This window comes from Cricetulus griseus, chromosome 5 (genome assembly GCF_003668045.3).
Source record: "Cricetulus griseus strain 17A/GY chromosome 5, alternate assembly CriGri-PICRH-1.0, whole genome shotgun sequence".
Taxonomy (NCBI): Eukaryota; Metazoa; Chordata; class Mammalia; order Rodentia; family Cricetidae; genus Cricetulus; species Cricetulus griseus.
This window is the reverse complement of record NC_048598.1, coordinates 169,662,750-169,769,230: the sequence shown is the minus strand read 5'-3', so window position 1 is coordinate 169,769,230 and position 106,481 is coordinate 169,662,750. Positions and strand designations below refer to the sequence as shown.

General features: G+C 41.5%; 2 long non-coding RNA genes and 1 other non-coding gene across 4 annotated transcripts in view; 1 reads left to right on the top strand and 2 right to left on the bottom strand.

The window, feature by feature from the left end:
- Positions 1 to 30,325: 30,325 nt before the first annotated feature.
- Positions 30,326 to 99,105, bottom strand: LOC103161874. Of its 2 annotated transcripts, XR_003485611.2 has the most exons (4): positions 97,557 to 99,105; positions 94,863 to 95,075; positions 31,181 to 31,324; positions 30,326 to 30,714 (listed from the first exon to the last, which is right to left on the bottom strand). It is a non-coding gene; the product is annotated as an uncharacterized LOC103161874 (long non-coding RNA). The 2 variants fall into 2 exon arrangements; XR_003485610.2 differs by lacking the exons at positions 30,326 to 30,714; positions 31,181 to 31,324 and adding an exon at positions 84,586 to 87,969.
- Positions 99,106 to 104,984: 5,879 nt separating this feature from the next.
- LOC118238833 overlaps positions 104,985 to 106,481 on the bottom strand; it is a 9,226-nt gene continuing 7,729 nt past the window's right edge. Inside the window, exon 2 of the long non-coding RNA XR_004770066.1 lies at positions 104,985 to 105,911. This is a non-coding gene — a long non-coding RNA (uncharacterized LOC118238833). The remainder of the gene's footprint in view (positions 105,912 to 106,481) is intronic.
- On the top strand, positions 105,470 to 105,628 carry LOC113830813. Its single transcript, XR_003485626.1, has one exon. It is a non-coding gene; the product is annotated as a U1 spliceosomal RNA (small nuclear RNA).

Here is a 106,481-nt window from a genome sequence, read left to right as displayed (position 1 = left end):
GATGAGTTTTCCTGTGAAGATGGAAACAAAGCACTTCCCTTTCCTTTGGGAGGTTTTTATTTAGTTTATGAGATATACCTCAGTAAATACGTGTCAGTCGTCCTTGTCCAGAGGGTTGTCTTTTTCAACTCGAATCTTGATCAACTTTGATGGTATCCAAAGTTTTTCTTCTCCTGTGGAAACAAATGCAAAACCCCTACCCCAACATAACACATGTCCAGGCTTCCATACCGAGGACAGTACATCTTTGAAGTACACTGGTTGATTCAGTTCAGCAGTTTTTTCCATAGTCCAGTGTCTTTCTGAAGCTGTTTGTCCTTTGTCATTGGCATGAAGAAAGTTTAGTGTCAATAAAGCATTATGCAACCTATGTTTTGGGGGGTTTTGACTTTCCAGCTTGTCTATGGAGCATCTCCTATTGGATCTCTCAACGACTGCTTGTCCTGTAGGATTGTGTGGTATACCGGTGACATGCTTTATGTTATAATATTTGAAGAACTGTTCCATTTTGTGAAGACATATGCTGGAGCATTGTCAGTTTTTATCTGTGCAGGTACCCATGACTGCAATCACCTCTAGCAGGTGTGTAATAACAGAATCAGCTTTTTCAGATTTGAGAGCAGTAGCCCATTGGAATGTGTCAATAGTATGATGTACATATTTCAAATTTCCAAATTCTGTAAAGTGAAAGACATCCATCTGCCAGATCTCATTCCTCTGAATGCCTTTAGGATTACAGCCTGCTGGCAGTGGAGTTTGGTTATAAAAGGAACAAGTAGGACAGTGTCTCACTATCTCCTTGGCTTGTTGCCAAGTGATGTAGAAGTCCTTTTTTTAAACCTTTGCTATTTACATGAGATTTTTTATGAAATTCTGAGGCTTCTAGCACACTACCAATTAGTAAATGATCAATCTCATCATTGCCTTGTGCTAGTGGGCCTGGCAGACCCATATGGGATCTGATATGTAATGTATATAGGATTACTTCTGTTTCTGATTGTTTCCTGTAATTGTATAAACAGTGAAGTTATTTCTGTATTATCAGGAACAAATTCTGCAGTCTCAATGTGTAACACGACTCTCTCTGCATATTGAGAATCAGTAACTATATTAAGAGGTTCTGTAAAAATCCATAAGCACCATGAGAATTGCATATAATTCTGCCTTCTGTACAGATGTATACGGACTTTGAACTACTTTACTTACCTCACCTGCTTTATAACCAGCCTTACCTGATTTGTTAGCATCAGTGTAGAAGGTAAGAACTCCAGAAATGGTCGTTTCTCTTATAATACGTGAAAAAATCCAGATTGTCTTTTTTATGAATTTAATTCTGTCAGTTTTGGGATAGTTGTTGCTAATTCTTCCCAAAAAGTAAGTAAGAGCTATTTGCCAATATTCATTATCCTTCCATAAGTAGGAAATTTCATCATTAGTTAAAGGTACTATAATTTCTGCTGGATCTTTTCCAGTCAGTTGACGAGGTCTTAATTTGCCCTTTAAAATCAAATCAGAAATCTTTTCTATATATGACTTTAACTTTTTATTCTGTTTATGTGGCAGAAATATCCTCTCTAATATAGTGTCTTCCCTCTGCATCAGAATTCCAGAAGGATATTCTCTGGATGGCAAAATAACCAGAATACAGTCTAAATCAAGGTTTATCTGATCTACATGCACATCCAATATTCTGTTTTCTACCCATTGTAGTTATTTTTCTGCCTCGGCAGATAATATTCATGGACTGTTTGGGTACTTATCATCTTTAAGAGCCATTTTTAAATGTTTTAAGTCATGACCTTCTACCCCAATAATCATCTGTAATTGAGAAATTTCTCCTAGCAGCTTCTGAAGACAATTAAGAGTTTGATAACGATCCCTTCTAATTTGCATCTTCTGTGGCCTGATTCTTTGTAAGTCTATCTTATAACCTAAATAGTTAATAGAATCTCCTCTTTGTAACTTTTCCGGGGCAATCTGTAACCACCATCTAGGCAGAATTTTCTTCACCATGTCAAACATACATTCCAAAGTTTCCTTATTGGAATCTAGCGGTGATTCAATGCAGTCCCTTCTCTGGCCAAAAGCAGAGGCCCAAGCGGTCTTACAAAGAGCTGGAATGGACCTTGGATTTCGTTGGGCACGAAGTGAAGGAGAAGGCTTGTCGATTCAAGATGGCTTGTAGATTCAAGATACCTTTATTCACATAAATACCAGTCAAATGCAAGCCAGAGCCTGCCCAGAAGCAGCAAGGCAGGAAGGCCAGAGAAAAGGGGCCCCCACGTGTCTGCAGCCCCTTAAGAACCTAGCATGCATCATCCTGACCTCACCTTGACCACGCCCTGACAGGCATGGTCAAGCACACCTTAGGAGACATGGTTACCGTGGTTATAGTGTCTCCCTACAGGGAAATGCAAATCAAAACAATTCTGAGATACCATCTTACACCAGTCAGAATGACTAAAATCAAAAACACCGATGACAGTTCATGCTGGAGAGGATGTAGAGAAAGGAGAACACTCCTCCATTGCTGGTGGGAATTCGAACTTGTACAACCCCTTTGGAAATCAGTATGGCAGTTTCTCAGGAAAATGGAATCAGTCTACTTCAAGATCCAGCAAATTTCACTCTTAGACATATATCTAAAGTATACACATTTATACCACAAGTACATCTGTTCAACTATGTTTATAGCAGCATTATTTGTAATAGCCAGACCTGGAAGCAACCTAGATGCCCCTCAACTGAAGAATGGATAAAGAAAATGTGGTACATTTATACTACTCAGTGGAAAAAAACAATGGAATCTTGAAATTCGCAGGCAAATGGATGGAACCAGAAGAAACCATCCTGAGTGAGGTAACCCAGGCACAGAAAGAATAACATGATATGTACTCTCTCATAAGTGGATATTAGACATAGAGCAAAGGATTACCAGCCTACAATCCACAACCCCAGAAAAGCCAGGAAACAAGGAGGAACCTAAGAGAGACATACATGGACTCCTCGGAGAAGGGGAAAGGGACAAGACTTCCTGAGTAAATTGGGAGCATGGGGAGAGAGGGAGGAGAAAGAGGAGCAGAGAAGGGGAGGGGGAATGGGAACATGAGGGATCAGGAAGGTCGAGTTGGGGAAAGAACAGAGAAAATCAGCAAGGAAAGAGATACCTTAATAGAGGAGCCATTATGGGCTTAATGAGAAATCTGGCCCCAGGGAAATCTCCAGGGATCCACAAGGATGACTCCAACTAAAATCTAAGCAATAGTGGAGAGGCCACCTTAAATGTCATCACTGAGCCTTCATCCAGTAACTGACAGAAGCAGAAGCAAAGATTCACAGCCAAGCACTGAGCCAAACTCCTGGAGTTCAGTTATAGAGAGGGAGAAACAATTAGCAAAGGGGTCAAGACCATGCTTGGGAAATCCACAGAAACAGCTGACCTGAGCAAGTGGGAGCTCATGGACCCCAGAGTGACAGCTGGGGAACCAGCACAAGACTGAACCAAGCCCCTGATCATGTGTGTCAGCTGGGGGGCTTGGAGAGTCTATGGGGCCTCTGGCAGTGGAACCAGTATTTATCCCTAGTGCATGAATGGGCTTTGGGAGGCCATTCCCTATGGAGGGATGCTCTCTCATCCTAGATACAAGGGGGAGGGCCTAGGTCCTGCCCCAAATGATGTGACAGACTTGATGATCCCCCATGGGAGGCCTCGCCCTCCCTGAGGGGTGGATGGGGGTGGGAAAGGGGATTGGTAGGGGGAGTGGGAGGACTGGAGGGAAGGGGAACTGGGATTGATATGTAAAATAAGATTATTTTTAATTTAAATAAAAATTAATTTTAAAAGTTATCCAATCTGTTCGGTGTTGACTGTCCTGTATACAATACAGACAATAAGGCATAAAGACAGTAGTCCTGACTTTACAGATTTGCTGGACCAATTAAATAAAAGAACAAATGTGAAATGTTAAGTTATCACTCAGTAAATGTTGTTTATTTGTTTCTGTTGATTAATTGTTTTCTTTCAAGGAAGGTTGAAGAATCTCAGAAATCAAAGTATTTGATGGCTTCATCCTTGGTGTGTTACTTCCAGGGCTCTTCACAGACATGAACCTTGACAAGTGCTATTATGCAAGTACAGTGTCACCCCAAAAAGGCTTCCAAGAAAAAAGAATTTCCATTCAAAATCAGATAATAAGAAATCTTCAAAATGGCACCAAACTTTTGGGAGATACTATTCTAATCAACGTGAATTAGCTCATGGCTCTAGGTCTAACATAGATTAAACAGAGAAGCTGTAATCAATTTTAAATGTTACTCTTGTTCACTTTTTTATCAGCTTGATGGAAGATTTATCTATGTGAAATTCACTAATTTTTAAATGTGTAATTTGATAAGTGTTAATAAACCTATATCTCGTCTGTTTACTCCCATGGTCAGGATAAAGAACAATTTCATCATTCTGGAAGGTTCTCTCACACCTCTTTGCAGTTAATCCCCTTCCATATCTCTCTTTCTTTTTAAAGATTTATTTACTTTTGTTTTCTGTGTATGGATGTAACTACATGTATGTCTGTGTAGCATATGCATACAATGCTAGGGAATGCCAAAAATGGGCATTAGATCCCCTGAAGCTACAGGTGGTTGTAAGCCACCCTGTAAGTTCTGGGAATAGAACCTACGTCCTCTGGAAAAGCAGCTAGTGCTCTTAGCTGCTGAGCCATCTCTCCCACACCTCTTAACATTTAAGAACCAACAACTGAAGTCCTGACCAATGGAGGGGTTGGCAGAATGGCTCAGCATGAGACCCTGGGTTCTCTCCGAAGCCCCACAAGTGGGTGAAAAGATAACTTAAATATGTTAAAGTAAGAAAATAGAGAGATCTTGTGCTTTCAAACCACTAAATTTGGAGACAATTTGCTATGTGTGGATAAATAGATAGTATATTTAAGAATTGTTTTTGGAGATTTAAAAAGACAAAATAAGCTGGGTGATGGTGGTGCATGCCTTTAATCCCAGCAGAGCCGGATGGATCTCTGTGAGTTTGAAGCCAGCCTGGTCTACAAAGCAAGTTCCAAGACAGCTAGGCTGTTACACAGAGAAAGCCTGTCTCAAAACAAAACAATCAGCAACAACGACAAAAAGACAAGATAAACTAAGGAATGTGAAAGAACCTTGAGTAAAGTCATTTGCTGGTAATGTCAGTGTGAAGGAACCGGCTTCCCTTTTGGCAGCCATAACGGTCGAACATGTGCTTCTATGACCTTGACCTAATCACTAGAAAGTCAGATGCCTGTCTCGTGACAAGGAACCAATCAGAAGTTAGCTGGTGGCGCTATGCTTTACGACCCTGGGTGTGCTTTACGGACTAGCGCACAGCAATGACGTAGAGAGCATAGCAACCACCCTGGGAGGGCCTATGAGCCATAACAACCAGTTGACCAATCAACACAGGGCAAGCCCTCCAAGCCTGGAGGCACACCAATCGTGAGCCTGTGCGTACCCCTAGACACTCCCCTTACGCTGCCCTATAAAGATCTGTACGCAGCGGCTTCAAACGGTCTTTGCTAGCCATCCGCCATGGTGGGTGGGTGAAAGACCCTAGCTAACATGGGGTTAGCTCGTTAAATTACAATAAAGCCTCGTGCAGTTTGCAGCAAGCTCTCAAATCCACCTGGTGATTGGGGTGACCGAGAACTTGGCCTGGGACCCCGAATACTTGAGTTTTCGGGGGTCTAACAAGTGAGATTTGGCAACATCAGTCACTTACACTAACCCAGGAGAGAGCCATGTCAGCGACCCTACACACTGAGAAAACTGCTTCACACAAACACATAAAGACAACTTAATAACCTCATGTGTCTCAGTGCCTATGCTGACATCCCCCTTGCCTATACAATCTCATAATCTTGTTTTGTGAGTTTGCTTTTTCCTTGATTTTAAACTGGATCATGCACCCAGCAAGCTCACAGGTGATGGTGATAGTGATGATAGCCCCGAGAGGACCATGTTTGATAAAGTGATCATCTGCTCTTTGTTATTCTCTTTTCTGTGTTTTAGTTTTGTCATACGAAAATTCACGGGTAGGCATGTGTTGGGCCCTTCCCCCATAGGGGTCTGCTGACCAGTTTGTGACTAGGAGCTTACTTAGCAGGTACATCCTGTTTTCTTCCTTCCTTGAAGGCCTGAGTGCAAGTTCCTGTTATCCTGTTATTCACCCATTCAGGATTGCCTGATGGGCCTGGGAACGTGAACTTGTTAGTTTTCCACCATCCCTGCTGACTGGTATATAAGCCCCCACTCTTGTTGGAATAAGGAGGCATTCTCTCCCTGCAAGAAAGACCTGCTGTCTTGTCTTTATTTAAATCCTCAAGCCCCTCACCCTATACTGTGGAAGTGTTGTAGTGCAGGCGCTACAGGCATGAAGCCTAAGCTAGCATGAAACATGTAAGGGTGCCCCATCCCCAGACTTGGAGCACTGGTCTTGACAAATGTCAGCCCTTAACCCTCAACTAGAAAGAGGCAAAGACAATCTGAGCAGCGTGCAGACACCTTGTACACTTGGAGAATTGTTGGCTGTGTTTATGCTTTTTTCTTCATTTTGATTTTGGTCAACACCACCACAGATCCTCAGAGGCAGCTAGAAGGCCATGAGCTAATTAAGAGGTAGTATGGAAGGGGTGGAGTACAAAGTCACAGGAATATTGAGACCAATAGCTGAAACAGGTTCAGTGTCACCAAAACCTGTATGGATTTTCTGAGTATTTGGGCTCCTGAGGTGAAAACCACTCTCCTTGGAGAACCTTGATTTGTTGCCTACTGTGTGTATATGAAACTCAGCTGTGCTAGAAGATATGGGGGAAGGGGGACAAACCCAAGGCGGGTACCATCTGGACCAGATGCATTCCTCCCAGACCTAGGAGGGAAACCTGTGACAAATTATGTGTGTTCAGTGGGTGTAGCAGGGACAGGGATACACAGACAGGTTTCTAGGAAGACAAGACAGACTGTGATGCATTACAATAGAGGGTTAAATAAGAATCAAGAAAATACAACTGTGGCAAGAGTTCATTCTGACTAAGGGACCAGGTTTTCTAGGGAAGGTGACATTTGAATCAGCTCTTAAGATGCTAATAGGATCTCAACATCCAGGAGTGATAGCAGAAGTGACAAGACAAAGATAATTAGGGCTGAAGTGCAAACTGAGTCAAGATATACCAGTGGAGAGCTGTGTCAGGAGTATCCACTGAAAGGCAGAAGAGTGAAACAAAGAGGAAAATGGGGAAATCTAGGCCTCTTGGATGAGTAGAGGAAGTTGGATTTATTTGAGAGGTAACTGGAAAGCATGAGCAATTCAGACATTTTGGTGGTCTGCACATGTGGATGACAAAGATGGCCCCTCACTGTGAATAAACCAGAGGGGGGAAGAAAGAAAGAGAGAGAAAGAGAGAGGGAGAGAGAGAGAGAGAGAGAGAGAGAGGGAGGGAAAGAAAGAGGAGAGAGAGAAGAGGGAGGGAGGGAGAGGGAGAGAGAGAGAGAAAGAGAGAGAGAGAGAGAGAGAGAGAGAGAGAGAGAGAGAGAGAGAGAGAGAGAGAGAGAGAGAGATGACTAAGACTTTTAAGGCCAAAAGTACTAGTGCTACAGATCTGAAAGCAAAGGTATGCTTACTCTTTGGGAAGTCAGGTTACACCTGCAGCTGGGGTGTGGTGGGGGATGGTGGGGGATGCTCCATGATGTAGCAATCCTGTTCCTCTCTAAGAGTCATTACAGCTGAGCTCTGCTCCACCCCCTAAGGGAGCTTCCCAGCAGAGGTGTTGGTTTCTTCTCAGCTGCTGCCCAAGATGTTACTTCTTGTGCTTCACTCTGCTAAAGAGGAAACCCCTGCAGAAATGTAGCAATCTCCTGCAGCTCTGATAGCAAGTTGTTACTTCTGCTCTGCTCCCAAGGGAGTTTCCTAGCAGAAGTGTCTGTTTCTTCTGCTGCTCAGCTCCCCTAAGGTAACATCCCGGGAGAGATTCTGCTCAGAAGCAAAAGAAGGTCTTCACCCAAAACTCTTAAGAAAAAGATTTAGTTTGGGAAGAAGGAATTCAGGAGATTAGCTGCCTCTGCTAGGGTAGAGAGGATAGCCCACAGCTGAACAGGTAGACGGGCTTATATAGAGCTTCTTGGGGGCAGAGTTTTTCCAGAAAGATTTTCTTTTTTTTTTCCCAGTTTTTTTTTTATTTGAATTAGAAACAAGATTGTTTTACATGTCACTCCCAGTTCCAGAAAGATTTTCAGGAAGGGAATTGGTCAGATTTTGAACCCCTTGAGGTTGGACAAGCTCAGATTGGCTAGTTTTCCTGCTCAGTGATTGGTTGGTTTTGTGTTCAGTCGGTCAGGGGCAGAGTTGGCTTGGGTTTCATGACCAAACTGTGTTTCTTCCCCACTGGCCCTTTTTAGGCTTTTGGTTCTAGTTTTGGGGCGAGGGCATATTTCTTTCACTAGCTCTGGTTCCAGGCTAAAGTGTGTTTCTTTGGCTCTGGTTTCAGGATCAGGGTGTATTTCTTTGGTTCTGGTTTCAAGGCTAAAGTGTTTCTCTCACTGACTCTGGGTTCAGGGTCAGGGTGCTAGATTTTGTGCTCTGTAACCAGAAGATTCTCTCTTGCCCACCGGTGTATGGAGACATGGAAACCAAGCCTCCTAAGGGCTGGTTACAGGCGTGCCGACCACACCCTTAAGATATCAGGTTTAAAGGGATAGCCAAGGCACATGGTAGCTCTCTTTTCTCTGCTGCTTCTGTTCCCTCTGGTTTCCTGTCAGTTGGCATTTACCTATTAAAGATATCCTGACCTTACATATTAGCTATTCACTGTAATATACCAGTACTTGTATAACCACTCAGAAGCTTACATTAATTATAAATATAAATATTTGGCCAATGGCTCAGGCTTTTACTAACTAGCTCTTACAACTTAAATTAACCCATTTCTATCATCTGTGTATTACCATGAAACCCATGGTTTATTACTTCACATCTTGCTTCTAACTCACAAAACCCTCAATCCAAAAATATACTCAGCTCAAGGGTGGAGAAATAGGAACCAGAATCCATCAAAACCCTTTCCAAACTTGGTCCCCACCTCATTGCTCCCCATATCACTTCATCTTTCTCTGCATGTCCTTCCCTTTTTTCCCTGCAGGTAGTTTAGCATGGCAGCCTCTCAGCTCCCCTCTGGCTTGTTTATCCTTGATTATACCTCCAGTACCATTTTATTCAATTGAAATAACTTTAGCTCCACTTGGTCAGGAATCCACCTCAAGGTCACTCCATTAAGATCTGGAGTTGGGCTCACTGGTAGAAACAAAACTGCCAAGTTCTGCTCATCTCCTACACTGGAAACACAGACAGGGACAGACTATATAACTCAAAAATCTTTCACCATCAATGGATACAGATAGAGATATTTTAGTGGAGTTTTCTTTGATATTATTCATATGTACTTATACCCATATGCTATTGGGATATCATCGTATTCTGTATGTTAAAAATTGAACATAGCTGAGTGGTAGTGGAACATGCCTTTAATCCCAACATGGTAGGCAGATCTCTGTGAGTTTGAGGCCAGACTGGTCTACAAACTCCAGTTCCAGAACAGCCAGCGCTACACAGAGAAACCCTATCTTGAAAAACAAAACCAACAAACAAAACTGAACATAAAGATATTCTCCGATAGTCATCTTCTCTAGTATCTAGCACCTGACTGGAAAGACACAACTACTCAATCTGAGCATGACTGGCATTCATTCTAGCCACCTTAATAGCAAGGAAGAAAAGCAATTTAGCCAACAGGAGTTAATCTCCCTGTCTTCCCACAAATGAACCCAGGTCATCTAGTTCTTCCCCGATGAGTATGCAGCTGACATTTAGTGAGGAAAGGAGAAAAATGATCTCTGGATATGTGGGTGTGTTTCAGGCAAACACTCTTTCCCAGCAGCTCCTGATTTTAAATGAGAACCCCAAGCACACACAGGCATGTTAGTGCCTAAGAATATTCAGGGGGAGGAAAGAATAGAAGTTCCATGGTTTCCCTGGAAACCTTTTCTACAGGGTTTGCACATGTAGTCTCTCAAGAAGCAGGTGAGTCAGCCTAGAGGTGCTCCTGGGCCCTGGGCCTTTCATTAAAGGGTGAAGGCCATGGCCCTTCCACTGTCTCTGCAGAAGCAATAGTTTATTTTGTTCAAGGTTATTTAATATCAAGTCTCTCTTTACCAGTGGATTTAATGAAAAAAAAATGTGCTCAGCTCCCTTTTGTCACCTTTTGAAGCATTTGTGAGCTCTGGCACTAAGAGAGAAGCAGAGAAGGTCACCTCTGTAAGTGAGGGCACAGAATTTGATAGCTCACTAATTATAAAAACTATTTGATTTTTTGTTTTGTTTTGAGACAGGATCTTTCTATGCGGCCCTGGTCACTACATAGACCACGCTGACCTCCACCTGTCTCTGCCTCCCGAGTACTGCCATTAAAGGTGTGCACCATCATGCCTGGAAAAAAAAATATTTTAACTTAAGTTCTCATTGCAGTTCTATTCAGAATGAGTTGCAGATCAGAATGAAAATGCCCCTGAATGGGGTCATACAAATACTTATCAGTCCCAAGACCTGCTTCTTTTAAATACATATTATTTTATTTTACAAGTATAACTTTTTGTCTGTTTTAAGCCTGTGAATCATATACTTGCCTGGTTCTCATTGAGGCTGAAAGGGGGCATTGGATCCCTGGAACTAGAGTTACAGATAGTTGGGAGCCACTATGTGGGTGCTAGGCATTGAACCCAGATCTTCTGTAAGAGAAGCCAGTTTTTAACTAAGCCATTTTTCTATCCTCCTCTCAACATAACTCCCTTGGCACTTTAGGAATCAATCATCTAAGTTCTGCAGCCCTGGTGGCTCTGTCTTATTTCCCTCTTCTTAACAGCTGGTGTTTCATCAGACAAAAAAGCAGCCTGCCCCTGGGAGCCATGCCTGTAACTTGAGAGCAGTGTTGGAAGGAAATAAAAAAAAAAAAAAAAAACCCGAAGTGAAAAGGCATACATGTTCATAGACCAGAGACTGGGGTAGTTGTCGGTAATCCCCAAATAATTATGCAGGTTCAACACAAGCCTCATTTAAAAATTGCAGTCTGATAGTAACACAGAGAAGCATGGACCCAGAATAACTTCAACAATTCAACAATTTGTGATGAATGAATTTTGGCTTTACAGTGGAGTGTATCACAAATAAAAAGATGAAATACCTTGAAACCAGTAAAATAATATCATCACAAAAGACCACATATTGTGTGATCCCATTTATGCTAATGTTCAGAATTGGTAAAAGTGTGGATGCCGAGGTAGATTAACAGTTGCATAGGCCAGAGGTTGAGGAAGACTGGGGAGAGATAGGAAGTGACAGCTTTGTTTACAGGGTGTTATAAATGTTCTAAATTGATTGTGATGAATATGTAACTGTGTAATTGCAGGTCTTTGGCCCAGCAGGTCCCTCGATCATTGAGCCCCAAATGAACATAATGCTATTGACCGTTGGCTAGGGTTTCTTATTGGCTAGCTCTGTCTTAATTATTAACCCATTTCTATCAATCCAGGTATTTGCACGTGGTGTTGGCTCATCAGGGAATGCCAGACCTGCAACTCCTTTGCCTACTACATCTCTACTGTTCTCTGCCACACCTCCCAGAATCCTCCTTGTCTCCCAGTCCCAACTACCATCCTGCCTCATTGGCCACAGTGCTTTATTCATCAACCAATAAGAGAAACATACATACAGAAGACATCTCCATTATAACTGTGAATATGCTAAGAATATTGTATTTTGAGTGGATGAATTTAATGGTGTGCCTGTTATACTTTAATAGATTTTTTTAAAGACATGGTTTCACTATGTAGTTCTGACTGGGTATATAGATCAGACTGGCCTTGTACTCACAGAGATTGCCTCTGCTTTCCAAGTACTAGGATTAAAGGCATGCACAACCACACTCAGCTAATTATTTCTTTTCTTTTTAAAGCCATCAGAAACAATACCAGGAAACATCAAGCTTCCATCTCAATCAGAGGGAGTCACTAAGAAATTAAATTGATTAATCCATCATGTTTTTAGGTACTGTTTCTGTGTTGACACTAGTCAAAAATCTGTTTTTTGGGGGCCCTTACAATAAGATACATCCATCAGGTACTTCAACAAACCATTGCAAGCCTCACAATTTGCAAATCAGCAGTCTTCCCTGGGACCAGCCTCTTGTTAAAACTTAGGCTAAGATTAACTGTCCTTGAAGAATAAAGTTCAATATAGTAATTACTGTGTTTGTTATTTTTCTAAGTGTTCTTTCCTACTCTCAAACAAACTAAAGTACTAACTTATGGTGTCTTTGCTCTACTGGCTTCATTTCAAATTATTTTGCTTGTTTGTTTTGTTTTTAAGCTGATACTAAATAGAAGCCTCACATTTTAACTTAAGGCAAAAATGTACGGTAACAACATGAGTTAATTTCCCCATGCTTTCATTTTTGCCATTATTTCTAAAATGAAATTGCCTGATCCTATCGATTTAATAAAATGTCATGCAATAAATGAGATAATCTTCCAAAGGAAAGTTGTAATCAATAGCAACAGTACTGATTTCAAAATGGCGTTATATGACATAGGGTTAGGGAGAGGGCTCAGGTGGTGACATGCTTGCCTGCCAGCATGAGAATTGGAGTCCAGACCCTGAGTGTATGGAATCTACCCATACCAAAAGCCAGGCAGTGGATGTCTGTGGGCCCGGTGCTGGAAAGTAGAGACAGGAAGACCCTTGGGGCTTGCTGCTCAGCTAATTTAGCAGAGTTGGGGAGCTCCAGGTTCAGTCAGAGGCCTTATCTCAAAAAAAATTGGGTGTGAGGAATGGGGGGAGAGCTCAGAAGTTTAAGAGTACTTGCTCTTTCAGGGGACCCAGGTTTGTTTCTCAGCACCCACATGGCTGCAACAACCACCTGTAAGTCGAGTTCCAGGGGATTCAATGCCCTCTGCAGGCACTGCACCCATGAGCTATATAAGAATACAGGCAGGAAAAGCACCCACACACATGAGAATAAAAACAAACAAACCTTTTTTAAAAATAAAGTAGAACCAGGGTGCTGGTGGTGCATGCCTTTAATCCCAGCACTCAGGAGGCAGAGGCAGGCGGATCTCTGTGAACTTGAGGCCAGCCTGGTCTACTGAGTGAGTTCCAGGACAGCCAGGGCTGTTATACAAAGAAAATTTGTCTCAAAAAACCAAATAAATAAAAAAACAAACAAATAAAGTGGAAAGTGATTGAGAACTATACAATGCCCCCCTCAACACACACATGCACTTTCGCGCATGCACTCACACACATTCAACATACATACATACAAATGATACATTAATTTCTACTTTACAATGTTTCCAGACCCTAAAACTCTTTTTCTCCTTTCCATGTCTGCTTTTAAGTGACTTGCATGAAAGTTACTAACTTCCCTTTGCTTGACTTCGTGGGTACTTTATTGTTAGCAGATTTTAAAATACCAGAGCCTTCTGAATATCTGAAGTAATTGACAGCAGTATGGAGGGAAGGGACTGCAAGGGTATAAGGAATGGAAGACAAAAATCTATACATGAGCTGTGTGGGACCATATATGGTTGAATCCCAGAGGGTGAAGGCTGGAGGGTTATGAGTTTGAGGCCAGCTTAAGCTACATAGTAAGACCTTGTTGCAAAAAGTCACAAACAAGCTGAGCATGGTGGTGGTGCATGCTGTAACCCCAGAACTTGGGAGGTAAAGTCAGGAAGACTTGCCTGAGCTATGTGAGACCTTGTCTCAAAAATACACTTTTCAAAAGCTGAAAACAAACAAGAAGGATTGTTTGTCACTTTTTAGTTGGGGTTTGTATTGGTAACTTTTGTATCACTGTGACCAAACACCTGACAGATCTTTTAAGTGAAAAGGTGACCATTTCAGACTCCGTTGTTTTGTTTTTGTCTTTTTTGAAAGAATTTCCATTCATCACAGAGAAGCCATGACAACAGGACAATTCAATAAAGGTGACAGGAGCGTATGGCCAAGGCCTTCATGTGATGGCTATGCCAGGAAGCAATGAAAAAAGGCCAAAACCAAAGGCAGGATGAGCTTCCAAGGCTAGCCTCCCTCCACCAGCCAGGCCCACCTTCTAAAAGCTCCACAGCTTCAAAATAAGCCAGAAGAGCAGGCTGAACTTTCAAAACATGGGCCTTGGGAGAGAGATTTCAGATTCAAACCATAAAGGAATTCTATCCCTCTTCCTGTTTTCCACCCAGCGTATTTAGATGTTGGTCTGCCCCTAGGTTATACTTTAATACCAGAGCCTCAGAAAGCACCCTAGAAAATCTGGGCTGAGCCAGCTGTCCATCTAGGAAGAGTCAATAACAGATAACAGGGCTATTGTGCATTATTTTAATCAAATGAAAGCTTGCCACTTTGAGAGACTTTCTCTAGCCTGTTCTACTGTGTGCTTCTTTTATATTTCTGGGCTGACAGTATCCTACTTCCCCTAAGACAGACACAGTTTTTGTCTTTAGAGGAAATTCCATTCCTGCACATGATGGCTGAAGACCATCTGAAGTGTTGTGGCAGTTAGGATGGTGACTCAGATGCAGCCAGCACCCAAGGATCCGGAACCCTAATGAGATGAAGGACACACATAACCTGAATGTGAGGTGGCAGTAGCCTCCATCAGCTTCCAGAATTAGCTGATGGCTTGTTTCCCAAAGCTTGCCTTCCCTGTTTAGTAGTCCCCATAACGCCTAAGAATTTGAATAAAATGCAAATATTAAAACCATCACCCATGAGGTCATCCTCACTATCAGTATTATTTGCTCCTGTTTCCTGATTCAGTGAAAAACATCCAAACCTGCTAATGCTCCAGTATTCAAATCTCATTTCCAAGGGTAAGGGTGCCCCCTACCAGAGAAAACAATACAAAGCTAAAATAAAGAGGAAACCTGTAAAAAGGGGAGACAGAGACTGATGAGCAGAACTTTCTTTATGACCAACCTCCTACCCACCCCCCCCCCACCCCGGTCTCTCTCCTTCCTCCCCTATTTGGAAAAGTTCACACTAGAGGCTTCCCCAGCCACCCTGAATCCATAGTTCTCCTTTTCCCAAATGCAGTCCACCTGTGCTTTGGTCCGCCCACACGGCTTCCACATAAAGCACTGTGAACCACAGTAACCTGATGCTGACAATGGTCTGGAATGTGTGAGCCCTGCAAGCAGAAGTTCCTTCTGGAGGAGAGCCTGCCTCTAGCAAGCCTTGGGTGTGCGGTCACACTGTGCTCTGGTCATGACAGGTAGGTACAGTCTTGCTTCTACCTAACCAAATCTTTTCTTTCCTTCTAACTTTGAGGAGCCTGGTTACTAAGTCTTGAATCCACTATGATCTTTCCCAGAACAAGCTCCATTTTGTCGTTCTCGTCTGTTCAACATTCTATTCTCTGTGTCCTTGTTTCAGTCATAATGTTCATCAATGTTTACAGTCATTTATTTCATTCCTTAGATACAGTATTGGTTTCATTTGAGTTGGTCATGTGTCTTAGCACCAATGCCAGCACAACAGATAAACATTTTTTAAAGGTTCAAAGAATGTTCTGGAAGGCTTATAGTTTTGATTAAGTTCTGTTTAATTGTCCATTATTTAATTTCTGAGGTCAAACTAAATGGAAAATTCCCTAGCAGCTGCCACAGGGTTCTACTTGTCATGCCTCTATTCATACTGAGATTTTTTCCTGCCCCTCCCTTCACCACAATGAGACCCTGTCCACCAAATAACCCAGCTTAAGGGTAGTTCTATAGGTGGCCAGGTTTGCCCTGTCAACCATGGCTGAATTATGAACTAGAAGGGTGTAGTGATATCTTGTTTGTACTCTACAAATATAGCTTACCTGAGGATTAGAGGGCACTACTTAACCAAAGAGATCTGGATGTCTGTACAGACAGACAGGAAGTAATATGGCTGGGCAGGAGGAGATAGGAGCTCAACCTCCTTTCTGTCTGGGATTTTGTAGAGGTAAGAATTCTAGAGGCTGGCTGTTCTGCTTTTCTGATCTTCCATCTTTCACCCCCCAATATCTGACTCTGGGTTTTTTTATTAAGACAAATGTCCACCTTTGGGGCATGGATTCAGGAAAAAGCCACTTGCCTATGGCTTTACAGCCATCGGCACAGGTCAGACTGCATACTGCTAGAGTCAGTGCCTGGCCAGCTAGGTTCTCCACTCTTATTTCCCTAAGTATGAGTTTGAATTTTTTGTTGTTGTTGTTGCAGCCTCTTTCTAGCAAAATCCACAGGTATTTGGGCCCCAAATGCTGCAGGAGTTAGCTGCTTTCACACATTCCCCATGCAGATGGCTGGCTCTTTAGCGTCTTTTCTTCAGGGAGATTGTGGTCTTTCCCAGGATGCTGTCAAACTAGGTAGCTTCCTTGAAACCTACTGAGTTTCTATTGTTCTACACAGCAGCACTCAGTTTCATACTTTACCATCATCTGAATCATCATCATTGGTAGATTGGGTGAGACAATTGAGAATTCATTAAGGGAAGAATTAGTTAAAAGAGAGAGTGTGTTCCCACTTTAAAAAATGGGAAACACTATTACAATTGAGAAAGTTAAGTCTCTGTATGGTTATGCAATGCATGATTTAAAGGTTAGAGAGGAATAACCTAAAGTTTGAAACAACCAACTTTAGTTTATCCAGGCACCTTACAGGAATAACTGCCAAATGATAGATGTCCCCAAGTCTGTGCATGAGCTGAATGGACTCCTGTGGACATGTTAGATTTAAGTAGATTCAAGGAAGTGATAGTTTCATATGGTATGCATTTACCTTTTGTGAAGCAGATGTTAAACTCATGGTCAACATGTAATAGAATTATCCTTCAAGACTGGAGAGACTTGGTTATAGCAGTCTTGGAATCTGGTCCTCAATTACAGTGGAGGACCTGGTGGAAAGATTAACTAAGACCATTGAATGCAGCAACTTTGAATGCTTGGGATAGAACTGAAGAAGTAGGAAAGAAAATTGAGTCATTTACTAAAGTTATACAGGGCCCAAAGGAAACATTCACTGATTTCTTACAAAGATTGACCTCAACAGAACATAGAATGATACTAAACTCAGAAGCTAGACAAATAATAATTGAATCTCTGGCTTTTGAAAATGCTAAGGCACAATTCAAAAGGTTTACTAGACCCTTAAAGGCAAGATCAGCACCCTTGGAGGAATAAATCCGACATACAATCTATATTGAATCTCATGACTGTGATGATACATGGATAGGAGAGTTGATTTCCAGAGGTTTGAAAAAAAATGGAAATATCAAGTGTTTCAATCAAAGTAAACAAGGTCATCTAAAAAGGGATTATAAACAGGGCATTCCTAGAAACAATGTTTTTTTTTCTAAGCATAACCGAAACAGAATGCCCCTCCTTTCTGGGATAGGCAGAAGCTGTGGCAAAGGCAGGCATTAGACTAATGAATGTAGATTAACAAGGGACAGTCAAGGTAACCCTTTGGCACCAGGAAATGCCTTAAGGGGCTTCTTGAAGGCACACATGTCAAATTTGGTTCAGTCGTTTCCTGTCTCCATGGAGGGAACTTCTTCTCAGAGCTATTAAAGAATCTAATACCTATTGTAAGAAACCGTACTGCTTTGGATGATAGAACCACTTGAGCAAATAAAACAAAAATTTCAGGAGAAACCATAAATCAAAATTGATAAAGATTAGATTTGAACAAGAGCAACCTCTTAATTAGAAGCGATCATAGTTCATCAAACAGCATGGCTGTTCAATCAAAACTAACCTATAAAATTAACAAATGCTTTTCATTTGATCAGATATAACTTGACAAAAGGGAACCTCCCCAAAGTTAGGATTGGGGCAGGGATTTGTTTTTGTCTTTCCAGGAGAATGAAGGCATTCAACTAAGGAATCTGAAGACCACTGGACAAATAAGAGGTGAAGAAAAAGGACAAATCATCTGGAAAAAATGTCCCCCAAAAGGAGTAAATTGGGGTGGTAATATCTTTCTTTCACAAATAAAGCCTGTCTGGGGAGTCAGAGAATGGAGCTTGCCACCAGCTAACCACAGAGGTCCGGAGGTCTGTATAGACAGGCAGAAAGTGACCTAGCTGGGCAGAAACTGCCACTAGCTAACCACAGAAGTCTGGAAGTCTGTGGAGACAGGAAGGAAGTCACATAGCTGGGCAGTAACAGTATATAAGCAGGGGTAAACAGGAAATTGCTCTCTTCTCTTCTCTGCAGACACTGAGCCAGCTGTCATCATGTAGCAGGTCTGGTAAGCCAAGACCACGTGAAAATACATGGATTAGTAGTTATGGGTTAATAATTAAGTCAGAGCTAGCCAATAAGACACCATAGCCAAAGGCCAACAGCTTTATAATTAGTATAATGTCTGATTGTTTCTATGGGGCAAAGAAGGGCAATGGGACCAGCAGGGCCAGAAACATTCACCACATATACAAATTGACCTATTGGTATATCATATCTCCAACAGGATAAAATTTCACAAATCTTCACAAATATTTGTTTCTGCTGTTCTCTATAGCCATATGTTACAAATGGTCTTTTTGTAGTCCAAGTCCAATTAAAAATTAAAGTTGGCTTTAGAGATGGAGTGTGGCTCTCTCCTTCTCTAAACCCAAGTATGATTGTTAAAGTAAAATCCAAAATCTCTATCTCATGTCAGAAGAGCCACTTGATATGGGAAAGCAGAAAAACCAAAATTTAGGAACTATTGTATTGACACTAATCTCATAATCTCATAATACTTTGGTTTTATTTTGACTCTTTAACATATTTTCTTAAGGTATAGATATTATCTCAAATTTATAAGATTAATATATATATATATATATACAAATATTTTAAACTTTTTGTCATAATATGAATGATGATATAGAGTACTAACTAATTCTAGAAAAGGGCTTCATCTAGTTTCCTGTACATGATTTCAGGCTTGAGTCTCTATCAGGTAATTAGGGATTAAGTTTTGTACTCTGAATGTACATAAAAACAATTGATCCTTTACCCTTTTTGAGACCGGCTGCATATGACATTTAAAATGTTTAAATTTTCTTCAGTGAACCATGACCATGCCTAACAGTGACCTTCACAGTCTCCAAAAGGAAGATGGGGTGCCACAATGACAATTCCACCAGGATTATGGTAACACTAGTAACCTGAAAAACATCACCTAAAGATTGGCTTTGGACTACAAACTGCTCAGGACCATTTTGAGGTAGCTAGCTGAGATGATCCAGCCCCACAGACTGCTCTAGCCAGGACTTGAGACAAGCCCTGCATTTTCCCATTACACAGAAAATGAACAACAAATGATATAGCTGCCTCTCCCAGGACTTGACAATTAACCCATTTTTTTCTTTTCAGGATCTCCTAAAGATGTCATCACCCCCAAAAGGAGGAAGTAAATTTAACAATACAATGCCCATATTCCTAAGAGATAGAGTGGATAATTTTTGGTCATTCAATGGGTTATAAATAATTGTTATCATTTAGGATAATTGTTTACAAGTTGTTATTGGTAATGATCAGGAAAAAAGTTGAACAAAGATTAGATTCAGAGATCTTATTATGAAAAGAATAATGGGATATATATATATATATATATATATATATATCATATAATATATGATATATATATATATGATAGGAAATAAGGGTAGATATTGAATCTACTCTGAAAAGAAAAAGGGAATATAGAAATAGGATTAAAAGATAGATTATTGAATCTACTTTTAAACCAAAAAGCAACTACTAGTTTTAAATATTTACATTGATGTGGATGTTTTGTATATTGATACAAATTTAAGATTATTTTTGTTAGAACACACTGTACATGCATTTCTAATCCTGTTCAAGGTATTGTGCCTATGCAATTCATTTAAAAAGGAAATGCAAGCTTTTAGTTCTTATTACCAACTATTTAAAATAATAAGGACATGCAGGTTAGCAATTAGTCACCTATTAAAATAGAACTTGTAGTCGTACTAGGTATGTTTTCAAGGTCAAGCATGTATTTTAGATAGACAGGTCATATTCAAACACTTCAGAGATCCACAGAATATGGCACTTAAGATGTTTTAATAATATAAGGTTCTTTTTTATGACAATGAGACATGTCTGTTCCTGGCAGCACCAATCTACTTCAGAGAAGATGATGGCCATTGAAGAAACTCCACATGGAGTTTACTTTCTTTGTGGCAAAAGTTAGCTACTGGGAAAGAAAGTGCTCCTGCCTTGACTGCTGACAGTGTGCTATCTAAATTGGACAAGCAGGACACAAAACAAAGTGACTGCAAAACTTTGCCAAGACAAGGTTAGGACACCCCTTCATAATATCCTGCTTCACAGAAAAGTGCATCATATATGCTACGCCTGTGGGCTGGAGATGGATGCCCCAACATTACAGAGGAACCTTGGGTGACCGTGCAGGCAGCCAGATGTTTTTGTCATTTCTCACATTTTTTGGAAGTCGCTTGCACTTCAGGTAATATTGTTTCCTTCTTTGGTCTCTGATGGAGTTGAAGACTTTTTAGCTATAGTTTTCTTTGGTGTCATATCCAGAAAAGAAACTCATTAAAGAAATATAAAGATATAAGGCTGAAAGATATTAAAAGATAGTTTTGGTAATGCAAGTTAGAATAGAAAATGAGTTAGACAGAAACTTTTGAACTCACCAACATAGGACAGATATGGAGTATTTTCTCTGAATTTGTCAATTCTTAATGGTCTAGGCATTGTTCATGCATATATTGCCTGTATATATTATGTATAGTTATTGTACTTGTTGTATATGGTTTCCTTATATTAGTTATAACCTTATTTTTTTATTTCAGACAAAAACGGGGGAATAAAGCTTGCCTGAAGCTCCTCCTCCTTATCCAGTGATGCATGAACACCTCTGGATAGCAAAAAGGAAAGGTAATGCCAACCTTATTGTGAGCCAGCTGGAGAACCATTGTTCATGGCCTGGAAGTGTCCCTGGTTGACAGTTTTGACACCTACTTAAAGCCCATCCCAATCCTGTAGCAAGAAAGTTCTTTGCTGATGTTTAGCTTAGACTAAATAGGTCCTATATTCACAATGCCAGTATGCATCTCTGCAGAACTAATTCATTCATTTTTTTAAGTTAACAATTGACTAAAATCTGGTTTTGGTCAATTTTTACAGAAGTACATTTGTATCTGACCTCAACGCTAGATTATAGTGAAGGCCAAATAATAATATTAAGATATAATTATTCTTTTATAGAATGGGCTGGAGATTGGCTCAGTGAGTAAAAGTGCTTGAGATGAAAGCATCATGACTGAGTTTAGGCCATGAAGAAATGCAATATGTCGTAGCAATGCCTACAATCCCCCCCCCATGGTAGTAGGCAAAAAAAGTGGGTCCTGGGGGTTGGGAGCCAATCAGTCTAGTTGAAACAGTTAACTTGGGGCTCAGTGAGAGTCTGTCTCAAAAGGTAAGGTGGTTCCCAGCAGTGCATCAGGCAGTTGTGATGCACACCTTTAATCACAGCACTCAGGAGGTAGAGGCAGGAGGATCTCTGAGTTGGAAACCAGCCTGATCTACAGATCCAGGACACTTAGAGCTACACAGAAAAGCCCCGTCTCAAAAATCCTAAAAAATGTGGAGAGTGATGGAGGTTAACTTCTGGCCTCCACATGTGTCACATAGGACAGCTTCCTCTCTTCCCTGTATGCACACAGGCATGTGTGCACACGTGTGCACACACAAATACTCATGGTATTAAATTACTATCTTCTCCAACATTCTCAGAAGATATTCCTATTAGAGAGAGTTGTTTATTGGGATTAGAGTGACAATTAGCTCCTTTAGGGATAAATATGTCAAGAGTTTTCTATGACTCAATTGATTTTAGTTTTTCCCTGTGGAAGGACAAACAATGGCATCAGCCACCATTAGGGTAACAGACAATCATGAGGACTGGCAAAATCTCAAGTCCCATCAAAGTTCCAGCAATCTTTCTGTCAGCATAGAACACTACTTGCCTTCCAGATCCTTCATCTAACCCCTTTCACAGCCTCTCCAAACACATAGTTTTCTGATGTTCTTCTCCTTCCTAAATCTTACTCTCATTGGATTCTTCAAGATAGCAAACAATCATTTAGCATCATTCTTATTCTATTCAAAAAGTCCCTAGCCTCCATTGTTGGAGGCACAGAAGTCTTTGTGGTCACAAATAAGCACTAAAGAAACCTGGAATGTTAAGCATACAGGGTTGTCTCTTCAAATAAAGTGGACATAAACTATCGTCCATCTGGAGAGCTGGGAGTGGACATGGCCAATAGCCCGGTGAACTTTGTGCTGTGTGGCCAGACCACACTGGGTCCTCCCCCATACTTTTAATGTGAGATTGTTCTTCTCAGTCAACATACAGAACCCATTTCTATGGAGGTGTCACATGTAGTCACAATCTACAGAACCCATCTCTAAGAAGGTGTCACATAAACTTTAAAAGAGTTTTGATGTGGTCACATCTGATCTTTATTTAGCCTACTTTGTGCTTTATTGTACATGCGGGACTGAGTTAATCATCACCAGGTAAGTTTTCACCAAATTGTGCTGTGTTTAATTATGCCTAAAATAAACTGCCCTGGGTCAGACTCCAGAAGTTTGAGGCAACAGTGGCCACTGAGTTCTACTGAACCAAATCAAACTGCCTCAGATCATTACTCTGCTGGCCATAGAGATCACTCTTGTCTTAGTTAGGGTTTCTATTGCTGTGAAGAGACATCATGATCACATTTCATTTGGCTACCTCTTTAATCCTAGACATGCTGTTCAGCAGATTAAAGACTCATATGGTCAGAAAAAGATAGAGATATACAGTATACAGATTAAGGGGGAACACTTCTAAACAATTTACAGTGTGTCTAAAAATATATATAGGCTTGAAAAGAAAAAGGATAGAGAAAGTCCTTAAAAAGGAAACAGAGTAGCTGGACATGGTGGCACATGCCTTTAATCCCAGCACTCAGGAGGCAAAGGCATGTGGATCTCTGTGAATTCAAGGCCAGCCTAGTCTACATGGTGAGTTCCACGACAGCCAAAGATACACAGAGAAACCCTGTCTCAAAAAACTAAAAGAAAAATAAAAGAAATAGAGTAATAAAAAAAGCCACATAGAGATGGAAAATACATGGGACCTCTTGTAGTAGATCAGTACTTATCCCTAGCCTAGGAATGGACTTCGGGATCCCATTTCACATAGAGGGATACTCCCTCAGCCTAGACACATGGGAGAGGGCCTAGACCCTATCCCAAAGGATGTGACAGACTCTGAAGACACCCCCCAATGGAAGACCTCACCTTCCCTGGGGAGCAGAAATGGTATTGGATAGGTAGGGTGTTAGTGGGGGGGCAGAGGAGGAGGGGAGGGAGAGGGAACGGGGATTGACATGTAAAACAATCTTGTTTCTAATTTAAATTAAAATAAATAAAAAAGATGGAAAATACACAGAGAATCTGTGTATTGTATATTATTGTGTTGTCTTTGAATGGTTTGACTACTGAGGTAGGAAAAATAGCTGCTAAAAGACATTCGATCATAAATGCTACTGGATTAATCCAACCTATATATTTTGAAAGTGCCTTGACTTCAAATTTTAAGTCTAAGGACAGGTTAGTTTGGAAATGAGGTTCTGCTTTTGTTTCCACAGTAGATGAAAAGTGTGGATTCCTTCCAGATTAGTATGGTTTGATCCAACAAGAACTCCTGAAGGAGTGGCCCAGGTGATCCAACATCCAAAATAGCTGAGACCATGCAGTCTCACAGACTATACTACAGCCAGAATTTTGCCATGGTTCTGGGTTTTCTCAGGACCCCCTTGAGATTGACAGCACCCCCAAACAACAGAAAGCAGTTTAGAGAGAACTACTCCCAAATTCCTAAATATTGTTTATAAATGTTTGTTTTCATTTAAACTGGGTTGGTTATAAATGGTTAATGATCACAGTCAATCTCTTTCTAAAGAAATAAAGGAATATGATATAGAAATAAATAATTTACACTGGTATGGATTTTGGTTTATTGATACAAATTTGTCAATTTTGTTATATGTATATTCCTACTCTTGTTTAGGTATTGTGTTTATACAGCTCTTTTAAAATGTAATGTATAATTAAATACAGATAAATATAGATAGTCACCTATAATAGTCAAAACTTACAGTTATGTTAGGTTTTCTAGATATACAGAGATTTATTTCAAATGGAAAAATATTCTTCTAAAACTTTCAAAGACCTACAGAATATGGCATTTAACATGGTTTACTAGGGTTTTTCATTACAATGAGACACAACTGCTCTTGGCAACACCAGTTGTGTCTGAGAGGAAGATGGGCATTGAAGAAGAAACTCGTTATGGAGTTTGCCTTCCAGGTGACAAAACTGGCTTATTGGGCAAAGAACTACCCTTGCCTCAACTGCTTACAGTAAGCACGCTGTCCAAACAGGTTACAAAGGAAAATGACTGATAAACTTGCCAAGAGAAAGGGTGGTCCTTCAGGGCAGAATCAGAATATAAGCAGGGACAAACAGGAAATCGCTCTTTTCGCTGTGGGATATGCTGAGCAGTAAGACAGAACAGATCTTCAAATTTCTTACTTCATTAAAAAGTCTGCCAGACACTATGGCCTATGGGCTAAAGATGGGTGCCCCAACATTACAGGGAAACTTTGTGTGACTGTCCAGGCAGTGAGATGTCTCTGTCAATTTTAGGATTTATTTTATATCCTTCTGGTGTCTTTGATAGAGTTGAAGACAAATAGTTATGGTTTTCCTTAGTTATGATAAAAGATAAGTTACATATAAAACTTTAGACTCACAAAGATAGAATAGATGATAGAATATTTTCTTTAAAATTTGCCAAATGCAAATGGACTAAATATTGTAACTATAATTCTGACTTGATAGCTGTTTTACTATGTTAAAATTAAAACCATTTATGTAGACAGAAAAGAGAAGCTGATGGGGGATGTCCTTCTATATGCTGTGAGTATATATTTCTCTTTTTTCTTCTTCTTTTTTTTTCTTTTTCGAGACAGGGTTTCTCTGTGTAGCTTTGGAGCCTATCTTTGCACTCGCTCTGGAGACCAGGCTGTCCTCAAACTCACAGAGATCCATCTGCCTCTGCCTCCTGAGTGCTGGGATTAAAGGCGTGCACCACCAACACCCGGCTTTTTTCTTTTTCTTTCTTTTTTTTTTTTTTTTTTTACATTTCTCTTATTGGTTGATGAATAAAACTGTTTTGGGCAATGGACAGGCAGGATTTAGCCAGGCAGGAAAACCAAACAGGGATAGAGAAAGGTAGTAGGTGGAGTCAGGGAGTTGCCATGTAGCTGCCAAGGAAGTAAGAGATCCTGGCATCACCAGTAAGCCATGACCAGGTGGAAATACACAGATTAATAGAATACACAGATTAATAATTAGAGAGAGCTAGCCAATAAGCAACCTGAGCAATCAGCCAAACTGTTTATAATTAATATAAGCCTCTGAGTGTTTATTTGGGACTAAATGGCTGAGGACAGGGCAAGACAGAAACTTCTGTCAATAGTTCAGTCCATTATCATCATGATGGGACATAGTGGTGTGCAGGCAGACATAGTACTAGAGAGTTCTACATCTTGATCTGCAGGCAATAGGAAGAGAACTGACTTGAGCTTCTGAGACCTCAAAGCCTGCACCCACAGTGACACATTTCCTCTAGCAAGACCACACCTACTCCAGCAAGGCCACACTTCACAACAGTGCCACTACCTATGGGCAAGCATTCAGACACGTGAATTATGGGGGGCATGCCTATTGAAATCACCACAACTCTGTCCTCTCTGCACAATGGGAGACTTCACTCCTCCAAGGATACAGCTTCTTTGAAGTCGTTAAGGATTGGTAGTGAGAAGGCAGAATTCTCCCTTTTCTACTTCCAAGTCACTTACTAATCCTCCCTTTGGTCCCTCATGTCATTCTTACCTATAACCTCACTACACATTCAAGGTAAAGTCAGCCACTGGGACCACTCTGCCTGCTCCTCCCCCCTCCCCCCACCCTCCACCCTCCACCAGGACTTTAATTTCTGTGCATCATCCACCTTTGTCATGGTACCTTGACCTCTCCTGACCACAAGCTGAGCTGGATTAATTACTTCCCTGAATGACTCTACTTCTGAAATCCTAGTATCCAGTACTCACTCACCCCCACATCTTATTCCTCCAGATATCAGATGGCTACCTCCATCTCAGTCCCACCTGCTCTCCACAAGCAGTTTGTGTTTCTTTGCTGTTCTTTTCCATCCTAGACTCTGTGCTCAATCAGCTCATTCCTTTGCCTCTTACCTGCTTTCTTTATTCCTCACCTATCCATGCCCCTTCTCCTTCTTTCAACTCTTCCTCCTCTGTCATTGCATCACATTATCTTCCTGAGTGGCCCCAGTAAACACTCAGTTATGTGACTCTGGAACTCACAGAGAAGCTCTGGCTAGAGATTCACATTGAGACCGCATCAGCTTATTAGTAGCTTGTCAAAGCTGAGTTACTCATCAGTCCCCTGCAGTGGGAGTGGGGAATGTGCTCTTCCTCCAATATTCTTCAATGAAATGAATGTCAGGCACATCATCTCCATAACATTTCTTAGGAGAACCAAGAGATCTTCGTTCTTCTCTTTCCTTTAGCCACATATGTTCTTTCATCTACCCAGTTTGGCCTGTTGTACTCATTCCCAACTATCTGAGGAATGTGCCCATTTTATGAGCCTCATTAATGTCTTATGTGATCATAGTTCTTTGGTTGTAAAAAGAAACTTGCTCTTGATAACTTGTTCTCTCTGTCTCTCTCTCTCTCTCTCTCTTTCTCTCTCTCTCTCTCTCTCTCTCTCTGTGTGTGTGTGTGTGTGTGTGTGTGTGTGTGTGTGTGTGTGTGTGTGTGTCTAAATGTATGTTTGTGCATCATATGCAGGAGCCTCAGAAGTCAAAAGTGGATGTTAGATGCTCCACAGCCAGAGTTACCGGGGCTTGTGAGCTGCCATGTGGCTTCTGGGAACCTAACACAGGCTCCTCTTCAAGAGCAGCCAATTTTCTAAATCACTGAGCCATCTCTTCAGCCTCCAGAGATGTTTATTGAGAGAAGAAAGCTACCACTGTACTAGGTTTCTTCTGTCTGATTAGGAGTACCTTCCCCCAACAAAACCAGCTTCATATGGTAACAACAGTTTCTCTTACTTTGACTGTTTAACATAAGCCAGAAGGTGAAGGGTGACATCTGCCTGTTTACTAGATGCAAGAGAGTTCCAAAACAGGAAGATAACTGGAGCAAAGAAGGAGGAAAACATCAAGCTTCACTGAGAATGTACAGGCCTCCTTTGGCCTTGTAAGTGGTACACAGAAATGAGAGTGAGATGTCCCATAAGAAACAACAGTAGGTTTGCCCACTGATGTAAGGCACGAGATTGAAGACATGGAAAGCTGCTTTCTTAGACCTATACAATTTCACAGGAATCTGATTATCTTTCAACCTAGGGGCCTGGAGATATGGCTAAGTGGTTATGAGTGTTTGCTGTTTGCCCAAAGGACTGAGTTCAGTTCCCCACACACAGGCCCACAGGCTCACTACCACCTATAACTTCAGCTTCAGGGGATTCAGCACCCTCTTCTGGCCTCCTTGAGTGCCCACACTCACACGGCACACAGACATATAAATACAGAAAAAGTAAACCTTTAGGGTTAGGAGTTTAAGTAGTGGATGTTCATCCATCAACACCCGACTATCCTGAAACACAGACAAGGTTTAACTGGTGAGTCTGAGATCCAAAGACTCATTAGCTCTTTGACCATTCATTAAGATATAGACTGTGCTACAAGCCAGTATCAATATCAATTTCAGCTCTAATTTGAATTTTTATCATAGACTTTAACACAATGGAGGGTTTTTTATGAAAAAATTCAGTGTCACAGCTCAAGGACAAATGTGGTATCCATGATCTTGTGTTCCCTCCTCTATAAAATGGATGACAGTCCTCACTCTCTCAGACACTGTTAGAACAACCACTTGCCAGAAGCCTCCCTGCAAACATGGCAGTGCCATGAAATGTCAGGGTTGTGCTGAGCCCTCCCTAGCTACTACCCAAAAGGAGTCTGAACATTATGAATACTGGCCTATGGCTTCCCTTTTTATACAGAAAAAAAAGCAAAGCAAAAGAAAAAAAAGTTGTCATAACTTCTGGCAGGAATAATTAAACGAGGACAGTTTTCCAGGGAATCTTCAGACAAGATGAGCATGGGAAGTCTCCAGTCAGACCAACAGTGAACCTTGGAAACACTGGAAACAGGGAAAGAGGGACTCAAGCAAAATGCAACTTAAAAGGTTAAAGGAACCCCAAGTCTCAGGGAACTCCCAAAAGGAAGTGAGAACTGCGGCTGTGGAGGGTTGCAAGAACAAGGCTGTGCTTGAGACCAACCAGACAAAGCATTTGGACTGAGTCTGCACACATAGGAGAGAAACAAAGAGAAAGAAAAAAGGGCTAAGGGTCTGAACTTGGACTAAAGTAAATTCTGTCAACATGATAAAATATACACAAAGCACAGAGCAAAAGCAGGAACCAGACCCAGGCTCACACAGGAGCCAAGCCACAGTGTTCACACAGTGAGTCTGTTTGGGGGCTCAGTAAAGAGTGCCAGGCCGGGGGCCTGATGTCAACCCCAAAGAATCAGACAGAAGCAAACCTGAAATGTGAGCAAACACAAAATGATCCCCAAGTCATCATCCACGATCCAACTCTCACTTCTTTGGCTCAAAGTCTCTACACAGATAACTGACTTTATTGGACCCCAGTTTTCCTTCTTAGTAATACCAATTCTTCTTAGCTTGCAAAGTTCTAAGAATCAAATGATGCCTTAAGTGGGGAAAGGTGAATTATTTGATGTCCAGTGTAAGGGCTCTGCAGGTGTGTGCTTTGCAGAAGTGTGAGTGCTGTTAGATGAGCACTAGCCCTGGCCTTGGTTTTCCTCACTCCCAGGGCACACAGCTTTCCTCCTTCTTTCCCGTGGCCGGATGATGGCAACTCCTCACCCAAGCTTTTCTTCCTCTTTCCTCAGAGCCCCGCCCAGCAACAGCCAAAAGCCAACCTTACAGGCTCTGGGATCCCAACCCACTTCCTCATGCTAAACTGCTAGACTCCCTGCTTCCCTATAAATCACAGCATCCTCTGCAAACCTGGCCTGGGGCAGTGTCCTGGGAACACCTTGCTGCACACTGGTGCAATGGAAGGAAGCACGTGTTTCCTGTGGCCAGGGGGAAATGTGCTCCTGAACAAGGATGGCTGGGGAGGAGGAGTCTGCGCTGGGCTAGGCCCTTGTGGAACTTTGCAGAGCTCTTTGTACCTCACAGAGGTAGGCATAAAGGTAGCTGGGCCACGAGATGCCATCTGAGAGGTGGCCTCGTTCTATCCATTCTCTTTCCATCCGCTCAGGGGAGTTGCTTGTCCTCTGTCCCAGCATGGTAATGCTTCCCTGTCCTCTGCCTCTGAAACAAGACATGAACAATGGCAACACCAGTTGACCTGCCGATGCAGATGGGGAGATCTCACAAGACCCTTCTCCTAATGAAGACCTACAGGCAATTAACAGCCACTGGGAGAAGGAGAATCAGTCTTTTCCAGGAATGAGTCCCCTTAGAGGCTGACCCAAGTGGTCAGCCCTAAAGATACACATACCAGAAATACTAAATGGATTTGGCTGGTTGTATTTACACACGCACACGCACACGCACACGCACACACACTTATGTGTGTGAAACAAGATTACAGAAGAAAAGAAGAGGCCGTGAATTTGAGAGGGAATGGAAAGAAGACAAGTGAGGTGTGATTAAGAACGTGGTTTGTCATTGGGGAGTGGCATGACCCAGGAGGAATAAGAGAAGCCTTGTTAGGGTAGGTGTGGCCTTGTTGAAGGAACTGCGTCACTGGGGGTGGGCTTTAAGGTTTCAGGATCCCAAACCAGGACGAGTGTTTCTATTTCTTCCTGCTGCCTGAGGATGGAGAACTCTCAGCTCCTTCTGTAGCACCATGCCTGTCTGCACACTGCCATGCTTCCTGCCATGATGATAATGGACTAAACTTCTGAAACTGTAAGCCAGCCCCAATTAAATGTTTTCTTATAAAGAGTTGCCATGGTCTTGGTGTCTCTTCACAGCAATACAGCACTGACTAAGACAAGAGGGGTGTAAACATAAAACTCATGTATGAAATTCTCAAAAAAAATTAGAAAAAGAAAAAAAGATTTATGATCACCCCATCTTTTTCACTTCTCCTTTCCATTAATACATTATTTTAGTATTATTATTACATTTTATTATGTATATAATATATAATTACTATATGGTTTATTATTATGTTAGCAATTGCTCAGATTAGACATTCAGAACCCACAGAGGTCAGGTAACTTGCCTATCAAATATCCAGCTGTTGGAGATGGTTGCTGAGCCTTTGTACCTGCTATTCAGTGCAGTTGGGTCTTTTCACAGCTACCCAGAAGTCTGAGATCCTCACTTCATCCGAGTCTTGACTTCTGATGTGTCCTCTGTTCAGAAATCTGTTTTAAACCAAAGACAGACACATACACACCTGAACTTGCCACTCCTTTCCCCCTTTACCCTGCTCTTCTTCAGCCTTTTTCTGTAGCACTAACACCTTTTAACATAGACATAGTCCACCTGGACCTGCTTTTATAGCTTGTTTTCTCTCTTCTCTTACTATAACATAGGCTCCACTAAGTGTAGTTTGATATAGGCCAAATACCTAAAACAGAGCCTGACAGATCATGATGTTCCAGAACTCTTGGCGTGTGGAAGAATGAACTGAAAATTTGCTTTACATTCTGTACATTTTAGTCTCGTCACTCAGGGTCCCTCCATGTAAGCATGCACTCCTTGAGCCCTACTCTGACTGTATCACCACCATAGTCTAGCTGTATCTCCCCACCTCAACTCTAGCTTGACTCCATGTGGAAAATGCCATTCAGTCTCTAGACCCTTCTTGGGGAGGTAGCCCATTCTCACCTGAGGTCTTTCCATGGTGGCTCCTTCCCAACCGCATTGTCTATTGTGAAGCCAGATCCCTGTCTACTGTTTTCCTCTTCCAGATCTTCCTTATTTCTTTTCTTTGAAGCACTTTAGCACTGGGCACGGGCACTCAGAGACTGTCTGGGGAAGGGAGGTAGAGATGAAGAGGGAGGGAGTGAACGACACCAAGATTTCTCCTTATTTATTCCAAACCGTTCTACTTTATTCAAATGCACAAGAGAAAATGACTCCATGGGGGCCCAGAGACTATTCTATTTTAGAAAATTAGTCAAGCTTGAGATAAATGGGAATTGTGGATACAAAGAGAACACAACACAAGATCCACTAGGATCAAGTGGAAACTGGCTGGAGAGGAGATACTGTCCTGGTCAATAGGAACAGGACAAATTAGTGCCATTTCCAACCTCACTGGTGTGTTCTCACCCACTTGGTTAAGAGATTTGCAACAGCTAATTCCAACAATCATGCTGTGAACACATTTGGCAACCAAACAGCTGGCTGTTCCAGTGCAAATAGTGACAGCACTGTCTCCCTGGCCTTCCAAACAGAGCACGAACATGTCCTTTGGTCAACAGCAAGTGCAATAGCCTTTCTCTACAATCTGAATAGCAAACTTGCTTTAGGCCCTTGCTGAGTATCAGCTCTTCCCCTAAGGTCCTAATATGCCCAAACCACTTCTACACTGTAGATAGTGATCTTCAACCTGCAGGTCTTGACCCCTTTGTGGGTCAAATGACCCTTTCAATAAAGAGTCACAAATCAGATATCCTGGATGTAAGATATTTGCATTATGATTCATAACAGTAGCAAAATTAGTTACACAAAAGTATCAATGAAATAAGTTTAGGGGCTGGGATCATACAACATGAGGAGCTGTATTAAATGGTCGAAGCATTGGGAAGATTGAGAACCACTGCTGTAGATGAAGGAGCTTGCAAGTGTGTGTGGAGTGTGGACTAGTGGTCAGGCCACTTGGTCCCAAGGCTTTCAGGCTTCATCACCACACTGGACCTCTTCCCTGCACAGCCACTCTCCTGAAAGAGGAACTTTTTCTTTTTTTTGAGACAGGTTTCTCTGTGTAGCCCTGGCTGTGTAGCCCTAGGACTTGATCTGTAGACCAGGCTGGTCTCAAACTCAGAGATCTGCCTGCCTCTGCCTCCTGAGTGCTGGCATTAAAGATGTGTGCCACCAAGCCTGCACAGTGCTTTCCTAACACTCTGTGTGTTCATTTACAAAAAACCCAGCATCACCACCAGACCCGAACTATACCCAGTGCCAACGAGGTCCTAGTTCACAAGTTAACAGATATTAAAAAGCAAACACCTTCAGCAACTGCTGCTATATTGGGAACCAGTTTCCTTCCTTATTCTGACTCTGTGAAGGTAAGAAAAGCCCCCAGAGCTCAGCAGTCTGAGTGACCACCAGGCGTTCCCTCTGAGCGGGGCTCTTCTAGAGCCACTGCCACGGGGAAATCAAGTAGTCGAGGATGCTCCTCCTTAGAAAAAGTTTCTATGTTGTAAATATCAGTGCATCATTACTTCTCCTATCCAAAAATAGAACTTTTGTTCAGATCAACTCATTCTCCTTCAAAAAGAAATGGCCTTAGAATAAAAGCAGAAGTGTCACCTACAGCTGTGAGGTGCAGGCACTGAAGTTCTTCTCAGGAGAAGACTAAGGGTATGAGGCAGGGATGCTTCAAAGTAGGCTCACTGTAAGATACTCTGAGGTTCAAACACCCTTCTTTAATCTGTGGCCTCTATAAAGGGGACATTGCCCAATCCTGTCTTCCTCTAGACATCTGGACAGTACGTGGAGTTTCTACAGATGTGATAAAACACCATGATCAAAAGCAACTGTGGAAGGAAAGAGTTTATTTCACCTTAGAGCTTGTAGTTAATCACTCAGAGAAGCCGGAGCAGGAACCTGGAGGCAGGAGCTGATGTAGAATCCATGGAGGGGTGCTGCTTACTGGCTTATTCCTCATGGCTTGCTCAACCACCAGTCCAGGGGTAGCTCCACTCACAGTGAGTTGAACCTTCTTACATCAGTCACCAATCAAGAAATTACCATAGGCTTCTGCACAGGCCAATCTGGCGGGGCCATTTTATCAATTAAGACTTCCTCTTCTGAAATGGCTGTAGCTTGTCTTGAGCTGATATAAAAGTAGCTAGCATAATATATAAAATAGGGATTCTCCAAAGTGTGGTCTTGTCCCTCTGTGTATCTGAATCATCTAAGGACACCTAGGCCCATCTCAGGTCTATTGCTGTGCTGTGAATGTTTCTGTCACATCGGGAATAACAACTACTATTGTATGTTAGTGGTACTTCAGAAGGGAGACCTCTAGAAGGTAACTGGGCCATGAACACTATGCCCTTACAAACTAATGCATTTGCATTGTCAATGTAAAAAAGGGCTATCTATCACTAATGCATTTATTTGCATTATCAATATATAAAAGGGTTATCTATCACAAGAATCCCTTTGTAAAAGTGAGCTCCCTGGCTCCTATGTAACCAAGCTACCATGTGTTACCCTAAACTGCCTCTGGATTAAGCTGCCCTTTGACCATGGACCCTCTCAGTGTCTGGAACCATGAGCTGAATAAGCTTTATTCATTAAAAATTACCAAATATGTAGAGTTCAGACTCTGCGGAGGTAGGATCTGGGAAATTGAACTTTATAGATTTAGGGAATTCTGAGGCAGATTTGGGGTTTGGCAGTCACTGGATTTGAAAATTAAGGATTTTAACTCCTTCTTAGGAAAGTGTGACCCAAGTAGGATGAAAAATGTTTCAGATGGATATTTTCAGTATTTTCCTGCAATAGCATTAACAATCAGGTCCCCAGAGTTGCAGATCCAATACCAAACAAAAGGTCTCCATGCAGAATAGTGGCAACCAGCTCACTTTTAAAATGTCTCCTCCCTTCTAATAATGCTGGCTGCTGCTTAATGGGTGTTTGCTCTGAACAAAAGGAACAGAGAGATGAAATGTGCAGGTGAATCTGCTATTGCCATGGAAACAGCAGCTACCGTCTCTAGAGAGGATCCCCTCATAGGCAACCCCACCATTCCATTTTAAAAGTCAATGTTTCCATTTCCTTCAGATTAGCATCCTGCTTTCTTGGTGCATGATACTGAAGGTTTATAAATATGTGCCAAGAAAAGAAATCAATAGGGAACAATAGTGTCCTACCAGTCTGGTTTCTTCCTTAGTGTGTCTTTCAAAAGCATCCCAGTATAAGCCAATGCAGGGGTGGGGGTGGGGGTCTCATCTCTGAGCCAAATATCACGTGTGGTGTATAGGGGACTGGGGAGATGGGGTGAGTTTGGAGTTGAAACAACCCATTTGTCCCACTTCTTCTCCTCCTTAGTAAGCCCAGTAAAAACGTACCTATATCAGGGTTTTAATTAAACTACTATTTTAACACATTGTTGTAAGCTGTTAGGAGAGAAAACTTTGGCATCACACTCTGTCCCAGAAGCTTCATGCTCATGTTGAGTATGCCAACTCCAGTGGCACTGTGCCTTTCGAAATAAGTGGAGCATTTCACCTTTGCCCCCAAATGGTCAAGCAATAGCAATTAGATGAACATGTGCTTATCCCATAGGGAACAAGGCCTGGTGGGTCATGTCCTTTGAAAACAGCTTTCCACACTTCTGATCAGCCCTTACCTTTCTGGGCTCCGAAACCCAATGCAGAGTTTATCAATCACTTCCCTCCCCAGAGTGGGGCAGCACACATCCACTAATCTCTTGAACCAAATGCTGGATTTTTTAAAAATCTTCAATTGCTGTTCCTGACAGTGTGTAACCAGTCGTCTCAGAGAGAGAAAGGTGAGCCAAAGAGGAAGCCAAATAGTTTAGTGGTCAAAGTGCTGTTTCATTCACTTATGACAGGGGAAAAACTCTCTGATTAAAAAAAATAGAAGACTAAAAGCTCCTGTAACAGATCCATGCCCATAGGCTGAACTATGGAGGAAGTCTAGTAACAAACAGAGATGCTCAGAGAGGTGAGATCCCAATGAAGCAGGTTCTTTAGAAAGTCAATCCCAAAGACTTGGGATAGCGTAGGGTTGGTCCAGCCGCCAAGCATCAAGTACTTCCTCTCCCCTGATAACATTTGGAGGACCACGCCAAATCTGTGGCTCACTTCTCTGTGCTTTCATGTTGGTCACCATGCCTCTGATTTTCACATTTGATATTTGGTCTTTGACTATACTTAGTATCTATCAGGATACTGTTGTGCAGTGTGACAACTGTCCTTTAAATGGGTTTGTGTCTTCTGCATTATATACACTGTTGTGTTAATGTCACAGTTACACCTTGTGCCAGTAATGCCACTTTAATTTCTTCAAAGCATCTTTTTATAAAGTTCCCTGTAGGTAAACACCATGCCATTTCCTCAGGTGGCAAGGGATTCAGCTTGTACTTGGGAAGGTGGCAAATTCTAGTTTATCTCTTCCTTAGCGTGGGTTTGGGACCAATTGGATCAGAAGCAAGGCTGAGCTCCCTTCAGGTGCCATTGCCAGGATGTCACTGGTTGCTTTAGGGATGTCTTTGTACTAAGTGTGCTTGCTTGCCTTCTCTAGTTACCATTCATCTGACATCAGTTAGCTATTGAGGGAGTGCTTGTTCCTTGATATGAGGAAGCCAGGGGCAGGTGAGGGAAGTGAAGAGTTAGGACCAGGCAGAGACTGAGCAAGGGAGTGTGGGGGTGAAGGGCACAAGGTCATTTAAGAAATTTGACTCTAAATTTGTTCTGTTAAATTTTTATTTGTTGCCAGGTGGTGGTGACTCAGGCCTGGCTGAAAAGCAAAGCCAGTATCAATGAGCTCCCTTTCAAGACACCTGTCACCAAGTCTTTGTCCACGGTCAACCACACCTTTAACTCCAGCTCCTCCCAGTACTGCCGTTCCATGTCCAATACAGACTCCAGAGACAGTGAGGAGAACTATGTCCCTATGCAGAACCCAATGTCTTCATCCCCTGTATTCAGTGGCACTAACAGCCCAGATCCTAAAAAGAGTACTGGCAATGTGAATTACATAGCCCTGGACTTTCAGCCGGTCTCCCAGAGCCCTCATTGCAAGCCATCCACATCAACTGTCGCATCGGATGAGAACGGAAAATATGTCCAAGTGGATAAAGAAAAGACCCAGGCCCTACAAAGACCATTCAGGAATGGACAAAGATGCGGCAGTCCTCAAGACTCTCCAAAGATGCCAAGCTATGGTAAGAATGGCCGTCCCTGACACCTCCTCTCCTTTGTGACTTTTGTTCAAAAGATGTATGTATGTCCTGTGTGTATGGTGTGACCACACATGTGTGTATGAAGTGTGATTGTAAATGTGTGATTGTTAACAAAAGAATGCTATTGTGTTATCTTTGAATCGTTTAATTGCTGGGGAAGGAGCAACAATTGTTAAAGTACAGGTTAGTTGGGAGGGAAATTTCTGCTTTTTTTTTTCATGGAGTGTGAAGAGCTGTGGATTTCTTCCAGACTGGTATGGTTTCATGGGGCAGGACCCCCTGAAACAGTGGCCCAGGTGATCTGAATATTTGTTTTCATTTAAATTTCGTCAGTTAGAAATGGTAGTGGTCACAGTCAATCACTTTTAAAAGGAAAAAGGAGGAATATGATATAGAAATGATACTTTGTATTGGAATGGATCCTCGTTTGTTGATACTTTGTATTGGAATGGATCTTCATTTGTTGATATTAGTTAGGTTTTTGAGATATATAGATATTTTTCATACCATTCAAAGACCTATGGAATATATGGCATTTAAATGGTTTAGGGTTTTTCTTGACAGTGAGACACAACTGCTCCTGGCACACCAATTACATCTGAGAGGAAAATGGGCATCCAAGAAACTCGTTATAGAGTTTGCCTTTGACATGGCAAGAGCAGCCATTTGGGCAAGAAGCTACTCTTGCATGAACTATTTAACTGTTACTTTATAAACTGGACATGCAGGACCCACAGGAAAATGCCTAAAGGGTTCCTGCTTCATGGAGGAGTACAAACTGCCAATGCAGGCCAATTTAGAATTCCCTGCTTCATGAAAGAGTCTGCCAGACATTCTACAGGACACAGAAAAAAGATGACAGACAAACTGCCAATGCAGGTGAACAGTTTAGAATTTTCTGCTTTGCTGAGAAGTCTGCCAGACACATTGTGGCCTGTAGGCTAAAGATGGATGCCCCAAGGTTACCAAGAAACTTTGGGTGACTGTCTAGGAAGCAAGGTGTCTCTGTCAGTTCTAGAGTTTATATATTATCCTTCTATGGTCTTTGATGGAGTTGAAGATAGATAGTTATAGTAACACACTAAGATAGAATGGCTAAAATCTTATAGTTCTTACTTGATAACTGTTTTGTTATATATAAAGAAGGGGGAGATGTTGGAACCCAGCCCCCATGGGGTCTCTAAGAGTTGTTTTCAAGCATAACCACAGGTACCTCCTGTTTTCCTGACCTCACCCCACTGGGATCAATATCCTGTTGTGAACCCTTTGACCTGGGTTTTTGTAAGTTTGTATATAAGGCTGCTCCACAATAAAGATAGGAGACATTCTCTCAGAAAAGGACCAGGAGTCTTGTGGTTCATCCAAATCTCCAGGCTTTCGCCCAATACTCGGACTTAGTGGCCAAGTATTAGCCAACCACACAGATCTCTGAGTTCAAAGCCAGCCTGGTCTACAGAGTGAGTTCCAGGACAGTCTCCAAAGCTACACATGGAAAACAAAGCAAAACATGTATGGGAAAACAAAACAATACTTGTCAGACTGAATATCTATTTCATAAATGTTATCTTGTACATAATTTATCATTTTGAAGAAAATTCTAGCAAAGCAGAAGAAAAAGGACAGTAAATACTTTATCTAACCCCCCAATAGCCTTTAGCTCTTTTTGGAATCTGGGGACTTGAGTTCTTTTGAAAACTTTAGCCTATAATGAAGTTACCACTCAGAAAAATGGGCAACAAAACAGAAATGAAACAAAGCAAAACAGGGCTTTCTGCCTCTTAGATTCCAAAAGAGATATGTGGGACAGGAGGCGTAAAGGAATGTGACTTCGTACTCTCCTGCTCTGTGACCCCTCCTGCTTCAGGCAGGGTCCTCACAGTGCTAGCTAGAATCTATAGCTCTTAGCTGCAAGAACATATTAGCTGAGCTTCAGTGCTTTTAGCTTACATAGTGGAGAGACAATGGGCAGCTAGAATGGTCACATCTCTCTATCTAGGAGGAATTTGTGGACCTTGCAACCATTTAAGTCACAGAGAATTCTGGTCTGAATTTCAACCATCTCCAGAAAACCAGGAGTCCAAGATGCTTCTAGAAAAGTTTGGGACTTTTCTTTTTTCCTGAGTCACCGTCTGTGCTGAGAACTACTCTGTTCCAAGCTTAGCAAAAAGAGCCAACTCCAGGGTACCTCAGTAGTCTGGTCTATCTGTCCACCCAGGGTCTCTCATCAGCCTGGTCTATTTATCCACCCAGGGTCCTTCATTAGCCTAGTCTATTACCTATCCACCCAGGGTCTCTCATCAGCCTGGTTTATCTATCCACCAGATTCTACTGTTACCAAGACAGGGAAAGAGGTGGCCTCTAAGAGCCCCTTCCCTCAAAAGGATAGAGTAGGCCTCAGGTAGAGGGCGCTCTATCAGGCAAGAAGTTGGGAAGAAATAAGATGATGCTAGGTAGCATTCAGGGTTCTTGTCATGCATTAGGAAGAAATGAATGGGTTGATATCTCTATGAAGTACAGTTAAGCTTCTAAAGTTAGGAAAAAGTAAGAAATAGTAACTCAGAAATGTTGTATAATTGGGACACCCCCCAATGTTACCCCTTTTTAGAACAGATTCAAGGAATCATTGGAGTTACTAGGTTCCCACTAATTCATGCACATGTATAAATGTATATACATATGTGTGTAAATTTTGGAACATAATGTTCCGGCTATCACTATACAGCATGAAGTAATACCCAGTAAAGATAAAGGTAGTATGTAACTTCTTACAGAAGGTTATGGGAATGACAGTAGAGCATTGTCCTTTACAAAAATCATCCATGACAGCTTCTTCTTGGCTGAGACTTCAAACCAATACACATGGCTCAATAACCATCTGGACCAGTGAATTTATCACCAACTAGCCAAAGTGTACCTCTGTTGATTAAGGTTTCCTTGTCCTACCAGTCCTGCTGCCCTTCTCAGCCCCAAATAAGCACACAGATTCTATATTAATCATAAAATTGTTGGCCAATGACTATGGCTTCTTATTGGCTATCTGTCTTAATTATTAACCTATTTCTATTAATCTAAGTATTCCCACATGGTCTTATCTTACCAGAGAAAGATCCAGACCTGTTACTCCTTTGGCGGTCTACATGGTGACTGTGTGACAGGCTCCCTCTACTTACCTTTCCCAAAATTCTCCTTGTCTTCTAGTACCACCTATCTTCCTGACTCATTGGCAGAACAGTGTTTTATTCATTAACCAATAAGAGAAACACATATACAGAAGGACAACCCCCATCACACCACACCAAAATCATCTTTAGATTTAGATTCAGAAGTTATTTTGGTGGTAGTTAAGACCACTGGTTTGGGCATGATGGGTGATTCTTGGAACTATGCAAAGAGAAATGAGCTGCACACAGACTTAGAAAACACAGACTGTGTGAGAAGACAAAGACTTCAGTTGAAAGAAACCCAAGAACAGAAGGAAGATTGGAAAGGTCAACCTGGTGCCAACAGGAAGTGAGCTGGAGATTGGATTAGAAGGAAGGAAAAACTGCTGCAGCTTGGTCCACACAGACAGTGCATTGAATGCATCCCTGCATCTATATGCTCTACCTGGGAATTGTTCCCTATTTCAATTAATATCCTAAATTTAGAGAGCATCTTCATTTCTAGGAAAAATAATAGCTTGAGGGGGTCACTAATTTAAAAAGAAAACGATCAACATTGGGGCCAAGCTAGATAATCAGAAAAAAACAAGCAATTCTAGAAACAAAGCTGGTGCAATTATGCTCAAAGAGATGAGCTCCCTAACCCAAGGTCAAGATGTTGCAGAAGAAAAAAGAAGACAAAGAATCCTAAGAAATTAATAGTTACCGATATAAAAATGAGATGTTAGAAAGACAGAGACCAGGGAACAAATAAGAATTAAGGAAATTTAATGCCATACTTTTTTTAACAATTAAGTAACAAGCTGGAGTAGTGGTGTATATCTATAATCCCAGATCCCAGACAAAGGAAACTGAGGCAGGAGGATCATTAGTTGGAAACCACCCTGGCAAGACTGGTCTATCAAGTCTGTTATTGAACAAATCCAACTACACCTGAGACAAAAGCAATGAAGAAGATATGATTAGCACAGATCTAACAGAATCATCAAAGCTAAGAGGTTACAAGTCTTCATACTGAAGTATGTCCTAACTGGACCACTCACGACTTTTTAAACTCATATTCCTAGGTACACCAAGCATAAAGACAACAGTTTAAAATACACCAGGATGTAGAGTCAACTCAAATATAAAAGAACTAGCCAAAGCACTATCTGATTACTTCATGGAAACTGTAAATGCTGGGCAAGCGTAGCAGTATTTTCAGAAGTCAAAGGAAGACTGTTAAGCCTACTGCAGTAGGATTGTTTGAAGAACTCATCTGATCAGTTCCTGTGTGTCTTCTCCCTGCTTCCCTCAGTGAACCCCAGGCCCTGTTTTTCTTCCCCTCCATTCTACTCAAATGGTCACGAGTCACCCACTTAGAGGCATCAACAAACACTATGAAATCAAAAGGATGAAGCTTTGGCTGAGGGAACAGATGGGAAGATGCTTGCAGAGCCAGTCTCACCACACAAAGGTCTCACAAATGGATGCTGGGGAAGAGGAAGAAAGGCAGAATGAAGAAAATTCTAAATGTAAGAGGGGGAGGGTGGGCTGGGGGAAGCCTTTCATCACAGGCACTCCTGGTCACCTGGAAACTGTCTGCTCAGCCCGCCACACTGGCTCCAGTCTACCATGAGGACCTCTACCTTCTGGCCTACTGGTGGGTCACCATCCATGGAGTGTCTCCTCTAAAAGAACCATTGACTTTATGGGATAATCTACTGCCTGGTGGTGGACAACTGAGACATTTTGTGGGAAATGAGCAACAGAACACAAATCATTTTCTTCTGATCTAGACAAGGCTGGGTAAAACCAGATGAATATTACCCTACAAGCAATTCTTTTCCCTGACAGACTATGAAATGTGTTGGAAATAATAAGGTACTTTGAGTCATTCAAATCTTAGCATTTTATCACTTGTAGGTTTGTGGATCTCTTTCAGAAAATCAGAGAGGCAATCAGGAAAAGAGGGAGATGTGGAATGAGTAAACAGCAGATGCAGGGAGAAAACAACAACAACAAAAAAAAACAAATACAAACAAAAAGACAGTGAAAGGAAGCCCTATAGTCCCAGAATGACAGTCATAACACAGGCCTAAAAAATTCACTGTTCCTGTGGGGACAGAAGATGGAGGTCTCCAAAAGGAGCAGAAGATGAAATGAGAATAGCTTCAGTCAACATGGTGACCTTGATGGTAAAGAGGATATACTCTAAGGGCCAATATCATAGAAAGGGCTTTCAGAAAAAAAAAAAAAAACAAGGAGGGGGAGTCATTCAGAAAGTTAATAATGAAACTGTACAAGAAAAGGCTACCGCTACATAGCAAGCTCAAATACGTAATGATTTTAAGACCTCAGCAAAGGAATGGAGAAGAAAGATGTGCCATGCATACACAACAGAGTATCATTCACAAAGAACAAAAATATGTTGTTTTCAGGAAAACATATGGAAGTGGATATCATTGTAACTAGTGAAATAAACCAGACTCAGACAAAGAAATGTGTTTTGTATTATATGCAAAATCTAGATTAAAAGAAAATGTTATTATTTGGGAAGAAGGAATCATGGGAGAAGGAAAATGAACCAGGAAAGGTAAAAGAGCTGTTAAATGTGGTTCAAGTCCATTGTATATGCCTGTGCGAAAATGCCGTAATGAAACCCGTTATTTTGTACAAGTAATCTATGCTACTAATAAAAAGTAATGGAAATTAGTGTATTAATAAACAAGTACATTTATGACATCATACAATAATATCTATTTTAATCTAGCATCAATGAAAATGCAAATATGTAATGGAAAGAAACGAAGAAGCCATTTGACCTGAAAGGAAAGAAGTAAAAACATCCCTCATGTATAACTACAGTCAATGTTTGCATTGGCCTAGGAAGACTAAGGTTGCTTTTGTGGCTTGCAAGGGAGTTTTGAGGGTTGGAGAAGGATGGAATTCAAATTGGCAACTTAGTAGGGTAAAGGGGGAGCTAGGCAAAGGAGGGTCAGAGGAAGAGGGGAGCCTAACACAGAAGGTTATGGGTACAAGTGTCTTTTCATAGACCCAACGGTTTGTAGGACTGCCTAAATTTATGGCCTAAAAAATAGGGGTGGCTGGAAAACTACTAATCCACAATGTTGGGAATTTTTACAAACAGAAAATAAAATATTATAGGTTTGTTGGTTGTTTTTTTTTTTTCCAATTTTTTTTCAGTCTTACACCTCTACCTCCTCTCCTCTTTCACATAAAAAAAATTAATTTTCCTGGGACTGTGTTTAAGGTAAAGCCAATTTAGCTTTTTTAACTTTGGGCCCAGGAATACATGATTTTTCAGATAATATTGGTATGATAAATATTTATCAGGCTGGGTGGTGGTGGCACATGCCTTTAATCCCAGCACTCAGAAGGCAGATCTGTATGAGTTCAAGGCCAGCCTGGTCTACAGGAAGAGTTCCAGGACAGGCTCCGAAGCTACACAGAGAAACAAAATAAAACAAACAAAACCAAAAAGATTAGTATTTATCAGGAGTTTCTCAATGCGAAGAATATTAATTCTGTGAGTTGGAAGCACAATGTTAATAATGTAAGATGGGTAGGTAATTTTTTATGTAATTGAATGTATGCATTTTTCTTGAAAGCCAAAAAGACTTTTTTTTTTTTTTGTAATTGCACAAAGTATAAGTCACTGTTTGTTAAGCTACAGCTGCTGAGGGGTTTGCATCAGACATAGAGAGAGAATCTACTTCACCAAACAGTGTGGAAGTCAGGTCTATGTGTCAGTCTTCTGCTGTCTTCCAGTGTGGGCCAGCACTATTCTCATTCTGTGTTTGTCACTGGGAATCAGGATTCACTAGACTTAGTACAGGTGAAGTGAAGTTTATTTGGGGAGAATGCACTTACACAGGAAACAGATAACTGCCACAGCTTTCCTCTCCAAGTATCCACCCAGGCTGTTCTCCATGACCTGACCAAAAGCAACAGAGAGAGCACCTGTGCCCCGACCCCAGACCTAAACCTACTCTCACATCTGCACCTGTGACCACGCCCATTTGGGAGTGGTCAGCACAACAGGTGTGGGCGGGGTGGACATCTCACTACAATTCCCCTTCTAGTCTAAAGAAAAAGATTTAGGCTTGACACAAAACTATATACAAAGATAGCAAATAGCAAGTACGCTCTAGGAAAAGGAAAAGTAAGAACACCCTTAAGACCTATTGCCAATGAAGCAACAAGAGCAAATGGCAAGAACTACATATCCAGTCCTAGGGTAAAGGCACAATAGAGTTGTCCTAAGCTGGAAAGTTTAAGTCTTGGACCTAATATGTCTACCTAGGAAGAGAGAACAATAATTGTGACAGTCTGATCTTCAGCATCATCAAAGACCTGAGAAGGAGGATAAAAATACTAGGGTAGGCAGAAAGTGCAGGCGAGCAACTTCCAAAAGGTTCAGCGAAGACAGAAACAGCAGGCTACCTGGACAGTCACCCAAAGTCTAACAGCAGCATAGGGGCAACCAGCTTTGGCTAAGTCCTAGAGTATCTGACTGACCAACAGAAGCAGGGAGAAAGAAAGGCTGTCTTACCCAGACTTGGCAAGGCTCAGCAGTCTTCTAAGTTTATCTCCTGCAAGCACAGGAGGACAGCATGTCCAAAGTTCTTTGCCCAAGAGGCCATTAGCAGAGGAGAGAATGGACTCTAGAAGTAGTAACATCGGTGCCCATCATATACTCAGGAATAGCAGGTCAGGTCCTGGCAGGAGCAATTGTGTCTCATGTCAATGGAATACTAATGTTGAAACATTTAAATGCCATATTCTGCAGGTCTGTAAAGTGTTTGAAGATCAAATATCTATGTCTGACTAATCTCATAGAATAAGAAACATGGATGATAATAATCTGTAATTCTCAGGAACATAGTTGTACAATGGCTGAAGCTTCCCAAAATAATTTATCAAGGACAATGACTTCAAAAAAATGTAACTATATACACATATATAATTCTCACTAACAGAGATAGAGCTGAAATGTCTTGACTAGAGGTAGAACTGTAAAGTGCAAGATGATAAAATATCCTAATTTGTATCATTTTACAAAATGTATATACATCAAGATAGTTTTATATTTGTGTTCAAAACATCATAAACAGAAAGAAGACCCTAAACAGTCAACATACAAGAATCTAACAATTTAAGCTAACAGTTGCTATAGTTCACTAGAAAATATATTAATCTACCTATATCCCATCCCAATCATAACTTTTCCATCCATACCCTTAAACTTATCTAAAAGAGATACCCAAGTCTGAGCATCACCTTCCATACTCAACCCTAAACAATTCTATGCAAATCCTATGCAGGTGAATACTATCCTATAATGCCAACATTAGGGAAAAGGGGGGCGTTGTTTTCTTATGATTAATTCCTGGTGAAATGGGACGACGATGACTCTATGGGATCCTGTAGGAAAAAAAATAGAGCAACAAAAAGTCTGGAGAGGACTAGCTGTAACATTTGTAGCTAGTCTCTGCATGACGGGAGATGCTTGACTGAAGTTCTTATCTGAAGATCTGGCCAGGGTGTAATAAGAAGGTGCACCATTTCAGCTAGCTAGTCTGGAGTTATCTCAAGCACTATAGTTTTAGGGTGGTGTTTGTTAGTTCAGAGGCATCAAGTTGAATCAAGTGAAATGGATCACAGGTTTGGGAGGGGTAGATATCTCACTACATGGGTGCACAGCCCTCCTACTGCTCCAGTAAACAGTGGTCCTGCTCTCACATTTAATAACTAGCATGAAGGACTTTATGTCTAAATGGTATGTGACAGACAGTTTTAGCTAGACACATGCTGTTTGAACTTCAGAAGACTGTCAATACTCATTTCCACATATCAACCAATACTTTGTTTAGTGTAATTTGAAACACAAAGAATAGAGTCATATGAGGAGAATTCTGAGTGCTTGTGAGAAAACAAGACAATTGTCTGTGACTCTTCAAAACTCAAAATTGTCTTTGGAAAGTGCTTCGTGCTCCTCCCAGGTGTATCGGGTAGGAGTGAATTGACTTCAGATTATTCATTACAACTGACTATTGCTATTTGTCTCTAGGCCTCTGTGGAAATACATGCTTTTGCCATGTGCAGCTTGTCCTCATGATTGTATACTTTACTCATGTGATTCTTCTTAGCTCTCACAGTATAAATTGTCTGATACTCTGAATAAAGTTAGCTATTGCACAAGACTTTGGTCCACCTCATTTTTAGACTCCATTCTTCCAGGTTCTACCACGTTTAGAGCTGTAAACACTGTATGAATCATTTTTGAAATGTGTAGTGAATAGGACATTGCACTTATGGCAATTTGTCGTGGAATGGAACAGAATAAAAATAATTAGATCTAACTAGAAGGAAGGAGGAAATGGATGGAGAAAGGAAGAAAAAGAGAGAAGAATGAAGGGAGAGAGGGAAGGAAGGAAGGAAGGAAGGAAGGAAGGAAGGATAGAAGGAAAGAAGGAAAGAAGGATTAGATGATGAACAGGCTACACACCTGACACCAACCTCATCCAGTGGCTTTCCCTTCACTTATTTTATAGTCCATTTAAGTGCATTTTCTAGTCATCGCATGTGAATTCCCATTCTGGTGACAACATAGTACACCACACTCATTTTCCTTTCCTTTCTTTGTTCCCTAAAAATGGTCATTAGTCAGATTAAGAACCAGCACTTGAGAGAATCCTTACCACAGAGAGACATTAAGACAAGACAAAAAGCATTTGTGGAATGTGGTAAATTGGCAAAGGGAGCTGAGTTTTTCAATGAAGTTTTTACCAGAACAGGAAAAAGGTAAAAACACAAGATAAATATATTACAAAATGAGACACCAGCATGATCACAGGAAGTCAAAACATTTGGCCCTTTACCCTGCAACTGAATTAATCTTTGCATACACTGAAGAACTACAAGCTGGGAAACCAGCATGGGACTGATCCAGACTCCAGGAACCTGGGTGTCAGTGAGGAGACCTTGGAAATCTACAGGACCTCCTGTAGTAGATCAGTACTTATCCCTGGCATAGGTGTGGACTTTGGGAGCCCGTTCCACATAGAGGAATACTCCCTGAGCCAAGACACACAGGGGTGGGCCTAGGCCCTATTCTAAAGGGTATGACAGACTCTGATGACCCCCCCCCATGGAAGGCCTCACCCTCCCTGGGGAGCAGAAAGGATATGTGATAAGTAGGGTTTTAGTTGGAGGAGGGTGGTAGGGGAGGAGAGGAGGGAGAGGGAACTGGGATTGTCATGTAAAACAATCTTGTTTCTAATTCAAATAAAAAAATCTGCAAAAAAAAAAAAAAAAAAAAAGAACTAGCATCAACATTTTCAGCCTTCACAGATTTATTCCTTGTAGCCCCTATGGATTAGCTAGTGGTTTTACAGCCTCCAAACAAAAATAGGGAACCTCAGGCCCAAAGACCAGGTCAGGCTCTGTGAGGGAGGGAGTCTGTCCACTGGGCATTCGTGCAATGGGGAAAGGGTGGGCATCCTCAGAGTGGTTCCCTCTAGATGATTCTTACGTCACATGAACATGGGCAGGTGAGGGTAGGGGTGCACAAATCTAACAATATCACAAATTGTAAATGCTCAAAACTGATTTTGAAGGTATCAGATACTCACCCAGCCCCCTGCTGTGACAGCCATGACAGGCTGCAGAAAAGACCCAGCAAAATGTCGGCTTCTGGCTCAGCAAAATGTGCTGAGCTTCCTGACCTTGCCCAACCTCCTAGTCACTAGGAGATCAGATACCCTCCACGTGGCAAGGAACCAATCAGAAGTTAGCTGTCTGGCTCTGAATGGGCTTTATGGTAACAGTGACTTAATAGTGGCATACAGAGCATAGCAACTGCCCTGTAGGCCATAGCAACCAGCTGATGAATCAACACAGGACAGGTCTCCCAAGCCTGGAAGTGCACCAATCCTGAGATTGTTGCATACCCCTAGACACTCCCCTTGCTCTACCCAATAAATTCCCTGCCTTGGGGCTCCTTTGGTCTTTCTCACCCCACCGGATGTGTTGGGTGGATGGAGGAACCAAGTTAATACAGTTAACTTGTTAAACAATAAAAGACTCTTTGCCTTTCCGCCGACCGACCCAGGAACCAGGTGAGTGAGTCTCTGCCCATACCCAATCCCTACCCAAACCATCACTCACCCTGACCACCCCGGGCCTGCACCCGCCTGCTTAGGGTAGACACGCACAGACAAAGAGGAGCTCCCTGAATCTGGAAACAACCCATCTTCCATCTCTTTCTGCCAACTGATCCACAAGGAGAGAGGAGACTAAGAGGAGAGGCAAGACCTTCCAGAGTTGTGGACATTGAATTCCTGGTCCCCCCACACACCACTGGGTCACAAGAGGAGATAGAGAGACCCCACCTGCATCCACTAAAAGAACACATGGGAAGAAGACAGAATAAGATTTCACTCAACAACAGAAAGACCAATATGACACCACCAGAATCTAGGGACTCCACTCCAGCAAGATCTGAAAAGCCCAACACAGAGCATGAAGATGACATGCTCAAAAATTATCTCAGCAAGATGATAGAGACCTTTAGAGAGGAAACAAGAAAATCCCTTAAAGAAATAGAAGAAAAAACAAACAAAAAATTACACGAAATGGAGGAAAAGACAAACCAAAAAATTCAAGAAATAAACAAATCTCTTAAAGAATCTAAAGAAAGCCAAGAAAAAACATCCAAACAAGTGAAGGAAGTTCTTGAAACAGTTCAAAGCATGAAAGCTGAAATAGACACAATAAAGAAAACACAGAATGAGGCAATGCTGGAAATGGAAAAGCTGGATAAATGATCAGGAATTAAAGATGTGAGTATAACCAATAGAATTCAAGAGATGGAAGAGAGAATCTCAGCTATTGAAGACTCGCTAGAGGAAATACATTCATCAACCAAAGAAAACCTCAAGTCCAACAAATCCCTAACACAAAATATCCAGGAAATATGGGACACCATAAAAAGAACAAACCTAAGAATAATAGGTGTAGAAGAAGGTGAAGAAACACTGCTCAAAGGTACAGAAAACATATTCAACAAAATCATAGAAGAAAACTTCCCCAACCTACAGAAGGATATGCCTATGAAAGTACAAGAAGCTTACAGGACACCAAACAGACTGGACCACAAAAAGAAGTCCCCCCGACACATAATAATCAAAACACCAAATCTACAGAATAAAGAGAAAATATTAAGAGCAGCAAAGGAAAAAGGCCAAGTAACATATAAAGGCAAACCAATCAGAATCACACCCGACTTCTCAATGGAAACTCTGAAAGCCAGAGGTCTTGGATAGATACCCTACAAGCACTAAGGGAGCATGGATGTCAACCCAGACTACTGTACCCAGCAAAACTTTCAATAACTATAGATGGAGAAAACAAGATATTCCATGACAAAAACAGATTTAAACAATACATATACACAAATCCAGCACTACAGAAGGTTCTGGAAGGAAAACTCCAACCCAACGAGCATAACTACACTCACAAAAACACTGGCAATAGATAATCTAATTTTACCAAACACAAAAAGAAACAGGAGGGCGAAATCCACACACAATGACACCACCAACAATAAATCCAAAACAAACAAGAACCAATGAACATTGGACATTAATATCCCTAAATGTCAATGGTCTTAACTTACCCATGAAAAGATATAGGCTAACAGAATGGATACTAAGACAGAATCCATCCTTCTCTGTTTACAAGAAACACACCTCAACTTCAAAGACAGGCGATACCTCAGAGTAAAAGGATGGGACAAGATTTTACAATTAAATGGGCTCAAGAAACAAGCTGGTGTAGCAATCCTAATATCTAACAAATTAGACTTTAAACTAAAATCAATCAAAAGAGATGAAGAAGGGCATTTCATACTCATCACAGGAAAAGTCCATCAAGATGAAGTCTCAATCCTGAACATCTATGCTCCAAATACAAAGGCACCCACATTTGTAAAAGAAACATTACTAAAGCTCAAACCACACATAAAACCACAAAGACTTATAGGAAGAGACTTCAACACCCCCTTTACACCACTAGACAGGACCACCAGATAGAAACTTAACAAAGAAACAAAGGATCTGACAGAAGTTATGACCCAACTGGGGTTAATGGATATCTATAGAACATTCCATCCAAACACAAATGAATATACCTTCTTCTCAGCCCCACATGGAACCTTCTCAAAAATTGACCACATAGTTGGCAGCAAAGCAAACCTTCACAATTACAAAAGAATTGAAATAACCCCTGTATCTTTTCAGACCACCATGTATTAAAGCTAGAATTCAACAGCAATACGAATTTCAGAAAACCTACATTCGAGTGGAAAATGAATAACACTCAATTGCACCATTCCTGGGTTGAGGAAGAAATAAAAAACGAAATTAAAGACTTCCTAGAATTTAATGAGAATGTAGACACACCATACCCAAACTTATGGGACACTCTGAAAGCAGGGAAATTCATAGCACTAAGTGCCCACATGAAGAAACTGGAGGAAAGTCACATTAGAAAATTGACAGAACAACTGAAAGCTTTAGAGCAAAAAGAAGCAAACACCAAGGAGGAGTAGACGCCAGGAAATAATCAACCTGAGAGCCGAAATCAACAAAGTAGAAACTAGGAAAACAGTACAAAGAATCAATGAAACAAAGAGTTGGTTCTTTGAGAAGATCAATAAGATAGACAAACCTCTATCCAAACTAACCAAAAGGCAGAGCGAGAACATGCTAGTTAACAAAATCAGAAACGAAAAGGGGGATATAACAATGGACACTGAGGAAATCCAGAGAATCTTCAGGTCATATTTGAAAACCTGTACTCCACAAAATTGGAAAATCTAAAGGAAATGGACAGATTTCTGGATAAATATCACTTACCAAAATTAAATCAAGATCAGATAAACAGTTTAAATCGACCCATAACCCCTAATGAAATGGAAGCAGTCATCAAAAGCCTCCCAACCAAAAAAAGCCCAGGGCCAGATGGCTTCACTGAAGAATTCTACCAGAAATTCAAACAAGAGCTAATTCCAGCACTCCTCAAACTGTTCCAAACAATAGAAGCAGATGGGATATTGCCAAACTCTTTCTACGAGGCTACAATCACTTTGATACCCAAGCCACACAAAGATATGACTAATAAAGAGAACTATAGACCGATATCTCTCATGAACATCGATGCTAAAATACTCAATAAAATATTGGCAAACCGAATCCAAGAACATATCAGAAAAATCATCTACCATGATCAAGTAGGCTTCATCCCAGGGATCCAAGGATCGTTCAACATACGAAAATCCATCAATGTAATCCACCATATAAACAAACTGAAAAAGAAAAACCACATGATCATCTCACTAGACGCTGAAAAAGCCTTTGACAAAATCCAACATCCCTTCATGATAAAGATCTTGGAGAGAACAGGAATAACAGGAACATATCTAAACATGATAAATGCAATATACACCAAACCAATAGCCAACATCAAACTAAATGGAGAGAAACTCAAAGCATTTCCTCTAAAATCAGGAACAAGACAAGGCTGTCCACTCTATCCATATCTCTTCAATATTGTACTTGAAATTCTGGCTAGAGCAATAAGACAAGAACTGGGGATCAAAGGGATACAAATTAGAAAGGATGAAGTCAAACTTTCACTATTTGCAGAGGACATGATAGTCTACATTAGTGACCCGAAAAACTCTACCAGGGAACTCCTACAGCTGATAAACACCTTCAGCAAGGTAGCAGGATACAAAATTAACTCAAAAAAATCAGTAGCCCTACTATATACAGATGATAAATCCAATGAGAAAGAAATCAAGGAAACATCACCTTTCACAATAGCCACAAGCAACATAAAATATCTTGGGGTAACACTAACCAAAAAATGAAAGACCTGTACAATAAGAACTTTGAGACTTTAAAGAAAGAAATTAAAGAAGATACCAGAAAATGGAAAGATCTCCCATGCTCTTGGATAGGTAGAATTAACATAGCAAAAATGGAAATCCTGCCAAAAGCAATCTACAGATTCAGTGCAATGCCAATCAAAATCCCAACACAGTTTTTCACAAACATTGAAAGAACAATACTCAACTTTATATGGAAAAATAAAAAACCCAGGATAGCCAAAACAACTCTTTACAATAAAGGATCTTAGGGAGGCATCACCATGCCCGACTTCAAGCTCTACTATAGAGCCATAGTTCTGAAAACAGCTTGGTATTGGCACAAAAATAGACAGATAGACCAATGGAATCGAATTGAAAAACCCTGATATTGACCCACGCACCTACAAATACCTTATTTTTGACAAAGGTGCTAAATCTATACAATGGAAAAAAGATAGCATCTTCAACAAATGGTGCTGATACAATTGGATTCAGACATGCAGAAAATTGCAGTTAGATCCATACCTGTCACCATGCACAAAATTTAAGTGCAAATGGATCAAAGATCTCAGCATAAATCCAGCCACACTGAATCTTCTAGAAGAGAAAGTGGGAATTACCCTTGAACAAATTGGCACAGGAGACCGATTCCTGAACATTACGCCAGTACACAGACATTGAGGTCTGCAATTAATAAATGGGACCTCCTGAAACTGAGAAGCTTTAGCAAGGCAAAGGAAACAAGTCAGTAGGACAAAACGACCACCCACCGAATGGGAAAAGATCTTCGCCGATTCCATATCTGACAGAGGACTGATTTCCAAAATATATAAGGAGCTCAAGAAGCTAGCCACCAAAACACCAAACAACGAAATTAAAAAGTGGGGTGCAGAACTAAACAGAGAATTTTCAACAGAGGAATCTGAACCGGCTGAAAGACACTTAAGAAAGTGCTCAAAATCCTTAGCCATCAGAGAAATGCAACTCAAAACAACTCTGAGATACCACCTCACACCTGTCAGAATGGCTAAAATAAAAAATACCAATGACAATCTATGCTGAAGAAGATATGGAGAAAAAGGAACACTCCTCCATTGCTGGTGGGAGTGTGAACTTGTAAGACCACTCTGGAAATCAGTATGGCGGTTGCTCAGAAAAATGGGAATCAATCTACCTCAAGATCCAGCCATTCCTCTCTTGGGTATATACCCAAATAGTGCATGTTCATACAACAAGGACATATGTTCAACCATGTTCATAGCAGCATTGTTTGTAATAGCCAGAACCTGGAAGCAACCTAGATGCCCCTCAACTGAAGAATGGATAGAGAAAATGTGGTACATTTATACAATGGAGTACTACTCAGCAGAAAAAAGCAATGGAATCTTGAAATTCACAGGCAAATGGATGGAACTAGAAGAAACCATCCTGAGTGAGGTAACCCAGCCACAAAAAGACAAACATGGTATGTACTCACTCATATATGAATTTTAGACATAGAGCAAAGTTTTACCAGCCTATAATCCTCTTCACCAAAGAAACTAGGAAACATCAAGGACTCTAAGGGATAAATAGACCCCAGGAATGGAAGTGGCATGAACTCCTGAACTAATTGGGAGCATGAGGTTAGGGGAGAGGGAGCTGCTACAATAAGAGCAAGAGAAGAGGAGTAGAGGAGAGGAAATGGAGGAGCAGAAATATTGAGTTGGGGGAAGAATAGAGGAGAGAGAGCAGGATGAGAGATACCATATTAGAGGGAGCCACTATAGGTCCGAGAAGAGATCTGGAACCAGGGAGATCTCCAGAGACCTACAAGGATGACACGATCTGACAATCCAGGCAATGGTGGAGAGGATAACCTAAAAGCCCTTCCCCTAAAATGAGATTGATGGCTTCTCTTTATGCCATCCTAGAGCCTCATCCAGTGTCTGATGGAAGCAGAGACAGACATCCACAGATATACACTGAGCTGAAATCGGGAATTTAGTTGAAGAGAGGAAGGAATGGAGAGCGAAGGGGTCTGTACCAGGTTGGAGAAACCCACAGGAACAGTTGGCCTGAACAAGGGAGAGCACATCGACCCCAGATGCTGTCGGGGAGGCCAGTACAAGACTGATCCAGACCCCTGAACATGGATGTCAATAAGGAGGCCTCTGCACTCCAGGGAGCCTCTGGTGCTGGATTAGTATTTTTCCCTGGTTCAAGAAGGGACTTTGAGAGCCCATCCCATGTGAAGGGATACACTCTGGCTCTGGACACATGGGGAAGGGCCCAGGACCAGCATAAGAAGACTTGGTGGACTTTGCAAAGCCCCTGTTGAGGGCCCTACCCTGCCTGGGGAGTGGTGGGTGGATGGAGTGGGGGGTAGACTGGGGGTAGGGGAGGAGGGATGGGGATGAGGGGAGGGAGAGGGAGAAGGGACTTACATGTGAAACAAGCTTGTTCCCTAACTAGAACTAATAAATAAATTAAAAAAAAAAAGACTCTCTGCTTTTGCATCAGAATGGACCTCTTGGTGATTTGGGGGTTCAGAGTCTGGACACAACAATTTTAGTAAATTAAAAACAAATGAACTGTTGTACAAGATGGATAAAGACTCATCAGCAGTGCTTGCTGCTTTCACAGAGGATTGGAGTTTTATTTCCAGCTCCTATATTGGGCAGCTCACAACCACATGTAACTCCAACCCTAGTGTTCCAACCCTCTCTTCTGGCCTCCTAAAGCACTTACCCACATGTAGCATATACAAGGGGACACACACACACACACACACACACACACACACACACACACACACAGTTTTTTAAATGTCTAAAACTACTCTAGTTAGATACGAATTGTCTGACTTTGGAAATAATCATAGGCCCTTAGTTTAAACCCTGCATGACAAAAAAACAAAACCAATCAAACAAACAAAAAAACTATTTCATTATATGAAATTGCATTTGAGATGAGAAAGCCACACACAAATCTGTTACCATACAAATGCTCAGGTGTCCAGGATGCTTGCACTAAGAACATCCTAATGCAGTAGATTTCGAATCTGCCATGGGTAGAGACATCTGCAAGAGTCTGGGGATTTCTTTGATTGTCACAACTGAAGGGAATGTGGTAATGTTTCTAATATCTAGTAGAGAGAGGCCAGGAATATTCTACTATACCGAGAATAGCATTGAGTACTCACCTTGTCAAATGTCAATTGTATGGAGGTCAACAAGCCCTGCTCCTAGATAAAGGTGTTCCTCAAAGTGTTCATCCCAAGACAAAGCTTATATACTGTGAAGATCTTCGGCACACAGCTCTGCCAACAAAATCATCTGCTCTGTAATACTGGATGAATGCATATTAGAGAGCTTCCCAGGTGATATGGAAGCATGCCAAAATCTGAGTGCCACTAGACCAAAAATGGCAAAATTGAGTTCATTTCTACCTCAAGAACTCCAGTGTGTATTTAGTAAAACTGCATGTTCAACAATAACAAGAGAAAAACTTCCACTTTTGAAAATGCTGCACAGGCAAAGCAATATTATCAGAAGACATCACCTCGGCAGAAGCCTGCTCCAGAAAGATGGGGGAGGGGCTGCTATTACAACTCAGCCCTCACTACAGAGGGGATGCCTTAGATTTCTGCCAGCATTTTTAAAAGCTTATCAATAGGAAAAGCAACCATGAGAATTCTAATTTTAAAGGCAATTTATATTTCTTGGGCTCACATCCAGGCATTCCAAACAATGACACATGAAATTAAAGAGAATAAATCATAGGTCTACTCACTGGCACCTTTGTCCCAGTGAAATTGGAGACTAGTTTAAGCTACACGAAGTAACCTATGTTGAACATTTGTTATTTTCTTTTAACTGTGAAAAAAATGTATTCTAAAAGAGACACAGCCTGGAGCTCTGTGTCTCTTGGAGAATATAAAATGCTTCCTGCCCTCAAAAGCCAAAAGATGTCCTATCAAGTCCCCCCAAGAATGGGCCACTACTATTGCACCCCACCACCTGAAGGTCAGGCACATGCTGGGGCTATCATGCTTGACAGACATCAACAGGAAACGGCCCAGAAACTTAATTGTAGATAAGGAGAGATGTATCCCAGGGCTGACACAATACAAATTTCAAGGCTGTGAAACCAGGCAGAAGGTCTGAGACATGGAACTTTCCTGGTATTAAATTCAGAGCCTCATATTTGAGTGTAAGTTGCTGGCTTTGTTTTCTTGCTTATTTGCTTGCTTGTTTGTTTGGTTTGGTTTTGCTTATTTTTCTGACTTGCACTACCAGGGCCTCTTTGCAGGCTAGTGACAGCAACAGCACTGAGCTCTGAAAAGACCTCCATAAATCACACAAAGGGAAGCACCGGGGACCCTTTCCATACTCCATCAAATAGATCACATTTTCATTATTTGTGCTTTTTATCCCTCTGATTTAGGAGAAAGCCAAAGTGAAAAAGTCCTATCTAAGCCATACTATCACTCCTCCTCATAGCTAAATGAACATCTGTATATGTCTAGTTCAAAGTGGATAACTCTGAGGGACCCTGCTTATCCTGAGGACACAGCAGTCAAGGGGATGCCCAGAAACAACATTGCAATACTTGTCATCACAGAAAGTACAAAAACACCCCTGGGACAGAAAACACAACCCTTTAAAGTCTTCCTTTGCCCTATCAAGTGTCATCCTTAATGACATCCTCAGTGATCGAAAAAGGTCAGGCAGCCCTTGTTAACCCTTGAAATTATCACACTGACTTCTACTGGAGGTCCCCGCCTATCTGTCAAGGTTTTCTGCCTCCCCGTTTACCAGGGAGATGTTTAAGGTTCATTCTGCCTACTTCTTGCTGATAGACGAGACTGATGTGATAAAAGACACTAATGTTTGAAGTTAAGCATCATCTCCTTCCAAAAAGCATTTACATTTTAAAAAGGTATTGGAAGGTGTTTGCTAGATGTTTAACACAGTGGCAGAAAGCATGCTTAGGCAGCATTCATGGGCCTTGGAGTCAGTCCCTAACACCTAAAAGGAAATGTGGTGATACATTGTTTATGATCTAATAAAGCCGGTGGAGATCAGAATGCAAAGCTAGCCACACTAGTAAGCCATAGAAGCTGGGCAGGGGTGGCACATACCTTTAATCCCCGGACTCAGGAGACAGATGCAGATAGATCTCTGTGAGTTCAAGGCTACCCAGGACTACAAGAGACTGAATCAGTCTAAAAGAATAACAGAGCTCATCAGATGTTGGTGGCACACGCCTTTAATCCCAGCACTCCAGAGGCAGAGACAGGTGAATCTCTGTGAGTTCGAGGCCAGCCTGGTCTCCAGAGTGAGTGTCAGGATAGGCTCCAAAGTTACACAGAGAAACCCTGTCTCAACCCCCCCCCCCAGAAAAAAGAATAACAGAGCTCATACCTTTAATGGCAGCACTAGAGAGGTATATAAGGAAGAAACAAAGGGTCTCATGTGGTAATTAGTATCCAGCCACATTGAGGATAGCAAGAGATTTAGTTTCCAGTCACAAGGAAGATGGGGTCTCCAATTCAGCCTTGGAAGAGATAAGAGCTACAGCTTTGCTTCTCTGATCTTCAGCTTGTCTCTGGGTTTTTATTATTCATGTTACAAGAAAAAGAAGAAAACAAGGTTAATATTTAGTCACAAGCAAATGATCCCTAGAGGTGACTTTTGGGGACCCTATATTCCAAATACAACAGATCTTACAACTCCCAGATTGGCTTTGGTAGCTGGGACATGTACCATGGAAAGAAAGAAAAAACAAGGTTTATAAGGAACCTTCGTAAAATATAAGTCAACTCTCTACCATTCAAGTACAACAAATGGAATCTGAACACAATGGTTTGTACCTGTAAGTAATCCCAGCACGTGGGAGGGAGAAGGAGGAAAAATGTCAGGAATTCGAGAGTCAGCTGACACAAGCAACCTGCGTGCTAGACGGAGTTTGACGGCAGGATCTGACACACTGAGGCCCGGTGACAGCTCTGCCTCCAACTGCCGGCCCGATGGGACCCGGCATGCCCGAACACTGATGACACCCGGGTAATGGTAACATCTCCATCCACGAGAAGAGGACCGACATTAGAGTATTGGATTTGTTTGCATCTACCAGAAGAGAACCTTGCTCCCACACCCACTAGGAGAACAAGAAACTCTTGCTACACCCACCAGAAGAAAGGATGAGAAGAGGGCAAGGCAAAAGCACATCCAACAACAGAAAACAGAATATGACATCACCGGAGACTAGGAACCATACACCAGCAAGTCCTGAACCAGCAGATGAACCAGAAGAGAATGACCTTAAAAACATCTTCATGAAAATGATAGAAGGCCTCAAAGAAGATAGGAGAAAATCCCTTAAAGAAATGGAAGAAAAAACTAACCAAAAAATACTAGATATCAACAAATCTCTCAAGGAAACAGTTCAAGACCTACAAACTGAAAGAGCGACAATAAAGACAGCCCAATCTGAGGGAATGCTGGAAATAGAAAAGCTGGGTAAATGATCAGGAACTACAGATGTAAGCATAACCAACAGAATACAAGAGATGGAAGAGAGAATCTCAGGAGTTGAAGACACACTAGTGGAAATAGATTCATCAACCAAAGAAAATCTTAAGCCCAATAAATCCCTATCACAAAATATCCAGGAAATATGGGATACCATGAAAAGACCAAACATAAGAATAATAGGTATAGAAGAAGGTGAAGAAATCAAAGGCGCAGAAAACATATTCAACAAAATCATAGAAGAAAACTTTCCCAACCTAAAGAAAGATATACCAATGAAAATACAAGAAGCCTACAGAACACCAAATAGACTGAACCAAAAAAAAGTTCACCTCACCACATAATAATCAAAACACCAAACATACACAACAAAGAGAAAATATTAATAGCAGCAAAGGATAAAGGTCAAGTAACCTATAAAGGCAAACCTATCAGAATCACACCTGACTTTTCCTTGGAAACTGTGAAAGCCAGAAGGTCCTGAATAGATATTCTACCTACACTAAGAGACCATGGATGCCAGCCCAGACTACTATACCCAGCAAAGCTTTCAATCATTATAGATGGAGAAAACAAGATATTCCATGACAAAACCAGATTCAAACAATACATATCCACCAATCCAGCTCCACAGAAAGTTCTGGAAGGAAAACTGCAACCCAGGGAAGTTAACTACAACCAGAAAAACATAGGCAATAGATAATCCCGACTTACCAACAGCCAAAAGGAAAAAGGGACAGAATCCCACACATAACCTCGCCACCATCACCAAATCAAAAACAAACAAGAATGAACAATCAATGGTCATTAACATACATCAACATTAATGGTATTAACTCCCCTATAAAAAGACACAGATTAGCAGAATGGATAGGAAGACAGAATCCTTCCTTCTGCTGCATACAAGAAACTCACCTCAACCTCAAAGACAGACGGTACCTAAGAATTAAAGGTTGAAGAAAGATCTTCTAATCAAATGGACCCAAGAAAAAAGCGGGGGTAGCAATCCTAATATCCAATAAATTGGACTTTAAACTAAAATCAGTCAAAAGAGATGAAGAAAGTCATTTCCTACTCATCAAAGGAGAAATCCATCCAGATGAAGTCTCAATTCTGAACATTTATGCCCCAAATACAAAGGCAGCAACATTTGTAAAAGAAACATTACTAAAACTCAAATCACACATAAAACCGCACACACTTACAGTGGGAGATTTCAACACCCCACTCTCACCCCTGGACAGGAACACCAGTCAGAAACTTAACAAAGAAACAAAAGAACTAATAGAAGTTATGGCCCAATGGGACTTAACGGATATTTATAGAACATTCCACCCAAATACAAAACAATTTACTTTCTTCTAAAAATCGACCACATACTTGGCAACATAGCAAACCTCAACAAATACAAAAAAATTGAAATAACCCCCTGTGTCTTATCAGACCACCATGCTTTAAAATTAGAATTCAACAAGAACACGAACTACAGAAAACCTAAAAACTCATGGAAATTAAGTAACACCCAATTGCACAATTCCTGGGTCCAAGAAATATAAAAAGAAATTAAAGATTTCCTAGATTTCAATGAGAATGTGGACACAACATATCCAAACGTATGGGATACTTTGAAAGCAGTGCTAAGAGGAAAGTTCATAGCACAAAATGCCCACATGAAGAACAGGAGAATAATCACACTAGAGAATTAACAGCACAACTGAATACTTTAGAAAACAAAGAAGCCAATACACCACTGAGGAGCAGACGCCAGGAAATAATCAAATTGAGGGCTGAAATCAATAAAATGGGAACTAGGAGAACAATACAAAGAATCAATATAACAAAAAGTTGGTTCTTCAAGAAAATCAACAAGATAGACAAAACTTTATCCAAACTTACCAAACAACAAAGAGTGAGCATGCAACTTAATAAAATCAGGAATGAAAAGGGGGACATAACAACAGACACAGAGGAAATCCAGAGAATCATCAGGTCATACTTTGAAAACCTATATTCCTCAAAATTCAAAAATCTAAAGACATGGACAACTTTCTGGACAGATTTCACTTTCCAAAATTAAATCAAGAACAGAAAGCAACTTAAATAGACCTATAACCTCTAATGAAATTGAAGCAGTCATTAGAAGTCTCCCAATCAAAAAAGCCCAGGGCCAGATGGCTTCAGTGCAGAATTCTACCAGGAATTCAAAGTAAAGCTAATACCAATTCTCCTCAAAGTATTCCACATAATAGACGCAGAAGGGTCATTACCAAACTCTTTTTATGAGGCTTCAATAACCTTGATACACAAGCCACACAAAAACACAAGTAAGAAAGAGAACTACAGACCAATATCCCTCATGAACATTGATGCAAAAATTCTCAATAAAATATTGGCAAATCGAATCCAAGAACACATCAGAGAAATCATCCATCCTGATCAAGTAGGCGTCATCCCAGGGATGCAAGGAAGCTTCAACATAGGAAAATCCATCAATGTAATCCACCATATAAACAAACTGAGGAAAAAAATCACATGATCATCTCACTAGATGCCAAAAAAGCCATTGACAAAATCCAACACCCCTTCATGATAAAGATCCTGGAGAAATCAGGGATAACAGGAACATACTTCAACATAATAAAAGCAATATACAACAAGCCGACAGCCAACATCAAATTAAATGGAGAAAAACTCAATGCAATTCTCTAAAATCAGGAACAAGACAAGCTGTCCACTCTCTCCATACCTCTTCAATATTATCCTTGAAATTCTAGCTAGAGCAATAAGACAACAAAAGGAGATCAAGGGAATACAAATCGGAAAGGAAGAAGTCAAACTCTCACTAATTGCAGATGATATGATAGTCTACATAAGTGACCCAAAAAACTCTACCAGGGATCTCCTATAGCTGATAAACACCTTCAGTAAAGTGGCAGGATACAAAATTAACTCAAAAAAATCTGTAGCCCTACTATATACGATGACACATTGGTGGAGAAAGAAATCAGAGAAGCATCACCCTTTACAATTGCCACAAACAACATAAAATACCTTGTAGTAACACTAACTAAAAAAGTGAAAGACCTGTACCGTAAGAATTTTGAGTCTCCAAAGAAAGAAATTAAAGAAGATACCAGAAAATGGAAAGATCTCCCATGCTCTTGGATAGGTAGAATCAACATAGTAAAAATGGCAATCTTGCCAAAAGCAATCTACAGATTCAATTCAATCCCCACCAAAATCCCAACACAGTTCTTCACTGACCTTGAAAGAACAATTCTCAACTTTATATGGAGAAACAAAAGACCCAGGATAGCCAAAACAACCCTGTACAATACAGGAACTTCTGGAGGCATCACCATCCCTAACTTTAAGCTCTATTACAGAGCTATAGTTCTGAAAACAGCTTGGTATTGGCACAAAAATAGACAGATAGACCAATGGAATAGAGTTGAAAACCCTGATATTAACCCACACACCTACAAACACCTGATTTTTGACAAACAATCCAATATATACGCTGGAACAAAGAGAACATCTTCAACAAATGGTGCTTGTATAACTGGATGCAAACATGTAGAAGACTACAGATAGACCCAAGCCTTTCACCCTGCACAAAACTTAAGTCTAAATGGATCAAAGACCTCATCATAAACCCAGACACACTGAACCTACTAGAAGATAAAGTGGGAAATACCCTTGAATTAATTGGTACATGAGACTGCTTCCTGAACATAACACCAGTAGCATGGACTGAGATCAACAATTAATAAATGGGACCTCCTGAAACTGAGAAGCTTCTGTAAGGCAATGGACATAGTCAGCAAGACAAAACAACAGCCCACAGACTGGGAAAATGTCTTCACCAACTCCACATCTGACAGAGGGCTGATCTCCATAATATACAAAGAACTTAAGAAGCTATTCTCCAAAACACCAAACACTCCAATAAAAATGGGGTACAGAACTAAATAGACAGTTCTCAATAGAGGGATCTAAAATGGCTGAAAGACACATAAGAAAGTGTTCAACATCCTTAGCCATCAGGGAAATGCAAATCAAAACAACTCTGAGATACCATCTTACTCCTGTCAGAATGGCTAAAAGCAAAAACACCAATGACAGTTTATGCTGGAGAGGATGTGGAGAAAGAGGAACACTCCTCCACTGCTGGTGGGAGTGCCAACTTGTACAGCCACTGTGGAAATCAGTATGGCGACTCCTCAAGAAAATGGGAATGAGTCTACCACAAGATCCAGCAATTCCACTCCTAGGCATATACCCAAAAGAAGCACATTCATACAACAAGAACCTAACCCTAACCCTAACGTTAACCCTAACCCTAACCCTAATATTAACACTAATCCTAACCCTAACCCTAACCCTAATCTAACCCTAACCCTAACCCTAACCCTAACCCTAATCCTAACACTAACACTAACCCTAACCCTAACCCTAATCCTAACCCTTTCTCTGTGTAAGCTGACTACAGGAGGTGCTTGGTTATTACTGTAGGAAGGTGACTAACAGGGACAGAACACTGATCAGCAAAGATTCTTGTCTCCAAAGGAAATTCCCTGGATTTTCTTTAGTTGTAATTCTATGTGGTGTTATTTCTCTCACTAAAGGTGTCTTAGCCTGAATTCTGTTTTAAAATGAGTGAATGGTGAGCAAGTAATTTCTTTGGTGAGCAAGTAATCCCAAGCAGCTCACCGATATGTGTTTCAGCTGTCATGATCAAGGACAACTGCTGCCGCATCCTGCCAGGGCTTCAGAGGGGCTAATGAAAGACTCTCTGAGGGGCTAACCTAGGGAACTCTGGTCAACTCCTCTACACCTCTGGTCTGTGCACAGTCACATAACAGGCTCTCACAGAGCCAGAGGGCAGCTAATGAAGTTCACAGCACATGTTCAAGGGCATGGGTACAGAACCCATCAAAGCCTGAAGGAAATAGGTCAGCACAGCAGACACTGGGCTTGAGGGGATGGACACAGAGCACAACCTGCATCTGGCCCATCTCTGATCTGCTAATCTTCCATCTAGGAAGCTCAGGCCAACAAAGTGGTTGCAGTCTTTGTAAAGATGTAATCGAGGTTCATGAGATAAGCTGAAGCTATTCCCATGGCCTTTGTTGACAGATGGCTCTTCCCTCCTTACTATGTACTTAAACCTACTCTTAAATCTCACACATTAGGAAACATAGCTTTTAAAAATCCAGAGGCTTCAGCTACAGCCTAGACAGCAAATCAGTGCAATGATCCAAATTAGAAAACAAATGTCAATAAAGTTATCTCCCCAAATTTCAGCAATTGTCCTCCATTGTTTTTTCTTTTCCTGGATCCAGTTCAGGGTCATACTCATTTGGACATCCTGTCTCTTTAATGCCCTCCAGGATGCAACATTTCCTCAGTCTTTCCTTGTCCTTCATGACCCTGGCACGTGTGGAGGTACCAATACTTGGTACTGTTCAAGGTCAATTACCACAGGAGGTCCTTCTATCTGAGCTTCCATGATGACTTTTCATGACTAGATGGAAGCTGTACCTCTTTGCCAAGAATATCACAGAAGGAAACTGTACACTTCTGGGTGAATCATTTTATGATTGCCTAATGCTATTTTTATTAATAGCAGTGCTGCTAATCTTGATTGCTAGGTTAAGGAGATGTCTAGGCTTCTACAGTGCAAAGTTACCCATATATCTTGGAGAAATTCTTTGAAACCACAAATATACAGGCATACATACACACATACATACATACATGCATTATATATGCATTCTTGTTATAGTTTATCCAGAAGTTTTAGCATTCATAAATGGTTCTCTCCTGCAATAATTACTATTATACTGTTTGCCTAATGCTGATTTTTCTATATTCCTCAATCCTACATTTATTACCCTGAAACTGGAATGTAAGAAAGAGTGCTGTAACTTCCCTTTAAGTGGCTATAAAAGTTAACAGGCCTAGATAAAGGACTTAGTCTGACACTTGGAGAGAAACAATTGCTGGTACAAAGAAGAGTAGTTAAATACTTTCTGTGGTTTTCATTTTGTTTTGTTTTTCCATTTTTTTATTTGAATTAGAAACAAGATTGGTGTTTTTTATTTTAGCCATTCTGGCCAGTGTAAGATGGTATCTCAGAGTTGTTTTGAGTTACATTTCTCTGATGGCCAAGGATTTTGAGCACTTTCTTAAGTGTCTTTCAGCCATTTCAGATTCCTCTGTTGAGAATTCTGTTTCGTTTTATACACAACTTTTTAATTTCGTTGTTTGGTGTTTTGGTGGCTAGCTTCTTGAGTTCATTGTATATTTTGGAAATCAGCCCTCTGTCAGATGTGGGGTTGGTGAAGATCTTTTCCTATTCTGTGCGCTGCGTTTTGTCTTACTGTTTCCTTTGCCTTACAGAAGCTTCTCAGTTTCAGGAGGTCCCATTTATTAATTGCAGATCTCAATGTCTGTGCTACTGGCGAAATGTTCAGGAAGCAGGCTTCTGTGCCAATTCATTCAAGGGTATCTCCCACTTTCTCTTCTAGAAGATGCAGTGTGGCTGGATTTATGTTGAGATCTTTGATCCATTTGCACTTATGTTTTGTGCATGGTGACAGATTTGGATCTATCTGCAGTCTTCTGCATGTCCGAATCCAGTTGTGCCAGCACCATTTTTTGATGATGCTGTCTTTCTTCCATTGTATAGATTTAGCATCTTTGTCAAAAATAAGGTGTTCATAGGTGTGTGGGTTAATATCGGTGTTTTCAACTCTATTCCATTGGTCTATCTGTCTATTTTTGTGCCAATACCAAGCTGTTTTCAGAACTATGGCTCTATAATAGAGCTTGAAGTCAGAGATGCTGATGCTGCCAGAAGATCCTTTATTGTACAGAGTTGCTTTGGCTATCTTGTGTTTTTTGTTTTTCCATATAAAGTTGAGTATTGTTCTTTCAAGGTCAGTGAAGAACTGTGTTGGGATTTTGTTGGGGATTGTGTTGAATCTGTAGATTGCTTTTGGCAAGATTGCCATTTTTACTATGTTGATTCTACCTATCCAAGAGCATGGGAGATCTTTCCGTTTTCTGGTATCTTCTTTAATTTCTTTCTTTGGAGACTCAAAATTCTTACGGTACAGGTCTTTCACTTTTTTGATTAGTGTTACCCCAAGATATTTTATGTTGCTTGTGTATATTGTGAAGGGTAATGTGTCTCTAAATTCCTTACTCATTGCATTTATCATCTGTATATAGTAGGGCTACTGATTTTTTTAAAGTTAATTTTGTATCCTGCTACCTTGCTGAAGGTGTTTATCAGCCGTAGGAGTTCCCTGGTAGAGTTTTTTGGGTCACTTATGTAGACTTTCATATCATCTGCAATTAGTGAGAGTTTGACTTCTTCCTTTCCAATTTGTATCTCTTTGATCTCCTTTTGTTGTCTTATTGCTAAAGCTAGAACTTCAAGTACAATATTGAAGAGATATGGATAGAGTGGACAGCCTTGTCTTATTCCTGATTTTAGAGGAAATGCTTCGAGTTTCTCTGCATTTAGTTTGATGTTGGCTATTGGTTTGGTGTATATTGCTTTCATCATGTTTAGATATGTTCCTGTTATTCCTGTTCTCTCCAAGATCTTTATCATGAAGGGATGTTGGATTTTGTCAAAGGCTTTTTCAACATCTAGTGAGATGATCATGTGGTTTTTCTTTTTCAGTTTGTTTATATGGTGGATTACATTGATGGATTTTCATATGTTGAATCATCCTTGCATCCTTGCATTGATGAAGCCTACTTGGTCATAGTGGATGATTTTTCTGATGTGTTCTTGGATTCGATTCACCAATATTGTTTTTTCACATTTAAGTTCTGTTTTTCATTTATTTTCATTTTTTTACATTGTGTGTGAGACAGAGAGAGAGAGAGAGAGAGAGAGAGAGAGAGAGAGACACCGAGACAGACACACATACACAAACACAGAGAGAGAGAGAGAGAGAGAGAAGAGAGAGAGAGAGAGAAGAGAGAAGAGAGAGAGAGAGAGAGAGAGAGAGAGAGAGAGAGAGAGAGAGAGCTGTCTGGGCAGAGGCACCATTCTGGGCTCAGTTCTTTCTTTTCTCCATTGTGGGTCACCAGATTTGGTGACTGAGCCATCTCCGAGGCCAACTTCAGATGCTTTTGTTGAATGGAATTTATGGCACCTGGCATGGCACCAAGACCACCTCCCCAATCCTGTTCTTAAATTCCAACAGGTTAGAAGGCAATGAAGAAGAGTTCTCTTGCTGATACCCACTCCCTGAGACCAAGGAGAGATTGTTTAAACAAGAAAGGGAGATTACTGGCTAAACCCTGAGATTAACATGGATGAGCTGGAGGAACTCTTAATCAGATGACAGAGCTGCTCACGTCTCCAGGTGAAGCCACAATGTCCCCAGTATCAGCACAATGTCATGTGCTCTGCTTTTCAAAGTCAATAGGGCCAAGCACCCTACCAGGCCAAGTGGCCCACCTAGACCAGTACCCCTCCTAGACTAGTATCCACAAAGCCAAGCACTGGTGGCCAGTTGTGTGTGTGTGTGGGGGGGGTTGGTGGACAGGCACTACCAGCCACACATCCAAGAGCCTTACTTGAGGGCTCAACTAATTAACACGAACCGCCTCTGACCCACCCAAATGACCATCATTGTTTTTCTCAAAACATCAGACTCAGTATTTACAAAAAAGCTAAAAATCCAATGTGTGGTTCTAAAACCAAAGGAGCCACACAGGCCACGGTCGATTCACCAATATTTTGCTGAGTATTTTTGCATCGATGTTCATGAGGGATATTGGTCTGTAGTTCTCTTTCTTAGTTGTATGTTTGTGTGGCTTGGGTATCAAAGTGATTGTAGCCTCGTAAAAAGAGTTTGGGAATCTCCCTTCTGCTTCTATTGTGCGGAACAGTTTGGAGTATTGGTATTAGCTCTTGTTTGAATTTCTGGTAGAATTCTGCAGTGAAGCCATCTGGTCTTGGGCTTTTTTTGGTTGGGAGAGTTCTGATGACTGCTTCTATTTCATTAGGGGTTATTGGTAGATTTAAACTGCTTATCTGTTCTTGGTTTAATTTTGGTAAGTGATACCTAACCAGAAAATTGTCCATTTCCTTTAGATTTTCTATTTTTTGTGGAGTACAGGTTTTCAAAGTATGACCTGATGATTCTCTGGATTTCCTCAGTGTCTGTTGTTATATCCCCCTTTCATTTCTGATTTTGTTAATTAGCATGTTCTCTCTCTGCCTTTTGGTTAGTTTGGATAGAGGTTTGTCTATCTTGTTGATCTTCTCAAAGAACCAACTCTTTGTTTCATTGATTCTATGTAATTTTTTCCTAGTTTATTGATTTCAGCCCTCAGTTTATTTCCTGGCGTCAACTCCTCTGTGGTGAGTTTGCTTCTTTTTGCTCTAAAGCTTTCAGTTGTTCTGTCAATTCTCTAGTGTGACTATTCTCCATTTTCTTCATGTGGGCACTTATTGCTATGAACTTTCCTCTTAGTACTGCTTTCAGAGTGTCCCATAAGTTTGGGTATATTGTGTCTACATTCTCATTAAATTCTAGGAAGTCTTTAATTTCTTTTTTTATTTCTTCCTCAACCCAGGAATGGTGCAATTGGGTGTTATTCAATTTCCACGAGTTTGTAGGTTTTCTGCAATTTGTATTGCTGTTGAATTCTAACTTTAAAGCATGGTGATTTGATAAGATACAGGGAGTTATTTCAATTTTTTGTATCTATGGAGGTTTGCTTTGTTGCCTACTATGTGGTCAATCTCAGAGAAGGTTCCATGTGGCACTGAGAAGAAGGTATATTCTTTTGTGTTTGGATGGAATGTTCTATAGATATCTGTTAAACCCAGTTGGGACATAACTTCTGTTAGATCCTTTGTTTCTTTGTTAAGTTTCTGTCTGGTAGTCCTTTCTAGTGGTGTAAGGGGGTGTTGAAGTCTCCTACTATAAGTGTGTGTGGGTTTATGTATGGTTTGAGTTTTAGTAATGTTTCTTTTACAAATGTGGGTGCCTTTGTATTTGTGGCATAGATATTCAGGATTGAGACTTCATCTTGATGGACTTTTCCTGTGATGAGTATGAAATGCCCTTCTTCATCTCTTTTGATTGATTTTATTTTGAAATCTAATTTTTTAGATATTGGGATTGCTAAACCCAGCTTGTTTCTTGGGTCCATTTGATTGGAAAATCTTTTCCCAACCCTTTACTCTGAGGCAACGCCTATCTTTGAAGTTGAGGTGTGTTTCTTGTAAACAGCAGAAGGATGGGTTCTGTCTTCGTATCCATTCTGTTACCCTGTATCTTTTTATAGGCAAGTTAAGACAATTGACATTGAGGGGTATTAGCATCCATTGATTGTTGGTTCTTGTGTGTTTTGGATTCATTGTTGGTGGTGTCATTGTGTGTGGATTTCGGCTTCCTGTTTCTTTTTGTGTTTGGTAAAATTGGATTATCTATTGCCTATGTTTTTGTGAGTGTATTTATCTTCATTGTGTTGGAGTTTGCCTTCCAGAACTTTCTGTAGTGCTGGATTTGTGGATATGGATTGTTTAAGTCTGGTTTTGTCTTGTCTTCCCTATCTATAGTGATTGAAAGTTTTGCTGGGTACAGTAGTCTGGGTTGGCATCCATGCTCCCTTAGTGTTTGTGGGACATCTATCCAGGACCTTCTGGCTTTCAAAGTTTCCATTGAGAAGTCTGGTGTGATTCTATAGGTCTGCCTTTATGTGTTACTTGGCCTTTTTCCTTTGCTGCTCTTAATATTTTCTCTTTATTCTGTAGGCTTGGTGTTTTGATTATTATGTGTCGAGGGGACTTCTTTTTGTGGTTCAGTCTGTTTGGTGTTCTGTAAGCTTCTTGTACTTTCATAGGTATATCCTTCCGTAGGTTGGGGAAGTTTTCTTCTATGATTTTGTTGAATATGTTTTCTGTGCCTTTGATGTGTATTTCTTCACCTTCTATACCTATTATTCTTAGGTTTGGTCTTTTCATTGTGTCCCATATTTCCTGGATATTTTGTGTTAGGTATTTGTTGGACTTGAGATTTTCTTTGGTTGATGTCTGTATATCCTCTAGCGAGTCTTCAAAACTGTCATTCTCTCTTCCATCTCTTGAATTCTATTGGTTATACTCAACATCTTTAGTTCCTGATCGTTTATCCATCCTTTCTATTTCCAGCATCCCCTATTCTGTGTTTTCTTTATTGTATCTATTTCAGCCTTCATGCCTTGAACTGTTTCGAGTGCTTCCTTCTCTTGTTTGGTTTGTTTATTTCTTGGCTTTATTTAGATTCTTTAAGAGATTTGTTTACTTCTTGAATTTTTTGGTTTGTCTTTTCCTCCATTTCATGTAAGTTTTTGCTTGTTTTTTTCTTGTATTTCTTTAAAGGATTTTCTTGTTTCCTCTTTAAAGGTCTCTGTCAGCTTCTTAAGATAATTTTGAGGTCCATCTCTTCTTCATCCTCTGTGTTGGGCTTTTCAGATCTTGCTGGTGTGGAGTCCCCAGATTCTGGTGGTGTCATATTGTTTTTTCTGTTGTTGGGTGTGTTCTTACTCTGTCTTCTTTCCATCCCTCCTTCCATTGAGTGCAGGTGGGGTCTCTCCCTCTCTCCGGTGGCATGTAGAGGGTTCAGCCTCTGGAGGCAGACGGATGGCAGAGGGCGTTGGGTGGACAAGGGTGAAGTGTGTCCAGATTCAGGGTGGGCCTTCCTGGTCTGGGCAGGTCCACTCTTGTGGGGGGGGGGTTCAGGCAGAAGTGTTCAGGGGTTGATGGGGGAGGTGGGGAGGGGCAGAGCAGCGCCCAGACTCACCCGAGGCTTGGGTACCCTCGGAAGGACCCAGTTTTTATTTTTTAACTGATAGTTTGACTTAAATAATGGAGCAGCCAGTGTCGAAAGATCAATAAACCACCATAGCAAAAATTGTCACCAGGAAATGTTTAGGATATAAAACATAACAGAGTAGTGCCTTTTGTACTTTAAAAAATACAGGTAGCAAGTGCAGAAGTGTTGGCATGTAACACCCATGTATAATAGGAACATATCTTACAAATAACCTGAGTTTGAGATCTAAAGAGAAGAACGACCAAGGGTATCAGCTACAAAGATGTACAACAAGAGTCAAAGGGGAAACTGGGTAGAGATTTCTGCATTGAGAAAGTAGGAAGGGAAGGGGAGGACACGGGGAAAGTGAGCAGAGGCTTAGGAAGAAGTGAGGAAGGCCACCATTGGTGAAAGCACAGATGAAGGAAACAGCCTGTAGGAGAAACTGAGCCCAGAAGAGAAGAGAGGCAGCCCTCTCACTCCTTTGTTCTAGAAAGAAGGCCATTGAAGGAAGGGAGGAACAGAGCAAAGACAAATTTAACACCAAGGATGTGACAGTTGCAATACTTCTATACAACAACAGCACTCACTGTTGTAAGCCAAAAGGGAAGTCTCGGCTTCCAGGCAGGGACAGTACAGGTAAGTAGGCCTTGAGGAATGCCAGCCTGCAAACTCCCAGATATGAGGCCTCATTCTCTTTCTTTCTTTTCCCTCATACCACAACACTGCTTCTCAGACCTTTTCTCTTTGGCTATCAGCCTCAGTTGTTCTGTTTCTGACAAGCTTGCTCTTTGTTGACAGGCAGGATGGCCACCACATTACAAGGCTCTCATTATCTCAGCTCCACAGCTGCTGTAGAGTGACAGGGTTTATGCTAGCATCTGCTTGCCACACTGAAAAATACTCCAAGTGGCCCTTTTTGGATCCCAGCCCCACATTTTGAACCAGTCAGCCACTGCAAAGATGAGGTATCATGATTGGCCAGGCCTGAGTCAAAAGCTCTTCCTCTGTCCTGGTATCTGTGTGTGACCAAGCTCTGTAAAGCCGCTTTTAATAGAAGTTTCCCAGAATAATGAGAAACTTCATGATCAGAACAAGAGAGGACAGCTTACAGGCACCAGTAGATTCTCACTGCATCTCAATTTGGAGAAGGATCCAACAAAGCACTTCTAGAAGTAACAGTGACCATTACAGTGATAATAGCCCACATTCACACAGTGCTTGGAGCTTTCTGTGTGACAGGCACTGTCCAAAGTCTGTTACAAATACTGAGTCATTTAAAGTTCACAGGGTTGTTACACTGTAATTGTCACTACTATAGACAGGAAGCAACAGACACTGGAGGTGAGGTCCTTGTCCAATGGTAGGCAGCACCCAGAGTAGCTGACACAGAATCTCAAAGAGAAGGAACTCTGAGAGATGAAAATGGGGGGGGGTGCAGGGGGTATTAAATGTTGACAAGGAGCTGGCCTGATGGCACACATCTGTAATCTTAGCTACTCAGGAGGTTGAAGCAGGATCCCAAGTTCAAGGCCTGCCTAAGATACAAAGTAAATTCAAGCCCTGCCTAAACAATTTAGGGAACCCTGTCTGAAGTTTTGAAAAGAGCATTTCCAGAGCTGGGATCTTGAACAACTAATTGTACACACAGTGTAACCAGAGACAGGATCCTCAGCAACTGTGCACACAGTATAACCAAAGTCATGATTCTAAGCAACTGTACACATGGTTTAGCCAGAGTCAGGATCCTAAACTGTACATACAGTGTAACCAGAGCCAGGATCCTGAACAACTGTACACACAGTGTAACCAGAGCCAGGATCCTGAACTCTACATACAGTGTAACCAGATGTCTGATGTTCCAGCCTCTTTTACTTCCCTACCACGGTGGACTGTACCCCCAAATTCTAAGCCAGAATGAACTCTTCCTTCTTACTCACCCCTCCCTAAAAAAGTAAAAAGAGGGCTGGGCATGTGTGAAAACCAAAGTTATGTGTTAAGTTTTCATTATGCCTAAGAGATCCATGAAATAAAAATGCCTCTAACCTGTAAGCCCCTTGCCCAAGGACAGATACTTCCTGAGATGCTAGAGGCTGTTGTTTATGTAAGGTAACCAGCCACATGTCCTCACTCCCCTAAACAAGTTTTTTGACCCAACTGAACAAATATGCTTGATCACGTGTAGGTGGGAGGTACAAAGGCGGGAAGTATTTCAGGCAGGATACATGCTTGCCTGTGAATGGACCTGGAAGGTTTGAGTTTGTAAGCCTTGGCAAAATATGACTTGTTGCCATTTTCTGGGGATCCTGAAATGGACCTGGCCAGGGTCCATCATTCTGGCCATTATTTAATTAAAGCTTGGTTCAAATTTGGCTCAAAATTATGGTAGTGGTCATAGTCTCACATGGTGGGAGGGATAGATCACTGGTAGTGGTCATATTCTCACAGGACGGGAGGGATAGATCACTGGTAGAGTACTGTGGATTCAACCCCCAGCACCTCAAAAACAAAACATAGCCCTTAAAAACTATGCATAAAATGATCACAGTACAGGAGACAGACACCAAGGATGTGGATGGCTGGAAACACAGCTTGGTTAGGCTAGAAGGAGAGCTCTGTGAAAGACAGAAACAGACAGGGCTTGAGAAGGCTGGTGCACCGTGTCTCCAGGGATCTCAAGTGAAAACATTGATTTGCAGTTGTTCAGGGAAGAACCCAGGAAAATTACTGTAGTGGGCACAGCAATAAACAGGCCTGGAGCTGTCTGAAAAATGTCATCTCCTTAGGTTTGCCTCACTCTAGAGTGGAAACAAACACACATAGACTTTAAACTAGAGCACCCTGTGATCTAGGTAGGTGCCTTGGTGACACACCTATCATTAGAAGACACCTGAGGGGACAAGAAAAGACAATACTCATGACAAGCTTTTACAGTGCAGTCAAGCACTGCTGTTCTCCTAGGAAATCTGCTGCTTGGAGACTGTTTGGTTTAGAAAGCACATTTTGGAGAAGTCAGCCTGGCAAGCTGGGCAGTGACGGCCTCAGGAGGCTCTGACCCATCTGCCAGTCTCTGGATGTTAGCCTCTGCCTTCGCCACCATTGGCTTGGAGCCCAGTTACTCTGTGCCACTAGCAGCATGTTGCAAGATAGCAGCACACACACAGGAGCCCTCCCTCTCGCCAGCTAGTTCTTCAGCTTTGAACGTGCATGTGTTTTGCCCTTGAACTTGTCATCTGTAAATTTCCCTTGATCGGTTCCCTATCTTCTTTAGCCTCAAGGCCTCTCTGACCTCCTCACAGGCCACTGCATTTTCTACCAGACATGTAGCACTGACTGTGGCAATCTGCCCTGAGAAAGACCTTTAAACTCTCACTCAGTCCTGTCCTTTCCCCTGCTTATTTGTGAATATAGTCAATAAAGCTGGGATTAAACACAAGTTGTCTGTCTTCTAAACGAAGAACAGTTCCATTTTTAAGTCAGTTCTCCTACTCAAAATTACCGTGCCTAGCAAGTCTGAAGAGAAAATTCTCTCCTATCCACATACTAACCAAGATTGAGATCTCATGGAAAATTTATCATGCTCTCATCTGAGCCCGTAAGCTCAGGTTTCAATCTGTTATTTATTGAAGCAAGAATAATGGATGAGTCACCCTCCAGAAGTTTATCCCTCTTGTCTATGATAGCACCTCTAATTAGGATAATAATCCATGAAGCTTCAGTATGAACATTGTATGCTCTGAGCTATCTATGGCTATGTCACTAACAGCCAAATGCATGTAATAAGAACTGAAATGTTCACTTCTGGGACAAACCATGGCAGATGTGCATACCCAACAAGTCTTCATTTTCTGTCCTCCTGCCTAGAATGTGGATGCTGATGTTCCTGTATGCCATGCTGGGCCACAGAGGTCAGGGCAACGCTGTATTATAAACAAGACAGAGAGGTCTGGATTCCTTAATGACCTCATGGAATGAGCACTCCTTAACCATATCTGGTATTTCTACTTCTTGACTGCAACTTGATAATGAAGTCAAAGTTTTCCTTACTTAAAGTGGTGTTTTGATCGTCATTTATACACATGCAACAGAGCCTTGACAATAAGGACATCTGCTGCTCTGTGTCTGAATCTTCTCCTTTATTTTATTTTATTTTTAATTATGTATATATTGGGGTGGGTACACAAGGAGTCCAGAAGCGCGTGTCAGATTCCCTAGAGCTGGACTTACAGACATTTGTGAACTGTCCAATATGGGTGCCAGTCACTGAACTCAGGTCCTCAGGGAAGCAGGGATTGCTTTTAGCCCCTGAGCCATCTCCAGCCCGTATTTTATTTTTAACTCTGTGTGTGTGTGTGTGCATGTAGGTTCAGGTACCCAGAGAGGCCACAATAGGCATCAGATCCCCCAAACTGGAGTTAAGGATATTGTAAGCTACCAATGTGGGTACTAGAAACCAAACTTGATCTTAGACAGCCAGCTACCTCTTTAGTCCCACTGGATCGATTCTTAAGGACACATCACACCATTCTTTAGGTCTCAAAATCAATCTCCCCTTTTTTTCCTCCCCATGGTAGTTTAAATATATGTGATCCCCATAAACTCATGGGGAGTGACACTTTTAGGAGGTATGGCCTTGTTGGAGAAGTGTGGTCTTGGAGGAGGCTGGGTGACACACCTCTAACCCAGACCTTGAGGCTGGAGGACACATCTTTAATATGGGCCACGCCTTCTGCTGGACGTGTGTCACTGTAGGGACAGGTCTTGAGGTCTTTTTCTCAAGCTTCACTCAGTGTGACTGTCAGTTGACTTCCTGTTGCCTGCAAGTTATAGCACGCTCAGCTCCCACACCACATCTGCCTGCTGCTGCCACGCTCCCCTTCATGGTCATCTCTGAAACTGTAAACAAGCCACCCCCAGTTAAATGTTTTCTTTATAAGGGTTGCCATAGTGACCTGAACATCAGGGAACTCTTGCTCCCCAAACTGATAGCTGGGATACCAGCATAGGACTGATCCAGACTCCAGGAACATGGGTTTTAGTGAGGAAATCTTGGAAATCTACGGGACCTCCTGTAGTAGTTCAGTACTTATCCCTAGCATAGGTGTGGACTTTGGGAGCCCATTCCACATAGAGGAATACTCCCTGAGCCAAGACACACGGGGGTGGGCCTAGGCCCTATCCCAACGGATAGATAGACTTTGATGACACCCTATGGTAGGCCTCACCATCCAGGGGGAGCAGAAAGGATATGTGATAGGTAGGGTTTTAGTTGGGGTAGTGGTAGGAGAGGAGGGGAGGGAGAGGGAACTGGGATTGTCATGTAGAACACTATTGTTTCTAATTCAAATAAAAAAATCTGCAAAAAAAAAACAAAACCCAAAAACTAAGACCCTCCCCTTATGACTTTCTTTCTTGCAACTTTCTTTGGGCATCCTATATTTTTTTCCTGCTTTGTGTGATCCTAGACAGACCTCCTAAAAATTACAAATTATGTTAAAAAGATTAGCTTCTACACTTCGTACTCTATCTTTTCCTTCCATTCTTCTTTCCTTCTTCCTCCCTTCCCTCCTTCCTTCCTTCTTTCCTTCCTTTCTTTCCAAAACAAATAGTCGCTATGTTTCCCTGGCTGCCAGGCAATACAGAGAGATGACACTAAAATGCATATCAGTGCCACCAACAGAAGCCTACCATGGTTTATTCAGGAGGAAGTGGTTATTGAAACATTGGGTATCACAGACTCAAAAGGATGACAAAGCATTAAGATCATGGCTAGAAGAAACCTACTCAACAGCACATAGCAAGACCAGTTTTGGTCAGCATCTGGCCGTGGACACCTGCACTGTTACCGCCACTGGCTCTCAGCACCTGCAGGTGCCGCTGAATAAGAGCCTCTACTGTTCTTCTGATAGACAGTCTCTCGGATCTTCTCTTGTGTCACCAGCTCTCATTTTAAGGTCTAGGGCAGACATTCTTGGCTCCGGCCCTTATATCACACACCCAGACATAGCTACAGTGGCCGCTGGACGGGGAAGTTCAACGAACTCTTAGTTTGTCAGGTATTAGCAGCCTTTGTGTCATAGAAAAACACCAAGTAAAGAATTCTGCAGCTGACCAGTGGTGCAGCAGGCTATTTGTTTTGTTTTGTTTGTTTTGGTTCTTGGTTTTTGAGGTTTCTCTTTGTATCCCTGGCTGTTCTAGACCATGCTGGCCTCAAACTCACAGATCTACCTGCCTCTGCCTCCTGAACACTGGGATTAAAGACTCTAGTCACTCTGCTGGCCACCATTACCTGGCTGGCATGTGAGTGACGCCTGAACTTGGGAGGCAGAGGCAGGAATATCTTTGTGATATGGCAACTGGCTGGCAACTATCAGGAAACTTCCAAACAGCTCCTGAAGAGGATTTTCGTTGTTCCTAGTACCAAGAAACAATGAGTGTCAGAGCTGATTGATGTGCCAATTATCTAGATCTGATCATTAGACTTGTAAGCATGAGTTGCAATGTCATGCCATACCCAATAAATATGGAAAGCTAAAAAAAAACCACATTTATACTTGTTTTTGTTTGTTTGCTTGTTTTGTTTTGTTTTAGTGATGGGGAGTATATAGAAACAAAAGCTTAGCCATGTTCCTATAGGAAGACATAAATAACAATGCAAGACTGTAGGTGGTAACTGTCTCATGACCACCTTGGCTTGGATCTGGCTACTGGAATCTCTGGCCAGGCTCCACCAGCCTCCCTGTGTAGCCTTACTCTCCTTATCGTCCTCTCCACCCCCACACTTACCCTTGGCCTACTCTTATCATATTCCAGGTTGTCCGAGGACTCCTGCTATTGCTCAGTGCTGACGCTGGCACACTGGCGTGCACCTCTTCTTGGCAATGGCTCATCTCCTTGCTTTCACCCTGGGCCTCTTCCTTGGCCTTGGCCCTCCCTCTACCTGGCTCCTACCCAACACCCAGAGTACCCCCTGCCCAACACCTCCTGATGCTTCCATGTAACCCAGTCACCCTTAGGTGACTGACCTTCTCAGGGTTAGAAAAACACTCATTAGATTTCTTTTCTTTCTCATATTTTTTGGAGCTTTTAGAAAAATGTTCATGTTTACACTCTCAACTTTCCCAAATCATCTATTAAATGAAAAAGGGGAAGCAGTGTTTACTGAGCACCTTACCAATGTGTTAAATGCTTCTAAATTCCACTTCAACATTGTCAACACAGTTCTTGGAGGGAGGTGTCATAATTCACTTTCTGAAGGAAAACGAACAAACAAAACTAAGATTATGTAGGATTAAGTTACTGCCTAAGATCACCCAACTGGTAAGAAGCTGAGCTGGAGTCTGAACTATGTTCACTTTCACCACCCTCATGGAGCTGTAAACATTCTCAGAGGCCTCCAGAGGTCCAAGTGAGCCTGGGGAATTGTCAAGTGTGAGTGGGTGGGATTTGGTCTAGACAGGAGCACATGTAACACTTCTTTTGACAGCTCAAATCATGGGACATTTGTCATCTATCAGTAACATTAACATGAGTGTGGTTTAAAACACAAAGTTGACAAAATAATGCCATACCTTTAAATGGAAAAGTCCAAATGCAAAGTTCAGAAGACTTGTCCTAGAACTCTGGAGACCATTGGACTCACAGAGATCCACTTGCCTCTGTCACCTGAGTGTTAAGATTAGAGGTGTGTGCCATCATGTCAAAGACTAATTTTTTTATTCTTTTTTAAAGCTTTCTTTTTATTTACTCTTTGTGTCTTTCACATCATGTATCTCCTTCCCAGTCTTTATTCTTCTTTTAAAAAAAATTTATTTTTGTTTTGTGTTCACTGGTGTTTTGTCCACTTGTGCACAAACCTACGTATATACCTACATGTCAGAGGATGCAGAGAGGAACTGCACCTCCAGACAGGTGTGAGCTGTCATGTGGATGCTGAGAACTGACTCCTAAAGAGTACTTTCAAATTCATGGCAGGAAAATAATTAACTGTGACACTGCAAAACAATCCTGACAACACATTTTGAATGTGCTGCTCTTGCTTTCTGAAACTTGACTCCAGCCATGATACAGTCTTTGTGCTGTCCAGCAACAGTCGGGACCTCATTGGCCATGCTGGAACCACTAATTGTCAGTGACAAGTGGGGATCTTGGGTATGTTTCAGAAGCACAACAATTACTACTCAGGGTAAACAGCTTCAAGGACAAGGCCCAGGGGGTTTTATTGAGAGTCAGAAGAGATAAGGATAAAACATTGGAGATGTAGATGTTATAGTAGTCACATGTGGGCCAGAGATGTGTGTGTGTGTGTCAACTTCCCTTGAGAGTCTTAGCAGATACGGAGAGTTGGAGCCAGGCCTGGAGGCACACACCTGTAACCCCGGCATGTTGAGACAAAAGGATACAAACTTAGGACCAGCCTGAAGGAGGATGTAGCTCAGTGCTGGAGTGTTTGCCTGCCATGATTAAGCCATGGATTTGATCTACAGTATGGGTGGGGATGCAGTATCAATTCCACTAAACCAGATTCCTTTGGAGCTGGCAAAGGCAAGCCCCACCAGAGACTGTGCACATAGAAACTGGAGCTTGGGGTCTTCAGCCTTAGCTGAGTGTGGAAGTCACCTGGAAAGCCGAACAGTAGAGTCTGAGCCCTCTGAGATGGTTCAGGGCCTTATGCTTTAAAAAAAAAAAAAAAAAAAAAAAAAAAAAACCTCTCTTCTCTTTTTCTGACTTTCAAAATACTCCCCCCAGTCATCCCGACAGACCACCTGAAGTAAAGATGGTTCTGTGCTGATGTAAATCCCGTCAGCCAGCAGTTGTCTAACCATCACATAGCTGAGAATGGGCTCAATCTTGGGAAACACTAACTCATTTCTTCAGCACACATTGAGTTACCTTTCCAAGACAAGGTTTTGTAACAGTCACTCATGTACCCTGGTAATTGGCATCTGCACATCAAAGTCACTGCAACTAAAGTGGCACTGTTTTCCCAGGGTTCCAGTGATTGCCCACTCCCTCTTGTCCCAGTAGCTGTAAGGGATGAAAAACAAAATCAGTGTGTCAGAGGTTGGCCTAGGCCCTTTGCCTCTCACTGTGGTCTTCATTTCTGCCATATGCAGTCAAGGCATAAACATGGGCCTGGAGATTTAAAGCCCTGGCTTTTTTTTCCAGAGACTCCTGGCCCCAGAGAATAGGAAGGCAGTGTTTTGGCAGCTACTGCATACAGGGGGTAACTGCTCCACAGCAGAATGAAGGGTTCCTGGGCCTGATGTTAGTCACTTGCACTTTGGTTTAAGCTTAGGCCCAGCACCAGGGTCTCTAAACTCTGAGCTTAAATGATTGTACATGTGGTGACAGCGAGTGGCCCCTGCAGCATTTGGCTAGGTTTCTGGCAGAGGCTCTTTTTTATTTTGAAATTTAGTAGATGTTTTCTTGATTTCTGTATAGAACCATAAATTTCTGTATTATCATTGTAGTAAGATATGAGTAAAGTAAACATCTTAACCTTCTCTTTTTTGCTTTTAGCTTTTGACAGTGCTAGGTATCCAAACCTAGAGCCCCATGCTTACTAGCCAAGAGGCCTGCCCCTCAACTGCATGGCAACCAATCGATTGTAAGAGCACTGGGCAGCAGTGGTGTGTGCATTAGCATCATTGTGCCAGCAGACACCATAACTCTTCTCAGCTTGCAAAACTGTGACTCCGTACCCACCAAAATCCCCTGCCTCCCCCACCTGCAGATCATTTTTTAAACATGAATATTATTTTAACATACTCCTTTAAAAGCTGTCATAGTCAGCAGTGCAGACCTATAACCCCAGTTACTTTCGAAATCTGAAGCAGCAGAATTGCAAGTTCAGTGCCAGCCTGGGCAACTGAAGGAGCTCCTCAAAATATTTAAAAAAAAAAAAACCCAGGTTGTGGTGGTGCATGCCCTTAATCTCAGCACTTAGTTGGCACAAGGAGGTAGATCTCTGTGAGTTCGAGGCCAGCCTGGTCTACAGAGTGAGTTCCAGGACAGCCAAGGACAACAAAGGCTACACAAATCCTGTCTCAAAAAACAAAAAATACACAAAAAAGTTTTAGAAGTTAATAGTAATACTTTTAAAAGGTCTGATACTGTGTCTCAGTGGTAAAGGTTTGTCTAACTTCCGTAACACCCTAGTTCAATTTCTAGCATGGAAAGAAGATTTTTAAAACCTACTGGTTCACAAGTTCTACTCTGCTAGAGACATAGTAACTCCCAGATAGCAGTGGTGAGAAATAAATTCATGAAGCAAATTAGAGAATAGCCTATAAACATTTAAAACAGGGACACAGAGAGACATAAACACACACATAATTAAAGATAAAATGAACCAACAAAATAAGCTATAAAACTTTTTACAAAGGAGTAGTAGCCTCCTGTGTGTTGATATAAGAAACTCTATATTTATAATGACACATTTAAAAATTGAATACAATTGGAAGACATGTAATTATATACCTGAGTTCACACACACAAATAAACACCCACATATGCTGCTATCTGGGGATGCAGTCCATTTTATTAAAGGACAAACAAGTAATTGCTAATAATTTCTCCCCTTGGAAAAGTGGGCTGGTAATTAGGGATAAAGAAAGGGGAGGGATTCATCTAGTTTTATGTGTCTCCATACTATTTATGTTTTTATAAAAATATGTAATTTCATTACTTTGAGACTTTTTGAATGTAAGCAGGATTTCTGAGGGCCTCTCCAACTTATGGGCTGAAGGTTTCACAAGATCCAATACAAAATTATGAACGTATTAAAATATTTTGAGACTTCATATGTGGGGGGGTTATTTCTAGGGTTGGTTTGTTTGTTTTTGCAACTGCTATTTCATTCCTAAGAGTGAACTTTCAGAATGACAACACCATGCTGCAAAAAGGTTGGACATACTATTCATGACAGTCCTGAACCACTATGGCTTAATTATCTTTTTCCAAAAGATAATTTTGAAAAATTATATTTTACAAAACAAGCTACACTTTTTTTAGTGTTGTTTTAACTTTTTTTTTGCAAGAAGGCTTATTTTATATTTTCTTTTTTTGAACAAATATTCCATTTTGTTTTTTTGTTTTGTTTTGTTTCTTAGTGCTCTGAAATTTACCTTGGTAAAAGCTTTGCTAACCACCCCCATCCATCATTTTTTAAAGACTCTACTGCACTGCAGTCCACTGAGTGTAATACAGCATCCATGGCCCACCCTCTGAGATCCTGAGACAACCAGAGGCTCTCTCTTGTAACAAGGTGTTTCCTCCCAGTCCCTGAGCAAAGCTTTGCTGCTCTCTCCACTTTTCTCGGGGTCAAGAGTCACCCAGCAGACCAAGAGGTCTCACCACCTCTAAGAACAGACTCATCTTCAAGAGCTACATGTCAACATGTCTGGGCTTTTGTTGTTTCTGTTGTATTGTTTGTTTCTATGTTGTATAAAGGACCAAGTGGTGTTAACAGATTTTCTCTGTGCATAAACATAACTGACTTTGGGAGATGCACATTGTTTTGGTTGATGGGGGCAGTTGTGCTAAAACTAGATCTCTCTATGTAGTCTAAGGTGTTCTCAAACTTGTGATCCTCCTGCCTCAGACTTCTGGGTGCTAAGTTTACAGGTGTGTACCAATCCCAGGTCATGACCTTTTAAACATAGAGCTGGCAAGATGACTAAGCAGGGGAACACTCTTCCTGCCAAGCTTGACAACCTGAGTTCCATCCCTGGGAGCTACATAGCAGAAGGCAAGAACTGTCCTATGACCTACACACACACACACACACACACACACACACACACACACACACACACACACACACGCAAAATAAACAAACATGGAAGTTTTCTTATTTAAAATCTATCACTCTGAGGGGGGAGGAGAACATGAGGGATAAGGAAGATTGAGTGGGGAGAGGAATAGAGGAGAGCAAGAAAAGAGACACATCGATACAGGGAGCTACTGTAGGTTTAAAGAGAAATCTGGCACTAGGGAATTATACAGAGATCCACAAGGATGACTCCAACTAGGAACCTAAGCAATAGTGGAGAGGCTACCTTAAATGCCCTTCCCCTATAATGAGAATGATGACTACCTTAAATGCCATCTTAGAGCCTTCATCCAGGAGCTGATGGAAACAGAAGCATATATTCACAGCCAAGCACTGAGCCAAACTCCTGGAATTCAGTTTCAGAGAGGGAGGAGTGACCAACAAAGGGGTCAAGACATGCTGGGAAAACCTGCCAAAACAGCTGACCTAAGAAAGTAGGAACTCATGGACCTCAGTCTGACAGCTGGGGAACCAACACAGGACCCAGCCAAGCCCCCTGAACATGGATGTCAGCTAGGACTAGGCAGTCTATGGAGCCTCTGGCAGTGGAACCAGGATGGACTTTGGGAGCCCATTTCCCATGAAGGGATACTCTCTTATCCTAGATACACGGGGGAGGGCCTAGGCCCTGCCCCAAATGGGTTAACAGATTTTGATAATCTCTCATGGAAGGCCTCAGCCTCCCTGTGGAGTGAATGGAGTGATGGGACGGGGAAGCCATGGGAGACATAGGAAGATGGGAGGGAGAGGGAACTGGGATTGATACGTAAAATAAGATTGTTTTTAATTTAAATAAAATCTATAAAAATAAATAAAATTTTCCATATCCCTCAAAGAAAATGTATCACTCTGAAAAAATAAATAAGACCTAACTTACTTTTAGCTGGCAGAATATTAGAGTTTATTTTTTAAAAAAAATCACAAGCCGGGTGTTGGTGGTACATGCCTTTAATCCCAGCACTTGGGAGGCAGAGACAGGCAGATCTCTGTGAGTTCAAGGCCAGCCTGGTCTACAAAGCTACACAGAAAAACCCTGTCTCAAAAAACCAATAAAAGAGAAAGAAATAAAAGTCCAACTACATCATATCATGTAAAACAGAATTTTAACTGAACTCACCACTACCACAGCCCTCTGTGTAAAAATGTAGAATGCACTTAGGATTGAGCAATAGTCATTGGAAAATAATTTCCTGGCAAAGATACAAAGGATGTGTGGTTCTCATAGAATTAAACAAAAATAGATCTGGTTCAAAATAACAATAAAATTCCCAGGGTCTGACTAATATAAGACGGCTGGTACAACTTGAACTCCATTGGAAAGACTAAAATTTTAAAACACAGTTCCAGAATAGAGTCATTAATCATCCATTGAACTATGGCAGCCATCTTGGAAATGTCCTGGTGCCTGTGACTTCAGATAGCAACTTGAGTCATCAATGACTTGTGGCCAACAAGTTCCAACAAAAACCAAAAAAAACGGTTGCTGTTATACTTCGACACTTTAAAACATTGTACGTAGCCTGACCCAATATCACAGTTAGGTATTATGATGGTCACAGGAGAATTACCTTTAAATTATAGCCTGTGGTCTTGGTGGGTTTTTTTGTTTTGTTTTGTTTTGAGTGTGTACTAACATCTCTAGAACATTATCTCATTCATTGAAAAGTGTTTCTCGAGCTGAAGAGATGGCTCAGTAGTTGCTAGCACTGGCTGCTTTTCCAGAGTACCCGGGTACAATTCCCAGCAAACATATGGCAGCTCACAACCATCTGTAACTCCAATTCCGGGGGATCTGACATCTCACACAGAATATATACAGGCAAAACATCAGTGCACATTAAGTAAATAAATTTCTAAAATAAAGAAAAGTGTTTCTTGCTATCAGATCCTAAAATTAGAATATGATCAGAATATGTTTTCTTTTTCTTTCTTTTCTTTTCTTTTCTTTTTTTTTTCTTTTGGTTTTTCGAGACAGGGTTTCTCTGTAGCTTTGGAGGCTGCCTTTGAACTCACTCTGTAGACCAGGCTGGCCTCAAACTCACAGAGATTCACCTGCCTCTGCCTCCCAAGTGCTGGGATTAAAGACGTGCGCCACCAACACCCAGCCAAAATATATTTTCTTTAAACTTCTTCAAAATGACAATGTTGTGAGATTTTTAATTGCCTCTGTGTACTATAAACATAGCATTTTCCCAAATGACTTTCAATTTCATATAATTTTTATTCTTTTCAATAGAAGTAGATGATTTGAAAACCATAAATAAATGGTTATGCAATCTTTATATCTTCATAAGATTTTTTTATGTAATAGCTTTTGCAATTAACACAGAATGTGCGTCATAGAAAATGTAGCCATTTGAAACATAGCAAAAAACAAAACAAAACAAAACAAAACAAAACAAAACTCTCCAATAGGTGCATATTTGGTGCATATTCATCCTAAGAACTCTTCTTAAAGTACATGGTTCCAGAAAGGAGGTCACCCAACACAAACACTTTGTGTGATCTGCAAGTGTGTGTGAGCTGCTTTGCCCCTGAGAATGGTTGGATGAGATTCCAGCCTATTCCCAGTTGTATGGGAAAAGGCCCAGCTGGCTGGGATCACTAGGTCAGGTCGGTGTGTCCAAACCCCAGGGGACTGGGGAGTGGGTCTCCACGTGGATCTTGCACCTGCTGTGCTCAGGGCTCCCATCTTCCCACCCTGTGGCTTTTGAATGACCATGAAAAACTGTTACATGGTGATATTTTACTTGGAAAACATCCAATTTCCACATTCATTCTGGAATTATTACTATATTTAAAATGAGCATTTTCAAAGAAAATTATTCTGAACAAAGGACTTTTTTCTGACTTTATTATATGAAAATTCTATAAAAGCAATAAAAATTGCACCAATGTCACAGATGAATAGCCAGTACTGGGAAGGCACTCTCTCTGGAAGTGCCAAGGTTGCTTTCACCAACCACTATGTTGTTTTCATATAACTATGTCTGTTCTGATGCAAACTCAAAATCTTGGGTATACCTTTTTCCTCCCTGTGTTAACTTTTCTAAGCCATGTTATATCTTAGGTTAATAGTTTGTTCTTAGATTCTGGAGGCTTGAAAGTTCAAATTCAAGGTGCCTGGAGACTTTAGGTCTGGTTCTCCAAATCTGCCTTCTTGTTTTATCATCACACCATGGAGACAGGCCAGCTCTCGTGTTCCCACTAATCACATTCTAGAGGGCTCCATCCTCACAACTTCCCCACCTTCCAAAAATTCACCTCAGATCAACATATTGGGAAGGAAGGTTTCAATCTGTAAATCTGAGACAAAACAAACATTCAGGCCACAGCAAGTAGTAGACAAAATAACAATTTTAAAGGCACCTAGACTATAATAGATTCTTAGAAATCTCAGCTGCTCCTGAAATTATTGCTGTTGTCAGTGTAATTAGCTCCCCTAATCTTCACACTTGGAAGTTCTAGTCTCTCCTTGACTACCCAGCACTGTAAATCCATCACAACACTAACATTTTGGTTAAGAATCTTCTAGCCAGGTGTGTGGCCTTTAATCCCAGCACTCAGGAGACAGAGGCAGGTGGATCTCTGTGAGTTCCAGGGCAGCCAGAGCTTCATAGTGAGATCCTGTTTCAAAAACCAACCAACCAAACAAACAAAGAGTCTATTCCCCTACTCAACTTCCCCTCTCCCTCTGCTCTCTCCCCCTCTCTCTCCAGGTTGGAAGGGCCTTTGAGAACAAAGATCTGTTTAACCTCTTCTTTGTTTCTCTCCTCTACCATGGCATTCCCAGCTGGAGAGATTTTCTGTGCTGAACTCAGCTGAATGTATCAGGGTGTAATAAAGCTTTCTTGAACTTTCCCCACAAGAAATCACTGAAAATGTGCAGTATTTCAAAAAGCCTAAATTTGCCTCCAAAAGTGCTTATGAAATGTATTTCAACAGCATAATCAACACTAGGAACATGCTGACAATGTCAATCCTCATAGCTGCCCTTTACTGCAGCTTATTGCTATTTATTCAGAAAATAGGGTAGCATTTCTATGTAAGGGTTCCAGTTAGAATTTTTCTTGAACTATGAGAAACATAATCATTATGCAAATGACCACTAGTAAGTTCTTTACAGGAGGTGTTATTCTATCCATAGTAATGCTGCCACAGAACTTTCATCTCCCACAATTCTCTCCCATTTAAACCAGGACATTTCCATCTCTCAGTGAGGTGCTGTTGTATATTTGGAGCCCAAGTGAATAGTGGAGTAAACAAAGCTACTATTATTATTGTTACTGTCAATATAGTTTCCATCCCCAGTCATAACTGATTATTTCCTTTTTTTCCATTTCAAAACATTTTTGTTCAAATGCTCCTGAGGGCACTTATTGTAAGTCATATTCCTTCAGAAACAATGTACCTTGAATTTTTCAACCTAAAATACACAGACTGTCATCTACACAGTAGGATGATATTATTAGAGAGATCAGGTGCCCCTAATTGGTGATTTTTTTCAGGGAGATAGGGGATTACAGGGAGTGGGTGCTTCCTCTGTTAATTTATGCAAAACTAAGGCCAGAAAGTCCATAGTATTTAAGAGGCAATGTTACTACAAGAGTTGTACATTTTCTAAACACATGGACTAAAAGCAGTTCCCTCCTCAATATACTTTGTTATTCCTACTGCAACTTACATAATAAAGTTTTGTTCTGCTTTCTTTGTAACATCTTCCTAAGAAAAGACAGAGACCCTTCTCAGAAACAAGTCCTTCTTGCAGATATAATGCCCCGCCCCCATCCATAATGAACTTCTTTGAGGAAACGCCATTCTGTGCCCTGGGAAGTCATAATAGATCCAACCTTTGAGACAGAGTCAGACTGGAAATTGGGTAATGTCTCCTCCTCTCAGCCATTTATTGCGACACACATCACAGACATGCAAGTATAGCTTCCAAAGGGGTTATGAGGGAGGCATCTACAAGGTCATTGGGAACAACAGGAACCAGTTTTCCTCAGAGGCAGAGTCAGCTGGAGAAATCAGTAACATTCTCCTTGGTACCCCAGATAACTCCCCACCAGGCTCACTGGTGTTCTCCATCCTATGACTACAGTTTGTTCCTTAGTGTCCTCATGGAGACAATCCTGGGCCAGGTACCTACCTTGTAGTCTCAGCACTTGGAATGCTGAGGCAGGGAAAACATGCGTGTGGAGACAGACAGAGGTACATAGCCAGACCCTGTCAAGATGAAGACAGAGGAGGAGGAGGGGGAGGGGGAGGGGGAGGCATCCACCCTTTACTCTCTGTTTGTTAACCACTTTGGGGGAAAGAAGTGGACAAAGAAGAAGAAAAAAGTTGGTGGCTAGCTACTCTCAGCTTTGTCTCCAGCCATGTGGAATGACTGGCTTGGTCAATCCTGGAAAAGTCCTCATCATTAACAGAACAGCAAAGAGCCCTTCAACTATCACTTTAAAGGAACTGGTGTGGCCGCCTATGTAGAGATGGAATGAATGTCATTTTCAGCAAGTCCCCATAAGTGACTTAGCTTTCTCTTAGAATTCTGCTGCCATGAGTCATATCCTAGGGGCAATTACAGCACCAGTCCCAATACCGGAAGCTTTGGTAGCATACCTCTGTCTCTGTCTTTCTCTACCTAATTCTAAATTCAGATACAGCCTCCCTTTATTCAGTGGCACCCAAGGGAACGTGACAACCTAGGCAGCTTTCTTACTGCAAAGCTTGTTCGATCATATTTGGAGCAACTGCAAAGAAGCATATGTCTGAACTACAAATGAAGTATGAGAAACACCCCAAAAATAAAGGTGATAGTTACTCTTTAAAAGACCACTGGCCAGCCCAGCAGCAGAGACTTGTGCCTTTAATACCAGCACTCCAGAGGCAGAAGCAGGTGGATCTCTGTGAATTCCAGGCCAGCCTGGTCTACAGAGGGAGTTCCAGTTCAGGATCCAAAGCTAAAGAGAAGCCCTGTCTCAAAAAACAAACAAACAAAATCACTGGACTTTCTACTTCACTAGGAGTGAAAAACAATAACCCATTTTCCATTTGAAGGGCAGCCTAGGTGGGATGTTTTGGATTATGATCCTTAGCAGAAACATTTTTGTTGCTTTCCCAATACTGTATATAAGTGAAGTTGGCATGTTTCACAGGATGTCTGGAGTGTGCTTCTAGTTCTCAGTTTAATCCAGAACTGGCCCTTTTTGTCCATGAGAACCCTAGAAGAATATAAAAGATACATTATTCCCCAGTCCTGGAGCACCATGGGAATCAAGCTATGCACCTGCACCCTAGGGTAGTCAGAGTTCTTTCATGTGCCACCTGAATTTCTGTCATCCCCCTGTCCCCATAACTGCCAGTTATGCAGTGCTCTAGAAATGAAGTCACTTTAATGTACAACCTTTGCTATCTCTGGAGACTCTGTGTGGTGTGGTACAGAGACATTTTCTCATTCAACCTGAAAGACCTCTGATAGACCTGTCTCATTCCTGGAGCAAAAGAAACAAGAAGCACAGAGCCTAAAATGGCTGCAAGACCACACTGATAAAGCATGAGATGGGAAGCAAACCCTAATCCATAAAAGATGATTGTCTTATGTTTTGATGATGTGCGTGTGTGTGTGTGTGTGTGTGTGTGTGTGTGTGTGTGTGTGTGTGTGTACTCCCATGTCAGTGTTATGGTTGTGAAGTATGAATAAATGTTACTAAGCACATGAGAAGAGAGCACTTGGCTCTTCCTAATAAAATTCAGCAATGATTAGCTTGTCACAATTAGAATCAGTTGTCTTTTCCAAAATTAGATGACCTTTTTAAATGGAGCAATTGAAGTCTAATTAAACACAAGATGGTGAGTTTTCACTCAAGAATTGGTTTCTAAGTTCAACAATTATTTTAGTGTCAAGGTTCTGCTTACTTTCAATTGAAAAGAAATAGATAAACAATTATCTAAATATCAGATATACCCATCAAAGCATTTGATATATTCTCATAAAGCATTCTTTTATTTTATAATTTATAGTTTTCATTATCTACTTTGAGATATCAAAGTATAAGAGACTAGAAAAATAAAGTCATTAAGAATGTAGCCAAATGCAGTCCCCTTGTTACGCAGGAGGTAACAAGCTCTGTGGCAGATTGAACCTTTCAATGTGACAGGAAGAGTGGGCATCCACAACCATCTTTCTAGCCAGCGTCCAGATCTACACAGAAAGACTCATTATAGGATGACCTGGGAAGGGTCTAACATGTTCTTTCACTTGACCTTTTAGAAGTAAATGAAATGACTGTCTTCAGATATGCTGTGTCAATGTTTAAATGAAATACCTCCGTTAAGCAATGGGTACTTAAAAACAGTAATAACTCCTATTCCACTTAAAGAGTTTCCAATGCGTTTCCATATTCATTCTTGTTTTCTCCTCTCAGCCCCAGGGATCATTACATTCAATAACAATCCAACTCCAGGCTTAAAATCCCCCTAACACCATGAGATGCCATGTGGAAGTGCAACTCGAAACTTGAGGGTGGTCAGAAAAAAACAGGTATGTCCTACTGCACCAGCGGCCCTCCAGGGCAGAGAACAGGGCTGCTACCAACAGGAAACGGTGGGGTTACTAGATATGGCTGAGCAGGAAGCAGGTTTAGCTTATCTCAGTTTGGGGAGCCGTCTAAGACTGTAGCTGCCCTGGAAGAGAAAGCTTCAGCGGTTGTTTTCTGCACACACTAACATCCACACAAAGATCAGGGAAGGCACTTTGCCATTCCCGTGGATCTGAGGTACCTAGGTCCTTGACGTGTTGTGCCGACATCAAACAATGCGCATTCACTCCGGGGTTCGTCCATTCACCACAGTGCATGCAATCACACCATAGCGGAAGAAACTACACAACAACCCTCAGATCTCATGTTGTATCTGATGCTAAATGGAGAATCCGCTGAGCTGTATGTACTACCTCAAACTTGATAGTCTTACTTTAAGACTTCACATGGAGGTTGGTTCCACTTCTGACCTCATTAAGTGAAAACAAGACACATTCAACATTTTTTAGCAACAAAGCATGAGAAAGTCCATTTTTCAGACCAAAGGATGCCAAGTTACCTGAGTAGGAAGTGGATTTCAGAAGAACAGAGCATGTGGGGTGGTGGTGGTGCACACCTTTAATCCAAGCACTAGGGAGGCAGAGGGAGGAAGATCTCTGTGAGTTCCAGGCCAGCCTGGTCTACTGAACAAGTTCCAGGATAGCCTCTAAAGCTTTAGAGAAACCCGGTCTCAAAAAAAAAAAAAAAAAAAAAAAAAAAAAAAAAAAAAACTAAACTTGTTTTGAAACTGAGCCAAAATTTAAATTCAAAATGGAGTTTTGCCAAAAATCAAACAAAGAAAAATTTTGTTTCATTTAGAAAATTGCTAGTTTTGAGTCGCAGTGTTTAAGCATGAAACCTAAATATCTATTGAAAGTAGCTACTGAGAAGAACAATGCTCTTTAATGGCAGTGTCACATCCGATAGCGTCTTAACTCCCAAACATCCCAAAAGAAGTGTTTTCCCATTTTCTGTCCAAGTATAAATGTCTGCTTGTTAGTGAAGCATTTTCATGTAATGTTGAAATACCATTGTCTTCTCATTTCTTATTAAAAACAAAACAAAAACTGTCACATGAAAAGATGCTGAGCAAGTGGAGTAGGTTTGGGGCTGCAGCTCTCAATTGTGGACAGAGAATCCCTGGGTGTCCCTGAGATTGTTCAGGACAGCTGCCAGGGTCTCTCTTCTACCACACAGCTGTGTGAAGCCCGGTTCCTCAGGGCAACATTGTCAGTGCATGAATCCAGCTGCTTTTCCTTACAACAGATATCAAAGGGAGTTATTAAAATGTAAAACAATGTCCTTCTTCTCACTAAACTGACTCTTACTTTGCAAACATAAATGTAAGGTTTTTGTTGCCATTTAGTAGGTATCACATTATAACATTAAATGAAATCCTAAAAAATGTTAGTTTTGTTCTATTTTCATTCTGTTTCATTAAATAGCAACAGATACAACTCCAACACGAACTCTGGCATCCTCTGAATTTCAAATGGGATTTTGGTACTAAAAATTGTTTGACTGGCTGGGTTAAGGAAATAAACCTTCATCAAAAGAGAAGGTAAAGCATTAAAATGAAGAGACCAGTGTCTTGGTCAGAGGAAGAATTCAAAAGCAAAAAAAAAAAACATATTTTCCACAAATCTGGGAAAGGGGAATGACATTTTAGGCAAAAGTCTCATATAAGAGACCAGAGAAAATGGTAAAATACAATCCAGACAAAAGCCTTCCCTTCTGAGAATATGGGAATTTCTTGCCAAGGTTTGGGGCATTCACTCTAGTTCACCCACAGAGATCTTTCTAAGGGAGAGAATGCCACATTGCCAGTGATGATATGGATGGATGACAAAGTTCCAGTGAAATTAATTTCAGACCTTAAGGCAATAAATGAATTGATTTTAATTAACAGAAAACTCAAGGCACAATCTAAATTTTGAGTAATTGTGAATTAGTTACACGAATTGCTATGTCCTTCTGATGACACACTCTGCAAGTTACTTTCTATAATATAAAATGACTTGTAAAAATGATCAAAAATGAGAATGTAGTTTTAGAATAGAGTATCTAGAAAAAAAGATGGGAAGACTTGATATCAAAATGTTAATATTGTCTATGTGTAAGTGACCTGATTACTATTTTGTCCTTTTGTAGACTTACATTTTCCATAAATAATAATGATAATGACATTTCAATAAGTTGTTTTGTAGACCTGACATTTCTGTTCCCTTCAGTTGGCTGAGTTGGAACCCTTTCCACCCTCATCAACCATTCCCAGGGACTCCCCTGTGATGTTAGCAGGAGGCCAGTCTCTTTCTCTTTATTCTAACCATAGCTGCATTCATATTGCTTGTGGATTCAATGGCTCCAGGGTGTACTAATTCATTTTATTCTGCAAATTGAGAACCAGATAGTTTGGAGAAGCATGATGAAGTCTCCTGAGATAATGAATGCAAATTAATGTAGAAGTAAACCCTCCAGGTTTCCTGTAAGAGTCTTTTCTTCTGTGTCAGGAGACTCTACAAGTACTTATTACAAATAATGTATTGTTCCAGTGGCATACTAGATACCTGACATGACTGTTGCCATGGGAACATCAATGTTCATACACAGTTCAATTTTATTCCCAGAAGCTGAAATCAAAGTTTGAATTGTCTTTATGTTATAGATGTAGAGATGTAGGCACTGGGAAACTGAGCAGGTGGCCTAGGTCTCACAAGAATCTTTAGAAGAGCCAGCTGATGCCTGGTCCAGGGCACTCCACTCTTAGCTGAAGTTAGACCAATTTGAGGATGTGATTGTGGCTGGGTAGGGACTTCTCCACCCACATAGAATGACACCAGGACAACATACACAAATTCAAAGTGAATAGCGGTGACAGTGTTACCTGGAACAGCTCTATAGGAGAAGGAATATTCTTCAGTTCCACAGCTCAAAATTAATCTTAGGAGTGGAAGTCACCAAACCACCAAAAAAGTTTGCCCTGGCCAGAGATTCTTACTGAGCAAGCAGAAGTCTGCCCCATCAAGAAGGTAAGGAGGCAAGAGAGTGCTCTACCCAGGGAGAAGGGCTGGCGAATTTTAGACCTCTTACTCCAACAAGTGGACCCCATGAAGAACACACAGCAGAACACACAGCAGGATGTAGATGAGAAATAGTCGTTATCAAAGGCAGCAGCAGCCAATGTGCGTCTCTTCTTCCCTGGTGAGTCACTTATGAATGTCACTTTCCTGATGCCCACTTAGGTTTCAGAAAAAAAGAGAAATGGAAAAAATTCTGACTGGAGAGTAGCAGCAATATGTAGAGGTTATAGGCTAGGAAAACAAAGTAACAAATAATCAAAGGCTTAAAAAATAGCTGAAATCATTATTCAAGGAAATTAATATAAACAGCCTATCTACCTGGTCTCGGTCACATTGTAGGATATAATAATTTTGCTTCACACAAATAGCAAAAGATTAATAGGAGAAAAGGCTCTAACAGCTAGAGTATTTAACTGTTCATTCTGGCTCTGGGGAATGGCGTAGATCTCTGGACCAGAAGTCTGCATATGTTCTATGAAGAGTCAAATGGAAAACATTCCAGGTTTTCAGGCTACAAAGGGCCTCTTCCAAAATGTAAAGTCACCCACAGCTTAGCTGCTCCAAAACATAATTTTCTGTGCCCTGCTATGAACTATTACACCAAGGCTAAGTGCCACAAAGGGCAGCAGGGCAGGAGGGCAGGAGGGGGAGAATGGAACTATCAGTTCTCGGGCCCTCTCCCACAATTGGGCCATGTTGCTCACACTGGACCTCTAGCCTCTGGAACAGTGTCTGGTATGTATACTTGTTGACTTGGTGAATGACAACTGTACTCAGATGAATGAGGAAATGTTAGCATTTGTCTCTCTACCTCTCCCCTTCATCTTTCCTCTGCATCCTAGAATTCACAGTAATTGACCTTTGCTCTCTTCTGCCCCATCAATAATGAAATGACTACATATTATGATTTGAAGCATCATGTGTTTTACAGGGAAGAGTGTCTATGTATATAAATCAGTGCTTGGGGCTGAGCAGTTAGCTCAGGCTTAGCATACCTGAAAATCTGGGTTCTGTCTCCAGTTCTATTCTCTATGTGCACTGGGAGGGGTTAAAGCAGCACAGAGGCCTCTTTTATGTGAAAGTATCATGGCTGATTGGACCTGGATATTTCTTTATTGAAGGAGAAGGAAATGTTCAGAGTTAACTTGGTGCTAGTGTGCCTAACAACTCATTAATCATAACAGGCATATGAGAGGCAGGCGGATCTCTGTGAGTTTGAGGTCAGCCTGGTCTACAAGAGCTAGTTCGAGGACAGCTACCAAAGCCACAGAGAAACCCTGTCTCGGGGGAAAAACAACAACAACAACAATTGTAACACACATATGGCACTGGAAGGTAGAACATTTAACATGTTATGGGTAGAAGACAGAATTGTGGGAAAGTTGACTAATTTTCAAATACATTTCAAATCTAGTCTCTGTTTTAACTTGGGCTCTTTAGGAGAAAGCTGTGTTTGTTAGAGATCGAGTTTCTGATTCTGCCTACAACTTCCCCTATGACCTTTGTGATGATGATATCCAATAAAAAAATAAGTAGCTTCCTCCTCCAGGACCAGACAACTTCCTAAATGTTATAAGATAGATCACAGCACTTCTTTGTGTTCAATAAATATTTACTGAATCTGATGTTTGTTGACCACATGAACTGACTGACACTCAGAAATGCCCAATTTATCACCCCTTGAATGTCTACCAGAGAGGAGAAGAGTGTGAAGTGCATTCAATGATTGTGTGCCTGGGGTGTAAATACAGCCAAGAGAGAAGGATTCAACTTCTGGAAGAACACAAGCATTTGGTCAGTGAGGTCCAAAGAATTGTTGGTTTCAATATTCTTAGGAACAAAACTGTAGTTTGAAATTCCATACACAAACAAATACAAAACTATTCTTAGACTAACCCCTCAGGGCAGCATAGTGCTGGTTTGGAATGTCTTGCTCTTTCATCTTCCTCCTGCACAGACACACAAGCCTCCTCTTGCTCTTTCTCTACTGCCCTGCAGAATGCAGCTGAAGGCTTTCCTGAGCAGAGGTGGAGAGAACTTTAGGCATGGTTTGATTTAGGCATTAACTTACATGGTCAAGAGTATGCATCTCTCCATTTTTGGATCCAGTGTTCTAAGAGAACACTCTCAAGCAGGCTCTCTCTCTCTCTCTCTCTCTCTCTCTCTCTCTCTCTCTCTCTCTCTTTCCTTTCTCTCCTCTCTCTCTCTATCTCCTCTCTCTCCTCTCTCTCTGTCTCTCCTCTCTCTCTCCTTTCTCTCTCCTCTGTCTCTCTCCTCTGTCTCTCTCCTCTCTCTCTGTCTCTCCTCTCTCTGTGTCTCTCCTCTCTCTCTCTCTGTCTCTCCTCTCCTCTCTCTCTCTCTCTCTCTCTCTCTCTCTCTCTCTCTGTGTGTGTGTGTGTGTGTGTGTGTGTGTGTGTGTGTGTGTGTGTGTGTGTGTTGTAGAACCACCACCAGTACCTTCAGTTTGACTCATCCTAGGTATCTGCAATTCCAGGACAGGGAAGTTGCCTGGTGGCACAAGTCTTTTCAAGGCCTTGGTGTCATCAGCAGTGTGCCACCTTGACCTTGTGGCAATGACTGGAGAAATTTGAAGTTATGAGGCCTGGCCGGCTTCATTCATGCACCACTGGGGCCATCACTGTCCTCAGACACAATCCAAATGCCACATTCCTGAAATATCCAAAGATAAAAGTCCTGAGGTTTAAAATCCTGAAAATTACAAAGGATCAAAATCCTGAGTATTAATATCTTGAAGCCCTCCCTCCCACCCCCAATACCCATAAAAACTGCACAGGAGGGCTTCAAATCCAAATTCTGGAGCTATGCTTGGTCAAACAACCCAGGAGTGATGAAGGCCTGTGCTCTAACTGCACCATTTGTGCTAACATTCCTTCTAGCTTGATGACACTGATGACTTTAATGAATTAAAGCTTCTTTTGCCTCAAGAATTTAGTGAAGTTTCTGGCTTGTTCAAAAGTAATTACACACATGGAGCATCAGAGAGCATGCAGCCATGCTGCTGTTCGGTCCCCAGAAGTGCTTCTGCAAACCTGTGATCTGTGTGAGAGTCCAAGCTGGATAGAGTCTGCAAATGCCACACCCACACAACCCAGCACAGAAGACTGAAAGCATTGTGCAACCCTGAGGATGCTGTGTCCAGGCCACAGAAGAATATCAAACCAAAAAGGTACCATTGTGTGTGTGCCTTAGAGTGTGCCTCTAAGACAGCTGACTTAGTTGGGGTTACTATTGTGTGGAATGTCATGACCAAAAAGCTTGTTGTGGAGGAAAGGGTTCATTCGGCTTTTGCTTCCACATCATTGTTCATCACTGAAGGAAGTCAGGACAAGAACTCAAACAGGGCAGGAACCTTGAGGCAGGAGCTGATGCAGAGGTTAAGGAGGGGTGCTGCCTACTGGCTTGCTTCTTCCTCATGCCTTGCTCAGTCTTCTTTCTTACAGACCTCAGGGCCATAAGGGATGGCACCACCCACAATGGGCTAAGCTCTCCTAAATTGATCACTAATTAAGAAAATGCCCAGGGGTTGGGGATTTAGCTCAGTGGTAGAGCCTTTACCTAACAAGTTTAAGATCCTGGGTTCAGTCCTCAGCTGGGGGTTGGGGATGATGTCCTACAAGCCTGACTATAGCTGACCCTATGGAGGCATCTCCTCAGTTGAGGCTCCCTCCTCTCTGATGATTCTAGCTTGTGCCAAACTGATGTAAAACTAGACAGCATAGCAGCTGTCCATTGTGCAGCACGATTTCAGAACAGTTTAGATCACAAGATGTGGTCACCACTCACCTGTACAGTCACCTATAATCTATTTTTTATATGTCAGATTAGCCTTTATGTGGAAGGGCAGCCCCCCCCCCACCTTTTCAGTTTTATGTTTTCTATCATTTTAAATTGCCAGCTTTGTTGTTTTATAATTTGCTATGGTCCATCATTTCATCTTTCCATCACATTCAATACCAGAGGTATAAAATGTGGGAAGACTTCCAGAGAGCCCTGTTGCTTTGTATGTGCTTGACCATAATGTTCATTTTCCATGTGATCACTATGCATATTTGTAAAATCACTGAAACTTGGGGGCTGGAAATATGACTCAGTGGTTAAGAGCACTTGCTGCTCTTGCAGAGAACCCGGGTTTAGTTCCCACATGCTAGCTCACAACCATTAATCACTCCAGTTCCAGGGGAGCCTTCTACTGACCCCTGAGAGCAGCATGGGCCCATGTGCTACACAGGCAACATGCAGGCAAAACACTCATACACATAAAATAAGTCTAAATTTAAAATATTGAAATTTCTTCACTAAATGAAGAGGTTCTTTTTTTTTTTTTGTACATCTGTATCTATGAAACATAAATTTTCCAAAGTCTGACCTCCTGGGCAACTGCATATGCAGGTTTGACCCACTTGACAACTATGTATGTTAGTGTTGCTTATTCTATTGTATAAGGTATCTTATAAAGTATTATTTTTACAGGGATTAGCCAAACTCTACCTCCTGAATATTGGGATTAAACGTGTGCACTACTACACTCAACAAGACTTATTTATGTGTCTGTATGTGGGATTCTTTAGTTACCTTTCTATTGCTGTGATAAAAGAAAGTGTTTAATTTGGCTTAGAGTTTCAGATGGTTAGAGTTCATGGCGGCAGAGCAAAGGAGCAGCTAAGAGCTCACATCCTGATCCACATCTATAAGGTAAAAGAGAGAACACTGGGGACAGCACAAGTCTTTTGTAACTCCAGAACCTGCCCCCACTCCCCACCCAGTGACACACTCCCTCCAATTCCTCCAGCAAGGCTACACCTCCTAAAATCCTTCCCAAGTAGTTCTACTAACTGGTGACCAAGTATTTAAATATAAGAGCCTGTGGGAGCCATTCTCCTTCAAAACACCGGATGGGGCATGTGCTATGAGAGCCAGTGGCTGAAGAGATCAGAAAAGTGTCGGATTTCCTGGACCTGAAGTTTCAGGTAGTAGCGAGCTACCTGATGAGGATGTGGAGCCACCGGCTTGGAGATGACATTATATGGATGCTGGGGGTTCCTACTCAGATCCTCATGCTTTGTCTTGTGAAGGGACACCATGACCATGGCAAATCTTATAAAGGAAAACATGTAATTAGGACTGGCTTACAGTTTCAGAGGTTTAGTCCATTATCTTCATGGCATGACGCATCAGCATGCAGGAGACACGGTGCTGTAGAGGTAGCAGAGAGTTCCGCACCAAATCCTCAGGCAACAGGAAGAGAGCAGCATGGGGCCTGGCTTGGGATTTTGAAACCTCAAAGCCCTTCCCCCTCCTCTTGTGACGCACTTCCTCTAACAAGGCCACACCTACTGCAACAAAGCCACACCTCCTATTTTTTTTTAAATATCGCCTCTCTCTGATGAACAAATATTCAAAGATAAGCCTATGTGGGTCATTCTTACTCATACCACCACATGCTTTTATGGAAAGTACTTTACCAGTGGAATCCCTCTGCCATGTTTCTCAAACTCTCTATTTAAAATGCAAATAGATATATTTAAAAATTATTAAATCATTTTTCAGGAATTTTACTTGTAGAATTTTGATGTCTTGATATTTCAACACTTGGGGTTGGATCATTTGATACTGTATCTTTCAAGACCGTTTCAGAGCCAGGCAAGTCTATATCCACCCTGAGGTTACAGACACGAATAAGTAAGCAACGAAAATGGAAACAGGAAGGGCAGGTTGGCTGAGGTTAGAGCATACACAAAAGTCAAACGATTTCAGGAATAGAGAGGAAGGGAGGGGATGAAAGATGTGATCTGTGGCGTGGTCTTGTGTTTATACAACAGTCCCCAAGGGAAGTGGGGCTAGATTGCAAAGCCATCTAAATGACCATTTGTCATCAGGATAAGAAGAAAAGTGGTCAGTGAGTGCCTGCATAGGATGCTGTGTGGGAACCCAGATACAGTCACCAAGGAAGACTGCAAGAGAATTTTCCTGTGGTTCAGTCAGTCACCAAGGGTGAAAGAGCACAGTGAAACTTCAGCTCGATGAGTGTAGCAATGTCTTGTTTATTTTGGACAAATTACCTAAAGGGGAAGATTGAACAGTTGTTAACTGGCTACAAACAGTATGGAGCCAATCCAAGAGACAGACTGTATCATGCTAGTAAGTATAGTGCTTCGGTGTTTTAGAATCAAAAAGAACCGTTCATATACTGACTTCTTTATACATGGGTGATAAGATCTTGGCAAGTTACTTACTTATTCATGTACCTTGGGAAGTGAGGATTGTCAGGTTCAAGGTGTTTTGTGCTTTATAGTCAACAGAGATAACACCAGTGAAAGGTCTTTTCACAGGGCCTAGCACACAAGTGCCAACTCAACGTTGGTCATTGTCTCAATCTGTCATGTGGTTTATAACAAAAAACGTGAGGCTGACTATTTATGAGAGAGAGAGAGAGAGAGAGATTTGTTTGGCTCACAATTCTGGTGGCTGTACTATCCAAACAGCAGCATGGTGCTGGGGTCTAGCTGCCTCATAATATGACAGGAAAGCAGAGCAAAGTGGACTTTTGTCTTGCAAGTGGGGGGAGATGTCACACTTGCCTATAACAAATGCTGCTATTAGGGTAACCTGCCAAAGTGGGGTTCACTCGTGAGAAAGGATCGTTATTACTTTCTTACATGAGCAGTAACCCCTATTGTCCAATCACCTCCCACCAGGTCAGAAGAGAGCCACCCCTCCAGCCCCCCCATTTCCCCGCACTGCAGCACCACCATACTGGGTACCAACCTTGTAACACATGATCACATTTCACACTATAGTAGTGACAATATTACTCAGAAACAAAATTATTGCTCTAAACAAATCAGTATTATAGAAAATGACACCAGAGCTTGTAACATAAACCAACTGAGTGAGAAGCTCTGCTGGGAGCTGGGTGTGGTGGTGCACATTTGTTTTGTTTGTTCTTTCAGGACAGAGTCTCACTATATAACTCTAACTGTCCTGGAACTCACTATTTAGACCAGGCTGGCCTCAAACTCAGAGATCCACCTCAGAGTAAAGGCATGTGCCACCACCACCCAGCAAACCAGAACCTGAACTAAAAGTTGTTATAGTCTTTTTTTTTAATTCACTCATTCACAAACATTTGTGAAGGATGATTACATGCTAGAAAGGATGTGCCAGGTGTTACAGATACAAAGATCAAGAAAATAAAACCCTTTCCCTTAAAGAGCCCACAAACCAGAAGAATTTCAGGGCTTCATCAGCGAGCTAAGAGCTGAAGGGAGGTTTGTGAAGAGTGACATGGCAGAGCATTCCACAGCCAGTTCAGCTGACATTACCAGGCTCAGGCTTGGGGGTGTGGTCAGATCCATCTTCCTGGTCAGAGGAGAGTAGGGCTCAAGAGCTATAATCTTGCAAGGTTCCTTTGAGAAACACAACTGACAAACGCAAAGCCAGCTGATGTGGATAGGAGTTCTCCCTGCCACAGTCCTGACAGGCACGTGTCTTCTGTAGAGCTTTTCATTTTGTACTTTTTGGTGGTGTATCTTACCTATTTCTCAGATGGGGAAAAGAACAGCACAGCAAACAGGCAGTCGTCAGCAGTCAATCAGGCTTTTAGACTTGGGGGTGAGGGCAGAAAGGCAAGATGAGAAAGGGGAACCTGATTGGGTGGACAGGGCGGCGATGCAGCAGCCTAAGTGAACAGAAGAGGAGCCAAAAGAGGGAAAATAACACAAACCAGAAATTTGGCACACACACTTACAGAACAAACAACAGAAAAGTGGGACGGAAAGACCATCTGATCAGAGAAGGCTAGATAAGAGCAAGATGGGGAAGGACAAGCAGGAATTTAGGATTGGACTGGGCTCCAAACGCCAGACCAATGAAGAGAGAAGCAAAAGGCTGAGGACTGAGAACGAGAGTTCCAAACGAGCCCTACAGCAGGGAGCTGGTCTTTGGCAAGCTGCAGGCTGCTGAGGAGATGACTTGGAAATGTCCACAGAACCATTTAACAAGTCCTTCCTTCCATTCATTCATTCATTCATTCATTCATTCATTCATTTTAACAGTTAGGAAGTCAGAAAGTCCCTGTCCACACAAAGCCCGTAGCTCCCATGGAGCCAGACAGCTGAGCAAGCAGTCAGTGCAGACTGTGGTCTACCAGGACAGGGCAAGCACACAGCTGGGAAGCAACTGTTGGGTCCCCCCAAAACTACCATTGTCTCCCCTAAATCCAGAGGCTGCTCCTGAGTCTGTTTCCAGGTCTATATCCACCTATTTTCAGCTGTACACACTTTAGCCAAGCAAACAAAGGCCCAAGAATACCATCTTGGTAGTTTATAATAAGAAAAATGAATATGGAAGATTTGGCTATTTGTATGCTGTGATCAGTATAGTCCTTCCTGTTAGAGAAATTTGGGTGGGGACGATGGCTCTCAGAGGGCTGCCCAGAGACAGAATCACAAGCGAATGATGTGATGATCTGAAGGCTCAGATCATAAAGTACAGAGACCATGTGTTCCTTTGTACCTTTATACACCTCAAGGAAACGCCTGTGCTCATGGCCAGGCTACCCACCCCGGGCACCATGAGTGGAACTGTCTTTCTTGGTTTCCCCACCCCCTCCCACTTCTGTCTGTCTGTCTGACAGTCGTCTCCTTTGTCCTTTATTTGTTGGTTTGTTTTATCACAGTGGTAACAGCTCCTGGGTATACATTACACTCAAGACTTATACCAGGAATCCAGGAAGGTTAGCATCCTCCTGTAATGGTGCATTTGGAGAATTCAAGGCCATCCTGCATGACAGCACCGCCATGTAAACCCAGCCTGAGCACTCTCTCTCTCTCTCTCTCTCTCTCTCTCTCTCTCTCTCTCTCTCTCTCTCTCATATATACGGAGAGGTGCGTGCGTGCGTGCGTGCGTGCGTGCGTGCGTGCGTGCGTGTGTGTGTGTGTGTGTGTGTGTGTGTGTGTGTGTATCTATAGCGTCATACACAGTGCTTGGTACGGCAGCATGTTGATATTTTTAAGCATTTGTTTATTTTCATCACCCTTATCACCATTATATGTGGTTAAATGTATTTTACAGTGACTGAGATTCCAAAAGTCTAGAAATTTCATTTTTTATGTCAAAAAGAATAAATGTTAGGTAATAATTTCCTATAAGATGAATATAGAAATTAAAATCAAATCTGGATTTGAAAAAGAATGTTAAAGAGTACCTAAGTCTTAGCAAGTGATACTGGAGCCACATAAGTCCTGTGACTGATTGGCCTCACAGAGGATATCAACTGTGGAACTGGAGTGAGCCTGTGTCCTGGGTAGTTTGATGTCAAGTTAACACAAGTTAGAGTCATCAGAAAGGAGGAACTCAGTTGAGAAAATGCCTCCATAAGTTTGGACTATAGGCAAGACTGTAGGTCACTTTTTTAATTAGTGATTGAAGTATGAGGATCCAACCCTACAGCACTACCCTGGGCTGGTGCTCCTGGGTTCTATAAGAAAGCTGAGCAAGCCATGGGGAGCAAGCCAGTAAGCAGCTCTTCTCCATGGCCTCCAGGTTCCTGCCCTGTTTGAGTTCCTGTCCACACTTGCATTGATGATAAACAGTTCCATTGATGATCAACAGTGATAGGGAAGTGGAAGCGAAATAAACCCTTTCCTCTGCAACTAGCTTTGCTCATGGTGTTTCACAGCAATAGAAACCCTGACTAGGACAGCCAGTTATCCAGTTCTTAGGTCTCTGCTACTCTGTTCCCATTGGGGTGGTTACTGTGAGGCCTTAAGTAGTAGAAAGCAATACTGGTGCTACCTTTCATCAAGCAAGAATGAATGAGCCGGGTGTGACAGCCCAAGCCCTTGCCCAGGACAGGAGGAGGCAGGATCAGAAATTGAAGGCTAGCCTGAGCTACAGGAGACTCTAGCACAATAAACAAATAGAAATAAAACAACAAACAACAACAACAAAACAGAATTGCCATAAAAGGAACACAGAGGTTGAAATGATGATGATTTCTTTTTCTTCTTTTTTTTTCATTTCTTTCTGTAAGAGGAGAAGCCATGTTATTCCCTTGGGGAAAGACTCAATTCTCTGAATTGCACAAAGGAAGGAATGGACTGTTGCTCCCAAACTAGGTGATGAAATGAAACATGTGATTCCTCCTTGCTTTCTTTCAGACACATGCAGGGAAGGAGGCTGCCCTGGTGTAAGGAGACAGGAACATAGGTCAACTATCAACAGTTGGAGCTGTCTTCCAACTAGGCCTCCAGTCTCCAAGTAAATGTATCTTGGTGACGGCTGGGACCTGCAGAGCCAGAGCCATGCTCCAAACTGCTCCTAAATTCCCAAGCCCCAGAAACTGTTAGACAATGCTTTAAAATGCTGCATTTGAGGGCAACTTTCTACAGTGCAATGGTTAATTGATATACAAGGGAAGAGGAAAGGAGAGAAAACCAGGCAAAGGAAGAGTCTTCAGGAAAAGAGCAAGCTGCCTGTACAACACTCTTCCACAGCACCAGTAAGATTCACTCAGAGACTAGTGCAGACACCTGATAAATTGCCAAGGCAACAGATGTAGAGCCCAGAATGTCATGGCTTCTGGAATAACACAAGAAAAAAATGTTTTACAATTGAAAAGGTTTCCAAATGACACTCTGAATAAACCATGGTGTGTAGAAATCTAGTAGTAAATTTGGTGAGAGGTCAGATAAAACAGGAAAGGCGAGGAGGGGAAAGGAGGCTGGGAGGGGAATTCTGTGTGACACCCAAGAGGCAGCTGGAGAACAAGGATTCAACAGAAAGAAAGAAAAATCATTGAAACTGAAGAATAAAGGTAGGCAGGTTGTGAAAGATGAAAAAACAGCACCAACACAAGCAAGACTTCCCTCAGAGGCACTGTAGGTAGACAGAAACTCCAGTGTCATGGTTTGGAGAGTAAGTGCCTCCCCATCAAAGGCTGGTCTGGGGAAGGCATCGGTACTTGGAGTGGTATTCAGGGATCGGTTCTGGGAGATGTGAGCAGATTCATGAGCACACTGACTTGATCAATGGATTAATCTGTTGAATTATTCTCACTGAATGGACCACTAATAAGTGGTAGAAACCCTCAAAGGTGGGAGCTGATTGGAGGAAACAGATGACCAAGAAAGACCTGTGGAGGCTGCATCCTATCCTTGGCCTTTGCTCTCTCTCCCTTTCTGTTCCCAAACCAGCAGCTGTTTTTCTTACAAGCTCCTGCCACCATGACACTCCGCCTCCCTGCAGGTCCATTGAAATAAAACCAGCTGTTGATGGCCCTGAGACCTCTGGAACTGTGAGTCTAAATATGCCTTTCCTTCCTCAAGCCTTCCCCTCCTCAAGTCAACAATGCCAAATGACTCATAGAAGGAGTGAAAAGCCTGCTCAGCTGAAGATGGCTCTACCCTGTTACACACTGCAGTGTCTGTGAGGGAACCCACGCTAGACCTACACAATGCACGAATCATTGCCTGCATTGACCTACGGAACCTGTGTCCTGAGTCTTTGGTTGAGAAGAAGACACTCAGCTGTTGAGTGTACTGTTTCACAGAATTTGGTTTTCAAATAAATATATTAAAATCCCCCCCCCCAAAAAAAGGAGTAAAAAGTAAATGTGGACACAGTCGAAGAGTTTACAGGGGAAAGAGAAGTCGGCAAGAACAAACTGTGAGTGGCGAGTACCAGGGTCACTGCCACATAGTCCACCTCTGAAATGATCCTCCCGATTATGTAAGAAATTGGGATGAAACCAAACTCCTTCTGATGCTTCAGGCTCATGCTGTTTACTTTCTAACCAGGAGGCTGGGGTTTGAGTGGCAATGGCAAATGTCTGAGCATTGGCGAATGTAATAAGGCTGAAAACAGTTCCTGGAAGGTTGGCCTACCATTCCATTTGCAATATGGTCCCTCCTGTTGAATAAGGCTTCAGCAGATACATTTGGGTTGATTATGGAGAAAATGGAAATGAAATTCCTGGCACTAGTGATTTTCCCATCTCAGTCAGGAAGCTAACACAGCCTTGCAGCCATTGGAGGCACTCAGTGGCTTTGAATGATATCAACTTCCTTTTCATAATTGTATTGCAAATATTAGTTGTAGCCAGTGTCAGGAGATACCATAGCCCTAAAATCATACTAGGAAGAAACTCGACTTTGAGGATTATAAAGCCAATAGCAGAGCTCCTAAGAAGAGCTGGGGTAAGTGCTTTTGTATTAGGAGATAGTCATCAATACAATGAGGCATAAGCCTCTTAAAAAGAGAGCCAGTCTACAGCTGCCTCTCAACTGTGTGAAATATACAAAAACCCAAGGCAAATGTGACTAGAATCTGATGCTTTACAGGAAAAGCTTAAAATAAGGCACGAATATTCATGCAACCCAATGTGATATGCATAACAATAGAAATGCTGAAAATATACTGCCTGGGAAAATGCTAATGAAAAATTAATAAGCAAAAACGTTTCTGTGCAGAATCAGTGAAGGAAGAGGGCTAAGAGGTTGAGGAGTCTAATGTTTCTGGAGAAGCAAAGGTTAGAAAAGCAAAGGGCACAATTAAAAGTGTGCTTCGTACGTAGTCTGCTTTATTTCAGGAAAATACCAGGACAGAAAGAAGACAAAGTATGTTCCAAAATCTATTTTTTAAAAAATAGAAGTTTACTATCTCTCAATATTAGAAGTCTACAAATGCTAGTTTTTCTTAATGTTTTATGTTTTTAAAATACCTACAATCAACTGTATTATTGTTTAAAATGCCCTTTTATAAATTGCATTTCAGGGTTAAAGCCGGTATTGTGTATGAATAGGGAAAAGAGCATATGTCGTTTGTAGCCTACAAAAATAATATTACTACAAGGATGACAGGAACAGACAGATTTTGTTTTCATTTTGGTGAAAATATGTAGGTCTCAATTCAGTATATACAACTATAGAAAGATTAAGGCATCAGAAACAAAATATAAAAAGAATAAAAAAGAAACAAATACAATTAATTAGAATCACAAGAGTATAATTTTTTCAAAAGGTAAAACAAAAACTTACAGGGCCATATTTACCTCACAGGGGAGACACCATGTTTGCAAGCATGGTTTCCCCAGGGCAAAGCTCGTCCACTTCATTCCTGGGGCCCCCCATGGTTTCCCCAGACATGGGAAATTCAACTGCACAATTTGTGGCAGTGAAGGACTGAATTGGCACTCTCCCTTTTTAAAATTAAAGAAAAAATGTAATTGGAAGATCCTCTGAATGAACTATTGGGACAGCAGTTTACTTTATAGAATTTTAAATTATTATATGTCTATATGCAATGGTTGTAAGGTATTTCTACTGAGACATAAAGTAAAACACACCTACAAGGAATCTGAGAAATCCACTTCTACTCAGAGAGGCAAAGTGACCAGAGAGTAAGTTTGAAATGTGAACTTACTTACTCTCTGGCTTTTGTGCAGCTCCTGCTGTCTGTGGGCTTCATGGGCATCCACTGAAGCCTCTGAGAAGGAAAGGAACAGTCGTTAGGATTAGGCTGTGCCTGGTGTGAAAGATCTCGGGAGATGCTCAAGCTGTCCAACACTGAAAAGGTTAAGTTAAAGTTAGAGAAGATGGGCAGTGGTGAGGTTGACACAGGGGTGAAATCATGTTACCAGATTCAAACACTACTTAGAGGCTGTGAGAAAGGCCCACTGAACACCATTTTACTGGAGGGATACAGCAGATAGACCATGACAGCTTTCCCATGTTGGTGGTTAGAGAAATTGTCTCTTCAGGTTTTTAGAGTTTAAGTTTGTAGAAAGATAGAAACAGATTTATTTTTGTTGTTTTAAAAAACTGACACTTTGTTTCTCTGAGCCCTGGCTTTTCCCACAAGATAAAAGTTAATTGTTCTATGATTCTTGTGCAGCTTAGTTTTTTGTCAACTTGAAACATGTTAGAGTCTTCTGGGAGATGAACTATCAATTAAGAAAATGTCTCTGGCAGGCTAGCCTGTAGGCAAGTCTGTTAGGCATTTTCTTGATTAATGATTGATTATGTGGACCCAGCCCATTGTGGGTGGTACCTCCTC